This window comes from Peromyscus californicus, unplaced genomic scaffold, assembly GCF_007827085.1.
Source record: "Peromyscus californicus insignis strain IS unplaced genomic scaffold, ASM782708v3 Scaffold_4__1_contigs__length_199733344, whole genome shotgun sequence".
Classification (NCBI taxonomy): Eukaryota; Metazoa; Chordata; class Mammalia; order Rodentia; family Cricetidae; genus Peromyscus; species Peromyscus californicus.
Window position 1 is genome coordinate 185,641,895 of NW_026294562.1, and position 144,179 is coordinate 185,786,073.

At 42.4% G+C, this 144,179-nt stretch overlaps 2 protein-coding genes and 2 pseudogenes across 2 annotated transcripts; 3 read left to right on the forward strand and 1 right to left on the reverse strand.

The window, feature by feature from the left end:
* Positions 1-5,705: 5,705 nt before the first annotated feature.
* LOC128124192 (leukocyte immunoglobulin-like receptor subfamily B member 3-like) lies at positions 5,706-107,292 on the forward strand. The gene is made up of 8 exons (XM_052760385.1): positions 5,706-5,847; positions 5,986-6,288; positions 7,161-7,307; positions 7,616-7,666; positions 25,045-25,329; positions 105,640-105,945; positions 106,651-106,974; positions 107,201-107,292. The coding sequence occupies exons 1-8, from the start codon at positions 5,706-5,708 to the stop codon at positions 107,290-107,292; spliced, it is 1,650 nt and encodes a 549-aa protein (XP_052616345.1).
* LOC128094663 (splicing factor 3A subunit 3-like) lies at positions 74,301-75,747 on the forward strand (annotated as a pseudogene).
* On the reverse strand, positions 81,786-90,487 carry LOC128094627 (leukocyte immunoglobulin-like receptor subfamily A member 6). The gene is made up of 9 exons (XM_052713094.1): positions 90,359-90,487; positions 90,160-90,195; positions 89,693-89,983; positions 89,252-89,557; positions 87,586-87,891; positions 87,094-87,390; positions 86,551-86,853; positions 86,206-86,256; positions 81,786-83,232 (listed from the first exon to the last, which is right to left on the reverse strand). Exons 1-9 carry the CDS (start codon positions 90,390-90,392, stop codon positions 83,096-83,098), a joined length of 1,761 nt encoding a protein of 586 aa, XP_052569054.1. The 5' UTR covers positions 90,393-90,487; the 3' UTR covers positions 81,786-83,095.
* Positions 107,293-130,122: 22,830 nt separating the features above from the next.
* On the forward strand, positions 130,123-139,341 carry LOC128124193 (zinc finger protein 431-like; annotated as a pseudogene).
* Positions 139,342-144,179: the final 4,838 nt, after the last annotated feature.

Below are 144,179 nucleotides of genomic sequence, written 5' to 3' on the forward strand. Positions count from 1 at the left end.
TGGAAAACATTTAGATGTTGAGGGGGATATTGGTGGGAATAGATTGTGATAGGGAATCAATAGACTGTGAGAAGGGATCCCAGAGTTAACTTGTTAGATTTACACAGGGAAGTCAGCCATGAATGGTGTTATATAGTTCTGGAGAGGTGGGTGGCAGGGGCAAAGGTCAGTTAAGAAGTGTTTATGTGTTGTGGAAGTGTAAGGATGGAAAGGTTTGCATATATCTGGGAGGTGGAGAGCAGGAATAGAAAGGAGAACATTTTAAGTTTAAGTAATTGTTTGTGGATGGGAAGAAGGAGGATGTGTAGGAGCAGTTTTGTATAGAGAATGTACCAGGGTTATCCAGAGACTCACAAGTGCAGGAAACTGGCCATAAGGGCAGAAATAAGGATTGGAGATGGGCAAGGTGATTTAAAGTGAGGTGTCTAGAGCTTGGCATGAGAGAGAATTTAAGATAGGTGACTTGGGGGAGTTGAGCTTTGGAAGGTGAAAACCAGTAACTTCTGGAACTGAGTGAACTGAGAAGTGAAACAATGTCAGATTGTTTATCATAGAGGGAAGGACTGTAAAGGAGGAGGTTATCTATATACTGAAGCGAGTGGGAGAGAAAAGGGGAGGTAGGCCAAGTCTGTAGTGGGTGTCTGGCTAAAAAGAATGGGAACTGTCTTTGAATCCCTGGGAAAGGACAGTCCAGGTCAGTTGGGATTGCTGAGAATCAGGGACCCCCTATGTGAAGGCAAAATAGTCTTGGGAGTTGACGTCCAGGAGTATTGAAAAGAAAGTGTCTAAGATTTCAGAGTGAAAAGTGAGTGATGTTGTCATGGAAAATAAAGAGGATAACCTATGAGTTAAGAGACTTAAGGGTGTAAAGGGACAACAGTTAATGAAGTGAAGATCCTGGACTTGGTGGAAGGTTCCTTTGAAATTTTTTCACTGTTACTAGGGGAGTATTATCGGTTGGAGAAGTGTGGCATAGAAGTGATGAGTTTGTGGCCCAGGTATAGGCTGGTTAAGGGGAGGGAGTATTGGGGTTTGGAGGTGTAGGCAGAGGGTTTTTGAATTTAATAGAGAGGGGTTCATGATATGCAGCAAAAGAATGAGAGATGATACCCCATACAGTGGGATGGACTAGAGAAGGAGGCAGAGGGCATGAGAGGTTTGGGGATTTTTGAAGAAAGGAAGAGGAGGGATGCAGGAGTATCCTGGGAGCGATTGTCAGGGGGAAATGCAAAATATAAATCAATTGTGGAGAACTTGGCTTTAGGAAGAGAGGAGGAGGACTCGGTGGCTGGAACAGAGTAACAGTGTAGGCTGAGCAAGTGTGGACAGAGCAGGAGTGGGGAATTGGGTTTGGGGACAGGAGGGGGCGGGCAGCATTGGGCTGGGGGGCTCTTTGGAGAGAATCCAGTGAGGAGTCTGCTGGTCTGTTGGAGACAGTTTAAGGAGGAGAGAGGGTGGAAAATGAAATGTTGTTGAAATTTTCAAAGTGTTGGACAGAGTTAAGACTTAAGAGACTCTGGGATGCAGTGTTTGTGTGAGCTGCAGGAGGAGTTTCAGCACAGGAAATGATTAAACTGAGAAAGTGGCAGGAGGTAGTTGTGCCTGCCCTTGACAGCAGAGACTGGCTGGCATAGAGACAGTGGCCAAGAGCTGGGGATGGACTGGGAAAGGACAGAGGTAGGGGGCTGCAGCAGAGTGGGAGGTGGCTGGTGGATTTGTTTGCGTCAAGGGTTGTTAAGGAGAGTTGGAGGGGCTGGGGGAGGAAAGCAGTTTGGGAGAGGAACTCTGAAAAGGACAGCAATCTGGTTTCAGAGCAGAGGAGGGATAAACAGGGGCTGCTGTTAACAGCTGTAAGCCACAGTGAAGTCTTTTGTCAGCAGCCTAGAGGGCTGCTGTGACTGGGTGAGGGTGGGTGGCCTGTGGCAGTAGCTGATGGGACCCCTGGGGCCTGAGGAGCACTATGTCTCTGGTGCCTGAGGGAAGGAGAGGCATGGCCACACATCTACAGAGGAAGTGGTTGGCTTGGTCTGAGGAGGTTGTAGGCCAATGGAGGTGCAACTCATGGCCTTGCCTTGGTAACAATGTGGCAGGGGCTGTATGTCAGGAACCAGCAGGGCTGCCTGGAGTGGGCTCATTTCCCTTAACAAACTTTCACAAAACAGTAGATGAAATAGCTGGTCGGCGATGATGCACACATGCCTTTAATGCCAGCACTCCGTAGGCAGAGCTGGTCGGATGTCTGCGAGTTCTAGGCCAGCTTGGTCTAAGCAGTGAGAGCCAGGATAAGCACCAAAAAAACACAGAGAAACCCTGTCTCAAAAAAAAAAAAACCAACATAAATAAATAAATAAATAAATAAATAAATAAATAAATAAACAAACAAACAAATAAATAAATAAATATAATAATAATAAAAATAAAATAGTAGATGAATCTTTTCCAGGCTTACTTGGGTTTCAACCAGAACCTCAGTATCTCTTTTCATGAGAGGACCAGGACAGCTCAGAACCTCAGAAGACATTATAGATAATGCCCTGGACTAAATATTTGGCAGGTACCATACCCTGTTATGCAAGAGGAACGACAGATATGATCAACACGGGTTCATTCTATGAATCGAGGTTGGTTTAAAAATTTCAAACATCAATCTGATATTTTCCAAGACAAGAAGTAAATGGGAAACATGTTTGCTAGAATAGATGGAGAAGAGTATTTGATGGAAAGTCAAGATGTCTTCATAAATGTTAAAACTAGGACCAGTGTTCATTCACTGCAAGTGGATTTACAAAGAATCTGTCAAAAATCTTCTTCTGTTGCATAAAATGACATATTTACCCCAGAAATTTGGAGGTGTCAGTATTTTTGGTTTCACATGTATACTCCACGTTGCCCTAGGCAAGGGCATGAAGATATAAAGATGATAATGGTAGTATAGTGGTGCACGTCACAATTCAGTTAAAGAGCTGTACCTATTAAGGATATTGTAAAAAAAAAAAAGTCTTTACAAAGAGCTTAATCATATAATTAGAAAATCCACAGGGAACTTTTACAAGGAAAATAATGAGTGTATTAGAGTCACTAGAAGTACAATAGACAACAGTTGTAGCTGCAAGTCACACAGGGTACAAAAGATTAGTGTCTCAGACCAATTGTCCTGTCAAGTTTCCATGCTTCCTAGGCTGCTAAGGGAACATACAGAGAAACACATTGCGTTTCTGAGGGAAGGCACATTGGATCCCCAGGAGCCACAGACTCTAACCTGAAGAATCTATGGCACATGCCTCTCAAGGCTGCTCCACAAAGCCAGTGCCATGGATCCCTGCATTATAAAGAATCAGTATCTTGCTCAGTCCACATCCAAAAAGCCTATTCTTGGAATAGATGAGAATTAACACAAAGTCCTGAACTTGACAATGAGCACAGACAGTGAGATTTTAGGACACTTAATCTTAAATGGGATGTGTTCATTAGATCTCTCCCACCAAGGCTCAGAGCTTTGGGTAGAAGACAAATTTGAAAGGTTATAACAGCACAGGTGATGGATGACTCCAAGAAACAGTGTCTTCCTGACAAAAGAGGACTGATGCACATCTGAACTCTTGAGGACTTCGGCAGCATGTACAGGGCCTGAATTTCTCCGTTGTCTCCCATCCAGGACTTCTTTCCATATGACCTTCCCATGATTCACCCCACTCAATTACATGAACAGGAACACTACACTATGAAACACAGAGCTATCCTAATTGTATGGAGTACATTATGATGGACAGAGTTCTAGTATGATGAATTTTGATATGTGTTTTTTTTCAAGTTCCATATAATAAAGTTGTGTAAAAAATAAAATATGATGAAGTATAAAAAAGAAGTACAGTATATGAAAACATATTTAATCTTTAAAAAGCACTCAAATGAACTTATCATCTGAGCCATTAGTGAATGCCAGAAATACATCATGAGAATGGAAAAGCCTTAATCTACTAGAGAAGGGTCATGAGCCTCTCCACCTCATTTCCAGGTGATGTCTACTGTGGTTCCAAGAAAGGTAGATTTTTTTAAGTCACAGACAACCGAGGAGTGTTCACGAAGTTGTCGTGGGCAAAGAAGCCGATACCAATACCTTACAAGGCCTACAACCACAGAGACTTCTCATGATTTACATCAAAAGCATCTGAAATCTGCACCCACTGGGAAATGAACAGGAAATCACTCACTGTCCTAAACAGCCAACACACACAAAGTACTGAGTGTGTGCTACCAAGGGAAGAGTCACACAAACACCAAAAAAGCCCAACTTGAAGACCTAGGTACACAGATCCTGCCCAACACCAGGACTGAGTCTCAATAGGGAGACTCTCTCTTCCCATCATGAGCAGCTGGTTGGACACTAGTGGAAAACTACAATTGCAGGATTAACCAGCAGATTTCATCCAGCTATGTCTTAAGTGACTATAATTCATGAATAATCAACCAGGAATGAGATGTCCATGAAGCAATGACTGGGGGATAAACGTGGAATGAGGTTTCTGAGGAGCTGCTTTCTCACTAGGGATGTGTTGCATCTATTGTGGCTGAATTTCTGGTGTGTTGGCATCAGAGAAGGCAGATGGGATGCCATCTGTTGAGGCCACAAGTCACCTGAAGGAAGTTCTGTGAAGATGGTCTTGCTCAAAAGGTGAAGGGGATCCAGTGGGGAGGCTTTGAGAAAGAATGGCCAGCCACACACACTCTCAGCTAGAAAGTTAGTTTATTGCTAAGTTCTGGCCATTGATGACATAAAAATAATTTAGACAGATATAGGGAGATTCTGTGAGATTGCTGCTTCTTTAAGGAAAGACTAGCTCATCACTGACCTATAATCCCAGGAGACTGAGGATGAGGATCATGAGTTTGAGAACTGCATGGGCTTCATGAGACTCTTTCTCTAAAAATATACTGAATCCAGATCCTTCTTGTGGCACATGACTGGAGAAACCAAAGACAGTTGACTGGAGAGGCAGTTCCTCTTCCTGTGAGGCCACTGAAATGACAGCATTGTGATAAGAGAGAGAACCCACCATAAAAGGCCACAGCGTGTGTGTCTTCTCATCTGGCTCGGCATTGTCACCAACCGTCTACAAGGGTGCAAACACAGGAGGAGATGCCATGACTGGAACACTCACGGCTTTTGTCTGCCTTGGTGAGATGTGAAGAAGGGGAGAGAACATTCTACTGCTGGTCTGGGGTGGGGGTGCTTTACCCTGCAGCCTGGCATTGTTCTATCAAGACATCTCAGGAACCCAGAAGGCAGCTGTGGAAGGGAGGGTGCACTCCAGCCTCAGAGACAAATCTCTCACAGGGAACTCTCTTCCAGGACTGACTCTGGGCCTCAGGAACCTAACAGCTGCATGTAAGTGTGTCCTCGGGTGCCTCGGGTCCTGACTGAAAACAGGGGAGCATCTCTGGGCAGTGGGCATGGAGAATAGCAGATGTGGGTTGATGCTGTGAAACTGCAAAGGATTCTGGGGCAGAGTGTTGGAATCTAAAACTTGATGTCTATTGGCATAGCTATTGATTTCCTTGCAGCAATACTTCCAAAGCCTGCCATCAGGGCTGAGCCAGGATCTGTGGTTGCCAAAGGATCTCAGGTGACCATCATATGTGAGGGAACCTCAGATGTTCAGGATTACTATCTTTACCATCAGGGAAACCTAGTTTCTGTGCACAGAATGACGCTGATCAAGCCTGGAAACAAGGCTAAATTCCTCATCCCACTTATTAAACAGTCCCATGCCGGGCAATATGTCTGTTTGTGTCACAAGCCTCCTAATTGGGCAGAGAAGAGTGATACCCTGGAGCTGGTGGTGACAGGTAAGGGTTCAAGCCTAAGTTTCTACATTCAGGACAGGGGTCTGTCTGTTCTTAAGAGTGTTTAGCTCCCACATCTCAATCCTGAGGGACAATGTGGGCTGTGTGAGCCCATGTAACTTGTTACTTTCTTCTGCCTAGGGTATTTCTCCACAAAACCCACACTATCAGCCCTGACAAGCCTTCTGGTTACTTCAGGAGAGAACATGATCCTCCAATGTGCCTCACGGGAGAGATATGACAATTTTATTCTGACCAAGGAAAATGAGAAGTTCTCCATGCCCCAGGACTCACAGCATATAAACTCTACTGGGAAGTTCCAGGCTCTTTTCCATATAAGTCCTGTGAAAGTCATTCATAGAGGAACGATTAGATGTTATGGCTACAAGAATAGTACCTATGTGTGGTCGAAGCCCAGTGACTCCCTAGAAATACACATCACAGGTGAGGTAGCCCCAGCAACTGTCTAGTCATCTTTTGAGATCCATGGGCTCTGGACCCTAAGGAATCCCACGCAGGAAGGTGCTGAAAGAAGCTCCTAGCTCTTGAACTAGAGGTTTAGAATGTTAAGGAAGTGGTACCTACAGGCCATAATGGGAAGGGGCAGAAATATTATAGGAATCATCTCTCTTCCTTCCAAGGCTGTCCAGGAAGGAAGGACAAGGCTGTCCATCATCCTGACCCAGGATGGCCCTATTCTGGCCCCTGGTGAGGCACTAGCCCATCAGTGTTTCTTTGATATCAGCTTCAATAGATTTGCTCTGTCCAGGGAAGGGAAGGAGGAAGTGACCTCTCCTGGCACCCTGGCCTACAACCCCAAATGGGCCCTTGGGCTGACTTTCTCCTTGAGCCCCATGAGTGTCTCCTGTTGGGCAAGTAAAGATGACGTGGTATACACAGACTCTCTTCTGAGGGACTATACCCCAGAGACATTCTGGATACCCTGATCACAAGTTGGGAGCCTAGCCAGTCCAATCAGAGACCCCCATTAGAGAGTATGGGCTGTGGAAGTCCAGGTTGTGAAGGTCAAATTGAGGGGTGTGGTAGAGTTGCAGAGAAGAAGTTGACTCAGTGAGACCCAAGTCCTTAGAGACTAGTGCTGATGAAGGATCATCTCAGATGAAGGTGAGGCACCCCTCATCCATCCCTCTTCTCTTCAGGTCAGCTTTTGGTCACACCGACCCTCTCAGTGTACCCAGGCCCCAGAGTGTCTTCTGGAGAGAATGTAACCCTGCTGTGTCAATCAAGGCATCAAATGGACAGTTTCCTTCTGTCTAAAGAGGGGACTGCACACCCACTTCTGACTTTAAGATCAGTGTTGCAAGCTGGGTTATACCAGGCAAAATTCATCAAAAGCAATGTGACCTTTATCGATGGGGGCATCTACAAGTGCTACGGCTCTGAAGACACATTGCCCTACTTATCGTCATACCCTAGTTACCCTGTGGAGCTTGTAGTCTCAGGTAAGCGGTTTTTGGCCTCTCCATGCTAAAAGGGTAACTCATGATCCTACCCTGGGAAGAGCGCTTAGCTAGAACATGAGGGGAAATAGGTAGGGTGGACCCCATGGGGATTCACCACCCCAAGTTGTAGAACCTAGCATCAGTCCTTCAGAGATTTCCCATCTCACCTCTTTATTGAAATTCAGAAAGTTCTAAGCGGACAGCAGGAGAGTCTTATGTAGCTTCAAGGCAGATGTAAGTAGACAATGGGACATGAAGTCTCCAGAACCAGCCTCTCTCCTTCAGACTCCGCTTGTTTTCTTTCCCAGGATCCTTTGAAGACCCAGATTCCTCATCCCAAGAGCCCATTCCAACATCTGGTGAGTGTCACTGACTTCTCTCTTGTGAGTTTGCTCCATCTGCAGGCTGTCTACCAACCCTTAGGACATCTGTCTGGTTCCTCTGTCAACTCAGTTTGTGTCCAAGGACCCAGAGGCCAAGCTGAGATCCCAGCAGTATCTGCAGCATCCCAGAGACTTAGAGGGTGGGATGCAGAAGGGAACATCCAGATAGAGAAGCTAGGGCTCAGACTGGGGAGGAGCAGGTGGGTGGGGTTGAGAACAGAGTACCAAGCCCCCATCTGTACATCACTCTCCAGCATGCTCTGGATACCAGGCTGTTATCCCTGAGTATCCAGTCCTTAGGAATAGTGACAGTATGTTGAAATGTAGACTGGGGGGGGGGGGGGATGTTGGGAGGGGCAGAGATACTTATGTGCTTGTGAAGACTCTTTTTTTTTCACACCTCTGCATAGATTTTCAGAGGTTTGTGTACATGTTCTGTTCACAATTCTGGGCTTTGTTCCCTCAAAGGATGGCCACAATTTGGGCATTCTTTCATGACTTGGGGTTTCAGTGCTGTATATGTCTCTGGGCAGTTTTTTGAATATTTGTCCCATTAGTGGGAAGTCCTTTGTGATTGGGTTGTAAATGATTGTCACACCCCAAAGAGGTCTTTCCAATTCTGTTCGTTCTGTGCTACTAAACTGGAGATGGACACTTTGAGAAGTGGAGGCAGCTGCTGTGCAGAATGGCTGCTGGCAAGTGTTTGTCACAAACAACCTCTTAGTCCTCACCTAACCCTCCCTCAGGACTGTCCAGGAAACCTCCCTCTTGACACACCGCAGTTCTTCATTCTGTTGTGATTTACTGAGGACATGTGCATCAGCCAAAATAAGTTTGAAAATTTCATCTTAACGTCTTATTTGTACCCAAACATTCTTGTCTTACGTGTATATATGTATGTGCACATCTTCCATGATAAAACCACTTGCATGCTCACCTATAATAAACATCGTATGTTTACATGTGAAAACATTCATGCTTACTATTTTTGTTCACTTGCTTAATATTGTCCAGTTGGCTGTTATTGTGTGTCCTTCTACATAGATTCTAAAATGTGGAAAAAATTAAGATTGTTGTACTTTTAATTGTGTGTATATATGTGGAGAGAGTATGTGCTCATGACTAACGTGCCCACAGAAGCCAGAGGCATTGAGTTCTCCAGAATGTAGAGTTACAGGCACTTGTGAACCCCTACATGGGTGCTGGGAACTGAACTCAGGTCCTCTGCCAGAGCACTGAGTACTCTTATCCACTGAGCCAAATGTATCCTCAAATGTATCTCTCCGTCCCCAAATGTAGAAACAGTTTGTTAAATGTTTTTATTTATTTATCTTAGTTTTGACAATATATAAATTTACATTTCATATAACATAAAATATATAAAATGCATATTATATAAGATATACGATAAATATATGACAAATACAACATATACGAAATATATTATTTTATATAATATATATAATTTATATATATATATTTATAATGCATTCTGTGGTGATTAGTTTTTTGTCTATTGAAACAAGCTGGAGTCATCTAGAGAGAGGGAACATGACTTGAAAAGATGTCACCATCGAATTTGTCTGTAGGCCATTTTCTTGATTAATGATTGATGTGGGATGGCTCAGTCCACAGTGGGTGGCATAAGCCCAGTGATGTATATGAAGGCAAGATGAGTTTATGGAAAGAACCCTTAGCCAACAGTTAAGTAGTTCATCCCAAACCATCATGATCAGAATAACATACATTACAGAGAGAAGGAATCCAGGAAATAGTCAATGACCTATTCTCTTAGCCACTTTATTTATTCTCTTCCTATTTTATGGTTCTTACGAACGGTTGAGACCACCAGCTCATCACCAAACATGTCAGACCCCAAAACAGGTGAGTAAGGACAGCAGATACAGAGCTGGCTGCAGACAGTGAAGCCTTGTCTAGTGGGGGTAAGTGCCCTGTGTGGAACATGGATTCTGGACGGCACTGTGACCTCTGTGTCTGAACTCACCCAGGCTCACATCTCCAAGGTCACACAGTGGAGAATCTTACCAGGATCACATTGGGTGGCTTGGTCCTGGTGGTTCTTGGAATTCTTCTATTTGAGGCTCAGCACAGCCCGAGAAAGACACCAGATGCAGCCAGGAGGAGAACAACGGAGACAGCAGTACCCATCTCTGAGTGGTGGAATAACGACTACTGTGCGTACTGAATTCTACAAGCTGATGTGGTTCTGGAGTTAAATCTGGGCACAGACTGGGTGAACTCTGAGTTTGGAATCTCGAGGGCAGTGACATGATTTGGAAGCATGGAGACGTCAAGAATGTGTTTGAAGAGAATTATTCTTCCATTAAACTCTGATACTTTCCCACAAATGCTGTTATTTTCTCTGACTGGTCCCTTCTTTTCTCACCCCTTTGCCTCCCTAAAGTACTCATTTTCTATTGTTTTTCCATGTAACTTAATATTTTGGGTTAACAACTGCATTCCTTCGTGAACGACGCAGATGCTTTATTTCTAACTCAACCCCCAAAATTTAATGAAAAAATGAAATCAATTGGCAACGTCAGTCTCAAGGTGAAATAGCTAAATCTAAAGTGACACACTAAGTCATTTCTCTCTCACCAACACCTCTAGCAACACTGAGGAATTGTGGGAGGGGAGGGGCTCTAGCTTTAGGGAGGGGAGAAAATGAACATCCCCCATCTTCTGCTCTTCTTAAAGTGGTCTTTAGAACTGACACTAGAAATCCATGCAGTTTGAGTTTGAATAGCGGAGTGAGATGAATCCTAGCTCATGGCTGTAATCTCAGTGCTCAAAATGCTGAGGCAGAAGGATTATTGTGAGTTCAATACAAGCCTCGTACACATTGTGAGACTGTCACAAACGAAATAACAAAAGAGACCAGAGGAAATCTCTGATTTGCTGGACAGGGCATGTGGAGCATCACTGAAGGTGGTTGTTTGAAGGTGAGTTGCTTCAACCGTTCTTAGAGTGGTCACTTTCATGAATTATATCAAAACCTTGGGGTTTGGCTGTCTCCTACATCCGGGGCATGCTCTCCCATTTAGTCAGTTCTGAATGTCAGAGCAAGACACTTCCACAGAAATTCAGTAACTGATCTTATCTGGGCTGAAAGTTCAGGTCACCATGAACCTATTTTGTCAACCATTTCCTCCAGAAAATAACAAGGTGAAGATTGGTCAGCCTTTGCAATCCAGTTTCTGTTGTTACTAGGCTGTAAACTCTAGCTAGAGGACCATGACTTGGAAAGTGTGAAGGATCATCTGCTCTAAGTTACAAGCTTAGCTCTGATACTTTTGTCAACAGCTCCTCACACACTTCTTTGGGAATTATAATCCCCACAATGAACTAAGATCTTGATAAGAAAGCACACTTACAGTTAAGCAAAATGAAAATTGACAGAAACCACTGTTGCTAAGAAAAAGAAGCCAGGCTGTATGCATGGCAAGGAGATAATCTTCCCCAAGAATTTTATCTATTGTTTTGAAGTTTGCATGAGTTTTAACAGCAACATACCAGCATGACAGGATCATGGTAACACTGATGTCTAGTGTTGATTTAAGGCATCAGATATTGTTTATATTCATATGGAAACTGAGAGCTTCTCTCCACAGAACACCATTTGAGGCACAGATTTACCTCCTGATAGTGTGGCCTATTACCACCATCACATGGACTTCAGAGGTAGCTGAGGCTTGGAAAAGATGAGATTTCTATCACCAACTTGACTGAAACATAGATGTTAGATCCATTCACAGAACTTCTCTTTGCAGAGCAAATTACACCTTTTTACAAGTTATTTTTCTTTTTCATTAAATGGATGTGTTTGTTGACAACATCATACATGTACATACCTCTCTCTGATTATTCTTATCCCATCCTCTTCTATTTCCCTCCTATCCATAGCAACTCTTATCTCATCCTTAAAAATCCTAATCCTTTATCTGTGTTTCTTTTGTAATTTCCCACCAATTTTAACCAAAACTGTCCATCTGAACCTGTGTTTAGAACTGTAGGAACCTGGCAGGTACACTGATGGGTGTGCAACTTAAGACAGTGAGTCTCCTTGACCCAGAATTCATCACGAGTCAATAGCTCATGATCAGAGACCCATGAGTCCCTACCTGACCCATAATGGACTGATGATAGGGCCAGTAATTTACACATCCAGTGCAGGCTACATAGTTCACATTTGCAATGGCTGTGTTATACCTGGAAGTCATGACTTGGTGGCCATTCTCCCAATCTTCTGGTTCTTAGAGTCTTCATTTTTCCTCTTCCATGATGTACATATGCAACAATATCCACCACAAATCCACACACCCATGTCATCTCTTCTCAGGTAGCTCTTAGTAATATAGTTTCCATTTTTACATATTGTATTAAACACTGAAGTGATAAGTGCAGAATGAACACTCGTAATATATTCTTTAAAACACCAGGGCCCTTGGCGGATACCAAGCTATCCTATATCCCATTACACGTGTGTAGACATTTCAGGCTGTGCCCCAGATTCACACCCCCATGGTTGTTATATTTCTTCCTAGTTGCTCAAGTGACTGTAAGAAGCCTAACATATCTTCTCAGGAACATACCAGAGAGTCCTTCGCTGGACTATGGTCCATCAACCAGAGCCCATGCCCTTAAAAATACAGACTGTCGGATCTCCAAAGAGCTATCAGTTGCCAGCATTGCCTCAGCTATGGGTGAGCCTTCATGTCCAACTCCCCTCTCTATGCTCATATTTGGTCAGACATGAGCTTGTAAGGGGCTTGTAAATGTTGTCATCACTGCTGTGAGTTCAGACGTGCAGCTGTCTTTCTGGGTTCAGAAAACACTGCCTCTTTGTAGTCATCCACCATTTGTGGCATGGCTCTTGGACACCGACTATCCAAGGCTTCTGTGTGGCCTTTGGTGACAACATGGACCATGGACTTCAACACAGACCCTAGCTTCAATAGGACCATGGGCCCAGACATGACCTTCAAGAGCAGCCTAGGCCCGGGGGTCATCTTGGCCCCAGATGGCTGAGCACACCACTCTGATCATTATGTCATAGCTGCACTATGGCTTTTGGACACCAACATGGCCTCAGGTTGCAGGAAAGACCCCAGACACCCCCACAGCCTTTGGTGATAACAGAGGCAAAGTCATCAGCAAAGTTTACCCTGATTGCATTAGGGCCCAGGCATGGGCTTCACTTTCAGCTCTGGCCCTTACATCACCATGGCACTAGGTGGCAGTGCAGGCCAATCAGACCAGTATGGTCGCCATTGTGACAAGGCTCTCAGACACCTACACTCTCTAGAGATATCTGAATATCTTTAGGCATGTTACCGGGCTGCTCCAGTAATGGAATCTGGTAGACATCACCCCTGTCCAAAGAGGCAGCATCCTATCCTCATTTCATCTAAGAGCAGACTAATAAAACTCTGCTTATGAGCCTGAGATCTAGGACCTCAAAGGGACCAACATGTGCTATACATAATTTTCAAGGTTCATCCCCAAACTGGTTTTCATATCCCAGTTCCATGTGGTCTTAGTCAGGGTTTATATTACTGTGAATAGTCTTCATGACCATAGCAACTCTTTCAAAAGACATTTCATTGGGGTGGGTCACTTGCAGTTTCAAAGGTTCAGTTCATTATCATCATGGAGGGGAGCATGCAGGCAGACGTAGTGCTGAAGAAGTAGCTGAGTCCTACTTCTTGCAGCAACACAAAATGGTCTGAGACACTGGTTAGTATCCTGAGCAAAGGAAACCTCAAAGTCCTCCCCACAGTGACACACTTCCTGCAACAAGGCAGTATCTGCTCCAACAAAGCCACATCTTCTAATAGTGTCACTCCCTATGAGATTATGAGGGCCCATTGCATCCAGACTACCACAACATGAAATTCATTGTCTCTCAAAAAGTTCCTTGCCCTGCCCTTTCTGAACTCAAATGACAATCAGTATTCTTCCCACAGAGAAATTTTTATTCAGAAGTGAGTGAATGATACTCTCTAAGGAGTAGTATTTACCCTTCATGGAGGTGGAGGCCAAAAAGGTTGTCTTCAGAAATCCCCTTCCCAACCACTACACCCTGATCCAGAAAGTACCAGGTGACTATTGTTTGGAGCACAAAAGTCCTTGCTCTTACAGATTGGGTTTCAGAAACCAGGTATGTTATAAAAGCAGGGTTGGCTTTTCAGGGAAAAAGATGAATAACCTGTTTTTCCACCCTGAATGCTGGGGTTGGAGGTGGATAATATTCTGGTGATTTATGGTGTCTGTAGGACCAGGCCATATCAAGCTCCCACAGGCAGGATTGAGGTGGCTAAGAGTCTAGGTGACCTTTGCATTGTCTGTATAGGCAGTGGCACCCCCAAACTCCCACAACTAAGACCCGAGGTGGCCAATAGTTCAAGTGATCTCTGTACTATCTGCATGACTGAGTCGACACCAGATCCTTCCCTAGGCCTTAAGATAATGCATTTACCCTATCTCTAGAACCTATCTTCTTAGAAGAAGTGATTTGTACTTTGAGTTGAGTTCCAACATAGTTATGCTTTCTTGTGTACAGGAGATTACATTATACCAGACCTTTTTTTTTCAAATTGTACTGTGCTTAAATATGTTTACAATAAATTGCTCAGGGTCAGATTCTAGAAGTTTGAACCAGCACTGGATACCTAAAACTTGCTAATCCAGATTTCCTTCTTACCTCATGCCAGTTGATCAGAGAAGGACCCTATTTGGAGCCAGAGGTGAACAGAAGAGAGAACAGTAGACCCTTCATGGTGACAGAGTCTGAGAAATAAATCTGAGTATCTCATGTGTTTCTGTAAGAAAATATAGTACCTGTATTAGGGAATTGTTGTCAAAGAGTATCCAGACAGTAGATGTGTTTAAGTACAAGGTCCATCTTCTAATAGTCAATGAACAGAGAAGTAAATCACAATGACCAAGTATTCTAGATTTAAAATTGCACACCAGTGCACTCTCATATACACCCAGGCACACACATATATATATGAAGTTGTATAACTAAATATATTTTAAATTGCACATCAAACTGAAGGAAATGGTTAAATTAAAGGATAAAATAAAAATTCTGCAACAAAAATATCTGAATAATTTATAATTTAAATCTTTATCACCATAAAATTTTTTTTGAGAAAGGTCAACATAAGGTAATGACAATGTTAGCATAAATGATAATTTGGAGAAAAATAAAACCATGTTTTAATTGTGGTTCTTAGAGTTACAGAACTTACAGAACAAATCTCTTTCTCTGTTTCAGTCTCTGTTTCTCTCTCTGTCCCTGTCTTTGTCTGTCTTTCTCTCAATATATATACATATATATATATATATATATATATATATATATATATATATATATACACATGAATTTATTGGAATGACTTATAGGCCGCATGTAGTACAGCTTATCTAATAGCTATCTGTGAACAGAATGTCCAAGAATCTAGTAGTTGCTCAGTCCCACAAGGCTGTGTGTCTCAACTTGTCTTCTGTCTATGCTAGAATCCTGAAGAAGTAGACTTCAACACCAGTGAAAAAAATGGATGTCCTGACAGGTGAGGGAAAGCAGGTAAAGAACAAACACACTCCTACTTCATCCATGTCCTTCTAGCAGAAGGTGTGGCCCAGATTAAAGGTGTGTCATCCAGCCTCAAGATCCTAATAAAAAGCATGCTGTCTTCTTGCTTCAAGATCCAGATCACATGTGTGTCCTCCATTTCTGGATTATAGTTCATTCCACATATAGTCAAGATAACATCCCACATTATTTATGTATAAAATCTGTACTTGAAAATATAGTGAAAATTCATGCCTAAAGATGAGTGTTGTGTGCAGATATGTATTCCCAGCACTTGGCTGATGAAACAAGGGGATTATGAGTTTGTGGCCAACCTCAATTACATAAGGAATTTCAGGCCAGATTGTGTGACAAAGAGAGTTCACATCAGCTTATGGAACTCAGAGAGGCCTTGTGCCAAATAAAATTTTAAAACAGTTTGTGGATACAGTGTAAAGAAAGTATGGAAAGACATGACCAATGTACTCTGTGAATATGTGGAATTCTGACAGTGATTACCTTTCATTTGCACACCAAAGAGGTCTTATTTCTAATGATGGTGTGGTGGTTTGAAAGAAAATGACCCCCAAAGAGAGTAGCACTATTAAGAGGCATGGCTTTTTTGGAGTGGGTAAGGCCTTTCTAGAGGAAGTGTGTTAATGTGCAGGTGGGTTTTGAGGTTTCCTATGCTCAGGATAACACCTAGTGTCTCAGTTGACTTCCTGTTGCCTGCAAGATGTAGGTCTCTTAGCTACTAGTCCAGCACCATATCTGGCTGCATGCTGCCATGCTCCCCACCATGATGATAATGGACTGAACCTCTGAAAGTGTAAGCGAGCCCCAATTAAATGCTTTCCTTTATAAGAGTTGCAAAGTTGGTCATGGCATCTCTTCACAGCAATAAAAACCCTAATTAAGACAAAAGATTATGTAATACTGGTAATGTTTATCAGAAAAAGACAAACTGAAAGGAACGTATTGTCTCAGGACCACAAGATGAATTTCTCAAAGTTCTCAGCACTAAGGAGATTTATTTTCCCCAGAGGGACAGAAGGCAGGGATAAGGGTCAAAGACAGGAGATAGAGGATGAGGGAAAAGGGGAAGGGAACTAGGGAAAGGGGGAAGGGTTATTTGTCCTGGAGGAAAAGGACTGCCTCCAGATATAGAGAGGAGACACATATGGCACATAGAAAATGGTAGTTGATAAAGATACAAGAGGAAACCCTGTGTTAGAATGAGGTGGTTAATTTTAATTGGGCATGTTAATTAGGTGAGCCAAAGGGGGCTTTTGATTGCTGGACTTTAATACTTTGATAGCTAGACCTTGGTAGTTAGCCTCGGGAGGAGGGATTAGCCAAATAAGGAAATGGACCTTGGTGGCCTGCTCTAGGGATGTAATCTAACAGGTTGTTAGCAAGGCAGAGGAAATTGAGGAGAAGGGCAAGGCCTGCCTGAGCCACATGTTCCTGTGGGCTAGTGTCCCTTCATTCCCAACTTTTTGTTTTATTATTTGGTGGTTGGGTGTTGGGTAAGTGTGCATCATTTTCTCTGGCTACTTCCTGCTGACCCTGAAGTGACATAGTTTTTATGGGACCCAAGAAAGCTGGGGTATTGTTTAAGACTGGGAGGAACATGATGTGTCCATTGATGTCCAGGTTCTGTGGGACAATCTGAGTATGGGGAAGTATAGTACATGAGGCTGGACCAGGATATAGATTTCTAGGAGATAGCTGAGTCTAGTGCTGGAATTTTTGGAGCAGTCTGTAGCTGACTTGAAATCTGTTGGGAAAAGTAGACAAGGTATAGAGGGGAAGTTAAGGAGTTTAGAAAAAACTTGTCCCTGGATGTATATTTAAAACTGTTAGGTTTCATTGTTACTGTTCATGGTCCTGTTAGTTATGAAGAAGAATCTGAAGACCAGGGCAAGGGGAAGAGATCTCATCTTTAGGAATAGGCAACGCAGGAAAACTTTGGGTATTAGTTGACAGAAGTATTTGTCTGGATACAGTTTGCACGTTCTCGAGAGGAGCCAGAAAAATTTAGATTGGCTATATAAGGTTAATACAGAAAGAAAAATTACTATGTGAAAGCAGGGTGTGGCTGTGTTGGGGAGAGGGCCAGTGTGTAAAAGGTTGGGGGGTTTGCTGTGGGAAACTTGAGAGAACATGGCTTTGGTTCCCAAAGGGGGAGTTTATGGTAAAGGGGACAAGCAGTCGGTAGTGGGGATGGGGCTTTGGCAGCTGGGGCATTGGTGGTGAGAAGGATTGTGACTAACTCAGGGTACTGAAGAGAGGTGAAAGGAAAGCAGTGAGAGGCACTGAAGTAGGTATCAGGGAAGTTTGCATGACCTCGACCCAAGGGAGGGTTTGGCCATGAAAGGGTGTGTGTATGCGTGTGTTGGAGAGGATATAGCTTGGGTTCAGTTATATTTTTTATTTGGGATTGTAGGATTTGTTCAGAGTGCTTGATGTCTGGACAGTTAAAGAATTTAGGGGAGTCAGTTGGTGGTAGAGTTTAGGCAATCATTTGGACAGAGGAGAAGTAGGAATGTGAGAAGAGAGATGAGATTTGTGGGGAATGGGTGATCTTGAGGGAATAGGAAATGGAGGATGAAGATGAATACACCAAGCACGGGTTGGCAGAGTGTCTTGTGTTGAAGGAGGGCCAGGTATCTGGATGATCTCGTTACTGGCTTATGTAGTAGGACAGCCCAGAGGGAAGAGGATGAGTCATGAAAGTGGAGTGAATTGTAAAAATGGGGTAGCAGCTTGACAGGCTTTCATTTTGGTTGTGGCTATTGTCTTCACTGATAATGGCGGGGTTGATCTGATGTGGCCAACTGACAGGAAGGAGCTGCCATCCACATGAAAATCGTAGACAGAAGTGTAGGCTGGAAGACCTTCTTGTGTATAGAAGTGATGGAGTAGGAGGTTTTGAGAGCTTTGGACAGGAGTGCACAGAAACTGGAGAATGTTGAGGCAAAGGGACAAGTATGGAGGGATTGAGGGGAGGACAAGTAAGGAATGTGAATGATGAAATTGGAGGGATTGAATCCTAGTGGTGGAAAAGATTTAGGTGTTGAGGGAGATATTGGTGGGAATAGATTGTGATAGGGAATCAATAGACTGTGAGAAGGGATCCCAGAGTTAACTTGTTAGATTTACACGGGGAAGTCAGCCATGAATGGTGTTATATAGTTCTGGAGAGGTGGGTGGCAGGGGCAAAAGTCAGTTAGGAAGTGTTTATGTGTTGTGGAAGTGTAAGGATGGAAAGGTTTGCATAGATCTGGGAGGTGGAGAGCAGGAATAGAAAGGAGAACATTTTAAGTTTAAGTAATTATTTGTGGATGGGAAGAAGGAGGATGTGTAGGAGCAGCTTTGTGTAGGGAATGTACCAGGGTTATCCAGAGACTCACAAGTGCAGGAAATTGGCCATAAGGGCAGAAATAAGGAGTGGAGATGGGCAAGGTGATTTAAAGTGAGGTGTCTAGAGCTTGGCATGAGAGAGAATTTAAGATAGGTGACTTGGGGGAGTTGAGCTTTGGAAGGTGAAAACCGGTAACTTCTGGAACTGAGTGAACTGAGAAGTTAAACAATGTCAGATTGTCTATCATAGAGGGAATGATTGTAAAGGAGGAGGTTATCTATATACTGAAGTGAGTGGGAGAGAAAAAGGTGGAGGTAGGTTAAGTCTGTAGTGGGTGTCTGGCCAAAAAGGACAGGAACTGTCTTTGAATCCCTGGGGAAGGACAGTCCAGGTCAGTTGGGATTGCTGAGAATCAGGGACCCTCTATGTGAAGGCAAAACAGTCTTGGGAGTGGACGCCCAGGAGTATTGAAAAGAAAGTGTCTAAGATTTCAGACTGAAAAGTGTGTGATGTTGCCATGGATAATAAAGAGGATAACCAGTGAGTTAGAGACTTAAGGGTGTAAAGGGACAACAGTTAATGAAGTGAAGATCCTGGACTAGGTGGAAGGTTCCTTTGAAATTTTTTGACTGTTACTAGGGGAGTATTATCGGTTGGAGAAGTGTGGCATAGAAGTGATGAGTTTGTGGCCCAGGTATAGGCTGGTTAAGGGGAGGGAGTATTGGGGTTTGGAGGTGTAGGCAGAGGGTTTTTGAGTTTGATAGAGAGGGGTTTATGATGTGCAGCAAAAGAATGAGAGATGGTACCCCATACAGTGGGATGGACTAGAGAAGGAGGCAGAGGGCATGAGAGGTTTGGGGATTTTTGAGGAAAGGAAGAGGATTGATGCAGGAGTATCCTGGGAGTGGTTGTCATGGTGAAAGGCAAGATATAAATCAGTTCTAGAAAGGACACCCTTTTCCAGTAAGGGAATAGGACACAAGGGAAAAAGGTGGAAAAAAAAATAAAACCTTGAAAGCAGCAAGTTAAGGGAGGAATATGGAGGACTGATTGTATATCCTGACTGGGTGAGGTAGAGGGATTAGCATAGAGACAAGGAGAGAAACCTGAAACAACTTCTCAAGGATCTTAAATTACTTTCTCAGGCCCCTAAATGACCCACTCAAACCTTCCTGATTTACTTCAATTTTCATATCTTTGAATCTTAACTCACGCTGTCATAACTTTAGTCCTGTCTTAGACCTTCATATCTTGTATCATTCATTTTTTCCTGACCTACATAACTTACCTATTTCTCATAACCTTCAGAATTCAAATCTTTCTTAGTATGAAGCCTGTCAGCAAGGTGACTGTTTTTTGTTGTTAAAGCTACAGTTAGCCATCAATATCATCAGAGACCTGAGAAGGATAAATTTGTATAGGAAGTACAATTTACATGGTTTTGTATCAATTAAAATGACAGAGACTTACTGACTTCCTGGACAGTCACCCTATGATCTTCTGTGGTCACTGGAGACAGAGGTCCCAGGGCAGCATCAGTCATTGGCTACCAGGACCAGAAGATCTGACATACTTTCCTGTGAAGTAGGAACTTGGAGGGTAACTGGCAAAGTGAGACAATCAACCCCCCACTCCTGCTTGTCCACAGTCTGGAACAGGGTCATGGCAGCAGTCAAGGTGAAGGGTGATTTTTCACCCAGACGCCCGCTTTGCCCCATTTAAAGCAAGCTCCAGGTAGAAGTTCTTTTGTGCACTATTGTATTCTTTGGAGGAGATTTGGCATGCTGCCAGGAGCTAGCATGTCTTTCTATCAGGAAAAGACTTTTTAATGAAACATTTTAACTGTCATATTCAGCAGATCTCTGAAGAGTATGAGGAGCAAGTATCTATTAAGTGTATCTGATACACAGGAGGCTAAATAAAATTTGTTTCTGTAAACCATAAATGCAGTAAATTTTATCATTACAGAATATGATAGTTTGTTTTGTATGACTGAGTTTAAGTTGTAGGCAGTGTTGGGACAGGAAAGGGATAATGAGTTGGGAAAGAGGCCAAACTTTGGAGGAAGGAGATGTGAAATAAGGGCCACAAAGTAATCAAAAGTGGAGAACTTGGCTTTAGGAAGAGAGGAGGGAGGAGTCAGTGGCTGGAACAGAGTAACAATGTAGGCTGAGCAAGTGTGGACAGAGCAGGAGTGGGGAATTGGGTTTGGCTACAGGAGGGAGCAGGCAGTATTTTGCTGGGGGGCTCTTTGTAGGGAATGCAGTGAGGAGTCCGCTGGTCTCATAGAGACAGTTTAAGGAGGAGAGAGGGTGGAAAAATGAAAAGTTGTTGAAGTTTTGAAAGTTTGGACAGAGTTAAGATTTAAGAGATTTGGGGACGCTGTGTTTGTGTGAACTGCAGGAGGAGTTTCAGGACAGGAAATGCTGAGAAAGTGGCAGGAGGTAGTTTTGGTTGGCCTTGACAACAGAGACTGGCTGGCATGGAGTCAGTGGCCAAGAGCTGGGATTGGACTGGGAAAGGATAGACATAGGGGGAGGGGGCTGGTGGGTTTTTTGGGTTAAGCGTTGTTAAGGAGATTTGGAGGGGCTGGGGGAGAAAAGCAGTTTGGGAGAGTCTGAAGAGGACAGCATTCTGGTTTCAGAGCAGAGGAATAAACTGGGCTGCTGTTAACAGCTGTAAGCCACAGTGAGGTCATTTGTCAGCAGCCTAGTGGGCTGCTGTGACTGGGTGAGGGTGGGTGGCCTGTGGTGGCAGCTGCTGGGACCCCTGGGGTCTGAGGAGCACTGTGTCTCTGGTGCCTGGTGGAAGGAGAGGTGTGGCCACACATCTACAGAGGAAGTGGTTGGCTTGGTCTGCAGGGGTTTTAGGCCACCGGAGGTGCAGCTCATGGTTTTCCCTTGGTAACTATGTGACAGGGGCTGTATGTCAGGAATGGTGCAGGGCTGGTTGCCTCAAGTGGCCCTGTTTCCCTTAACAAACTTTCACAAAAATAGTAGATGAAAAAGCCGAACGGCAGTGACACACGCCTTTAATCTTAGCATTCAGGAGGCAGAGCTAGGAGGATCTCTGTGAGTTCCAGGCCAGTCTGGTCTAAACAGTGAGATCCAGGACAGGCACCAAAACAACACAGAGAAACCCTGTCTCTAAAAAACCAAATAAATAAATAAATAAATAAATAAATATAGTAAAAATAAAATAGTAGATGAATCTTTTCCAGGCTTACTTGGGTATCAACCAGAACCTCAGTATCTCATTTCATGAGAGGACCAGGACAGCTCAGGACCTCAGAAGACATTATAGATAATGCCCTAGACTAAATATTTGGCAGGTACCATACCCTGTTATGCAAGAGGAACAACATATAAGATCAACACGGGTTCATTCTATGAATCGAGGTTGGTTTAAAAATTTCAAACATCAATCTGATATTTTCCAAGACAAGAAGTAAATGGGAAACATGTTTGCTAGAATAGATGGAGAAAGAGAATTTGATGAAAAGTCAAGATGTCTTCAGAAATGTTAAAACTAGGACCAGTGTTCATTCACTGCAAGTGGATTTACAAAGAATCTGTTAAAAATCTTCTTCTGTTGCATAAAGTGACATATTTACCCTAGAAATTTGGAATGGCGTCAGTATTTTCTGTTTCACATGCATACTCCATGTTGCCCTAGGCAAGGTCATGAAGATATAAAGACGACAATAGTAGTATAGTGGTGCAGGTCACAATTCAGTTAAAGAGCTGTAACTATTAAGGATATTGTAAGAAAAAAGTCTTTACAAAGAGCTTAATCGTATAATTAGAAAATCCACAGGGAACTTTTACAAGGAAAATAATGAGTGTATTAGAGTCACTAGAAGTACAGTAGACGACAGTTGTAGCTGCAAGTCACACAGTGCACAAAAGATTAGTGTCTCAGACCAATTGTCCTGTCAACTTTCCATGCTTCCTAGGCTGCTAGGGAACATACAGAGAAACACAGTGCTTCTCTGAGGGAAGGCACATTGGGTCCCCAGAAACATGTACTCTAACCTGAAGAACCTATGGCACATGCCTCTCAAGGCTGCTAGACCAAGCCAACGCCTTGGTTCCCTGCATTAGAAAGAATCAGTATCTTACTCAGTCCACATCAGAAAAGCCTATTCTTAGAATAGATGAGAATTAACACAAAGCCCCGAACTTGACAATGAGCACAGACAGTGAGATTTTAGTGCACTTAGTCTTAAATGGGATTTCTTCATTAGATCTCTCCCATCAAGGCTCAGAGCTTTGAGTAGAAGACAAATTTGAAAGGTTATAACAGCACAGGTGATGGATGACTCCAAGAAACAGTGTCTTCCTGACAAAACAGGACTGATGCACATCTGAATTCTTGGAGACTTTGGCAGCATGCACAGGGCCTGAATTTCTCCGTTGGCTCCCATCCAGGACTTCTTTCCATATGACCTTCCCATGATTCACCCCACTCAATTACATCAACAGGAACACTGCCCTATGAAACACAAAATTATCCTAATTGTATAGAGCATATTATGATGGACAGAGTTCTAGTGTGATGAATTTTGATATGTGTTTATTTTTTTCAAGTTTCATATAATAAATTTGTGTAAAAAATAAAATATGATGGATTTATAAAAAGAAGTACAGTATATGAAAACATATTTTAATCTTTAAAAAGCACTCAAAAGAACTTGTCTTCTGAGCCATTTGTGAATGCCAGAAATACATCATGAGAATGGAAAAGCCCTAATCTACTAGAGAAGGGTCATGAAACTCTCCACCTCATTTCCAGGTGATGTCGACTGTGGTTCCAAGAAAGGTAGATTTTTTTTTAAGCCACTGACAACCCAGGAGTGTTCAGGAAGTTATGTGGGCAAAGAAGCCTACACCAATACCTTACAAGGCCTACAACCTCAGAGACTTCTCATGATTTACACCAAAACCATCTGAAATCTGCACCCACTGGGAAATGAACAGGAAATCATTCACTGTCCTAAACAGCCAACACACACAAAGTACTGAGTGTGTGCTACCAAGGGAAGAGTCACACAAACACCAAAAATGCCTAACTTGAAGACCTAGGTACACAGACCGTGCCCAACACCAGGACTGAGTCTAAATAGGGAGATCTTTCTTCCCATCATGAGCAGTAAGAGCTGTCCTCAGCTGGTTGGACACTAGTGGACAACTACGATTGCAGGATTAACCAACAGATTTCATCCAGCTATGTTTTAAGTGACTATAATTCATGAAGAATCAACCAGGAATGAGGTGTCCATGAAGCAATGACTGGAGGATAAACGTGGAATGAGGTTTCTGAGGAGTTGCTTTCTCACTAGGGATGTGTTGCTTCTGCTGTGGCTGAATTTCTGGGGTGTTGGCATCAGAGAAGGCAGATGGCATGCCATCTGTTGAGGCAACAAGTCACCTGAAGGAAGGTCTGTGAAGATAGTCTGGCTGGAATGTTGAAGGGGATCCAGTGGGGAGGCTTTGAGAAGGAATGGCCAGCCACACACAACTCTCAGCTAGAAAGTTACTGCTCAGGAAGACACTGAGACTATTTATTGCTAAGTTCTGGCCATTGATGACATAAAAATAATTTAGACAGATATAGGGAGATTTTGTGAGATTGCTGCTTCTTTAAGGAAAGACTAGCTCATCACTGACCTATAATCCCAGGAGACTGAGTGATGAGGATCATGAGTTTGAGAACTGCATGGGCTTCATCAGACTCTTTCTCTAAAAATATAGTGAATCCAGATCCTTCTTGTGTCACGTCACTGGAGAAACCAAAGACAGTTGACTGGAGAGGCAGTTCCTCTTCCTGTCAGGCCACTGAAATGACAGCATTGTGATAAGAGAGAGAACCCTCCATAAAAGGCCACACCCTGTGTGTCTTCCCATCTTGCTAGGCATTGTCGCCAACCATCTACAAGGGTGCAAACACAGGAGGAGATGCCATGACTGGAACACTCACGGCTTTTGTCTGCCTTGGTGAGATGTGAAGAAGGGGAGAGAACATTCTACTGCAGGTTGGGGGTCGGGGGGCCTTTACCCTGCAGCCTGGCATTGTTCTATCAAGACATCTCAGGAACCCAGAAGGCAGCTGTGGAAGGGAGGGTGCACTCCAGCCTCAGAGACAAATCTCTCACAGGGAACTCTCTTTCAGGACTGACTCTGGGCCTCAGGAACCTAGCAGCTGCATGTAAGTGTGTCCTCGGGTGCCTCGGGTCCTGACTGAAGACAGGGGAGCTTCTCTGGGCAGTGGGCATGGAGAATAGCAGATGTGGGCTGATGCTGTGAAACTGCAAAGGATACTGGGGCAGAGTGTTGGGTTCTAAAACTTGATGTCCTGTGGTGATCATAGCTATTGATTTCCTTGCAGCAATACTTCCAAAGCCTGCCATCAGGGCTGAGCCAGGATCTGTGGTTGCCGAAGGATCTCAGGTGACCATCATATGTGAGGGAACCTCAGATGCTCAGGGTTACTATCTTTACCATTACAGAAACCTAGTTTCTCTGCGCAGAATGACCCTGATGAAGCCTGGAAACAAGGCCAAATTCCTCATCCCACTTATTAAACAGTCCCATGCCGGGCAATATGTCTGTTTGTGTCACAAGCCTTCTAGTTGGCCAGAGAAGAGTGATACCCTGGAGCTGGTGGTGACAGGTAAGGGTTCAAGCCTAAGTTTCTACATTCAGGACAGGGGTCTGTCTGTTCTCAAGAGTGTTTAGCTCCCACATCTCAATCCTGAGGGACAACGTGGGCTGTGTGAGCCCATGTAACTTGTTACTTTCTTCTGTCTAGGGTATTTCTCCACAAAACCCACACTATCAGCCCTGACAAGCCTTCTGGTTACTTCAGGAGAGAACATGACCCTCCAGTGTGTCTCACAGGAGAGATATGACAGTTTTATTCTGACCAAGGATAATGAGACATTCTCCAGGCCCCAGGACTCACAGCATATAAACGCTACTGGGAAGTTCCAGGCTCTTTTCCATATAGGTCCTGTGACAGTCAGTCATAGAGGAACGATTAGATGTTATGGCTACAAGAATAGTACCTATCTGTGGTCGAAGCCCAGTGACCCCCTGGAAATACACATCACAGGTGAGGTAGCCCCAGCAACTGTCTAGTCATCTTTTGAGATCCATGGGCTCTGGACCCTAAGAAATCCCACGCAGGAAGGTGCTGAAAGAAACTCCTAGCTCTTGAACTAGAGGTTTAGAATGTTAAGGAAGTGGTACCTACAGGCCATAATGGGAAGGGGCAGAAATATTATAGGAATCATCTCTCTTCCTTCCAAGGCTGTCCAGGAAGGAAGGACAAGGCTGTCCATCTTCCTGACCCAGGATGGCCCTATTCTGGCTCCTGGTGAGGCACTAGCCCATCAGTGTTTCTTTGATATCAGCTTCAATGGATTTGCTCTGCCCAGGGAAGGGAAGGAGGAAGTGACCTCTCCTGGCACCCTGGCCTACAACCCCAGATGGGCCCTTGGACTGACTTTCTCCTTGAGCCCCAAGAGTATCTCCTGTTGGGCAAGTAAAGATGACATGGTATACACAGACTCTCTTCTGAGGGACTATACCCCAGAGACATTCTGGACACCCTGATCACAAGTTGGGAGACTAGCCAGTCCAATCAGAGATCCTCATTAGAGAGTATGGGCTGTGGAAGTCCAGGTTGTAAAGGTCAAAATGAGGGGTGTGGTATAGTTGCAGAGAAGTTGACTCAGTGAGACCCAAGTCCTTAGAGACTAGTGCTGATGAAGGATCACCTCAGATCAAGGTGAGGCACCCCTCATGCATCCCTCTTCTCTTCAGGACAGCTTTTGGTCACACCGACCCTCTCAGTGTACCCAGGCCCCAGAGTGTCCTCTGGAGAGAATGTAACCCTGCTGTGTCAATCAAGGCGTCAAATGGACAGTTTCCTTCTGTCTAAAGAGGGGACTGCACACCCACTTCTGACTTTAAGATCAGTGTTGCAAGCTGGGTTATACCAGGCAAAATTCATCAAAAGCAATGCGACCTTTATCGATGGGGGCATCTACAAGTGCTACGGCTTTGAAGACACATTGCCCTACTTATCGTCACACCCTAGTAACCCTGTGGAGCTTGTGGTCTCAGGTAAGCGGTTTTTGGCCTCTCCATGCTAAAAGGGTAACTCATGATCCTACCCTGGGAAGAGCGCTTAGCTAGAACATGAGGGGAAATAGGTAGGGTGGACCCCATGGGGATTCACCACCCCAAGTTGTAGAACCACCCCAAGTTGTAGCATCAGTCCTTCAGAGAATTCCCATCTCACCTCTTTATTGAAATTCAGAAAGTTCTAAGCGGACAGCAGGAGAGTCTTATGTAGCTTCAAGGCAGATGTAAGTAGACAATGAGACATGAAGTCTCCAGGGTCAGCCTCTCTCCCTCAGACTCCACTTGTTTTCTTTCCCAGGATCCTCTGAAAACCACAACTCCTCATTCCAAGAGCCCATTCCAACATCTGGTGAGTGTCACTGACTTCTCTCTTGGGAGTTTGCTCCATCCGCAGGCTGTCCACCAACCCTCAGCACATCTATCTGGTTCCTCTGCTAACTCAGTTTGTGACCAAGGACCCAGAGGCCAAGCTGAGATCCCAGCTGTGTCTGTAACATCCCAGAGACTTAGAGAGTGGGATGCATAAAGGAACATCCAGGTAGAGATGTTAGGGCTCAGACTGGGGAGGAGCAGGTGGGTGAGCTGGAGAACAGAGTACCAAGCCCCCATCTGTACATCACTCTCCAGCATGCTCTGGAAACCACGTTATCCTCTGTGAGAATCCCGGCCTCCGGAATAGTGACAGTAGTGTTGAGATGTAGGCTCCAAGGTCAGCCTCTCTCCTTCAGACTCCATTTCTGTTCTTATCAGGATCCTCTGAAGACCCCAATTCCTCATCCCAAGAGCCCATTCCAACATCTGGTGAGTGTCACTGACTTTTCCCTTGGGAGTTTGCCCCATCCCCAGGCTGTCTACCAACCCTCAGCACATCTATCTGGTTCCTCTGTCAACTCAGTTTGTGACCAAGGACCCAGAGGCCAAGCTGAGATCCCAGCTGTGTCTGTAGCATCCCAGAGACTTAGAGGGTGGGGTGCATAAAGGAACATCCAGATAGAGATGTTTGGGCTCAGACTGGGGAGGAGCAGGTGGGTGAGCTGGAGAACAAAGTACCAAACCCCCATCTGTACATCACTCTCCAGCATGCTCTGGAAACCAGGCTATCCTCTGTGAGAATCCCGGCCTCCAGAATAGTGACAGTAGTGTTGAGATGTAGGCTCCGATGTCAGCCTTTCTCCTTCAGACTCCATTTCTGTTCTTATCAGGATCCTCTGAAGACCCCAATTCCTCATCCCAAGAGCCCATTCCAACATCTGGTGAGTGTCACTGACTTTTCCCTTGGGAGTTTGCTCCATCCCCAGGCTGTCTACCAACCCTCAGCGCATCTATCTGGTTCCTCTGTCAACTCAGTTTGTGTCCAAGGACCCAGAGGCCAAGCTGAGATCCTAGCAGTATCTGCAGCATCCCAGAGACTTAGAGGGTGGGGTGCATAAAGGAACATCCAGATAGAGATGTTAGGGCTCAGGCTGGGGAGGAGCAGGTGGGTGAGGTCGAGAACAGAGTACCAAGCCCCCATCTGTACATCACTCTCCAGCATGCTCTGGAAACCAGGCTATCCTCTGTGATAATCCTGGCCTCGGGAATAGTGACAGTAGTGTTGAGATGTAGGCTCCGGAGGGCAGAGAAACTTACGTTCTTGTTGCAGCCTCTTTTTTTTTTTTTTAGGTTCTGACTTAAACTTTTACTCTGCGCATCTGTTTTTCCGACTATAAAAGGGAGTAGCGTGGTCCACATTTTTAAGTTCCTTTCATCAGTGACCTAAGCTGGGACCTCTCCTCACATAGGAGACTTGCAGAACCTAATTCTGCAGTGTGCCTGTCCCCTCTGCCAAAATCACAGTGGCACATGAAAGGGTATAGAACAGGACCACTGTAGGGAATTCAGGCCACTTCCCTCTAGCTCATGGGATTCATCCTTGGGGTAAGGTGCAATGCCAGAGGTTAGATTCCCTGGTTTCAAACCACAGATTTACCACTTCCAGGCAGGTGATCCGGTGTAAATGGGGGAGGGGAATGAACCCTTGTTGTATGATTGTGGGAAGGGCAGATAATGAGTGCAAAGACCCAGCATGGGTCTTGCACCCAGTAGGTAATTCAGGCAGGTAGCATGGGTCCTTATTCATGATGTCGCCTTTCCCCAGCACTTGAAAGGTACCTGAAGGTTCTCTTTGGGATATCTGTGGCCTTCCTTCTGCTGCTTTTTCTTCTCACCCTCCTCCTTCTCCAATTGAAGCGTCAAGATAAACGCAGGAAAAAGGGTGAGTGGGTTTGAACAGTGGTGACCAGGGTCTCAAGGTAGTGGGGTCCCCTATGTTCCATCCCATCAGGGATCAGGTCTCCAAGATCAGGGAAACCTTCCAGACTGGAACAGATGAACTTAAAAAAACACTCTGGTGCAATCTCAGATGAGAAAATGTGATCTCAGTACACGTGCAGGTGGCAGGTGTTCTGTGCAGTTTTCTGTCACCTGGAACTTATCCCGTGAGCTGTAAAGGTTCCTTCCTTTCATTGTAAATGCCTGGGCATAAGGGGGCTCCATCCTCCTGTCTAACAGTCTTTTCCCTCTTTCAGCCCAGAGAGAGACCACTAGCTTACAACTTCTTGCAGAATCTGTGGAGCCAGTGACTAGGTACAGAAGTCGTCAGAAGAGATAACTCTGGCCCAGAGACACAAACTCCTATCTTTCTGACAGGGCTCCCTTCCAAAATATATCATCTGTCTCCACAGTTCTCTATCAGCTGCTGCCTTCCATGAAGAAAACGTGTGTGAGAGAAAGAAGATTCTGGGGAGAGAGATGTATAAGGTCTCAGTTCACAGGGGTACTGAGGAGGTTCTGGTGTCCAAACTCTGAGGAACTAAAAGCCTGGCTATAGACCCAGGACATCACCACACTTCCCGCCTTTCTCTCCCCATCTTATGCTTCACACATAGGCTGAGTACAATGTGAAGCTGAACAATTGGGTGATGTCCCTGTCTCCATCTGTCGTGCTAATACTTACAGCCCAAATTAGCCCAGAGGGCCTTTTTTGTTCTCTCTCGGGTCTCAGCAATATCCAGAGTTGATCTCTCTCTTCTGCAAGCACCTGCCTCCTGTGTGTTATGGCCCCACTCTCTCCTGATTTTCCCTAGGAGCACATGACTCCTCCCTACTCCCCCTTTCTGGCTCCTTGGCTTCTTTCTGGTTATTAACATGCTCCTGGGTATCTCTGAAGGTCACATGAATAAATGAGGCCAGCTCTCAATACCTCGATTCACTCACTCACCCAGCTGTCACAAGAAACACCCTCTAGACCAGGCTCTCTGCAGGGGTTATAATTAGAGCAAAGAGCAAACTCCCTAACCATGATGAGACAGCACGCCAATGAGTGCACAAGGTGTGGAAACAAAGCAGAGGAAGGGTTGGAGCATGTGGGGCAGTGAAGGCTTTGTGAATGACAAGGGGTGACTGAAAGGTGTCATCTGAGGGGAAGAGTGGATGTAAAGGTCCACAGAGACATCTAGTAGACCAGCACCTGCAGTCTGGGAACACAGCAGGGGCAAAGAACTGGAGCAGGAAGACAGTCTTGTCTGTGTGATTGCAGGCAAGACAGCAAGGGTAAGAATGTCAGGATTAAAGACCATGTGGTAGGGGTTCCCAAGATCCAAGAAGAAAAACAGGAAACAGCCTGGAACCTGGCCGATGTCTTGACTGTACGTGCAACCCTACCATTTCTCTTCTGTAAACACATTTTCCTTTCCTTCCTTCCCCCATTCCAGCTTTTAAACCCCCACTCCATAGTAAAGTAGTCAATCAGAATGTGATTCACTCTATATGAGAGACAAAGAAGATGAAGATGTATAAACATTCTGTTCTGGATATTTGGATCTCTGTCTTTTAGGAGCAACTCTGCAGAGATTGTGCTAGTATACAATAAAAAGTACTTCATGTAAAGGATCATCAGGGTCCTATTTCTCTATTCAGAAATTCTACAACATTTCTTGGGGGTTCTATCTTGAGATGGTATATATATATATATATATATATATATATATGTGTGTGTGTGTGTGTGTGTGTGTGTGTGTGTGTGTGTGTGTGTGTGTGTGTATACTGTATACGTATATGTATATATCTTGTCACTGTTATGAAGGATTCCCCAGAGTGTCAGAAGTGGTGAGTAACCTGGTGCCAGAAGACTCATTAATCCATAGGAGATGAATCTTCTTGACATTCTCAGCCAAGAACCACAGAAGGACAACAGAACCCAGTGAGTCTCAGGAACCATTTCAGGGGGTGCTGCATATCTGATTGTTGAGAACCTAGGTTTATTTTAGTTTTGGTCAGCCTATCTTAGAGGGTAGAAGTGCAATTTGATCTCTTTCTCATGGGTAGGAGTGATGTGGAACTCTACAGACTCCAGGGTGCTGGATGGAATGGGAAAGAGATTGATGCATACCAGTAAATAGGATGGATGAGAGGAAAGTACTCAACTCTTCAACCAAGAGTTTACACTCCTCTCTTTTGTATTCTATGTGGTTGTCATCTTTTAGGAGTAGCAAATGTTTAGACAACAAAAGTAAAATTACTTCCTCAAACCAATAGTGAAATAAAAACTGATCATTTGGGAGATTGTGTTAGTAAGATGTCTCCCAGAAACCTCTGGACAGTCTGTGAAATAGATTGATTGGGCATCTTTTTGGTGGGATGGTCCTCTGAGGGAGCATTCAATAAGGATGTATATTAGTTATTTTTTGTTGTTGTGATAAAACACCATGGTCAAAAACAACTTGGGAAAGAAAGGGTTGGTTTCATCTTACAACTTGTAGCCCGCCATCCAGGGACGGCAAGGCAGGAACTAAAGGCAGGAACTTGGAGGCAAGAGCTGAAGCAGAGACCATGGCAAAGTGCTGCTTACTGGCCTGCTCCTCTGGGCTTGCTCAGTTTGTGTCCTTATACAGTTCATGCTTAACAACCAGTTCTGGAAACTCCCACAGTGAGCTGGTTCTTCCCACATCAACCATCTATCAAGAAAAATACCCTGTAGACTTGGCCATACGCCAATCCAGTGGGGGCATTTTTTTTTCTCAATTGAGGTTCCCTCTTCCCTAAAAAACTCGAGCTTGTGTCAAGTTAACATAAAATTATCCAGCACAAGAAATGATTAACAAAATGTTCAAAGTTTTTGTGGGGAATGCAGGGTATTCTGACCAATTTCCTTCCACAAAACCTGCCTGGAAGGACATTGTGAGAGTATGATGGCTAGTTCAGTGGCTTCTTTAAAATGTGGACCAGAGTGTGAGAAATGCTAATGGACAGCAAGAAAAAGGACCTGCAATGTTCCTCAAAAGGCTAAAGGATCAGATAAAAAAGCACTTGGGATTAGACATTAGGCAAGAGACGCTAAAATTACCCTTTTTAACTCCCAGTGGGCCACACATATTAAAAAGGTGAAAAAAAAAACAAAAACAAAAATGAAAACCCTGAATGACAAAAGGGGAGGAAACTGAAAGAGGTATTGAGAGAGACTCAAAAGGTCTATGTAAGGAGAAAAAAAAAACACAAGCAAAGGCTAATTGCTGACAACCGTGAACCAGACTGATGAGGGTGAACAAGGATCTGGGAAATCTAGGTCCAAAACGTAAGCAAATGTAAGCAAATGTAGAGAAAAGGAATGATTCTCATCTTAAAATCAATACAGAAATAATAGTCCTCATGGCTTTTCATGAAGCTTTTTGGGTCTATTTCTGCTCCCTTCCTGCTCTTTTTATTGCAGGAATGTTCCCTCACATCTATGTCATTTTGGTAGTGTGCCAAACCTCTTGCTACATATGTTTTTTTTTTCTTAACCACAGGAAGGAAAAAAACAAAAACAAAAAACAGAGATATGAAAGTCCAAGGTGGCAAAAAGGTTTACTTGGGACTCACAACAACAACAACAACAACAACAACAACAACAACAACAAAACTTGTGGGAAAAGAAGCTGGAGTTTTAGCTCAGTGGTTAATAGGACCTGTTGCTCTTACAGAGGACTAAGTTTCAACTCCCACAACCTACATGGTGGTTCACAACCATCCATAATTCCAGTTCCTGGAGATGTGATGCCCTCTTCTGCAAATACATACACAAACACACAACACATGTAAAATGAGATGAGTAAGTCTAATTTTATCTTAAAATTATCTTAAAAGTTTGGTAGTTAACTCAGCAGAGAAAAAACAATGACATCATGAGGTTTGCAGACAAATGGATGGATCTAGAAAAAATCATCCTGAGTGAGGTATCCCAGACTCAGAAAGACAAACATGGTATGTACTCACTCATAGGAGAATACTAGATGTAGAACAAGGATGACTGGACTGCTACTCACATCACCAGGGAGGCTACCTGGAAAACAGGACCCCAAGAAAGACACGGGGATCGCCCAATGACAGAGAAATGGAATGAGATCTATATGAACAGCCTGGACATGAGTGGGGGTAGTGAAGGGCGAGGGTCGAGGGAAAGAGAGCTTGGGGGAGTGGGAGATCCCAGCTGGATCAACAACAGAGAGGGAGAACAAGGAATAGGAGACCATGATAAATGAAGACCACATGAGAATAGGAAGAAGCAAAGTGCTAGAGAGGCCCACAGAATCCACAAAGATACCCCCACAACAGACTGCTGGCAATGGTCGAGATACAGCCTGAACTGACCTACTCTGGTGATGGGATGGCCAAACACCCTAATTGTGGTGCTAGAAACCTCATCCAACTACTGAGGGATCTGGATGCAGAGATCCATGACTAGGCCCCGGGTGGATCTCTGGGAGTCCAATTAGCGAGAATGAAAAGGGTTTATATGAGTGAGAATTGTTGAGACCAAGGTTGGATAAAGCACAGGGACAAATAGCCAAATGAATGGAAACACATGAACTATGAACCAATGGCTGAGGGGTCCCCACTGGATCAGGCCCTCTGAATGGGCGAGACAGCTGATTGGCTTGATCTGTTTGGGAGGCATCCAGGCAGTGGGACCGGGTCCTGTGCTCATTGCATGAGTTGGCTGTTTGAAACCTGGGGCCTATGCAGGATCGCTTGGCTCGGCCTGGGAGGAGGGGACTGGACCTACCTGGACTGAGTCTACCAGGTTGATCTCAGTCTGCGGGGAAGGCTTTGCCCTGGAGGAGATGGGAATGGGGGGGGTGGGCTGGGGGGAAGGTGAGGGGGGCGTGAGGGGGGAGAACAAGGGAATCCGTGGCTGATATGTAGAACTGAATTGTATTGCAAAATAAAAATAAAAAAAAATAAAAAAAATCAAACCTGAAGCCAGGTATTGGGGTGAATGCTGGAAGATCAAAGAAGCAGAACAAGCCACAGCTTCCTCACCTCGCCAATTTCTCAGCTGATGCTGTTTCCTCAGACTGGAAGCTTCTGAGTCCTCATCCAAATGGATCTCAGCTGAACTGTGGCTCAAAAGCCTAAAAGCTTAACCAGCTCTAGTTCACGGTTTTCATGCCTTATATACACCTTTCTGCTTTCTGCCATCACTTCCTGGGATTAAAGGTGTTAGTCACCATGCCTGGCTGTTTCCAGTGTGGCTTTGAACTCACAGAGATCAGGATCGATCTCTGCCTCCCAAGTGATAGGATTAAAGGCGTGTGTGCCACCATTTTCTGGCCTCTATGTCTATCTAGTGGCTGTTCTGTCCACTGACTCCAGATAAGTGTATTAGGATGCACAATATATTGGGTGACACAATATATTACCACAGCAAGCCTTTACTATACCTTTAATTAAAGTATGTATTTTAAGTTGAAGTAGTATAAAAAAAAAAAGTTTGGTAGTTAAAAATGTATGGGCATATCCTCCTCTAAAGTATAGCCCGGTAAACAGGTGGTGTAAGAATGATATGCGGTGCTGGTTACTGGTGCTGGAAGGTCACAGTCACGACGAAACCCAGTATCAGTATCAGAGCTTTATTAGGAGGAAGAGGGGTGGAGGGGAACAAGAGAACCAGGCCTGGGGAAGGAGCACATGCAAAGGGAGAGATAAAGATGGTGGGGGCAAGAGAGAACAGAACAGAAAGAGAGGTGGGGTCTGAGTCATGGCTCTTTAAGGTGCAGGTGGGCTTACAGAGCTATGCCACACATGCGCAGACTGCTTGACTACAGCTCGAGTACATAATCACCAGCACACACTGATGACTTAAGACGAAAGACCCCTTGTCAAGCTCCTGAACTGTGCATGTGCTATCATGCAACTGGAGCGTGGCAGAATTCTAACAGGTTGACTTCTAAAAGATTGTATTGAGTGAGGTGACCCAGACCCAGAAAGACAAATATCACATGTTCTATCTCATCAGATGCTCCCAGCTCCAAATCTTAAGATGGAAGTGTAGTCCTCACCCCATCAAGGAAAATTCTCTTTGCAACAGATAAAGACTGTTAAAGAAAACCACAACAATCAAATTTCAGAGCTGTAGATCCCTATCCCATTGATTAAAGTCACAACACAATTCCATACCTGAGGGACAGGGAGCATTGCAAAAGCAGGGTCAGAAAGACTTTAAGAGCCAGAAGATCAGGAAGTTTGCTATGAGATTGTGTCTCCTAGTAATGTTCAAAGTTATCCCCATAAAGTCTCACCAACATGACGACCTAAACATGAACTGAACAAGGACAACAATGGACATAGAAAAGTGGATGAGGGAAAGACAGTGATATTTCAACCATACACAAAGAACTACAAGCAACTAAGAAATACTGAGAATGGGAGAAATAGTCTTTCCAGGGAAGAGCTGGTAACCAAATGGTTACCCAATACCAAATAGTCATCTGCGGACGTTACCATAATTGCACCAGAATTTTGGCATCCAACTTGGCCTCTTCAGGAGGTAAACGTTCAACTGTTAGGAATTGGGACATTATCTCAGGTGAAACAGAGTGTAAGATGGCTCGAATGTATAGGTCCAGAAGGACAGAGAGGAAAATTGAAACCATATGTAGTTAACATAGCTATGAACCTGTGGGGTCGAGACCTGTTGCAACAATGGAATACTCAGATTAACATCCCTCCAATCTCAGAAACAAATCATAAAGTAGCACATGTTTCTGAGAGAAATATTAGAAAGCATTATTCTGAGTGGTCACCAGCCATCCATATTATACAAGAACAGGGCACAACAACTGATGATCTTTCAAAGACATCAACAGCTCTATCTTTAAAATGGTTAACAGACAAGCCTGTATGGGTTCAGCAATGGCCTTTAACAACAGAGAAACTCCAGGCTTTAGAAGAGCTGGTAGAAGAACAGTTAAATGCTCAGCGTATTGAAGAATCAACCAGCCCTTGGAATTCTCCTGTATTTGTTATTAAAAAGAAATCTGGTAAATGGAGAATGGTAACAGACCTTAGAGAAATTAACAAAGTAATTCAGCCAAGAGAGTTCTCTGAAAAAGGGGGCCTACTTCCTGTGTGTATGTCTTTAAATAGTCTTTCTGTTCTGCCTTCTCATTGGTTGTAAACCCAAACACATGACTGCTTCGTCACTGCCTGTATGTACAGCCCTCCAGGTCCTCTATGGTATTGAAATTAAAGGCGTGTGTATCCAATGTTGGCTGTATCCTTGAACACACAGAGATCTACCTAGCTCTGTCTACCAAGTGCTGGGATTAAAGGCGTGCGCCACCACCGCCACACTCTTGCTATGGCTCTAATAGCTCTGACCCCCAGGCAACTTTATTTATTAACATACAATTAAAATCACATTTCAGTACAAGTAAAATACCACCACAGTCATCCCTAAAAATATACATACAAGTGATAGTATATAGGCTAGGCAGAATATATTTAGGAATATATATGTATATACATATATGCATGTAGCAACAATTAATGAAAGAGAAGACTGAATTTCTTTAGATTATTTATACTGAAAATAGATTTTTTTTATACAATGTATTCTGATTATGGTTCCTCCCCGCAACTCCTCCCTGGACCTTCCCTCTACCCTTTCATCCAAATCCACACCCTTTCTTTCTCTCTCTTGTTGGAAAAACAGATGCATAAAAATAATTATAAGATAAAACAAATCAAACAAACTGGAGTAGGACAAAACAAACAAATAAATAAGAAAGAGAGTCAAAGAATATGCACAAGAAACATGTAGAGACACAAATATTCACACACACAGAAATCCCATAAAAACACAGAATTGGAAACCATGATACAAATGCAAAAGATCAGTAAGGGGGAAAAGGCCTAACAAAGCACTATGAAACAAAGAACATCCAAAAATGTCTTTGAGTTAGTTGAGAGTTAGTCATCTACTTCTGAGTATGGGGCCTGCCCTTAAGAGTGGTTTGTATATTCAGTGAAACTCTATTGGAGAAAACTAAGTTTTCCTTTGGAATACTTATTAACTGGAGATAGCTTCTGGGTTATGAGTTGGGGGATTGTGTCCACTTCCCCTCTCAGTACTGGGACTCCATTTGGCCCAGACCCATGCAGGCCGTATGTATGTGAGTTCATATGGGCTTCAGTCCTGCTGTGCTTAGCGGGCCTTATTTCCTTGGTGTCTTCTAGCTCCACTGACTCTTACAATCTTTCTTCCTCTACTTCAATATGGTCACCTAAGACTTGGGGGCAGGGATTTGATAAAGATGTTCTATTTAGGATTGCCTGTTTCACAGTCTTTCACTCTTTGCATTCTGTCCAGTTGTAGGTCTCTGTATTTGTTTCTATTTACTGCAGGAGGAAGCTTACTGATGGTGACTAAGCAAGGCATTGGTCTGTGAGTATAGTATAATACTATTAGGAGTAATTTTATCTATGTTTCTATAGCAGAACAGTAGTATTTAGTCCCCCCCTAGGTCTCTGGCCTATTTACTCTCAGGTTCTTGGTCACCAGAGCAGTGGTGGAGATGGTTTTCATCTTATGGAACTGGCCTTAAATCTAATGGGATATTGGTTCCTTACTCACACAACCTTTGTGCTACTATTGCAGCAGGACATCTTGCAGGCAGGACACCATTGTAAATAGAAGAGTTTGTAGCTGGACTGGTGTTTCTCCTTTGGTAATGAGAATAGTACCTTCCAGTACCATGAACACTAGTCCATCGTGGTGAAGGCTTTATGTAGGCACCAACTCAACTTCTCCGTGTTCAAGAGTGTGTGTGTTGTCTTCAACAACAAGACCTTAGCATCAATGTGTTAAGAACAACCAGTAGCCTTGGCAGTAGCCTGGGTTGTTCTGATGTTCTCGTAGGACTCCTTTTGCCAATAACTTGATTAGATGTAACACATTTTTTTTTAACTTGAGGATCCAGTTGGTAATGAGAGATGTCCAATTGGGACTCCAAAAAGAGACCATAATAATTTTAGTCATAAAGTCTGATAAAATTATCAAAGCTGAGAAATGAGAAAATTAACAGCTATCAATAGGGGCCAGCAAGATGGGTCAGAGGGTAAAGACAATTGCCATTAAGCCAGTCAAAGAGTTCAATCCCTTCCACATGGTTGAAGGAGGGAATGGATACTTGCAAATTATCTTCTGACACCATCCAACACATAAATAAATAGATAGATAGATAGATAGATAGATAGATAGATAGATAGATAGATAGATAAACACAATTAAAAAATTTAAAGAATTATAAGTGAAGGCAGATATGGTAGCTCACACCTATAATCCCAAGACTTGGGCAAATGAGGTAGGAAAACTACATGTGTTTTGTGGACATCCTGGGCTACGTAATGAGTTTTAGTCTAACCTTATGTGCAGAGTAAGACACTGTTTCAAATAACATTAACAACAAAGGGCCAGATGTAGTAGCATACTCTTATAATTACAGTACTTTGGAGGAGTTGGAGCCAGGAGGACCAGGAGTTCAATGTAATCTTCAGTTCCATAGGGTAAGAGTAAGAAGCCAGCCTGGAATACATGAGACCATTTTTTCAAAATAAAAATAAATAAATGAGTAACTATGAATGAAATCTAGGTATGGTGGTAAAGGCCTTAAATACCAACAGGACTAACCTCAAATTACTGTCCTTCCTGCCTCAGGGTCCTGGCATGTACAGAGCCACAACAATTTTTTGAAAATCTTTTTAAATCTATGTGTGTATCTGTTTCAATTTATATCACTTGTGTGTGGGTGCCTATAGTGGCCACAAGAGAGCATTGATCCCTGGAGCTGGATTTCCAGGTGGTTATGAACTACCCAATGTGGATATAGGCACAGTTCTTCAGTAAAAGCAGTTTTACTCTTAATGACTCAGTGTCCAGCCACCTGATATTTGTGTTTTAAAAATAACAGCATGGGGCCTGGAAAGATGGCTCACTGGTTAAGAACACGGACTACTTTTCTAGAGGGCCTGAGTTTGGTTTCCAGCTTGCTTTCCAGCTTCCACATCAGGGTACCCACTGCCACCTGTAGCTCAGCACCAGAGATATCTGCACCTCTAGTCTCAGAGGGCGACTGCACTCATATGCACATATCCACACCCACATGCATAACTGGAAATAATAAAAAAATATTAAAAATAACAGCAGAATACTATGAAGAATTTCTTAGCAATGTACAAGGAGATGTAGATAAAATATGCAGATGTCTCAATGTCGCTGAAAGTTATTTTTGTTGGATAATAAATTAATGTCTAAACTGCTTTCCACACACAGGACACACTGCCAGTAGAAAAGTTTTTCATTTGGAAATTCTATTTTTAGAAGCTTTGCTAATTACTTCTTCCAAACATTTGTGCATTTATGAGATAAAACTTTTTGAAACTAGAAAAGAGGAAGTGCAGCCCAACATAATTTATCAGACCAGGAAACAAAGTGATAAACTTTGCAAGGAAACAAGAAAATGAGGAAGAAAAAAGATATCTCACATCAACCTAGATGTTATCCCTTTAAAAAAAATAGTTTAACAGATATGGAACTTGAAAGATTCAATTTGAGCTGAATGGAATCTGACAGCCTCCATCCTGCAGTCTAGCTTTCTTTTTTATTTTTAAATTGAAAACACATTTTTCTCATATAATACATCCTGATTATACTTTCCTATCCCTCTACTCATCCCAGCTCCTCCCCACATTCCCTCCCAACCAGATTCACTCCCTTTCTGTCTCTCATTAGAAAAGAACAGGCTTCTAAGAGATATCAACCAAACATGAAAAAATAAAATATAATAAAATGAAGCATAAACTTTCATATTGAAGTTGGACATGGCAACCCAACAGGAGGAAAAGAGTCCTAAAAGCAGGCAAAAGAATGAAAGATCCACTCATTCTCACAGTCAGGAGTCCCATAAAACTACTAAGCTAATAGTTGTAATATACATGCAAAGAACCTGGTGTAGATCCGTATGGGCCTTGTTCTCAATGCTTTAGTCTCTATGAGCTCACATAAGCTTTGCTCAGTTGATATAGAAGGCTGTGTTCTCTTGGTGTGCTCCATCCCCTCTGACTCTTACCATCTTTCTGCATCCTTTTCTGTGGGCTTTCCTTTGCTCTGAGGGAAGGGAATTGATGGAGACCTCCAACTTAGACTCTCTTTCTATATAATGCCTGTCTGTGGGGCTCTGCATCTGTTTCCATCTGCTGCCAGAGGAAGACTCTCTGATGATGAGTGGATAAGACAGTGATCTTCTGGGCATATGCCTTAGCAGTTGACAGATTCAAGACAGGAGGCAAAGAGTAGATGAGGGAGGATGGAGTCAGGCCATTGGTGGCTGGGAGAATCTTGCAGCCTTACTGGCTGGCAGTCAGAGTGTTCATTTATTTATACAGAACTCAGTAAGCAGGGAGAGATCATGTTGCTTCAAGACATAGATCATATCATTTCTGTCCCAGGACACATGTTTAGCCTCCTCTTGCACATCTGGGGGTCATAAGTTTAGTCATCATTGATAAACTGTGACAGAAAAGAGATGTCTTTTACTGTCATTTTTCCTCATCAACCCCATAGCCCAACATTTAAGAATCTAGAGACATACTTTGCCAAAGCATGAGAGCCTGTTCTCAGGCTCGAAGCTCTTGCAGTTTCAAGGACATTAGATAGAAAGAAAATCTCCAAGCCACCAGGCAGATTGCCAAGTCCTAAGCAGTTTATTACAAACTCTCAGTTTTCAGAGTGTCAGCTGGCAGTAGGCTCAAGAAAAATTCCCAGGCCAAAGCTGCTGCAGTTATTATTCAATTTCTGGCATAACAAAATGCTTACATTTTATATCTTTATAGAATTTATATATATATATATATATATATATATATATATATATATATATATATATATATATATATATATATATATATGTCTAATCCTGGCATTCTTTTGTTCCTTGGGCATGCCACACCACAGTGGCTGTGCACAAATTATCTTTTCTAAGAAAGGAAGGTCCTGATATCTCATTCTTTTTTCATTTTTTCTACACTATTTTGCCCATCAATATACATCTCTGTGTAGGACAGAGGTAACTCCAGCCAATCTAACCTTGTTCTTGTATCTTTCCCTCAAGGGGAATACCACATGTGACCCTCCATCTTATCTGCCATGTAATCACCTGAGTGTATAGTAGGAAGAGGCTTGTAATCTAATCTGTTGCCAATCTCTCTAGCCCACCAAATTTTGTTTACTTTGTACTGACTATATTGTTCCTCAGTAAGAACAGGGACAGATGTTCTAAGAATATCTTGGAGCCAGAGCCTCACAAAGAGATCTCTGCCATCTTTATGTGTGCTACAACCTTCAGGGCATAAAGAAGACCTTCAAGTAGAGACAGATAAAAATATCTTCCTAAGCGGGAGATCCCAGCTGGATCAACAACAGAGAGGGAGAACAAGGAATAGGAGACCATGGTAAATGAAGACCACATGAGAATAGGAAGAAGCAAAGTGCTAGAGAGGCCCACAGAAATCCACAAAGACACCCCCACAATACACTGCTGGCAATGATCGAGAGACAGCCTGAACTGACCTACTCTGGTGATGGGATGGCCAAACACCTTAATTGTCGTGCTAGAAACCCCATCCAACTACTGAGGGATCTGGATGCAGAGATCCATGGCTAGGCCCTGGGTGGAGCTCTGGGAGTCCAATTAGCGAGAAAGAGGAGGATTTATATGAGCGAGAATTGTTGAGACCAAGGTTGGATAAAGCACAGGGACAAATAGCCAAACGAATGGAAACACATGAACTATGAACCAATGGCTGAGGGGTCCCCACTGGATCAGGCCCTCTGAATGGGTGAGACAGTTGATTGACTTGATCTGTTTGGGAGGCATCCAGGCAGTGGGACCGGGTCCTGTGCTCATTGCATGAGTTGGCTGTTTGAAACCTGGGGCCTATGCAGGATCGCTTGGCTCGGCCTGGGAGGAGGGGACTGGACCTGCCTGGACTGAGTGTACCAGGTTGATCTCAGTCTGTGGGGGAGACTTTGCCCTGGAGGAGGTGGGAATGGGGGGGTGGGCTGGGGGGAAGGTGAGGGGGGCCGAAGGGGGGAGAACAAGGGAATCCGTGGCTGATATGTAGAACTGAATTGTACTGCAAAATAAAAATAAAAATTAAAAAAAAATTAGAACCTGAAGGAAAAAAATATTGAAGTAAAAAAAAAATCTTCCTAAAAGAGGGATGGGTAGTATGCTCAGGACTTCCCTGGGGAAGCTTAGAAGCAGTACTCCTCGGAGAAGGCATAAATGAATCATAAGAATTTCCCATCAATCCAGTATCCCCAAGTTGTGCAGATATTAAAAGCCCCCTAAGCATGCAACATGCAGAGATCAACACCAAAATTGGCAAGGCAGTGATCCTTAGGCTCAGTTTTACTGGATCTTTGTCAAAAGCTGTAGTGAATGTGTGACTTTTGCCGTCCTCATCAGATATGGCTGTGCCACTGATATATGAGTGTAGAAGAATATCATTAGGTATCACTTTATTGATTTTTTAAGACCAGTAATGTTTGGTTTTATCCTAAGTCTCTAGGCTATCTAGTCTGGTTCTTGATTACCTAAGTAGTGTCTGCTATGGTTCCATCTTGTGGAGTGACCCTTATGTCAAATCAGACCTTGGTTGGCTACTCTCACAAATTCTGTGCCACCATTGCTATAGCATGTTTTGCTGGCAGGACAGATTGTAGGTCAAAGGTCTTGTGACTAGGTTGGTGTCCATGTTTCTCTTTCAGTAACCTGCAGAGTACCTTCCCACACCAAAGAGACTAGAACATAGGGGGTGAAGGCGCCATTTAGGTGCGAGATCAACTTCTCAATGTTCAATGAGATGTGTGGGTGTTGTCTTTGGCAATGAGGCTCCATGTCAGTTTGGAGAGATCAACCCTTAGTCTTAGCAATAGCCTGGGCTGTTTGGGTGTTTTCCATGGACCACATTGGCTAGCAACTCAACTAGAATACAACCCAGTCCTGCCCTGGAAGCTTTGTGTGATGGCTGTTTTTGGTTGTCAACTTGACGATATCTGGAATGAACTCTAATCCTGTAATGGAGGGTGCACTTGTGATCTGGAACTTGAAGTAGGAAGACAGAGGTTTTTGATGTGGATCTTGAAGTCATAAGACACACATTTTTCATCTATATCTTGAAGTAGGAAGGCACATCTTTAATTTGGGCCATTCATTCTGCTGGAAGCTTATATAAAAGCAATGGAAAAAGAAAGGGATTGTTTGTTCTTTGCCTTCTTTGCCCTCACCTTGTAAACACATCAGTTCTGTCACTGGCATTGAAGCCTATTTCATCAGGATTCCAACATATACAGAAGACCAGCTGAGACACCCAGTCTTATGGAACCAAGCAACTACCAGACTCTTGGACTTTCCATTCACAGCTAGTTATTGTGGGACTGCAGCCTGTAAGTCATCCCAATAAATTCATATATATCTGTCTTAAGAGACAGCCAGCTAAGACTCTGTATCCCCCATTACTAGGAGTTCTCATTAGGATAACCTTCATAGATTCCAGGAAGTTTCCACTACACTGAGTTTCCATACTGCCCCCCAAACTCCCTTCAGTTCCAGGCATCTCCCCATGTACTTTCTCTCCATCCCATCTACCACCACACTTGATCTCTCCTGTTCCTGTTGCCTGCCACCCACCACCAATCCACCCATGAAATCTATTCTATTTCTCCTTCCCAGGGAGATCCATACATCCCCTCTAGACCCTTCCTCTTTACCTAACATCTTTGGGTCCATGATTGTAGCTTGATTATCATTTACTTAACAGCTCATATCCACTTACAAAAATGAATACATGCCATACTTGTCTTTCTGCGTATGGGTTACCTTACTCAGGGTGATTTTTTTTCCTAGTTGGATCAATGCAAATTTCATGTCATGTTTTCCTTACAGGTGTTGATGGTGTTTATAAAGTGGTAATTTGAATCAAAAAAGTCTTTGTCTAGAGTATTAAGACTATAAGTGAAATGAAAGAAAATATGAGGCAAACACCATACAGACAGGTGTTTTGTTACATGGTTTGTAAAAAGGCGTTACTATATCTGCCCTGACAGCAAAGGAATGATAATGATGATTTTTAACACTCACTCTAGAACATCATCAGGTGAGTTAGGCCACCAGAAAGGCTGTGTTTTTATTCTAGTGTTGTCTTCATTGGTTATAAGGTTTTGAACTTCCTTTCTCAGAGTGGGATTTTGTAGTTAGTTCATTCTCTGAGTAAAAATATTCCTCTGATTGCTTTATAACCACTGCTCACGTTAGATTAAAAAATGATTATATATTCAGCTTGATGAAATATATCTTTAATTAGACTTTTCTCAGTTAAGTCTATCCCAAAGAGTGCTGATTAGCAGTTATTAAAGCCTTCAAATTCTTTGCTTTATTTGCTTTAAAACTAGATGGTAAGTAAGGGTAAAAAATTGTGTTTAAGTATTCAACTACCTAAAGTAAGTGTTCTTCTTTCTCAGATGGTTATTTTGGACAAAATAATACTAATTTGACGTTGTAAATTCTGCTGCCTTCATTGAAAAGTCAATTATTTTAAAGATCTCTCTTCATTCTCCATTAACTCAATTCATTACTAAATATAATCCAAAATCACAACTTCAGGAAAGCACCACTGAAATCACAGTGAAATTTCTGTTTCTAAAAAAGTTCAAGATAACTTTTTCACTAGTCTGAAAATTAACTGAAGACTGACAATATGGAAGGAAAACATGGAATTTCTGAAAGAATGATTTTTGTAGAATTTTAATTTGCCTTATTTCCATCCCTTTCTCCTCAGGTTCATAGTGACCTTATTAATCAATGCCCTGCAACCATAGTAGCTGTATAATTGTCAAGGTTCACAAAAATAAATACTGTAGAAGAAGGTTTGCTGGCCTCTTTTACATGATAGGGTTTGGGAAGTCCAAAAATGTTCATTTGGAAACTGGAGAGGCTGCTCAGTCCGTGAAGCTGGATGCTTCAGCAGTTCCACTTTGGCATAGAAGGTCTGGAAATCTGGAGCACTCCTGGAGAGCTGCTGGCCTTGGGAAGACTAAAGAAAGTGGGTTCTGATGGCATTGTCAGTAGCAATAGCAATGAAGAGGTTGATGCACTCGCTATCAAGAAATGAAGGTGGGTAAGCAGTGTTGCTTTCTCCTTGAACTTCTTTGTGTCTGGGCTGTTGCTGGAAAGTGTCACCCACTCTGGAGAAGTGTCTTCCTCTCTCAGTTAACTCTTACTGGAAATCCCCTCAAGGACCCACCCAGAGGCTTGTCTGAGCTGACTCTAGATCCACTGAAGCTGACTCCAGAGCACTTATCACGCAGTGACTGAAGCACGTGAGCAACCCTAGAGAGTACAGAATGGCTTTGTAATTGTCCCCCGTTTCCATAGATAGTAATCATAAAATCGTGCCTGTTGGCTCAGGTAACTGTAACTTGCCACTGGTACCAAAGGTGCAGTGTGAAATGGGAGAACTTCAGGAATAGGAGTACTATATCGCCGAGTTTCTTAGGTCTGACCACAGTGTGCAAATAAAAAGAGAAAAAAAAAAACAAATTAGATTCCACCATGATTAAGAAGCTTGTTTTTTCACATGATAACACCAAGACAGTGAAATGACAGCCCACAAAATGGAAGAAAAAAATCAGTAGACTTTCTTTTTTTGGGGGGGAGTTCTTTTTCTATTTATTCTTTTCTTACATGTTACATCCCAAACACAGTTTAGCCTCCCTCCTCTCCTCCCAGCCCCTCTCCCTACTTCTCCTATATCCACTCCTCCCACTTTCCCCTTCAGAAAAGATATCAACCAAACATAACATAACAAGTTATAATAAGACTTGGCACACATCCTCATATCAAGGCTGGACAAGGCAGCCCAGTAGGAGGAAAAGGGTCCCCAAAGTGTCAGAGTCGGTCCCTGTTCCCTCTGTTAGGAGTCCCACAAGAACACGAACCTACACAACCATAACACATATGCAGAGGACCTAGGTTAGACCTATACAGGCTCCCTGATTGTCAGCTAAGGCTCTGTGAGCCCCAATGAGCTCTGGTGAGTTGATTCTGTAGGTTGTGTTCTTGTGGTGTCCTTGAGCCCTCTGTCTCCTACAATCCTTCCTCCCTCTCTTCTGCAAGATTCTCTGAGCTCTGCCTATGTTTGTCTGTGGGTCTTTACTCCTATCTGCCCCTATCAGTTACTGGATGAAGCCTCTCTGATGATGATTATGCTAGGCTCCTGTCTATGAGTATAGCAGAATAACATTAGGAATCATTTCATTGATTTTTCCCCCACTCTTTTTTTTAATTTAATTTAATTTTATTTTACAATACAATTTTATTTTACAATACAATTCAGTTCCACATATCAGCCACGGATTCCTTTGTTCTCCCCCCTCCCGCTCCCTTCCCCTTCCCCCCAGCCTATCCCCTATTCCCACCTCCTCCAGGGCAAAGCCTTCCCCGAGGACTGAGATCAGCCTGGAAGACTCAGTCCAGTCAGGTCCAGTCCCCTCCTCCCAGGCTGAGCCAAGCGACCCTGTATAAGCCTTAGGTTTCAAACAGCCAACTCATGCAACGAGCACAGGACCCGGTCCCACTGCCTGGATGCCTCCCAAACAGATCAAGCCAATCAACTGTCTCACCCATTCAGAGGGCCTGATCCAGTTGGGGACCCCTCAGCCATTGGTTCATAGTTCATGTGTTTCCATTCGTTTGGCTATTTGTCCCTGTGCTTTATCCAACCTTGATCTCAATAATTCTTGCTCATATAAACCCTCCTCATTCTCGCTAATTGGACTCCCGGAGCTCCACCTGGGGCCTAGCCGTGGATCTCTGCATCCAGATCCCTCAGTCATTGGATGGGGTTTCTAGCACGACAATTATTCGGTTCTATCCTAGGTCTCTGGGTTATTCAACCTCTGCAGGCAGTGTCAGGTATGGGCTCCCTCTACTGGCATGGGCCTCAACTTTGACCAGTCACTGGTTGGCCACTCCCATAAGTTCTGTGCCATTATTACTCCAGTACATCTTGCAGGCAGGACAAATTGTGGGTCAAAGGTTTTGTGGCTGAGTTGGTGTCCCAACCCTTCCACTGGAAGCCTTGCCTGGTTACAGAAGATGGCAGGTTGAGGCTCCATTTTCTCCAATACTAGGAGCCTTTGCTAGATCACTTTTATAGATTCCAGGGAGTTTTCATTGCACTAGGTGTCTGCCTTGCCACCAAATGCCTCCCAATTCCAGTCAGGTCTCTCAGTACTCTCTCCATCCACATGCCCCTGATCTCTCCTGTTTCCATCCCCACCTGCCCACAATCCACTCAAAACATCTATTCTATTTCCCTCTCCTAGGGAGATCTTTGCATCCTATCTCAAGCCTTCCTTATACTTAGCCTCTCTGGGTCTGTGGATTGTAGCATGATTATTTCTTAATTTACAGCTAATATCCACTTACAAGTGAGTACAAGCCATGTTTGTCTTTCTAGGTCCAGACTACGTCACTCAGGATGATTTTTTTCTCTAGTTCCACCCACTTGCCTTCAAGTTTTATGTTATGTTTTTAACAGCTGAGTAATACTCCATTGTGTAAATGTAAATGTAGCTTGCATTTTTTACCAGAAAGTGCTATGTATGCTGACAAGAGAGGAAAGCATAGTGACCAGCTGTCACTATGAAGTATAACAATGTCCAACATGGTAAGATAACTTTAAAGGTACAATCAATAGTAGCACTTATATTTGAGTGGTAGCCAACAACTCCCTAATTAGACTTAAAGCTCACTTAACAGGAGGTAAATCATGCCTGGTACTAAAAATCTAGCTAAGTACCCTGGGCTAGCAAGGTAATACATGTAAGAGGAAAACCTTATACCTTGCTGTTATTAAACCAGCAGAATTCTTATCTGTGTTCTAAAATGTGTCTTTGCATTCACAGATAAGTAGAGCTCTTACCCCTTATCAAATAAGCTTCTCTTTGTAGCAAACAAGAAACCATTTCAGAAAACCACAATGAGTCATAATACACAGATCAGCTGATCCTGAGAAGCTCAGCCTCAATGTGTCATGTATAACACAAATTCTGCACCCAAGGCTCAGAGAAAATCATGAGAGGAAAGGGCAGAAAGATTGTAAGAGCCAGAGGACTAAGACATTTGTTGGAAGATTGTGTCTCTTAGAAATGACAGGGAGGCTACACTCATGTACCTCATAAATATGCCTAAACAAGTTCTGAACAATGAAAATAGCAAGAGACATTTTAACTCTAAAGGGGACAATTTTATGGGGCCTGTCTTAGTTTGGGTTTCTATTGTTTTGACAAAAAAGTGACCAGAGATTCACATTTTCCTCCATTCTTCCAAGTCCATTCCTCTAGTCTTATCCCCAGCTCTTTAGCACAGCACCTGTGATGGCCTTCCTGCATCTCATCTCTAGTGAAATCCACAGATCTTCTCATTATAACCTCTCTACCCATCCTGTCAGCCCAAATGAGACCTTAGTTCAAAGCAGAAATATGAACCTATCATGTTGATCATGTCTTCAGCTTGCACTAGTCAAACTAGTCACAAGATTTGGCACCCTTGATCTCCATCCCAGAAATAAATGTTGCAGCACTGTACAAGCCATCTAATTATAGCACTATAGTACTACTGTTCTGTGTCTGATTTCCATAAAATATTCCTGTGTTGATTATATGGAGAAGCCCTAGACACTGTGAACACTGATAGAAGTCATGGTCGGTCCATGTATACCTTGTGTCCTGGCAGCTATGTCCATATCTCATGGAACAAAAATTAAACTTGGTAAGGAAATAGATCATAGTGCTTAGGAAATAAAGTTTTGGAGTCAGATGACTGGGCCTATTCATGCCTCTATTATTATATTCACTAAATCATGAACAGTTAACTTATTCAACTTTATACAAGACTAGTGGTATACCCCACAACTCTTATGTAGTTGGAAGTTTTCCTGTGTCCTGCCCAGTCCTGCAGCCGCTACCCAAATAAACACACAGAGGTTTATATCAGTTATGAATTGCATGGTCATAGCCTATGACTCAATTTTCTTGCTAGCTCACTCTTATAACTAAACTCAGCTCATTTCTATTAATTGATATGTCACCATGTGTTTTGTGGCTTTATCTGTGTGCCATTACATTATCTGTGTGCTGCTCCCTGAATGGCAGGATGGTATCTCTTCCACCTCTGCCTTTCTTCTTCCTGTCTCTCTCCTGGATTTCCCCACCTGGTTCCATCCTTCCCTGCAGTAGGCCAATGCAGTTTTATTTATCAACCAACCAAAGTGACACATATTCACAGCATACAGAAAGACATCCCACAGCACTCTTAGCTGGGCGTATCCTAGTGAAAGTTCTCTCATCCTCAGGGTGGGTCCAGCTGTAGACATTGTATCTATCTCTTCCAAATAATCTCTTCTGTCCTGATCCTCCTCACCTTTTCCACAAGAACCAATTTTGGTTCCTACGAACCATGTCAAGATTACAACCTTATGTAACTAGAAACCCACAATCTCTGAAATCCTCTGATGGGTGCTATAGACACCTGTACATATATAGTATGCGCATGCACTCAGAAATACAGTCTCTCTCTCTATATAATAAATATATATAAATAGATATATATATAATAAATATATATGTAAAACAAAAATTTTAAACTAAATATAATGGGGATAGGATGGTGTCATGATACCTAGTTGATGTCATCAGTCTATTGTTCAGAAGAATCTTACTTAAGCTAATTTGTGGGGCTTCTGGTATACATATCAGACTCTGAGAACCACACCCTTTTCTTTAACTGATCAATCATCCACACTTGCCTTTCAGCTACAAAGAGGCTGAAAACCAACAGAAGGAGACAGCTAGTAAAAAAAATAGATTAGGCTGTGAAACACAGGTGTGTCTGAGAGATATGGTGAAAAGATTATTGAATTCCATGATGATTCAAGCTGAGCAATCTGAGACATACCCTTTCTTCACTCTGATGTTGAAGGAAGAAACTGTAGGAGCCTTCCAAAGGACCCCCCCTTCCATCCCATATGTCTTATATTAAGACAGAGTCCAAAGAAAAACAAAGGATGGATGGGAGGTGAGATCTTCTGGCTCACACCTCTTCCACACTGGCTAAACCTATAAATCCAATGGTTCTGCACTCATGTTTACTCATCATGCTTATGTACCTCATACTCCCCTTCTCAGGACTTGGCAGCCATGAACACATAAAAAATCAGATGCTCACGGGGAGAATTTACTCAAACTACCCTGTGGTTCAAGTATTTCTAAGATAAATTTATCAACTTTAGGAACTTATCATCCATTTAGAACACACTGAGGTATCTTCAACCTGGGTTCTGAGCTCACAGGACATCCCAGTCATCACATGGATCTTGGGAGGATTTTCCACAAAATTATTCTCCTTCTCAAACCATCTGGACATCTTCAAAATTGCAACAGAACAATAAATACTTGTAAGAGGATTCAACACCTGCTTGTACTTCCTGGACGCCCTGTCTCAAGAAAAGTTAACAACAAAAACAACAACAACAAAAGACACAGATGTCCCATTAATGAGTGAGTACTCCACAGTCATTTTTGCTCTGAACTTTTGCTCTGAAAAGTTGTTATTCTCTGTGTTAACTGATACCCATTGAAAAATGAAGGCCTAATAGCCTTACAGATATATGGGCACAGAGATGAATATGCAGAAAGGGCAGGTTGACACGATATTTAGTTAAGTAATATTAATAGATTCCCCCATAAGGTCTATAAACTCCTCAGCTATGAGTTCTTGTCTGGATTTATAGTACTAGGTATGAGTTTTTTCCTGTGAAGCTGGCCTTAAATCCAATCAGAAAGCAGTTGGTTACACTAATAATATGCATGTCACCATTGCATCAATGGGTATATCCTGCCCACCTGAGCCAAAGAAAGAGAAACAAACCCATCCAGGACACTGGAATCACAAGAGACATCATCCACTGGGGAGTTCTAGGCCCTGTTTCCTGTGGGACCTGTGACCCTCACCGTAGGGGTACATTCAAATGTGATGGCTAGTACAATACAAACCCAGAGGTATGGTCAGTACCCATTGACTCTTTGGAAATCTCAGGTAAGGATTCCCTGTTATTGACAAAACCATGTTTGAGACCCTAAACCTTTTGCCATGGGCCCTGATCACAGTGAAGTTTCAGGATGGTGGGTGTCTGCAAGAACGCCAGTGTGGGAAAGAGACAATGATGCATGTAAGACAGAATTAGAGTGGGCAAATTAATGGCAGGAACCAACTCCTAAGTCATTGGCATCTCTTCCCTATAGAGCTGTTCAGGAAGCCCTCCATACTGACCTATCATAGTCCTGTCCTGGTCCTCTAAGATAACCTAACCACCCAGTGTTGCTCTCTCAGACACAGGTTATATTCAATTCATTATGTTTAAAGATGGGGGGACTGACCTCTCCCAATACCCTGGCCAGAATCTCCACTCTAGCCTCTCTCAGGCTGACGTTTTCCTAGGCTAAGCTATGCTATGGACAGATACACTACTAGGAGGTGTGGCCTTTTTGGAGTGGATCTGGTATTGTCAGAGGAAGTATGTCACTGAGGGTGGGCTTTGAGGTCTTAGAAGCTCAAGCCAGGCCTAGTGGCTAATAGTATCTTCCTGTTGCCTGCAGATTCAGATGTACAACTCTCAGTTACCTCTCCAGAATCATGCCTGACTGCATGTTGCCATGTTTTCCTCCATGACAATAATGGATTAAACCATTGAAGCTGTAAACCATCCCCGTTAAATATTTTCCTTTATAAGAGTTGCTATGATTATGGTGTATCTTCCCAGCAATAGAAATCCTAACTGAGACAGAAATCAGTACCAGGAACTGGGTTATTTTTGTGACAGGCCAGACCATGGAAATTTTGTTTTCTTTTTCTTTTTTTTTTTGAGCAATGTGGACTTTTGGTTAGGAAAGCGTTATGCTCAGATCACAGGGACCCCCAAAAGACCACCACAGAGACTGAGTCCCATATATAAAAGCAAAGAGCTTTTATTTCAAGCTCAAGCTTGGTCTCTGTCTGTCCAACATAGTAGTGAGAGCAGACAGTCCTGAGCCCAGGCAGAGTGGGGTTTTCCTCACAGCAGAGGTTGCAGTGAGGAGATTTCCAGGGTTCAGGACCCTGATTGGCTGACATTTGTCTAGGGGTATCTATAAAATTGTAATAGGTATATGCTCGGCTCAGGGACATCTGACAATCTTATCTAATCTTATCTGATGGTGGGAATATTTGGGATGTCAAGTTCTTCCCCTTAGATGCTGGCCCATCCCTAGGTGGATCTCTGGGTGGATCTCTGGGTGGTGTCATCTTATGGCTTTTCCTGAATCCGGGTGTTACCTGCCAGTAAGCCTGTCATGGCGGCTGTGTGGTCAAGCCATTTTGGGTCCCTCCACAGAAAGCAGTGAAATACTCTCAGTGTAGCTTGATGGACTATAGTAGTAGGAGCGTGGAAAAGAATAATGCTGGGGTGAATTGAACTGTGGAGGTCTAGCTCAAGAGGTTTCAGAGAAGAATGTTAATATGTGGCCTAGAGACTGTTTTGTGATAATTTGGTGAAGAATGTGGCTGCTTTCTGTCCTTGTCCAAAATATCTGCCTGAGGGTAAATTGTAGAATTATTGAGTAACAGCTTTAGCAGAGGAAATTTCCAGACAGCCCAATATTGACTGTGTTTCTTGGTTATTAGTGGCCATAATTATGCAGATTTATACTGAAAAGGAGAAAGATAAACAAGAAAAACTACAAAATGTACCATTTGAGGAGAAAGGGGGTACCAAGAAGTGTAAACTGGTTAAAGAAAAGCCTGAACCTAACTGGAATAAAGGGAGGGGTGACCTCAATACAAGACCCCATCCTACGAAGCTTCCAATTTGTAAAAAGGAATTAGAGAAAAGTAAAAACTTTATAGGGGCCACAAGATCAATGTCTACGATCAGCTGTCCTGTCAAGCTTCTGTGTTACCTTGACTTCTAAGGGAACACAGAGAGAAACACAAAATGGCCTGAATACTTCATTGCCAGAGGGAGTACATCAGTCTCTCAGGAACTGAAAGGCACACAGTGCCCCAGGAGCCATGGACTCTAACCTGAAAAACCTATGAAGCATAATTCTCAAGGCAACTAGGCCAGGCCAGCTTCATGATTCTCTTCGGAGTGGACATTGAGTCCTCAGATGATCAAGCCAGGCCTGGTGTGACACTCTTCTCCTGCTGCCTACCAATCCAGATGTAGAACTGTCACCTACTTATTAAGCAAACATCCCACAATGGTCTTATACAAAGTCACAGGTCATGTGGTCTTCTGTGACCATCATCATATATGTGGTCATACGGCAAAAAATTACACTTGAGGAGGACTTTACATCTGTGCTCAAGATATATGCTTGTTCACACACGTTCTCTTACATTGCTGTTGTCAGATGTGGTGTTTGGATGATGCCAGTCTTGTAGCTTGGGTAAAGTTGCATGGCTCATTTTCAGGACCTGAGTTCCAGCTGCTTAGGAAAGTTTCACTTTCCCTCTAGCATTTAAACAGGTCTGTCTAAGAGGAAGAGAACCCCCCCCCATATTCTCCTAAAACTCCCTTCCCAGGCACATGGAAAGGGATCTTCTCCAGTTCTATCATGACATCATCAGTGTCAGGATGATAAATGCTTTGACCCCAAAGATAGAGGAGCATTTTGTAGTCCTTTGAACTAGGGTCTAGCAAAAACTGAATATCCTGGAGTTTTGAAAATTACCTTCCTGGTAAGTTTATGCCAAGGAATGAAGTGGGTCTTTTATTACACATGAAATCTTCCCAACCCAGAGGAAATGGTTCCTTAAGATTTCATTCATACCATTTCTGGAAACATGATCAATCCATGCTGGATCTCAAGACCTAAGAATTCAGGAAGAGGAACCTGACCTTAAACAGAACCAAGATGTTCCTGACTTTTCATTGGTGGACTCTCTTTACTCCATTGGCACACATGAAAAGAATGCCTGAAGTATGGAACTGAGTTTTTAAGAGGAATCTGTTATGTCTGAAAAGAGAAATATGTATCTTATTATGATCACTGCAGAGGCTTAGTTGGGAAATAGTTGTTTTACTTCCTGTAAAAAATTCTGTATTGAAAACAGGGAAGTACAAGAGACACCCACATACAGCATTGTCTCAAGCAATGTAAGCTCTCTGCTCTTTGCTCTAATCCCCTAACACAGTGGTATAGGCAGAAAAGTTGTCAGAATTCCTGAAACTTACCATTCAGTGCCCACTTTATGAGGAAGGACAATGGGTCGCATTTGTCTTCTTGCTTTGAACTTTTAGGAGAGTCATCATGGTTTACTATAATATTGCCTCTTAATTACTAACATATTACTAAACTATGTTTTAGTAATTATTTTAAACTAAAAATTAGCTGTAGGAAAACCCAGCCTTGGTGTATAATGACCAGCTGCAAGTCTCCATGAAACCAAAGAAAGAATCAGGATCAGCCTGGGCTGCACAAAGTATGGGCTTTCTTTCCTGCAGTTCTGAAGTCTAAGCTCACAGGTTTGCACAAAGTAGGTAGGTGCTCAACCACTGAGCTGTATACCCATCTTTGACTAAGTGGCATTTTTTTGGGAACTTGCTGACAGATATGTAGCTATGAGTAGCACTAGACTAGCAGACCAGCAGACTCCAGTGTTTGGTTTTGTTTTGTTTTGTTTTTTGTTGTTCAGATGATCAGATGAGGGGGCTTGCATAGTGGTCAGAATACAAGGTAATTTCATCAAAGCTAAATGAACCTGATTTATCTCCAGAAACATCAAAGATGTCAGTCAAATTCCTGACCCTAACTAACTGGCATGTATTCCAGACACAAAGCTACATGGATTTCCCTCATGCATCTCTTTATGAAGAGAGTCTGCAAAGAAAAGAGGCAATGGCCATTCAAGAAGTAATTGTATTCATAACAGCAGTCAAGGTGAGTGCCAACCACATTTTCAGACTCATCAACAATCACTAATTTCAATATTAATATATAAATAGCCTGTTAATTAGTCTTCTTTTGGGTTTTTGGACAGTGTTTTTCTTATAAACATGTGTTTCTATTAAGACACTAGTGATAATTTGATCAATTTTAATAATTTGGTATTAGTAATTTATGTATATTTGCCCATGTATTTTCCCTCCTATGCTGGATCAATGTGAGTGGAACTGGTAATTTGTGTTAGCAATAAGAAAGACGTAACTTATGGTCAATGTGAAATTTTGTTTTTTAGTTTCTCCTGAATGTCTACAGAAGCTTAGTGACATAGTCTGAGGTAGGCTTCCTTCCCTGTAAAGCGCAATGATTTATTTCTTAAAAGGAGGTATATGGTTTGCTGTGAACACATTCATAAGATTGTTTTGAAATGTATGATTAATCACTTCATTGGAAATCTTGGCTGCCATAATCTTCTTTGTTGAATATTCTTAAAGGCAACATGTCTCCTGTCTATTTTTTATTTTCAATACTTATTATATGATTTGGTCAAATACCTTATATTTTCTCCTGTAGAACCTCAGAACCATTGTGGCCTCAGATGTCCAGAAAATATGGAGATGTGAGAATTTTTTTTTAATTCTATCAAATGTAGCCACCTCACCAAGTGTCACTATTCCTCACTTTGCAAATCTTTCGTGTGAAGGAGTTCAAGTATTTTAATCACCTGACCTGATAAGGCCTTCCTTTGTTTACACAAAGACCCCCACTGCATTCCTAGAATCCAGGCCCCTTCCCTTTTCCTTTATTTCCTGACAGTGATTGTGATGGCATGCACAAGTCTAGTGTAAGCTCAAACAATATCAAGTCCTAGCATGGGAGGGGAGGTGGGCATGGGGTCCCACTCCTAGCTGGGGAGATACTGGCAATTGATAGTTACTGGGAGAAGGAGAGTCAGTTTTCTTTGAGAGTGTGGGCCCTGATTGGTTATTCAATACTTAGTGGTAAGCCCTGAAATCATATATATGCAAGTAACATAATATGGACTAGGAAGGTTGTATTTAGGTATTTTATATATATTTTATATATATATACACTTAAATACTTATATATAAATACTTATATATATACTCATATATATGTATACATATATAAATGTACATACATATGTAACAACTACTGAAGAAGTAGAGGCTCTGAATTGAAGAGAAAACAAGGAAGGGTACATGGGAAGGGCTGAAGGGAGGAAAAGGGAAAATATAATTATATTTTAATTTTAAAAAAAATTAAAAAAGACAGTCTAGCCCTTGTTATGGCAACCATTATCCAGTGGAAGACCACACATCCAAGAATATATGAACAGGAGAAATTGGACTTGATGGCTGAAAAAAATAGAAGACACAAACAGCCATCTGGGTGGAGTTGGGAGAAGTGTGAATATGGTCAAAATACACTGTATAAAATTCTCAAAACATAAAAAGAAATAAAAAACAATTCACATATTTTAAACAATCTTGCATCAAGAGAGAAACAAAAGTGACAATCAGTTTGGAGACCAGCAAGCTAGAAGCCAAAGAAGGAGGTGGAGTGGAGCACACAAAAATAATTTAATTAAATGTACATAGAGAAGTGTCAGAGTGGAACTCACAGACACAGAAAAAGATGGGGGAAGAAAGAAAAGTATAAAACAAACAAAAATAAGTATTGTTTGTTGAGACAAAGTTGAAAATACAACAAATTAAATCATGGCATAAAACGGAGGTAAGGTGAGGCTCAGTGATAGACCGCTTGCTTAGACTGCCATCAGGACATGGTGTTACACACCACTATTTTTTTGTATAGCTTCCTGTATCTAATTTATTTATTTTTTTTTAAATTTTATTTTATAATTTAACTTAATTTTACATATCAACCACGGATTCCCTTGTTCTCCCCACCCCCGCCTTTCCCCCAGCCCAAACCCCATTCCCATCTCCTCCATGGCAAAGATTCCCCTGAGGATTGAGTTCAACTTGGTAGATTCAGTCCAGGCAGGGCCAGTCCCCTCCTCCCAGGCTGGGCCAAGTGTCCCTGTATAAGCCCCAGGTTCCAAACAGCCAGCACATGCACTGAGGACAGGTCCCGGTCCCACTGCCTGGATGCCTCCCAAACAGATCAAGCTAATCAACTTATCCAGAGGGCCTGATCCAGCTGGGGGCTCCTCAGCCACTGGTTCATAGTTCATGTGTTTCCATTTGTTTGGCTATTTGTTCCTGTGCTTTTTCCAACCTTGGTCTCAACAATTCTCGCTCATACAAACCCAACTCTTTCTCACCAATTGGACTCCTGGAGCTCCACCTGGGGTTTGGCCATGGATCTCTGCATCTGGTTCCCTCAGTCATTGGATGAGGTTTCTAGCATGACAATTAGGGTGTTTGGCCATCCTATCACCAGAGTAGTTCAGTTCGGGCTGTCTCTCAACCATTGCCAGTAGTCTATTGTGGAGGTATCTTTGTGGATTTCTGTGGACCTCTCTAGCACCCTGTTTCTTCCTATTCTCATGTGGTCTCCATTTACCATGGTCTCTTATTCCTTGTTCTCCCTCTCTGTTGTTGATCCAGCTGGGATCTCCCGCTCCCCCAAGCTCTCTTTCCCTCAACCTTTGCCCTTCATTACCCCCACTCACATCCAGATTGTCCATGTAGATCTCATCCATTTCTCTGTCATTGGTCGATCCCTGTGTCTTTCCCAGGGTCCTGCTCTCTAGGTAGCCTCCCCAGAGTTGTGAGTAGCAGTCCAGTCATCCCCACTTTACATCTAGTATCTTCCTATGAGTGAGTACATACCATGTTTGTCTTTCTAAGTCTGGGTTACCTCACTCAGGAAAAAAAAAAAACAGACTAACAGAATGCAAAACAGAATCCATCCATCTCTATAATTCAAGAAACACACCTTACCATCAAGGATACACATCATCTCTGGGTAAAGATTTAGAAAAATATACTGCAAGCAAATGATCCTAAAAAATAAGTTAGTGTAGCCATTTTACTATCTGACACAAAATAGACTTTAAATCCAAAGATATCAGAAAAGTTAGGGAAGGAAACTACATAGTCATTGAAAGAGATATCCATCAAGAGGACATTTCAATTCTTAACACCTATGCTCCCAAAACAAGTGCACCAAAGTGTATAAAAGAAACATTTCTAAAGGTTAAATCACAATTTGTTCCCACACACTGATAGTGGGAGATTTCAATACCTTTCTCTCACCAATAGACAGGTCATCCAGACAACAACTTAACAGAAAAATGAACGGAGCTCATTGAAGTTATAAAACAAAGAGCCTAACAACATTTCACCCAAATACAAAAGACTATACCTTTTTCTCACCACCACATGTAACTTTCTTCAAGATGGACCACATACTTGGACACAAAGCAAGTCCCAACAGATATAAGAAAATCAAAATAACATTCTGCAACCTGTAATGATCTTCCATGCTCATAGATTGGCAGGATTAACATAGTAAAAATAGACATCTTACCAAAGGCAATGTAATCCCCATCAAAATTCCAACCCAATTCTTCACAGTTTTTGAAAGGACAATGGTTCAGCAACATATGAGAACACAAAAAATACAGGGTAGCTAAAACAACTGTGAATAATAAAAGAACTTCTGGAGACATCACCATCCCTTATTTCAAGTTGTAGTATAAAACTATAGTAATAAGAACAGTGGGGCATTGGCACAAAAATATACATGTTGATCAATGGTTTTGAATTGAATACCAAGAGACAATGCCACACACCTATGGACACCTGATTTTTTTATAAAGAAGCCAAAATGCACAATGGAAAAAAGACAGCATCTTCTACAAATGGGGCTGGTTAAACTAGATTGATCTATCTCAAGGTCCAGTTATACCACTCTTTAGCATATACTCAAAGGATACTTCATCCTATTGCAGAGGATGTTCATTGCTGCTAGTAACAACTAGAAATTGTCAACAACCTAAATGTCCCACAACAGAAGAATGGCTAAAGAAAATGTGATTCATTTACACAATGGAATACTACTCACCTGTTTTAAAAAAAATATGAAATTTGCAGACAAATTGTTGGAACTGGAAAAAAAATCATCCTGAGTGGAGTATCTCAAATCCAGAAAGACAAATATAGTACGTATTCACTTACATGTAGAATATTAGCTGTTAAGTCAGTGATATCAAAGCTACAATTCATAGAACCACAGAGGGCAGGTATAGAGTAAGGGACTAGAGGGGGCAGATAGATCTCATTAGGAAAGAATAGACATTTATGGGTGAATGAACAGGAGGAGTGAGTGGGGGTGAGAAAGAGAGAAGGGGTAGTGGGAGGGAATATGGGGAACGACAGCTAAAATTAAAAATTAAGGGACATTTTAGGGGTTGTATGGAAACAGAATTCTCAATAGTGGAAACTCAAATGGCTAAGAAACACTTAAATATTCAGCATCCTTGACCCTCAGGGAAATGCAAAGCAAAATTACTTGAGATTCTATCTGACACCTGTCCAAGTATGTGGTCAGCTCATGCTGATGAGGATGTGAAGAAAGGGGAACCACCTTCAGTGCTGGTAGGAGTGCAAACTTGTACAGCCACTATAAAAATTTATATAGTGGTTTCTCGAAAAGATGGGAATAGACCTACCTCAGGACCCAGCTATACCACTTCTGACTAGGGCCCATACCTCTGGTAGCTTTTCTGGAGGCCAATGTGATCCTAGGAACACAAGGGAAAACACTGCCCACTGCCTGCTAGCTCTCCTTGAAGCCCCAGACTTCACACCCTTCCCTGGGCCTCATATCCTAGCCTACAAGTTCTGAAGAAGACTTTGCCTTTGCCAGAGGCCAGGATGGATCTAGGGATCCCAGGAAAGATACCTTCTACCACCTGCTAACACTCCTTAAAACCTGTCTAACACCCCCAGATTGTACACTCTCCCCTAGGCTCCACACTAGGGTCCACAGTCCTAGCAGCTTTACCAGAGGCAAAAATGGTCCTAGGGACCCCAGAGAAGACAATGCCTGCTGCCCTCTAGCACTCCTTAAAACCTGCCCAACAACCCCAGACTACACTCCTTCCCCTAGGTTCCATATCCTGGCCTACAATTATGGAAGAAGACTTCTGTTTTATCAGAGGCCAGGCTGGATCTAGGGACCCCAGACTTCTGTTTTACCAGAGGCCAGCCAAATCTATGGACCCCAGACTGCACCCCCTGCTCTGGGCTCCATACCCTTGTATAAAACTTTGGGAGAAGACTTAAGCTTTATCAGAGGCCAGGGTGGATCTAGGGACCTCTAGCCCCCAAGACCCCAGAGGGGACACCCTACTGTACCTGAAGACATGCTAGTCACCAGAACCCTTGGCTATTTAGGACAGAAGAACAGAGAGGAAAGAGAAACCAAGAAATGAAACACCCATCCAACAAAGACAAACACAGGAATCAACACCTAGACCTATAATCAGCCCAAATCCAGATGCCTAAATGCCAATGTATGAAGACAGTCAATAACAGAAGGTGGAATAAGGCACCACAAGAACCCAGCTATCCTATGACAGCAAAATCTGAACAATCCAGTACTGCTGAAGCACAAGAACATGAACATAAAATGACTTTTTGAAGATGACAGAGGTCCTCAAAGAGGACCAACCTAAAGAAGGCCATGCCTCTAAAGGTACAAGAAGCTTACAGAACACCAAATAGATTGGCTTAGAAAAGAAAATACCAAAGCCAAAAAGGTCCTAACACAAAACATCCAGAAAATCTGGGACATCATGAAAAGACCAAACCTAAGAATAATAGGGATAGAAGAAGGAAAGAATACCAGCTCAAAGGCACAGAGAATATATTCAACAAAATTATAGAAGAAAACTTTCCAAACTTAAGAAGGAAATGCCTATGAAGATACAAGAAGCTTACAGAACACCAAATAGACTGGATCTCCCCTAAAAAAAATTCCCCTCACCATATAATAATCAAACCACTAAACATAGAAAATAAAGAAATAATATTAGGAGCTGCAAATGAAAAAGGTTAAGTAACATATAAAGCAGACCCACCAGAATAACACCTGACTTCTCAATGGAAACTCTAAAAGTCAGAAGGTCCTGGACAGACATTATGTAGACACTAAGAGACCATGGATGCCAGGGCAGACTATTATACCCAGCAAAACTCTCAATCAACATAGACAGAGTAAAGAAGATATTCCATGACAAAATCAGATTTAAACAATACCTATCCACAAACCCAGCCCTACAGAAAGCATTAGAAGGAAAAATCCAACCTAAGGAAGTTATATGCACCAACGAAAATACGGGCAGTAGACAGTACCATACCAACATATCCCAATGAAGGGAAACACACATGACCACCAAAATATAACAGGAATTAACAATCACCTATGTGATTATCTCTCTAAGAAGAGGAAATAACATGGATAGTTATGGATTGATGGAAGGGATGGGTAACTGATACAGGAGGATCATACAGGTGGAGGGTAGGAGGACAGGGTAAGGAAGGGAATATGGGGAGGGACAGAAACCTAAGGACCATTTAATGGGTAGTGTGGAGACCTAATACAGTAGAAGCTTCTAAAAATATTAACATACATTAAAGAAATCTGAATGAAATCAGCAAATAATGAGAGAGACAAAGCCCCCACCAGACATGTAATGAAATATTCAGTTTCAAGAAAGATCTAATTGATGTGTTGATCAACAGGGCTCTATGGAAACCCCCTAAACAATCTAGGCTATTTAAAGTCTATTGGTTATTCTCCACAAATTGATGATTGCTGTGGATGTGTTGCTTTGATTGGTTAATCAATAAAATGCTGATTGGCCAGTAGCCAGGCAGGAAGTATAGGTGGGAGAAGCAGAGATGAGAATTCTGGGAAGAGTCAGAAGTCACCAACAGACACAGATGAAGCAAGATGTGAAGGCAGAACTGAGAAAATGTACCAAGCCACATGGCTAACCATAATAAGAATTATGGGTTAATTTAAATGTAAGAGCTAGTCAATAATAAACCTGAGCTAATGGCAGAGCAGTTTTAATTAATATAAGCTTCTGAGTGATTATTTTATAAGTGGCTGCAGGGTCTGTGGGGCTGGGCAGGACCAGAGAAAACTTCAGCTACAGATGGTAATGCTCTATTGTTGAAGACAATACCTACATATTTCATCGAACACAGAAAAATCAAACTGGTGCCCACCTAGCAACTTTACCCCTTCTGACTAGTGTTTATAGTCTTTGAAGATGCTCTGCATGCTAACAGAGGAGAAAAGTAAACACAAACCAGGCTACAAACATTTCATTCTACAGTGGTCACCTTCCTGCAAGATGCACTGGATTAATAGTGGCACAAAAGTTGTAGAAGTAACCTACCACTGTCTGCTTGAATTTAAGGCTCATCCCATGAGATGGAACCCATCCGTGACACTGCTCTAGTTGCTCTAGTGTCAGAGAACCTAAGATGAAATCATCCATGGATCTATACTAGTTTGGTTAAAGGAACATAGCATCAAAATGATACTTAGACACAACCATCATCATGGAAACTTCCTCCTGTAGGAGATACAAACTAATACAGAGACAGTATACAGAGAGTGAGAGAGCTTAGAACATTTAGTCCTTAATGGAATGTCTCCATCAAATTCTTTCTGGGCTCAGGTAACTCTGAGTCATAGGAGGTGGAAAGATTGTAAGAGGCTAACAGGATAGAGCACAGCAAGGTAACAGTGTCTGTTAGATGCAACAGGCTGATGAAAATGTAGACTCACAGAGACTGTGTAAGAATGCATAGGGCCTGTTTAGGTGTAAGGCAAATGTGGTCCCAGTGCTTACCAGATACATGGACAGGAGCCTCCATCCCTGACTCAGAAGTTTTCTGCAGTTGGTAAAAGAAAAATCAGTTTTCTCCAACAGTGTTGCTGGAAGTCTCTGAGTCCGGCTAGCAACTCCCAAATACCTAGCAGCTGCTCCCCAAATAATTGACTTGGAGGCTTAATATTACTTATATAAGATTGGCCATTAGCTCAGGCTTATTACTAACTAGATCTTACACTTAAATTAACCCATAATTCTTATCTATGTCTAGCCACATATCTTTTCTCAGTACATTTTCATCTTGCTTCCTCTGAATCTGACTGGTGATGCCTGACTCTGCCCTTCCTCTTTCCAGAATTCTGCTAGTCTGATTGCCCAGCCTAATCTTCCTGCCTGTCTACTGGCCAATCAATATTCTGTTAAACCAATTCAAGTGACAAATCTTTACAGTGCACAAGATAATTATTCCACAGCACAACAGAGTCTTATTGGGTATACAAACCATACTTAAGGACAGGACTAATGCTGAGTACTAGATGGCCAACAGAATGGTATTTGTGGAGGATTTTTGCTTATAATGCTTGCCTGGGCAATTTTTTTTATATCTTACAGATATTTCAATTATATATTTTTTCTGATTTTGTGTTTCATGGGTTATCTGTGTGTGTGTGTGTGTGTGAATATGTGTGTCTCTGCATCTATATATATTTCTTACGATTTTTCTTTGTCTAATTTTTCTGTTTGTCTTATGCTATTCTGGTTTATTTGTTTTTATTTTATCTTCCTTCATTTTAATTATTTTATATTTTATGTGACTATTTTCTAATGAGAGAGAGAAAGACAGGATTTGGATTTGGGTGAATGGAGAGGTGTGGAGGATCTGGGAGGAGTTGGGAGAAGAGGAAACTTTACCCAGAATATAATGTATAAGAAAAATCTAGACAGGTCAGCCCTATACCTCCTGGGTGGCAGTAGCCAGCAACAGGCCCATTTAGCACCCTGTAGCCCAAGTGTGTGGGCCCCATTATTATGAACAGTTATGTGGCAGAGAAATGGGAGAGAAGGAGAAGCTGAGTGGTTTGTGTACTGTGTGGGGAACCAGAACTGAAGATGTGATGGCAGTGAGGAGCAGGTTGATATGATTGGCATATTCTGCCTCCTTGGACCATGTGATATCCAGACCTGGGTTGCCACCAAGGACCATGTCTTGGTCCATGGCCATACTGCAGTTGGGGTCTGTGTTGATATTCATGGGCCATGTTACCATCATCCAAAGCCATATGGATGCTCATAGTCTGGGCCCTCACCTGAGGACATCTCACATTTAAAAATTTTATCCTACATTGCTCAGTGATTGTCCTTGACCCTTTTTTTGTTATGTGTACACTTTAATACATTTTAAAAGGAACAGTATGATAATTATATGCAAAGTTAAAATACCCCTAGTAAAATGACCCAGCCATTTTATTCTAAAGTGTTTATCTAAGCATGAAAAATAAGGATTTGTAAGTAAATGTTGCTTTGATGTTCTGTTTCTCATACTCCAAATTCTAAATGTCCATCAATAGGTAAACTGCTAAACTGGTCCCTGGTGCATATGCCTGTAATCCCAGACTTGGGACACAGAAGCAGGTAGATCACTATAACTTCAAGGTTAACCTGATCTATGTGTGGAGTTGTAGGCTAGCTAGAGCTACAGAATGAGACCCTGTCTCAAAAGTAATAAAAGCTAAAAACAGGGGAATTTTAAAAGAAATTGTGGAATATTGTTACAAAGAACATGTTAATACAAAGAAAAGTTACTAATATTCCCATCATCCAACATAGATGAATCCCTAGAAAAGTGTGCTGTAGAAAAGAAGGCAGACAAAAATGGATGCGTGCTTTGTAATTCCATTTATATAAATTCTAAAATGTACTCTTGACCACATGTAGTGGAATGCATATAATCCCAGTACAAAATAATTAGAGTACTAAGTACTGTATTTAAACATACTTGTCAATCTCTGGCCCGTCCCTTCCCCCTCCCTCCTCACCCCCCCAGCTGAGGACTGAACCCAGGGTCTTGCACTTGCTAGACAAGCACTCTACCACTGAGCTAAATCCCCAACCCCGTTGTTGTTGTTGTTTAACATGGGGTCTCAAAATGATTTTCCTAGCCGGGCGGTGGTGGCGCACGCCTTTAATCCCAGCACTCGGGAGGCAGAGCCAGGCGGATCTCTGTGAGTTCGAGGCCAGCCTGGACTGCCAAGTGAGTCCCAGGAAAGGCGCAAAGCTACACAGAGAAACCCTGTCTCGAAAAACAAAAAAAAAAAAAAAAAAATGATTTTCCTTTATATCCTATGCTGATCTTGAACTTAAGATCTTTCTACCTCTGCTCTTCTCAAGTGCTAGGATTACAGGTATACCCCAACATGTTTGTTTTTTTTTTTTTGAGACAGGGTTTCCCAGTAAGCACCTTGGCTGTCCTGGAATTCACTTTGTAGACCAGATTGGCCTTGAACTCACAGAGATCTCCTTGACCCTTTTATATGCACTCCCTTGTAAGATATTACCATCTCTGGAGCTCCTCTTTAATTATGAAACCTAGTAATAGAAAAGTCTGATACAATAGCTCCCTTATGAAATTTCATCTTGGGATGATACACCAATGCCACAAAGATAATCTGAACATTTCACTGTGAGACCCAGGTGTCAGGACATCTCAATTATTTTAGGAAAGAGGCTGGACCCTCACTATCCCTTCATAGAGACATGCATGTGAGTATAGAGACTTGTCCTAAGCCCCAAGGAACAGAACCTTCTTGTCTCTTGCCCCTCAGCTTAGAAGGAATTCCCAAAGAAGTGTGCATGTAATCTGTACTTGGCATGAGCAACTCCATGCCTGCATCTCAAGATCTGAACCCATTTGGAGAAGGACATAAAATTGCTCATTGTACAAATCAAAAAACCCCAGGTACAGTGTGACTGCCAAGGGAGTCACACAAACAAAAAGCTCACACTCACTCAAGACCCAGTCACATAGATTCTTCCTATGACTGAGGCTGACTGAAGACAGAGACTCTCCTACATCCTACCATGCTCCTGTTCCTGAGCAGCACCAGGAACCATACTCTGGTGGATAGATTCAAACGGACACAAAAGATTGCCAGACTAAGCCAGCAGGGTCCATCTCACCATTTTGTGAAAGTCTTTTTTAAAATATATATGTATACTTGTCTCAATTTATATTACTTATGTGCAAGTGTCCATTGTACCCAGAAGAGGGCATTGATCCCTTGTAACTGGAGTTCAGGTGGTTATGAAACACATAATAAGGGTGCTGGGATATGAACTAAGTTCCTCAGCAATAGCAGTATGTGCTTATGATGACTCAGCCATCTCTCCAGCCTCCTGACATTCATATTTTAAAAATAGCATCATGGTACCTGGAAGACTTCTCATTGGTTAAGAACACAACTGCTATTCAGAGGGCCTGAGTTTTGTTTCCACAGCCACCTTTAACTCAGCACAAGGGATATCTAAGACCTCTGGCCTCAGAGAGGGCCTGCACTCACCTGCACTTATCCATACACATATATAAATTGAAAATAATAAAATAAATAATTTTTAAAAATAACAGAATGTATATGAATATAATTAACATGAACAGCTCTCTCAATGTTATTGAAAGTTATTTTTGTTGCATAATAAATACAAAAATCTATATTGGTTCTTATATATTGAATACACTATCACTAGAAGTGTTTCCCCTTTGGAGGTCATATTTACAGAAGCTTTGCTGGTGGCTTCATCCAAACATTTATGCATACATGAGATTTAGATTTTCTGCAGCTAGAGAAAGAGGACGAATGGCCCAACATAGTTTATGAGACAAGGTAACAGACTGATGACAAATTCTGATAAGGAGACCAGAAAATGGAAAAAAAAGAAATCTCTCACATCAATCTAGATGGTATCACTCTAAAAGGATTAATTTAAAAACATGTGACTTGGAAGACTCCAGAGGAATTGAACTTGACACACTCCTTTCTGTAGTTTAGACTTCATAATATCAGAAGGAGCTATGAATGCCACTAAGGAAAGCAAGGAATCAATAGTCCCACACAACATGACCAGCATGGCAAGATACTACTAAAGGTAAAATGAGAACACTCATGTCTGAGTGGTAGCCAACAACTGCCTAATTGTACCTAAAGTCCATTTAACAGGAGGGAAATCATACCTGATACTAGCAACCTACTCAACTACTTAGGGCTAGCAAGGTCATGGATGTTACAGAACCTATATCACCCATTTATTCAACCAGTGTAATTCCTAGGTACATTTTAAAATGTATCCTTATATCCACAGATAAGTATAGTTAACACCCCTTATCAAAAAAGCTTTTTTTGTAGCAAACAAGAAACCATTGCAGAAAAATAAAACCATCCATAATGCACAGATCATCTAAACATGAGGAGCCCAGCCTCAATAGATCATCCACAACATTACTTCTGCTCCTTTGGTTCAGGTAAACTCATGAAAATAGAGGAAAGAAAGATTACAGTAGCCAGAGGATTGGGATGCTGGCTGTGAGATTGTGTCTCTTAGAAATGAGAGGGAAGCTACATCCATGACATCCTAGAAAATATACCCACCTAAACAAGACCTGAACAATGAAAATACCAATAGACATTCTAACTCTAAAAGAGAATTGTGTTATCCCTGCCCCCAAATCCAGCAGGTCCTCCTGGGAATGCAGGTGCCACTCTGGCCAAGTAAGCAAGTACGCCAACTGCAGACCTTCACCTCTCTTTCTGGTCCTCCATCTCAAATCCCCAGGCTCATCCCCACCTCTGCAACAAAACACCTGCTGCAGTCTCCCTTCCCACTCTGTACCCATCTCCAGTGGATCCTACTGATCTTCCTCTCCAAACCTTTCTCTCCCTACTCTTGTTTTGTTCCAGCACCCAATGCTAGCAAGCACTCATTGGGAACAACAGATGAATCTAGTCATGGAAACCTGCAGGCTAAGAGCAGATCTTCACCCCTCCCTTCATTCTCACAAATTCAATCTCCCAGTCTCACCCACAAATATGCATTAGAACACCTGACGAGGCATTTCTTTACTTCTGCCCCACCCACCCCACCCCATCCCTGCCATTTCTAACAGACCACAGAGATCATCCCCTCCTAATCTTCCTCCCTCCACTCCTTGCTTTATCCTGCCCCTCAACTCTGAACACACATGCAACTCTGGTCAGGGATGCCAGTAGGCTAACTGTAGATCTTCCCCTCTACCCCCATTCCTCTATGTCCAATACCCAAGTCTCATCCCTAGCTCTCTATCAGGCCATCTGCCTTGGCCTTTCTTCACTCTATGGCCTCATTACAAGGGGACTAAATAAGTAGATCCAGTTGGAACACCTTTCTTTCTTCCCTGTTGTGAAGTGAGTCCACTTCCCCCCAGCAGATCTGCATACATAAGTGTTCTGTCCAAATACTGAGAGACATATTTTACTGGGAACCCTCAATGCCAACACCTATAAGAACCCCAGCAGATTTTTCTACTGACCAACACACAGACACCACACTTTCCTAAGAACCAGAGAGGAAACAGAACAAGGAAAAAACACCAACCCAACAAAATCAAAACCATATATCAGTACCTAGAATTACAATCTTTCCGATCCCAGTTGCCTAGTCTCCAGCATAAAAACAGTAATATCTCCATTGCAGCCCAGTAAATCCTACCACAGCAGGTTCCAAATATTTTAACGTAGTTGAAAAACAAAAGACCTTAAAACAGCCTTTATGCATATGGTAGATGTCCTTAAAAAGGAAGTAAATGAATGCCTTAAAGAAATCTATGAAAACACAATGAAATAGCGGGGAACAAAAGAATAAAACTGTTAAAGACCTGAAAGTTTATTTATAATCAATAAATGAAACACAGACTGGGGGAAATCTGGAAATGAAAAATTTAGGAAATGGAGCAAGAACTGCAGGTACAAGATTCATTAACAGAGTACAAGAGACAAAAGAGAGGATCTCAGGCATTGAAGACATGATAGAAGAAATGGATACATTGGTTAAAGAAAATGCTTAATCTAAAAAACACCTAACATGAAAAGATGTAATCTAAGAATAATAGAAATGAAGGAAGGTGAAGAAACACAGGTAGTCATAGAAGAAAATTTCCTGAAACTAAAAAACGAGATGCCTATCAAAGTACAAGAAGCACACAGAATATGAAGCAGACTGTGCAAGTAAAAATGTCCACACAGCCAATTATAATTAAACACTAAAGATGTAGAACAAAGAAAGAATGTTAATCCCTTACAGGGAAATTACCCAAGTAACAAATAAAGGTAGACCTATTAGAATTACATATAACTTCTCAATGGAGACTCTAAAAGCCAGAACGACATGGACAGATGTGAACAACCATGTGAGATCACCAGACTTTCACATGAAGAATTCACTCAAATTATCCTGTGATTCAAGTATTCCTAAAATGATTTTACCATCTCAGGAACTCACCATCCACTTAGAACACCTTGGAGCATCCTGGCCCTGGGTTCTGAGCTCACAAGTATCACAGTCAAACACATGGATCCTGGAAGGATTTCCCACAAAGTCAGTATTTCTACTTCTCAAACCATCTTGACATCTTCAAAGTTGCAAATGAACAGTGACTACTTTTAGAATCATCTTTATGTACCATAGATTATTATTAGACACATAGATAGATTGATATATCCCAAGAACTCAGAAGAATGATGGAAGAGTATACCTCCTGCAGCCCTGTCTCAAAAAAGTTAACAACAACAACAAAAGATGTAGACATCTCGTTTATAGGTGAGCACCCATAGCAAGAAATGGACTCACTCCTCAAAGGCCACACATGTGTGCCTACACATTTGCAAAGCACAGTGCCCCAAAAGCGATAAGGTTGCAGACATAGAGAGATTACATGGCACCTACCCTCACAACCAAGACAAGGTGCATCTTCACAAAGCTTCACTTGTCCTTCTGCTATACAGAGATCAGTTTAAGTGTCACCTCCAACTGTGACCTTCTCTGTGCCATACTTTAAATAAATCTGTAGTGGGTAATCATTCCAGCTTTGGTCTGGAAGTTCCAACCCCCATTGTGGCTTCAGTAACTGTCATGCCTACAAGGCGGGGCCAAGAGAGGACACTGAAGACCTGAGATCCAGATGCACCATCTCTCTTGGTGCCTGGACCCTGGACGCTGGAGGTAGACCAAGCAGAGTGCTCCAGAGAACACTGCTGGACTGTGCCATACCTTTTCCAGACCCTGTAAACTATCCCTTCATTTGTAAGTTATGCCACAAAATAAACCTCCCTTTTAACTATGTGGAGTGGCCTAAATAATTTCACCAATATAAATCCATACATTTCTCACCTACTTCATTACAGGGAACCACCATAAACCCACCATCTGGGCTGATTCAGGTTCTGTGATCACATCATAAACTCAAGTGACCATCTAATGTCATGTAACTTTGGTGAAAATACCAAACTGAAGAATAATAGGTATAGAGGAAAGAAAATAAACTCAGATCAAAGACTCAGAAAACGTCTTCAACAAAAGCATAGAAGAAAAATTCCTGACCTAAAGAAGGAGATACCTATAAAGGTACAAGGAGCATCCTGAACACCAAATAGATTAAAGCAAAAAAGAATGGCTTCCTGTCACATAATCATCAAAACACTAAAAATAGAGAAGAAAGAGTACTAAACTTCAAGTGAAAAGGCAAAATAACATATAAAGGCAGACAGACATATCAGAATTATACCCGACTTCTCAATGAAGATTCTAAAAGCCAGAAGGGCCTTGATAGATGTGCCATAGTATCTATAAGACCATAGATGACATCCCAAACTACTATATGCAACAAAACATTCAATCACCATAGATAGAGAAAACATGATAATGTAAAATTTAAACATTTATCTATCTACAAATAAAGCCCTACATAAGGTTTTAGAAGGGTGATCAGGAATGGGAGAATCAAGTGGCCATGGGAAGGGAAGAGAGAGTAGTCAGAGGGAATATGGGAGAAACAGTTAAAATTATGGGGCATTTAAGAGGTAGCATGAAAGTCTAATGTAATAGAAACCTCATAAATTATATACACATATGAACACACTCTAAATGAAATTGACAATTAATGGGGGAGACAGAGACCCAACTGGCCATCTCTTGTCACCAAACTAAGCTTCCAGTATCAGGCTTATGTTATATCCAATTGAGTCGTTAGCCAAAGAGGCTACACTGGTCAACTTGACCCAGGCTATTGCCAAGACTTTAAGCTGCTCTCAACAAAGTGATAGCAAAGCCCCATTGCTGAGGATAGCTATACAACTCACTGAATACAGAGATCTTGAGTGGGTACCACACAGGGCCTCTCCCCTATGTTCTAGCATCCTTGTTACAAGAAGGTACTCTTCACCCTATCAAAATAGAAGCATAATTACTAACCCATCCACAAATCCTTTATCTACAATGGTGTACCATCTGCAAGAAATGTTTGGACAATTGTTCCACAAAGCTTGTTGGAGTAACCAACCAATAACTGATCTGCCTTAATTCCCATTCCACAATATGCAACACATACCCATGACTGCTGGGGTGGCCAAGAACCTGAGACCTGATGGCCCAGGGACCTAAGGCAAAGCCAAATATTAAGGTCAAAAGAAAGAGGGAAAAAAGTATGTAGTAATAATATGACTCCTAATGATATTCTGCTCTACTCATAAATCAGTGCCTGGTGCAAAGAGTATCAGAGAATCTTCTTCCTCCAGAGATCAAAACAAATATAGAGACCCATCGCCAGACACTGTGCAGACAGTGAGACACTTTGAAACACTCAGTCCTAAATAGGATGGCTGCATTAAAGTCTTCTCCTCAGAACTCAGGGAACTCCATGGAAGAGGAAGCACAAAGAGTGTAAAAGTCAGAGGGGATGGAAGATACCAAGAAAATAAGGCCCTCTAAATCAGCATGAACAAAGCTCATATGAACTCACAGAGACAGAAGCAGCTACACCATATCATCTGCACTTGTATTATGGCTTCCAGCTTAGTGTTTATATGGAATTTCTGAGTATGTGGACAAATGGGTCTCTGATTCCTTTGCCTTCTATTGAGCTCTTCTCCTACTGTTGTTGGTCAGTCCCGTCTGACTTTGAAATGAAAATTGTTGTTTAATCTTATTATATTTTATTTTGTTTTATTTATGAAATTAATTAATCAATGAATGTAAAAGGTTAACAGCAGGATCAATCCTCATTTATACCTACTAAGAAAGGAAAAAAATTAATTTTCTCCACTGGAGTAAACCTGGGTACATCAACTACTCTAAGATAGGCCTAATGTCAGTAGTAGTTGATCACCAAAAACAAATGAACTCCGCAGTTTGCTTGTGTGCACTTATTTGGTTACAGTTTGGTGGGATTTTTTTTTGTCACTCCTCTTGTTGGAGTGATGTATTTTGTTTTCTATGTTTGGGGCTGTTGTTGTTTTATAGGGGTTTTTATTTGATTTTTGTGAAAGATCGTGAAGTTGTATGGGCAGGGAGGAGAAGAGAATCTGGATACACATGGGCAGAGGAAGAATATGATTAAAATATATTTAAATAAGAAAATGTATGTGGGGAAAAAAGACACTTTACTGCCACCTGCTGAACATGTCCCATAATAAACATACAAACCATAGTTCTTGAGTAGTTTTCCTCATCTGGCAACATCTGCATAGGTTTCTGCCAAGCCCTGGGTGTTAACAGAGAATTCACAAGGATTAAAGGATCTAGGCCATGTTCCCTGTAAACCTGTCCTAACCGCAGACCACTGATGACAGTGTCTGTCTACTCATTCACTTCACTTTCCCTGTGAGCATCCAGGTTTTCAGGCTATCATAAATGGCCATGGTGAGTGGATCCTTATCCTGCATGCATCCAGGACATGCGGACCTCATGCAGGATGAAGAAGATGTCTGGAAAAGTATGGAAGAAGACACTGATCCAACCTAACAGTAAATCTGAAGATACTCCATTTTAAAGAGCCTGATCAGGAATCTGAAATCCAGGCTAACACAGAGTGTTTAGATTGAAGCAGACAATGGATCTACTTAATCAACCAGTTGGAGTTAAAAATCATGTGTATCTTAGCATTAGTTTGCCATGGCTCATTGATTGATTTGATGAATTAATTCCCTGAATACCATTGCACACGAAACTGGAGTGTCTGGAGGCGATAGAAAGTTAGTTACGTAATTGGAAATTGTAAACTGACCGTTTTCATTCCCCAGCTGAGAACCTTCAGGATTTACAGTTCTGACAGCTCACTCCACTGGCATATAGCTCCTCTCTGGTTTCTTCACCCTGAGGCTTTTTAATGTCCACAGCTAAACCCATATCTATACTTTTCATGTGTAAAATCTTTGTCAAAATTAAGTCATTGGCTGTCCTTGTCACATTTACAAGCACTACCTTGTAAGAGATCACTGTTTCTGGAGTTTCTCTTTGACTATGACAAATAAGTAACAGAAAACTCTGATTCAGTCAGGTGCAGTGGCGCATGCCTTTGATCGCAGAACTGGGGAGTCAGAGGCAGCTGGATCGCTATGACTTCAAAGCCACCCTGGTCTGCATAGTTAGTTCCAGTATAACCAAAGCTACATAGTGAACCTCTGTCTCAGGGAGAGAGAGAAAGAGAGAGAGAGAGAGAGAGAGAGAGAGAGAGAGAGAGAGAGAGAGGGAGGGAGGGAGGGAGGGAGGGAGGGAGGAAGGAAGGAAGGAAGGAAGGAAGGAAGGAAGGAAGGAAGGAAGGAAGGAAGGAAGAAAAATAACTCTGATACAAAAGCTTCCACATGAGTTTCCACCTTGACATGACAAGCCAATGAAACAGGGAAAATCTGAATTTTTCAGTGTAGGATTGAGAAGTTAGGACAGCTCACCTGTTTCAGGAAAAAGGCTGAGCCTTCACTCTCCTTTCACAGAGACATGCATGTGAGGGTAGAGACTTTCCCTTAGATGTAGGTATAATTACATCTTGTCTTTTGCCTCCCATATTAAATGGAAATCCCAAAGGATGTGAGACTGGAATCAGCACTGGGGTAGGACGGTTCCATGCCTGAATCTCAAGGGCTGTGATACCTGGTCTGTGGCCACTGAAATATATCCTGGCCTTATTGCTGGTCTGAATTTAAGTGTCACATTCAAGGGAAAAATGGAGACAAATTTGGAACAGCAACAGAGCTATCATGATGAGAAGGAATGGCTCAGACATCATTGCCAAAGGGATGCTCAATAAGAAGTCCATGCTTCGGGACCAGATTAATCCTGATCACTTCACTAGGGCCAAGAAAAATATGTACATGGATGTCAGTGGGAACCTGAGGGATTTGTATGGTGATAAATATGGAATATGAAAGGAGGAATTCAATGCTATTTCAGGACCTGATGTATTTTCTGAATTCTATAATACACTCAAGAAGCTAAAAGAACTTCATTAGAAGCAACCAAATGAGATCTTTGCAATATTGATGGAATTTGAGGAGTTCCCAAAGGCTTGGGAGAATCTTAATGAGGAGGGATAAAACTTGGTGGAGTTCACAGATGAAGAAGGATATGGTCATGATCTTGATCTCCATGAGTGCTACCTCAGGTACATTAACCTGAAGGCATCTGAGAAGCTGAATTATATCCCATGCCTATCTAACATTGACAAGTTATTTCACATTCCTAAAAGAAGGAAGATTGCAGAGTACAAGAGATACCTGGGGATGCTGCTGGAATACCTCCAGAATCACACATTAAAAAGTGAAGCCCCTTCAGCATCAGAATTAGCTCTTTGGGAAGATTCAGAGCTACCTTGAGAAGAAGAGGAATAATGGTACCTTTCATGGATGGCTGAAAGAGACAAACAGTGCCTTCTCCCTTGCTGGAGCCTGTCTTGACCTCTCTGCATTCCCTTCCTGGGAGGAGTTGGCTTCCCTGGGTCTTGACAAGTTGAGATCCACACTGTTAGCTTTAGGCCTGAATTGTAGTGGGACCTTAGAAGAGCCAGTTCAGACTATTCAGCACCAACAGAAAGCCACTGGAGTCACTCTATACCACTCTGATTGCCAAAAGTCCCAAACCAAAGGGCACAAAGAGACACTGAAAGTAACAAAAACATTGCTTCCCTGGAAGCCCAGGTCTATGAATATGTGGAGATTCTTGGGGAACAGTGACAGTTCACTCATGAAAATATACAGCCAAAGCAAGCCAAGACAGGAAAAGAGCAGGAGGAGGAAGAGCAGATCAGTGAGAACTGAAGGGAAGATGAAGAGAATGAAATCATTTACAACCCCCCAAATCTGCCCTTTGGCTGGGGTGGCAAGCCCATCCCCTACTGTCTATATAATCTTCATGAACTGAATACCATCTACAGCTGTGAGATGTGTGGAAGCTATACCTACCAAGATCCAAAGACCTTCCAGGGGCACTTTGCTGAATGGTGTCATGCTCATGGCATGAGGTGTTTGGGCATCCCACACGTGACACAGATTGAAGATCCTGTTTCCCTGTCAACAAAGCTGAACCTGCAGAAGGCTTCAGAACAATGGAAGACTGACAGCTGGGATAAATATGAAGACTCCAGAGGAAACCTTTTGGATAGGAAGGCATACTAGACTCTGAAATGACAAAGACTGCTCTAGTGGTGGGCAGTGCACATGTTTCCCTGAGATCTCCCTCTTCTATTTTTCCCAACTAAAGGCTTGTAAAGAGTGGGGGGGCATTTATTTCTTTAACCAAGGGTCTTACTCCATTCCAGAAAGAAGCACTAGTGCTTGATAAATTTGCATCACTGTAACGATGTATTAACAGCATTTGTGCATTTTGTCTTCTAATTTCTGGGGTTCTGAGGGAAGCGATTTGCCTTCATTTCTAAAGGGAACTCAATGGCTCACTATTGATAGAAAAAGGTACTCTGGCATGGAGAGCTGTGACTTAGGAGAACCAACACTGACAGATGAGGGGACACTCGGTGGTCCCATAGCCAGCCCTCCCCTCAGGAGAGAAAGCATCTTTTTTTTTTTTCAGGAATCCCGAAACGCCAAAGTAGATAGTCAGATCAAACATGGCCATCATGCCAGTACCAAAGAGAGTTGGTGGAGAGCTCTTCCAGCCTTAGGTGACTCACTGGGAGTATCTGACTTCCCTTCTATCCCAGGTTTGTAATTGATAAGCTGGTAGTTGGCTATTTCCTCTGAATTTTTCTTTTGTGTAAGGGGAAGCCTCTCTCCTTCCCACCTCTGCAGCTAAACATCTTCATAAATTCTCTTTCCTTGGCTTCCATTCTTTCTCAGCCATAGACCCTCATCTCACACTTCAGATTCTGTCTTAATGCATCAGATACTAATGCTCAGGGGAGAAAATGTACCTGATTCCATATAAGGTACCAGCGTAGTATTTATGAATGCTCTTCCCAAGCAGGTAGTAATACCCCTCCTGCCTTCCTCTGGACAATATGATGGTAACTACCTTCCTTTCAGGTTAGTGTGAAGGTCAGCCAGTTCAATGGCGTGGAAGGAGTGTCTTCTGATTTATAACTCTGGGGATTAAGAAAGCGTGCTGCTTAGGCATCCTCTTTTTCTCCATTCCTCCCTTCACATTCTGACATTAACTCCAAACAGTCTTCACCTGAGCTGTTTCTGTCACTGTTCCTAAGGATTGACACAGTTTAGGCTCAGTGAGGACTCAAGACATTGTCTATACTCTCAAACCATCCACTTAGCACATTGCCCCAAGCAAAACACAGAGCAAGTCTCAGCCTTAGAAAGATGAGCTCACAGCTAGAATCAGCTCAGACCACAGTGGAAGGAAACTCACATTCAGTAAATGAAAGGAGAAATGGGACCTCTCATAGCTTCATAGGAATTAAACAGCACATTTTCAACAACTGGCGGGTGAGGGAAAGAATTAAATAAAATCAGGTCAGTGAGGAGGTGATCCAACAAGAGAGGGTGAGGGATAATTGGAATGTTGGAAATATGGACATGAAGAAAACACAATATACACAGGTATTAAATTTTCAAACACTTAAAAATGTAAACCCCTGACTTGGTGTGGTGGCTCACAGCTTGAATCCTAGCACTTTGGAAACAGAGGCAGAAGGATCTTTGAGAATTCCAGAGTTGCCTGGTTTACATAACCAGCTCTGGCACAGACAGGGATACACAGAGAAAGCCTGTCTGAAAACAATAACAGAAATAATTAAACCCACAAACGTAAGAAATAGATAACAATGGAAAAATTAAAAGTAATATCAGAAATGGAAAAACCATGAAGTAGAGCTGGGGTGTGACTCAGGGGTAGAATAAGTTTTTAGGATACTAGAAGCCCTCCATCATGCCCTAGTACCAAAAGTAAAAGGAAATAAAATACTTCAACTGAGCTCTTTTTCTCTTTAACTAGGTATCCAAGCAGATACTAACATGCAGAATTTCACCAAGGCCATAAATGACAAGACCATCACACTCTAGGTATATCCCAGTCAAACCATTTCAAATGTCATGTTAAATTCCAAGACCTGGAAGGCATCCCACCTAACCAGCACAACTGATATTTGCAGCCCAGCAGATGGAAGGTGGCTGCATCAAGGCCAACTACATCATCTAGAAAGATTCTGCCCTGATCCTGGAACGGCACCTTCATGGTAGCATCTTACAGCCATCCCTTCGTCAGCTTGTCTATGAGTACAGCTACAACAAGATGATACAGTGCTGCCCACAAGTCCTGCTCACACCTGCACCCTTGTGTGCTCAACTGGCACAAGAGGAAGGGTGGCCACGTGAACAAACTGAGCCTCAAAAATGTCAAACAAATTATGGCTTTGCTTGGTCTGGGATCCCCTGGAAACTAGTAAATTTTTGCTTTTCTGAAGCAGAAAGAAAAAGGAAAGTGGAGATGGTAAGCGCTATGGATTCTGTGGATCAGAGTCAGGTCTTAAGACTTGTCTGCAGGCATGTGTACACTGAGGCACCTCACTAGTCCAGAAAAGAAAGTAGGAAATAGTCTTGAATGCATTGGCACAGGATACCATTTCCTAAATCTAACACCAGTAGCATAGACACTGAAAGCAGCAATTAATAAAGGGGACCTCCTGAAACTGAAAAGCTTCTGTAAGGCAAAGGACACAGTAAATAAGACAAAATGACAGCCTACAAAATGGGAAAATATTTTCACCAACCCCACATCTGTGAGAGGGCTGATCTCCAAAATATATAAGGAACTCAAGAAACTAGACATCAAAATAATAAACAATCCCATTAAAAATGGGCTATAGAGCTATAGAGAGAATTCTCAAAGGAAGAATTTCAAATGGTTGGAAGACATTTAAGGAATTGTTCAGCATCCTTAGTCATCAGGGAGCTACATATCAAAATGACTCTAAAATACCATCTTACACCTGTCAGAATGGCTAAGATCAAAAGCACCACAGACAGCTTATGTTGGAGAGGATATGGAGCAAGGAGAACACTCTTCCACCATTGGTGGGAGTGCAAACTTTGGAAATCAGTGTGGCAGTTCCTCAGAAAACTGGGAATCAGTCTTCCTCAAGACCCAGCTATATCACTCTTGGGAATGTTCAATCATACCACAGGGATATATGCTCAACTATGTTCATAGCAGCATTATTCATAATAGCCAGAACCTGGAAACAACCTAGATGGATGCCCTTCAACTGAAGACTGATTAAGAAAATGTGGTACATATACACAATGGAGTACTACTCAGCAGAGAAAAACAGTGACATCATGAGGTTTGCAGGCAAATGGATGGAACTAGAAAATAGCATCCTGAGTGAGGTAACCCAAACCCAGAAGGACAAACATGGTATGTACTCACTCACAAGTGGATACTATCTGTAGAACAAAATATAACCAGACAACAACCCACAACTCTAGAGAAGCTAGTTAACAAGGAAGACCCAAAGAGGGACACATGGATCACCCTGGGAAGGAGAAACAGATGAGATCTCCATGAGAAAACTGGGGATGAGGGGTGGGCAATGGAGGGTAGGGGATAGGGGATGAGAACGTAAATGAATGGGATGGTTGAGCTGGAACAGGGATGGAGTGGGAAAGCAATGAAAGAGATACCAAGATAGATACTATGATAAAATACCATATTATAGGGATAGAGAAACCTGGTGCTAGGGAAGTTGTCAGGAATCCCCAAGCATGACCCCAGCTTGGTCTACTAGAAATAGTGGAGAGGGTACCTGAACTGAACTGGCTTACCCCAATGATCAGACCAGAGAGTTCCCTGACTGTCATCACAGAGATCTTCTCCAATGACCGGTGGAAGCAGATGCAGAGATGCACAACCAAACACCAGGCAGAGCTCCAGGGGTCCAGTCAAAGAGAGAGAAGAGGGATTCTCTGGCAAGTGCATCAGGATCATGATGGGGAAACCTGCAGAGACAACCAAACCAAACAAGTGGGAACTCATGAAAGTTGGATCAATGGCTGTGGAGCCTGTGTGGGACTGGACTAGGCCCTCTCCTTAGAGAGACAGTGGTGTAGCTTGATCTGCTTGGGGTGCCCTCTGGCTGTAGGATCAGAATCCATCCCTGGTGCATGAGGGGGTTTTTTGGAGCCCACTACCTATGATGGGGAACCTCACCTCGGTGGTGTAGCCTTGAGGAAGAGGGAAGGGCTTGGACTTGCCTCTACTGGATGTGTCTCTCCATCTTGCCTTCTTGGTGGGGGGATAAGGGGGTAGGTTGGGAGGGTGAGGTTGGAGGGGTGGGAGGAGAGAAGAGGGGAATCTTCGATTGATGTATAAAATGAATGAAAAAATTTCTTAATAGAAAAAAAGACTATAAATAATTTTTAAAAAGAAAAAAAAGAGTTATGCAAGCCCTAGATGACTCTCTGGGGAAGCTGACCTCCCTTCTTGCCTGGGTTTGTGATTTCTAACTGGCAATTTCCTTACCCTTCTGACTTCCTCATTTCTGGCACAGGAAGCCCCGCCTACTCCCTCCTCTTCTTCCACACTTCTGACTCTGCTTCTTTCCCTCTGTTACTTTTCTATCTGGGCCACAGTTCCTGATATCACACTGCAGATAATGTCTCAATGCCCTCAGCACTAATGCTCAGGGAATCACATAATCTGGCTGCTCTGTAAGGTACAAGAATATCATTTGCTGACTTTCAAACTGAAGATGGCATTAATCTATATCCACCCCTCCTTGGAGTACAACAAAGGCAGTGCCCTGTCTTTCAGGGTTACTGTGAGAATCAACTAGTTCAGTGGCATGGGAGGATTCATATATAGATTCTTATTTCTGAGCATACGAATCAGGGTGGGAGAGTGCATTGGTTAGTTTTTTCATCTTGAGGTAGACTAAAGTCCTTGGGAAATAGGCAACCTCACCTGAGGATGTGCTTTGATCAAATTACATGTTAGTCATGTCTGTGGGCAATTTCTTGATTAATGATTCTAAGAGATGTCAGAACCTGATGCTACCCTCTCAGAGGACAACATATGGAAGCAAAGTTTGGGACTCCTGACACAGTCACTTGCATCTGAGCCAGAATGTAGTTCGCTGACTTAGGTATACAGAGAGGGTCTATAATTTCACAGATAATGGGCATCTTTGCTGGATCCATCCAGCCCTTTCTCTTCTGGTTCACTTTGGTGGTGTTCATTGCTCCTTGAACAGCTTCATGCAGAAGAGTCTGAAGCGTTACTAAGTATTGGTAATGGTTGACGACAGGACAACCATTTCTTCCCTGAGGCAGAGACAATAGATTCTGCTCATGCTTCAATTAGCAACCTGTTCCCCTCACCATGTCGCATGACTTCCTGTAAACTAGTGTTGTGCACAGAGAAGAAAGGACCTTAGAGCGTCTGGGCTGGGTGGTGTCATGTAGCATGCCAATTCCTTGTATGTCTCCCATTGACCTCCAATGTAGTAACTATCAGAGTATCAATTTCTAGTTTTATTTTATTTTTTTTTTAGGCATCATGTTTCTGGACCAGGACATATCTCCTCCCTCCATGGGCCTTTCAAGATTCAGATAAAAGTCTGACAGGACCAGGTAACATTTTCTATGAGAACTGAGTGAGGTGGTATATTGATGGCGTGGACAAGTGTAGTCTCCTAAGACCTGCTCAGCTGGTAGTTCTGGTGGCACATTCTTTTAAACTCAACACTTCTGAGGCAGAGGAAGGTGGATAATCTGTAAGATTAAGAACAACCAGGTCTTCATAGTGAGTTCCAGGACAGCCAGGGCTCTGCAGAGTGACCTTGTGTTGAAAAAAACCAATAACACAACAAAACCCAAACAAAAGGATCTGCTTAGGTAGAGGGAGAAATTGAGTACAGGCTACCTAATTAACTGGACATTCAGGTCTAGAGAATGGAACTTGTAACCTAATCCATGCTGTAAAGACAGCATCACCTAATTGTAAATCAAGAAAAAGAAATTATAGGCTAAAACCTCCCATGAACACAGCTGCAAAATCTACAAAAATATTCCTGCAACCTGTAGAGACAGTCCTGAAGAGCAAGTAATCGGTGGCACCATATTCATGAGACTTTGCTAAGTATTCTATAATGTTAACAATGTGAAAAACATTTACTAAATGTGAGTTCTTCAGATGATATCCTGCTGTTAGCCATGAGAATGTATTTTAAAATGAAAAGAACACCTCCTGAAAAAGTAGAATTTATCCATTCATGTAAATCCCATCCAACATTGAACATATATGGTATTGATGATAGTAACAAGGTTAAAATTAAAAACATACATAATGGAGGCAGTTTTTGATGAAGAGTCAGTATTTGTCAGTGTCCCACAGCCATTCATCATGAACAGTCACAGGAAATTTGACACAGGGAACCTCCTGAGTCAGACTAATTAATGTACCAAAATACCAATGTTAGTATCATACTGAATGGTGAAAAAGCAGAAATTTTGCATTAAGTCTTGAAGAAATTAAGAGTCACCTCTCTTCACACATTTTCAGCTTTGTACTTGAAGACTTAGCTAATACAGAAACAGAAGTATAGGATGAGAGAGAGAGAGAGAGAAAGAGAGAGAGAGAGAGAGAGAGAGAGAGAGAGAGAGAGAAATAGCACTGTCATTGTTTGAACATAATGTGATTGTCTATGTAGAAATTATGAATTGTAGAATAAGTCTTTCTAGCAAGGTGAATCTGGGATGATTGATCTGCAAGCCAATTGCTTTTTCATATATGAGAAATAGACAGTGGAAAATGAAACGAAAAACACCAATTCCATTCAAAACTCACCACCCTCACACCTGTGATACTACTTTGCTGTTGTGAAGGTTTCTTTGATGGGGATGTTTGCAGTGGTTAGCAATTGCTATAAATCAGAAATTTGTGTTAAGAAAACACTTTCAATGTACTACCCACATTGTCTTGCCAGCTAGTCTTTGTTCTACCAGTGGGGTGACATTGGCTTTATATTTCAAGAGAAACTCCATGAAGAACATGTGTTGAAGTCTGAAAGAATGGAGGGTCACAAAGAGAGTTTTGAGACATCACAGGCAGAGTGACTTTGAATTCTGGGCTCTGACTTTACTTGTCTATTTTGTTATTGAGGCACATTCTTTATTTCTAGTTCAACAGAGAGAAGCTTCTGCCATAGAGAATGTGGCAATTTATTAAAAATGGAAAATTACACATGGAGGGGAATGTACAAAAATGAGGATGGAAGCCTGGCAGATGAGACAGGATATTCCCTCACTATATAGATCAATAAAGGAGTTGGTTTAGTCAGCAAACACCCACAGTAGGTGGAGGGATGTAAACTCATTTGCTGAGGAAGGATCTCATCATACCCAAGGTTACCTCTGCACCCAAAACACATTTGTTCCCTGGACATTCTCTCTCCAGTTCCTCAGTGTAAGAACTGGATTTTCTTACAGAATTCTTGGGATCATCAGATTTATTTCCAAGGCTCTGGAACCTTGAGAGATGTACTTCTTTCTTCTCTGATTACTTCTCAGTTGCATGGTGGGCCTGCCTTTGGCTGCTCCAAGCTCCAAAGACCAGAATCCCAAGGACTATGAGGATCATGGCAGCAAATCCCATCCTGATGAGATTCTCCACTGTGTGATCCTGGTTCTTTGAGGCTGTGATTGTGGACAAAGAAGTTACAGAGGATACTGACGGTCAAAATTTCCTCAAGATAACTACATGTTCCCAAGATAACTAAATGTCCACCCAGGTCCCCTGCCTCACTGTGACAAAACCTGGAGCCTCTGTTTCCAATGTTATGACTTTAAATTCTCTTTGTTCAACTGTGTTGGGTTTAGGCATGTTCTGGGATGGACTGAAAATCTCAACTGATTCTGAGAACAGAAGAAGAGAAATAGGATGTGTGCATGCTTAAGAGAGCTGGGTGTTTCTTCTGCATTCTACTTTCTCATTTATTGTAAATACCAATAATACTTATTCTAAAAGTTCACGAAGTCTGGGATAAATCTTTTCATTGTTATAGCTGTGTTCCCTCTCTTATTCTTTTTAAAAATACATTTACTTATTTGTTTGTTTGTTTATGTTACATCCCAGCTGCAGTTCCCATTCTCTTCCCAGTCACTCCTCCCTAATACCTCTGTTCCCACCCTTGAATCCACTGCTTCTGTTTTCTGTTTAGGAAAGGGCAGGTCTCCCATGAGTATCAACAACATATGGCACATAGTTAAGGTTAAGACTGAGCACCTCCCCATGTATTAAGGGGGGGCAAAGTGACCAATTATGAGGAGTAGGGTCCCCAAAGCCAGTAAAAGATTCAGAGACAGTCCCTATTACCACTAGGAGTTCTTATTAGATTCTTCAGGACCACTGTGAAAACACACCTGAAAACAGTAAATTCAGAGTAGAAAAAAATTGACAAGACATTCCAGGCACTGACCCCTGAGTCATGACAGTGAGCAGCCACAAGGTGATTCTGAATGTGGTATCTCTGTTTAGCTCAGAAGAGGTTGTGTGGACAACATTCTCAGTTTGGGATGATTTCCTAAATGATTTTTTCTCTGAGTGTTTGTTCTCTTGTCCCACTTAGACTTCCCATCTCTCCTGTGATCTGAGACTTTCCCTGATCTGTTCTGAGTACCCAGGGACCACCTAGGGCTGGCCAAGGAGAAAAAAAACTTACAGTCTCTCAGAAATGAGATATGGTTTATGCTAAGATTGAGAACCTGTCTTGTTCATAAACTTTCCCAGTTGTTACTCCCCACATCAGACCAAGAAATTTCTCTATGTCCAGTTCAGGTAGGAGCACATCCTACTGATGTAGATTGTCCTACATCTCTTTCCTTTCATATATCATGTGGGAAATGCCGGATAAAGGTGTGGGGCAGAGTCATTCAGAGTGTTCTCCAGTCCTGGCTCTCAAAATAAGATGTGAAGTGTGTGTGTGTGTGTGTGTGTGTGTGTGTGTGTGTGTGTGTGTGTGTGTGAAGAAGGAAAGAGTATATTATTGCACATCTCTGGGCTTTCACCTAATGTTTTCCCCAAAGGCATGGCTAACCCACACTAAGTATAGATTCCCAAGACTGACATAGCTAACCCTTACTTTTGTCCTCTTTACAAATAATAGTTATTGAGACAAACAGAACAGGTATAGTGTGAGTAGAGAGAGGTTCAGCTCTTCCATCACTTTAGGAGACTCAAGAATCAATGGTGGATTGATGAGTACACCAAGGGCAGGCAGAGGACATTCTTAGCTGTCACTCTTCAAAAGTAGGCTGAACCCATAGAGTCTCAGTTCCTCAATTTCACCCTGAAGAGAAACGTTGCAGACTCCACAAAGGTTTTGACTGAGAATGCTGGATTTTATTTTGCTTAATTTGATCATTGTTATGTTCAGTGAGCTTTTAGAATATTTAGAACATATTTGGTAGTGTTGAGCTACAGATGTGGATCTGTTTTGAACAGAAGGAAAATATAGCAGGATCTGTACTTACTCCACCAAGGCTATCTCCTCCCATAGATAAACTGTGAGTCATAGAAACACTGAGAGCAAGGGTCTGAGAATACTGGTAAGTGGAGGGTGATGAGCAAAGGTTATTGATGGGGACTGGTTTCTGCCTAATATCTTATATCTGTCTGTGGCCTCCCCAAGATGCTCTTTTAGACTATCTCAAACACTTCTAAATTCCATAAACAGGGACTGTTATGAGCATTCCTAGAAATATCCATGTTGGCCTCCACCATCATGAGGGTGAATATCCATCTGACTGACACTCTGCAGGATTTGGAACTCAATCCTAGCCAATAACTGTTGTAAATGTGTAACCTGATGTGCCCTTTATCTCAGAAAGATCTGTATCCCCTCACCTTGGACCATGAGCTCCACATGGCCACTGGCACATGACAACAGGTACAGAGATGAGTTGATTTGTTCATAGCACCTGTAGGTGCCCCTGATAGTGTAGGTGATAGAACTCATGGAGAATCCTAGAACCAACCCCCATGATCTAGAGGGAGGGGTCCTGAATGCCCTGGCGTGGCCCTGTGCCTCACCCTTGCACATGTTACCACAGCTGTGGGGCAGCCCCACTGCATAATCAGGTCCTGGAGGATTCTTCTTGCAAAAGAAGCCAAGGCCAGAACTGAAAGTAACTTAAGGGTGTGGGCCTCAAACTTCCATTTATAAACAGAGGAGCAGCTTTCTGGAAACAGAAGGATTTGTCCAGTTCTGCATCTGTAGAAACAACTGTATTAAAGATCATAACTAACTACTGTCCATCAGGGCCCCACATTCCAATAGCGTCTTTACATAGCCTCCTTGGTTTGACTCCATGCAGCTGAGATGTTTGTTCTCAGTTCCTTTAGTGGCAGGATAGGGAAGTGAGTGTCTGGGTTTTGTGTTCTTCACGTCACCCACCTGGCACATCCTCCAGGCTGAGCCTAAAGGTCTCTGGATGCTACCTTCTGTAGCACAAACCAATCCCTGGGTTTCTGAACTCTCCATTGGGATCTCTGTTCACTCCCACATGCACAAGCTGAAGCGACAGAGAAGTGAGAACTTTTCTGGGCTAACAGCCAGAGGCTCCATGAGTATGCAGCATACTCCCTGCACTGAAGTGCCTGATACTCACCATCTGTTGGCATGGGCCTTGAGGGTGACAGGCTGGAGGCTCCAATGGATCCTAGGGGAAAAAACAAGAGAAGGGTAGGAGGTAAAAACCCAGGGAACTGCCTCTGCTAACTTTTCAATATCTGCCATGAAACTTCCCCGTGATCCTCATGCTGTCTACCCCAAACCTAGATTTCCATAAAAGGTGGAGTGGACATTGCTTGAGAGACCCCTGCTGGCCCCCACTTCTGTGGCAGGGAAAGCGCCTTCTGACTAACCTTCCTCTTGTTCCCTTACTCCCACCCAAGTCAAGGGGTCTACTAGGGTTTGAATTGTAAGCCATCCTGAGAGTTCAGTGTCACCTCACCTGAGACCATGAGCTCCACAGGGGCACTGCCATATGACAGCAGGTAGGGAGATGAACCTTGAGATCCATAGCACCTGTAGGTGCCTGAGAGGTCAGAGGTCACAGCACTCAAGGAGAATTCTGCCTGGAACTCCCAGATTTGAAACATTGATTTTAGTCGCTGTGGTTGTTGGGCTGCTCCCTCCTTGGACAGAATGAAAGTGTCCACCGGGTATGTTGACTGACACAGCAGGGTCACGTTGTCTCCAGAGTGTACTGTGGAGTCAGGCTTCACTGAGACGAAAGGACTGACAGGAAAATGTCCTAAAGAGAAGAGAGATTATGAGAGGCTGCCTTCAATGTTCTGAGCTGATAACTCATCCGGGTCTGCCCTGAGAACCTGGGACTCTGTCTCTTTGCTCTGCCTGAGCCCCACTCCTGCTTGTCTATGTATCTGATCCTGCCTAAGATCCCTGTCCCTCATCCCAGCCATCCCCTCCTTAACTCCCCCATGAGAACCCATGCACAGGTTAGGTACCTGAGGGAATCTATTTATCCCCTCACCAGTGATCAGGATGTCCAGGGGGTCACTGGAGGCTGACCACTCAGAAGAGAGGTTGTGTGCACCATAGCATCTATATTGGCCTCCAGTAGAGCTGCTCACAGGGCCCAGTGTGAAACTGGCCATGGAGAGGCCAGCCTCAGTCCACTGGCCATCATGCTGGGTGAGGTCATCTCCCCCCAACTTGAACAGGGCAAATCTGTCATAGTTGATGTCAGAGCAACACTGCAGGGTGAGGCTCTTTCCAGGGTCCAGGATATGGCCTTGGTGAGTCAGCAAGGAGGGCTTCCTGGACAGACCTAGAGGGAAGGTGACAGGCTAGTGATTGAAGAGCTGGTTTTTACCAAACACTTATCCCGCCCATCCTGCCCTGCACATGTCACTGCTTCTCCCCAGGAGTGGGGCTCTGGCTCAGTCACCAGGCTCTTCCTCTCCCTCTCTCTACCTGCAACTACCCAGTGGGACAGGATTGGTCATTGGTGGAGCTGGCTCACCTGAGATGTGTATTTTCAGGGGCTCACTGGGTATTGACCACAACTGTGAAGTTTGGTTGTAGTAACCATAACATCTGAATGTCCCTCTGTGGTCTGGTGTTACATGATCTATAGAGAACAAAGCTTGGTACTGCATAATACTGTGTATAAACTGTGAGTTCAGAGAGCTGAGGAATTTCTGATCTTCCTTGGTGAGAACGAATTTATCATATCCCTCCTTTGAGACACACTGTAGGGTCATGTTCCCTCCTAAGGTCACCACAGGGCTGGGTAGGGCTGTCAGGCTGGGTTTGTTGTAGTAGATTCCTAGGAGAGAAGAAAGCAGCTTGTTACATGGCTCACACAGCCACAATGCTTTCCAGGGCTAGGCTGTGGGAGGGGAATATTCTTGAGAGCAGAACCTGGGGCTGAGACCCTAACTGTCCCCTCATCTGTCACCACCAGTTCCAGGGTGTCACTGCGCTCTGATCAGCCAGCTGAGCTGTAACAGTAACAGTGATATTGTCCCACATGTTGCTGTGTCACAGAAGGGATGGAGAACTTGGCCTTGTTCCCAGGCTTCTCTGCGGACTGTGTGCCTAAGTGTTTTTGGTTCCCTCTTTATGCAGAACATATATTTCTGCATCCAGGGTCCCCTGACACCAGATGGTCATGGGACTTCCTGAGGTGACCACAGAGCCTGGCTCAGCCTTGATGGTGGGTTTGTGGAGGGTCCCTGCAAGGAAGTGGGAGAGAAGTTGTGTCTGTCTGAAAGTGGTACAGAGAAAGTCACAATTGTGGATGGCACTTTTTTCTTTATAATTTATTCTTCTCTCATACAATACATCCTGACAGCAGCCTCCCTATATCCCCTCTCCCTGGAATCCACTGCTCCTTTTTTTCCCCTTTAGAAAAGAGAAGGCCTCCCAGTGATATTAACTGAATCTGATATAACAGCATGCAACAAGACTAGTCAAACCCTCATATTAAGGCTGGACAAGGCGACCCAGTTAGAGGAAAAAAGATCCCACATGCCAGCAAAAGAGTCAGAGGCATCCCCATTCCTATTGTTATGAGTCTAACTAAAACAACAAGCTAGCCAGGCAGCGGCAGTGCACGCCTTTAATCTCAGCACTCAGGAGGCAGATGCAGGCAGATCACTGTGAGTCCAATGCCAGCTTGGTCTACAGAGTGAGTTCCAGGACAGACAGGGCTACACAAACTATTTAAAAACAAAAACAAAAATCCAAGGTAAACAACTACAACATATGTGCAGAGGGCCTAGGGCAGACCCATGCAGACGCTGTGGCTGCTGTTTCAGTCTCTGTGAGCCCTCATGATCCCTGCTTAGTAGATTCTGTGGCCCATGTTCTCCTGATGTCCCTGAGTGCTCTGGCTCCTGCACCCCTTCCTCCCTCTCTTCTGTGGGGTTCCCCTAGCTGTTGTGGATGGCACATGAGCTGATCCAGAGTAACAGAAGGCCCCATAAGGATTCATCTCTGTCCTGGACCTCCTGGACTTTGCAGTCAATCTCTGTCTTGAATTCTGCATCTTGTGTCCCTCTCTCTCCCATGCTCTGGGTCATGGGCTCAGGAGCCCTGGCCCCTCACACACACCACACACCAAGGCCTCTCTGAGTACCTGTATCATTTCCATTTCATTCTATGGAAAGGCTGGGGTTACAAACCTGAGACCAGGAGCTCCAGGGGGTCACTAGGTTCTGACCACACCTGTGGTCTGTACTTGTTAAAGCTGTAGCATCTGAATGTCCACCTTTGGCTGGAGGTCACAGGGCCCACAGAGAACAGGGCCTGGAACTGTCCAGTATAGAGGTTATACTGTGAGTCCAGTGTCCAGGAGAGCTTCTGAGGTCCTTCCTTAGTTAGAACAAAACTGTGATATGACTGCCCTGAGCCACACTGGAGGGTGACATTCCCTCCTTCAGTCACCACAGGGCTGGGCTGGGCTGACAGGCTGGGTTTACTGTAGACTCCTAGGAGAAAAGGAGGAATCAGTTAAATGTATCATGCCTCCTTATCCTCTATGGCTGTGAGGTGGAGGTAACCCTGTTAACAGACCCACCTCTTGACAGTCAAGCCTGAGGCTGGGTCCCTATGTGTCCTCTCACCTGTCACCACCAGCTCCAGGGAGTCACTGAACTCTGACCACCATCCATCGTAGATCTGATATTGACAGTGATATCGTCCTGCATGGTTGTGGTCTATTTTTGAGATTGAGAATTCAGCCTTGTCCTTAGGCTTTTGTTGTGGAAAGTCTGTGCGCCTTATTCTTTGGTTTCCCTCTTTATAGAGTCTGTATGCTTTGCCTCCTGTGGTCCCCTCACAGAAGAAGGTTACTGTAGTCTGCTTGTAGACTACAGAGTCTGGCTGTACTGTGAGGACAGGCTTAGGGAGGGCCCCTGCAAGGAAAATAGCAGCTGGTACCCAGGACCGCCATCAGATTGCAGCTCCCAACCCCAACCCTCCAGCCATGCCCAACACAAAAAACATGTGTTGTTCTCCATCCTCACTGCCCAGGCATGGCTGCAGAAATGATGAGAAGTGAAGGTCAGGACAGCTGCAGACACTCACTCACCTGCCAGCACTGGGGTCCCCAGGCCCAGAGTCAGTCCTGGAAGAGAGTTCCCAGTGAGAGGTTTGTCCCTGAAGCTTGAGCAGGTCCTCCCCTCTGCAGAACCTTCTAAGACCCTGGATTTTCCTGATGGGCCAGTGCTGGGCTGTGGGGCAGCATCAATCCTAGACCACAGTATCCCCTCCCCATCTCCACATCTCACCCAGACAGAGCAGGGCTGTGACGGTGAAGGTCATGGCATCTCCTCCTGGAGGCTGCAACTGTGCTCATGGGCAGAGCTCCAGAGACTGCCTGGAGGGACAGGAGACACAGGGTGTGGTCTCTGGAGGCTGGACACTCCCTATGACATGGTTGTAGTTCAGCAGCCCCACAGGAAGAGGAAGTGCCCTCCTCAGGCACCAGGCTCTGATTTCTCCAAGGCTGTGTCTAGGTCAGGTAGTAGACTCTGCAATCAATTCTTTGTCTGTTTTATCTGTCCTCATCTCTGTCAGTACCAAGTGGAACCGACAAATTAGCAGACATGAATATTACACATAAGAAACACAAATTTACATATGGGTTTGCTTTATTCCTTTCACATTTTTTATGTGAAATACTTCTTTGTATTCAAAATATTTGCAGGTTTCTGTGAAGGGTCTCATTGTGTACATCTGCACAGAATAAAATTTATAATCTTCTTTCTCATAGCCTTAGGTGCTGGATTACAAATGTGCACCTCTATTTCTGGTTGGTTGTTCAATTTTTTAAATCTTTTTTTTTCTTTTTTTTTAATTAAGAAAATTTTTTTCATCATTTTACACACTGATCAAAGATCCCCCTCTTCCCTCCTCCCGTGCCCCCAGCCTTCCCCTCCCAATCCACCCCCCACTCCCACCTACAAGAAGGCAAGGCCTCCCATGGGGAGGAGGCACATTCATTAGGGGCAAGCCCAAGCCCTTCCCCCTGCCTCAAGGCTACATGAGGTGTCCCATCATAGGTAATGGGCTCCACAAAGTCCGCTCATACTCCAGAGATGGATTCTGATCCTACTGCCAGGGGACCCCCCCAAGCAAATCAAGCTACACAACTGTCTCGCAATGCAGAAGGCCTAATCCAGTCCCATGTAGGCTCCACAGCCAACTTTGATCCAACTTTCATAAGTTCCCACTTGTTTGATTTGGTCGTCTCTGCAGGTTTCCCCATCATGATCCTGATGCCCTTGCCAGAGAATCTGTCTTCTCTCTCTTTGACTGGACTCCTGGAGTTCTGCCTGGTGTTTGGTTGTGGATCTCTGCATCTGCTTCCATCAGTCATTGGAGAAAAGTTCTGTAATGACAGTTAAGGTATTCATCGGTCTGATCTCTGGGGCAAGACAGTTCAGTTCAGGCACCCCCTCCACTATTGCTAGTAGCCCAGGCTGGGGTCATCCTTGGGGCTTCCTGGCAGCTTCCCTAGCACCGGGTTTCTCTCTGTCCCTGTGATGTCTCTCTCTATCATGGTATCTCTTTAATTGCATTCCCCCTCCCTCCCTGTTCCAGCTCAACCATCCCATTCCCTTATGTTCTCATCCCCTATCCCCTACCCTCCATTGCCCATTCCTCATTCCCAGTTTACTCATGGAGATCTTATCTATGTTCCCTTCCTAAGGCAGTTCATGTGTCCCTCTTTGGGCCTTCCCTGTTAGTTAGCTTCTCTGGAGTTGTGGGTTGTTGCCTGATTACCTTTGGTTTATATCTAGTATCCACTTATGAGTGAGTACATACCATGTTTGTCCTTCTGAGGGTTACCTCACACAGGGTGGTATTTTCTAGCTCCATCCATTTGCCTGCAAATTTCATGATGTCATTGTTTTTCTCTGCTGAGTAGTACTGTTTTTGTATATGTACCACATTTTCTTAATCCACTCTTCAGTTGAGGAGCATCTAGGTTGTTTCCAGGTTCTGGCTATTATGAATAATGCTGCTGTGAACATAGCTGCACATGTGTCCTTGTGGTATGGTTGAGTATTCCTTGGGTATATGCAAAGGATAACCAGACGACAACACACAACTCTAGAGAAGCTAGCTAACAAGAAAGACCCAAAGAGTGATGCATGGATCACCCTGGGAAGGGGAAATAGATGAGATCTCCATAAGTAAACTGGGGAGGAGGGGTGGGCAATGGAGGGTGGGGATGAGAACATAAGGGAATGGGATGGTCCAGCTGGAACAGGGATGAAGTGTGAAAACCATGAAAGAGATACTGTGATAGAGGGATAGAGAGACATGGGGATAGAGAGAATGCCGGTGCTAGTGAAGCTGCCAGGAAGCCCTAAGGATGACCCCAGCTTGGACTACTAGCAATAGTGGAGAGGGTGCCTGAACTGAACTGGCTTGCCCCAGAGATCAGATCAGTGAACACCCTGACTGTCATCACAGAGTTTTTCTCCAGTGACTGATAGAAGCAGATGCAGAGATCCACAGCCAAACACCAGGCCAAGCTCCAGGAGTCCAGTCAAAGAGAGAGAAGACAGATTCTATGATCAAGTGCATCAGCATCATGATGGGGAAACATGCAGGGACAACCAAACCAAACTAGAGGGAACCCGTGAAAGTTGGATCAATGGCTGTGGAGCCTGCATGGTACTGGGCTGGGCCCTCTGTATGGCAAGACAGTTGTGTAGCTTGATCTGCTTGGGGGGCCCCCTGGCGGTAGGATCAGAATCCATCTCTAGTGCATGAGAAGGCTTTTTGGAACCCACTACCTATGATGGGACAGCTCTTGCAGCCTTGAGGCAGGAGAGGGGCTTGGACTTGCCTCTACTGGATGTGCCTCCCCCTGGGAGACCTTGTCTTCTTGTGGGGAGGAGTGGGGGGGTGGGTTGGGAAAGAGAGGCTGGGGCGGTGGATGGAGGGAAGAGGGGGATCTTTGATCAGTGTGTAAAATGAATGGAAAAATTTTCTTAATAAAAACATAAACTTGTATTTGTTTTTTGAAATATTCATATATGCCTGCTACCACCTTTTTCTGAGCGTAATGATGACAGATGAAGGAGACATTGGTGGGGTTGTGAAAATATTATCTGCTGATGGCCATGTCAAAGAAGCAGCAGGTGGCAATTGCCTTCAGCGGATCAGCCCAGCAGCATGCAAGGCACTGATGGGTGAATCTTGGATAGACAGGGCCCCGAGGGCTTCAATCCTACATGTCTCTTGCTACTACTATGCCTTTATATGTTTACCACTGCCATTTTCCCCTGGTACCCAGCATGGTGTGAATGGGTGTGAGGAGATCCCCACTGCCTTTACTGCAGTATGATCATCTCTTGGAAATACCTCATTCTACTAGGCATTTTCACCTGTGGATTATTATGAGGATAATTTTCTCCTAAGCTGCACTGTTTAATTGGAGCAATGATTTTATATAATAATAGTATTAGTTTAAATTGGATTTTGATGATTGAGGGTCTTTAATAAGTATAGAAAGAGATTATGATAGAGGTTAGCTTAGTGGGAAAACCGGTATAGGTAAAAGCAGGATATGGTGTGCCCCCACCCCTGATAAAGAAGGGGCTACTGAGGATGGAAAAAAAGAACAAGGAAATGTCATATAGCTAGTTTCTTTTGAGGAGGCATATAGACTGTGAATTAGGTTAATGATTAAGAAAAACAACTGAGTCCCAGAAGCCCAGCTACCTCAAGTTCTTTTCATCTTAATGTTGAGAGATGTGTTCACAGGTTTTGGTGTGCAACGTAGCTAAAACAAAGCTTTAAACAATGACTTAAGGTTCGGTTTAGATGTTTGTGTTAATGTCTTTGAGGTTTAAAAAAAAACTTGGAAAACAATTTAAAGCCACACTTTTAATAGCTGAGCAAGGGACTCGCTGAGGTTAAGAAACATGTACAATGACAGCCTGGCTATGCTGGCTGACACAACTTTCTTGCTAAGGTGGAATGATGATTAATTCCTTGTACCCATTCCTGCCCTTAACTTCATGATATAAAAATCTATTGATGAACGGATATGCACCCTGAAGATTTAAAGTAGAGATGACTGATCCTTTTTCATATATAAAAGTTTAGATTTGTGATTCTTCTTATAAGATTACCTTTTGGGATAAGTAATAATATGATTGCTCCTTTCTTTGTAACAGCAAAACGCAGCCTGCCCGTAAAAGAACTGGCTGAGAAAAGTGCCTTGCTTGCTTACACTTTGTTAATCTATTAAAAAAAATTGTTTGGACATAAATATATGTGGGTTCTTGGGAATAATTTGGTTTTCACTTGTAATACATAAAATTTTTAATCATGTAAGGGATATAGAAAACATGTTGGTTTTTACTTGTATTCCTTGTAATCATTCACTTGTAAAATAGTATGTAACCACACTGTAATTTTTATACTGCTTGAAAGATTTTGCTGGGGTATATAATCTGTAAGGGAAAAAAATAAAGTTAGAAGGAAGACAACAAGGTAGAAGAACAGAACAAAAAAGGAATAGAGTAGAGCAAGTAACAGTAAAAATAATGAAATGAAGAACTAAGCTTTGGTCCTCAGGAAAGTTCTCATGTGTCTGTTTTTCTTTCCAGTAGTTCATGTGCTCTACATCTCCTCTTCAATTTCTCTGATCTGCTGAAGGCTTGCCATTCATCAGCACCCTGGGTAAGATCCTGACATTTTGGAGATGCGTGTGTGTGTGTGTGTGTGTGTGTGTGTGTGTGTGTGTGTGTGTGTGTGTGTGTGTGTGTGTGTTCCCTTTTCACCAGCCCCACAGTTAAGTTTTGACCCCCTAGCTGGCTCCAGAGAATTAAGTTTTAGTCCCTCAGATAGAGAAGTCAAGTTGAGTGATTAGTTTGCTTACTCATTTTGCTCCTCCTCAAACTCTGAGCAGCTGCTGGAGGCTGGTCCTCATGACAGTGGTAGTTGTCTATGTAAAAATTAACTGCAGAGAGTGTACCACCCTAGCCTAGCCACAAAATTGGAGAAGTCACAGCTGGGTACATGAGTTCCCCTTTCTGTGGGTTTCCTGAAGAATAGACTCAAAAGGCCAAACCCTATGTTTCCTGTCCCTCCAGCCAGGCTCTCTAGCTCTGCCCAAAAGCACAGTTCCAGCCTCTGGAAGGAGATGACAGACTTTAACCTTCACAGTCCTGCTAGGTCCAGGTGAGATGTGAAGAGTGGTGGAGGAATCTGTGATCAAGAAATAAACTTGCCCCACAGCCAAACACTGGCCCATAAGGAAACACAAGGGTCTCAGGAGTTTTTTCAGAGGGGAGGACCTGCTCAAGCTTTAGGGACAAACCTCTCACAGGGAACTCTTTTTCATGACGACTCTGGGCCTCAGGACCCTGGTGCTGGCAGATGAGTCTGTCTGAAGTTGTCTTCACCTGCTATTCTTATCACACCCAGGAGCCATGCCTAGGTAGTGAGGATGGAAAACAAATGCGTGATGATCCTGGGGGAGGTCATGGGATTCAGACCTGCAATTAGAAGATGGATGTCCTTGGACTTAGCTGCTCATTTCCTTTCAGGAAACCCCCTTAAGCCTATCCTCAGAGAAGAGCCAGACTCTGTGGTCTCCAAGTGGACTAAGGTGACAAGGGCATCAGGAGTCAAAGAGTATCACATCTACAGAAAAAGAAGCCCATATCCAAGGTGCAAACAGATTCCACTCAAGCCTCGGGAAAAAGGCTGAATTCCCCATCTCCAGTGTTGACCAGAACTATTCAGGGTGATAAAAATGTCTGGATCATCAGAGTGCAGTGAGCCCCTGGGACAGGTGGTGACATGTGAGGAGACTGTCAGTGTCTCAGTCCCAGACTCTGCTCTTGACAGTATTCCTTTCCCATAGCCTGGAGATCATTGTGCTGTGTGAGTCAATGCAACAGGCTGTCATCCCCTCCTATGAATCTACTACTCCAAAAAACACAGCCTATTAGCCCTGCCCAGCCACGCGATACGCTCAGGAGGGAAAATGACTCTTCAGGGAAGGGATATGAAAAGTTGATTCTCACCAAGAAAGGTCAGTAGTTGTTCAGCTCCCTGGACTCACATTATATACATAGTATTTGACAATACCAAGCCATATTCTCTATGGGTCCTGTGGTAGAAGAACACAGAGAGGGGCATTCAAATGTTATGGTTACTAGAAGGATAACCCATAATTGTGATCAGTATCCTCTGAGCCCTTGGAAATGCACATCTCAAATGAGTCAGCTCCATCATTGACATAAAATTGTTTGAGACCCTCAGCCCTTTGTCACAGTCCTGCCCCTCTGCAAAGTTAAAGTTAGAGAGTGAAGAAAGTAAGAGCCTGATTTTTGTTCCCTAAGCTGGGAGCAGTAGTGACATGTTCAGGTCAGGATGGGGGAAATAGGTGTTTAATAAAAACAAGCTCCTCAATCCTTAGCTTGTCACATTTCCTCTAGGCCTGTCCAACAAGCCCTCCCTGCTGACTCACCAAGGCCATATCCTAGACCTTGTAAAGAACCTCACCTTGCAGTGTTGCCCTGACATCAGCTAGGACAGATGTGCTCTGTGCAAGGTGGGGAGAGCTGACTTCATCCAACACAGTGGCCATGAGGCCATGACTGGCCTCTCAGTGACCAATTTTACTCTGGGCTCCGTGAACAGCTCTGCTGGAGACCAATACAAATGCTATGCTGCATACACCCTCTTCTCTGAATGGTCCACCTGCAGTGCCCCCCTTGACATCCTGATCACAGGTGAGGAACACAGCAAATTCAATCAGGTAACTAGACTCTGCATAGGCCCTCAGGGAAGAGTCAAGGAGGTGATAGCTGGGATGAGGAACAAGGATTCTAGGCAGTAACAGATACAGAGACAGAAGGATAGGAGAGGGGCTCAGTCAGAAAAAAGAGACAGAATCCCAAGCACTCTGACCAGACCTTGGTGAAGTTTAGAACAATAATGGGAGCTCTTCATTCATCCTTCTATTCCTTAGGGCAGCAACTCTGTTACACCTTCTCTCACAATGCAGATGAGCTCCATGGTACACCCCAGAGACTGTGACACTGATGCATCAATATACAGAGTGGACACTTTCATTCTGTCCAAGGAGGAATCAGCACTTCCAAGCCTGCAACTAAGATCAAAGTTCCTAGATTACCAGCTCTAGGCAGAATTTTCCATGAGTGCTGTGACCTCTGCTCTTGGGGATACCTGCAGGTGCTAGAGTTTTGAAGACTCATACCCTTACCTCTTGTCAAATGCCAGAACCTTCTAAAGCTCATGGTTTCTTCATGTGAGATGAGTCAGATCTTTCTGAACCAAAGATGTTATTCATCATCCTCCATTCATGACAGTTACTGGCTAGACTAGGGTGAGAGATGTCTCTGAAAGTCAGTTAGATGGATATTCACCCTCATGGTGGAGGCCAATAGGAATCTATCAATGAATGCTCCCAACACTCCCTGCTAATAGAATCTAGAAGGTTCTAAGTACTCTTCAGAAGCAACTTGGGGTGGCCACAGGCAGATATAGGACACTGAGCAGAAACAAGCACCCAGTGCCAGCTCTTCTTGTCACCCTCATCTTTCCAGGGTTCAAAGGATCCCTGCCAGACCATCACTATCAGTATAGCTCTTGTCTACAGTGGCTCAGCAGAAGAAATAGATATGCTGTAACAGTTGCGAAACCTGCTAGCCTCTCCACCTCAAAACAGACACACCAGACCATACCCATTCTCTATGATCCAAAACCATATCTCAGCCTCATCAGACAGAATCCGCCATGAGAACCTGGAGATAACATGGCCAAATTAGGCAAAAATATCCAGTAGTGCCAATCAAAACCGATATAGCTCAGTGAAGTCTGCAGCCCTGCCCTTCAGTGTGACAAAGAGGAGCTAAGATTGTATTTAATCTTGTCTTGGTAGGTGACAGCTAGAAATGTCCTCTTTTTGCCCTTGGTTTGTCCATCTCAACCAAACTGGTATAGGATTAAGAACTCCATGGGTCCTCCCCCCCCCCGACTTGGCTTACCCTTGAGGCTTTTGGGGGTGGTGGATGACTGACATGTACCACCCTCTCACTACAGTATAGCCTGACCTATTTGTCTTAACAACTATTATTTGTAAATATGAATAAAGTAGATAGTTCAGTCTTGAAATCTACACTTAATGTGAGATAGCCATACTAATGGGGGAATCTATCCACGTGAAAGTGCAAATGCTTATTACCTTGCTGCTTCCTGTGGACACACACACACACACACACACACACACACACACACACACACACGCACATACACGCACACACACGAGGGGGGGCAGAGATAGAGAGAAACAGAGAGAAAGAGAGATTGAGCTTTTGTCACTAAAATAACTCTTCCTCTCACACTTGTTTTCCAAGGACAATAAGATACTAGAAAATACTACTGCAGCCTCTGCATATTAAATGAACAGAGAAGTGTGCTTATATCTACCCACTATATATATTCATGAGCTCAGTTCTATATTACAGGACACTGGAAACCCACATAGATAAAATTGATGATCACATTGTTTGGGTTCAGATTACTACTAGAGATTCCCCACATTTTCCTACCAGTATATTCCTTATGCTATCATCCCTCCCTAACAGTGGTTTCTCTAGAACAGCAACAAGGTCAAATATTCCCTTTCCCAAACATTTCCCTTTATTTAGAGAGGAAAATACAGATGATACTCATTGCACAAGAGTGCGATGGAACCATAGCATCCTGTGAGGGTTTCACTTTTCAGAACAGCTGATAGTCCCTCTTGACAAGTAAGTAATTTTTTAATATTAATTTTTTCTCATTTAGTTTACATATCAACCAGTTTCCCCTCCCTCTCCTCCTCCCATTGTTTCCTCCTGCCTCCCATCTACACCCTTTCCCACTCCTCCTCCATCTCCATTCAGAAAAGAGGAGGCCTCCCATGGGAATCAACAAAACATGGCAGGGCAAGTAGAGGCAGGACCAAGCTCCTCCCCTTGCATCAGGATTGGATGAGGCAATCCAGCATGGAGAATAGGTTTCCAAAAGCCAGCTCAAGCACCAGGAACAAGTCCTGATATCACTGATAGAAACCCCACAAACAGACTAAGCTACACAATGTCACACATATGCAGAGGGTATAGGTCAGTCCCATGTCGGCTCCCTAGCTGTTGGTCCAGAGTCCATGAGCTCCCAGGAGCTCAGGCCCATTGTCTCTGTGGATTCCCTTATCATGACCTTGACCCCCTGACCCCTGGCTCATACAGTTCATCATCCCTTTCTTCAGCAGGACTTTGGAAGCTTGGTCCAGTACTTGGCTGTGGATCTCTGCATCAACTTCCTTCAGTTACTGGATGAAGGCTCTCTGTTGACAATTAGAGTAGTCACCATTCTAATTACAGTAGATGGCCAGGTCAGGCACCCTCTCCACTGTTGCTAGGAGTCTTAGCTGGGGTCATTCTTGTGGATTTTTGAGTTTCCCTGGTACCAGGTTTCTTCCTAACCCCAAATTGCACCCCCATCAAGACAGCTCTTTCATTACTTTCCCCCTCCATCCCACCCCCAGCCCACTTCCCATACCAAACTAGCCCAACTGATCCCTCATGTTCCCATCTCCCATCCCCCTCATGGCTCCCATTTTCAGTTTACTCAGGAAATCTGTTCCATTTCCCTTTCCCAAGGAAATCCATGCATCCCTCTTTCAGGCCTCCTTGCTACCTGGCCTCTCTGGGACTGTGGATTGTATGGTTATCCTATACACTTCTAATATCTAGTTATGAGTGAGTACATACCATGTTTATCTTTCTGGGTCTGGGTTACCTCACTCAGAATGATTTTTTTCTAGTTCCAGCCATTTGTCTGCAAATTTCATGTTGCCATTGTTTTTTGTTAATCACTGAGTAATACTCCATTTACCACTGAGTAAATTAAATTTACCATATTTTCCATATCCATTCTTCAGTTGAGGGGCATCTAGGCTTTCTCCAGTTTCTGGATATTACGAATAATGCTGCTATGAACACAGTTGAGCAGGTGTTCTTATGGTATGGTTGAGCATACTTTGGGTATATGCCCAAGATTGATATAGCTGAGTCTTGAGGTAGATTGATTGCCAATTTTATGAGAAACTGCTATATTGATTTCCAATAGCTGTACAAGTTTGCACTCCCACCAGCAGTGGAGGAGTGTACCCCTTACTCCATATCCTTTCCAACATTAGCTGTCATTAGTGTTTATGATCTTAGCCATTCTGACTGGTGTAAAATGGTATCTCAGAGTTGTTTTGATTTGCACTTCCCTGATGACTAATGATGTTGAACAATTCTTTAAGTGTATTTCAGCCATTTGAGAGTCTTCTGTTGAAAATTCTGTTTAAATCTGTATCCCATTTTTAAAATTGAATTATTTGGTATTTTGATGTCTAGTTTCTTGAGTTCTTTATATATTTTGGAGATCAGCCCTCTATGAGATATGAGGTTGGTGAAGATTTTTTCCATTCTATAGACTGCCATTTTGTCCCATTAACAGTGCCCTTTGCCTTACAGAAGATTTTCAGCTCCATGAGGTCCCATTTATTAGTTGTTGATTTTAGTGTCTGTGCTACTGGTGTTCTATTCAGGAAGTTGTCTCCTGTGCCAATGTATTCAAGGCTATTTCCTACTTTCCCTTCTATCAGGTTCAGTGTAACTAGATTTATGCTGAAGTCTTTGGACTTGAGTTTTGTGCAGGGTGATAGCTATGGGTCTATTTGCATTCTTCTACATGCCAACATCTAGTTATGCCAGTACCACTTGTTGAAGATGCTTCCTTTTTTCCATTGTATACATTTGGCTTCTTTGTCAAAAAATCGTTTGTCCATAGGTGTGTGGATTTATGTCTGGGTCTTTGATTCAGTTCCATTGATCTACTTGTCTGTTTTTATGCAAATACCATGCTGTTTTTTAGCTCTGTAGAAGAGCTTGAGAACAGGGAGGTGACACCTCCAGAAATTCCTTTATTGTATGATGCAAGCCGCAAAAACATACAAAGTAGGATTTCAGCTGATTATGACAAAGCTAATACCTGGAAGAAGCCAAGGGCCTTCCAGAGGTCAAGCTGAGGCTCAAGGAGCCTTGGTAATATTTGGCTTTTGATTTTCAGCCATTTCCTACTAAGTTTCTTGTGTGCTATTGTAGCTTTTCCAGCATTGATTGGGCACCATTTTCCCTCTACTAAAGGAATATTTAGATAATCTGTGGGCTGACAGCTATGAACAGCCAGAACCCCAGTTCAAGCCTCCCTGTAATTATCGTCATTGGCAGCATCCGACCAGGACCATCCCCAGACGGAGGAAAGTACCTTATCAGAGATACCTCTGTATTCTCTAAGAACAGACTCAATTGTCCAGACTACCTGCTTGAGAAAGCCTAGTGGATGTGCCAATTAAGCTTGACTTCCTCCTTTCCCAAATCTTACCTCTAGTTCCAGATCCCTCTTTAACTATTATCAGAGGCATCTAGCTGTACACAGGTTGCCTAGCGACTGAGCACACCTTCCCCCACCCTGCAGAAAAACGGCAGATAGCTTGGACAGATAGGAGCCACAGGAAAAAAGGAGACAGTTTTATTTTCTCCCATTGACCTACCAACTTATAGATTCTTAACATTTTCTACCAATCATGTTTAAGATTATAGTTGAGCATATAAGATCCCTCTTCTTAGATATTACCCAAATTTAGCCTTTAGTTAATTCATTTCCCCACTAGTCACTTCCCTTTTGGGTTGCAAATGATAATTAACAATTACTGCCCCTCTATGTGATTCTTATCACCCCTCTGTTTGACCCTGGAAGCCTGGTGGTCACTGCCTGAGGAAAATTCTTATCTACCTTTATGACCCTGCAGAATTCAAGCCAGGTGACCTTGCTCAACCAGGGGATTGCTATTGCTTGGGTTTATAACTGGACTCCTGAGAGACTTGGGGGAATGGAGAGATGGAGAACAGAGAGGTATAAGGGAGATTTTGACCAGAGAGAATGTGTGGACAAGATGGAAGATGAGGAAGAGTCAGATGGGGAAGTACTAGCAATCTTACCAAAAGCAGTCTACAGATTCAGGTCTGTCTGCTTCATATATTCTTTTTTGTTTTGTTTTTTGTTTTTTTGTTTTTTGAGACAGGGTTTCTCTGTGTAGCTTTGCACCTTTCCTGGAACTCACTTGGTAGCCCAGGCTGGCCTCGAACTCACAGAGATCCACCTGCCTCTGCCTCCCGAGTGCTGGGATTAAAGGTGTGCACCACCACCGCCTGGCTTTGCCTCACACACGCTTACAGAAGAGAACTCAGTGACATACAGTCACATTCCATCTGTGGCTCTTCCCAGAACAGGGATGTCAGCAACACCTTCAGGTGTTGAAATAATTGTTTCGGGTTTTAGATTTCCTCACCTGTGCCAGAAGCTGCTGGGATGTAGCTGTAAGTTTTCTCTGGTCCCAAGGTCCTCCAGTCTCACCTGGCTCCACAGTCCCACAGCCACTTAGAAAATAATCACTCAGAGGCTTAATATTATTTACAAACTGTATGGCCTATGGCAGGCCTCTTGATAGCTAGCTCTTATATCTTAAATTAACCCATTTCTATTAATCGGGTATTATCACAGGAGTTGATGATAAGGGTTAGCGTTAGGGTCAGGTTCACGGAGGAAGAGAGTGTGAGCAGCAGGGTGATAGGGGTAGGCAAATGCAAGGAAACAGAAACACAAGTCCTCAGATTCAGGCCCTGATGAGACTGAGCTGAGAACAAGATCGGAAGTTCCTCAGCAACCCTTCTTCCCTCTAGAACACCTTTCTGTAAAGTCTTCCCTGTCAGCGCAGCCAGGCCCAAAGATCTCCTTTAACACGGCCCTTCTCAGTCAGTCATGGAGCTAGATTTAGTGCAAAATCCTGCACTAAGTATTAGCAGGTAACACACCTTAGGATGTGAGAAGATTGAACGACAAGATCAACATGGGTTTATTTTTAAAAAATCAAGGTTGGTTTAAGAATGTAAAACATCAAACTCTCTGTCAACTTTTCAATGAATATGACATTATAAAGATTTATTCAGGACTGAAGAGATGGCTTGGTGGTTAAGAATACTTATTATTCTTGCAGAAGACTGGAAATTGAGTCCTAGCACTTATATTGTGGTTCATTTCCACAAGTAACCCTCGTCCCAAGGAATTCAATGTACTCTTCTGAACACCACAGGCACCAGGCATCCATGTGGTACTCATACATACATGCAGAAAAAAACACTCATACGTACATTAAATAAATCTAAAATTAAATCTTTAAGATATAAACACCCACATAAAAGCACGCAAAGCAGACACTCAGGGAGAGACAGATACAGAGACATGGTAATACAGACCCTTCTGGCCACATTAACATTGGACAGAACATCAATAAGGAAACAGCAGACATAAGCAATACTGCAGACCAAATGCACTAAAACTTCCAACCCACGATGCCTCCACAGTACTCTCCAGGACAGGTCACTAAAGCTCATATAGCAGGTCTCTGCATTAGAAAGATGTGTACATATAATGATTCAGCTCAAACACCAAAGGCAGCAGGAAGGAATCCTTCTCTTCCACCTCCCAAGAGAAAGCTCGTGGTGTCTTTTCACAACAGTAGAACAGTGACTAAGACAAAGGGAAACTGTAGTGTTTGCAGAGATATAAAAAGAGTCACATCATCGAACAAAGTAAAATGACAGTTTCATACCTAACTGAGAATCTGAGAGGCTAAAAGGGTTGATGACTCACTCTGCTCATATGTCGCTCCTTCCCTGGGGTCTTTCACACAAGGCTTCTCAGTATCTACATTCACCCTATCCCCTCTGCTTCACACGTCTAGCCAGTTTGTCTGACTTTCACCATTCATCATCCTCGTCACGTGGACATGCACTCCCCTCTTCTCCATTACTCTAGTGCTTCTCTTTAACGACAACAACTTCGTAGTCAGCTCTGACGTTAAAGCTTTCTGCCTGAGATTGCACTTGACAGGAAAAACCAATGTAAAGACTACAATCTGAATATTTCTCCGTGGGACTCTGGGGTCAGGACAGCTCACCTATTTCGGGAAAGAAGCTGACCCCTCACTCTCCCTTCATGGAGACATGCATGTGAGCCTTCCCTTTAGCCCCAGTAAACAGAACCATCTTGTCTACTGACTCGCACAATAGATGGTGATGAAGACAATGAGCTTGGAATCGGGGCTGGGGATGGACATGCCTGCACCCGATCTGCTTTGATGCCTTGTCTATAACTGTTAGAACATTTGAAGGATGTACTAATACGACCGTGCGTCTTACTCAAGAAGAAGCACTGTGTGCTTGCTAACTCTGCAACATTGTAATGATGTATTAAGGACATATGCAAATTTCACCTTTGGGGAGATACTTAAGGGAGACATCAGGTTTGTTTGCCATTACGCCTGTCTGTCCCTGAGTAGGATGAAGGCAGAGAAGGCAAACACTAATGGGGTTGTGGAAACATCCATGTAAGCACCGAGTCAACTCTCCACTGCACAGGGCATATAAGAGGCTGGTGCCTGAGAAAGGCAGTTCCCCTTCCTGTGGGTTCGAAGTACAACCATGTAATGAGGACTGCCTTGCCTCTGAAGACCACACCCTGTTTCCTGTTCCTTCAAACAGGCTCTGTAGCTCTGCCCCTAATTTTGCACTCCTACAGCCTCTGGGAAGAGATACCATGACCTTCTTCTTCACAACACTGCTCTGTTTGGGTGAGATGGGGCAGGGATCTGCTGTCTAGAAATGACCCTGATCCACAGACAAGCATCAGAAAACCCCAGGGTCTCAAAAGGCTCTGCTAAGGGGAGGAAGGGCTCTAGCTTCAGGGACAAACCTCTCACACTGAGTTCTCTTCCAGAACTGACTGTGGGCCTCAGGAATGCAGTGCTGGCACGTGAGTATCCGAAGCTTTCCTCTGCTGCCCTTCTCTTCATACCCAGCCATGCCTGGAAAGTAAGGATGGAAAACAATGTCTATGTGCTCATCGCGATTTTGGCTGCAGTGTTGTGGGGTTGAGACTTGGAATCTGAGGAAGGATGCCCTGGGTACCAAATGCTTATTTACTTGCAGTGACCCTCCCTAAACCTATCCTGAGAGCTCAAACAGCCTCTGTAGTCCCCAAATGGAGTAAGGCGATGATCTTCTGTGAGGTGTACACAGAAGCCAAAAAGCATGATATCTACAAAGGTAGATGCCCAAAACCAATGTGCGAACAGATTGTACTGGAGATTGTGCTGGTAACAAGGCTGAATTCTTCATCTCAAAAATTGAGCAGCACCATACAGGGTGATATTGCTGTCACTATCAGATACTGTGTTGGAGTGTCAGAGGACAGTGACCCACTAGAGCTGCTGCTGACAAGCAAGAGGACACACAGGGTTCCCAGCCTCATTTTTGACTGTCAAGAAGTAGGTTCGCTCTCAGGATTTCCCCTCCCCTCGCAGCCCTTGAGGATATAATATCTGAGAACACATACCTTATTCCTTCTTCTCTCTCAGGAGCCTTCAGTAAACCCAGACTGTCAGCACAACCAAGTCCTGTGTTGGCCCCAGGTGGCAATGTCACCCTCCAGTGTGTCTCAAAGCAGCAATATGACAGGTTTATTCTGATTAAGGAAGGACCACAGAAGCTCTCCTGGATCATGGACTCGCAGTATAACCAATCTTCTGGGCAGTTTGAAGCCCTGTTTTCTGTGGGCTTTTTGACTCCCAACCAGCTTTGGACATTCCGATGCTACAGCAATTACAGGAACAAACCACAGGTGTGGTCAGAATCTAGTGAGCCCCTGGAACTGTCTTTCTCAGGTGAGGTACCCCTGCCTGTCCCTAAAATGATGGTAAACTTGGTATAGGTGCACATGGAGGACTGGGTGTGTGGTGTGTGTGATAAGCCAGGTCTCTTTAGGCTATTGATAAAGAGTCCGGGAGACAGTGGGACCCAAGACACAGAATCCAAAGCAGACAGTGAGAGAGAGAGATGCAGGAGGTCCAGGACAGAAGTGAGTCTACAGTAGGTTGTCTGCTATTCTGGATCACCTTAAGTGTGATCTACTCTGTATCACTTTCAAACACATCCACTTCCTTAGCTGCTACCTTTTTCAGGGCCTCTCAATAGATCTTCCATCAAGGCTGAGCCAGGCTCTGTGATCACCTCAGGAAATCCCATGACCATCTGGTGTCAGGGGAACCTGGATGCAGAAATACATGCTCTGCATTAAGTGGGAAGCCACAAGACCTGGGGCACACAAACCACAGAGTAGCTTGGGAAGACGTCCAAATTCCCATCCCTTCTGTGATACAGAAACATGCTTAGAAATGTCACAGATACAGTTTCACCTCAACAGGCTGGTCAGACCACAGTGACATCCTAGAAATAGCTGTGACAAGTGAGGGGCAATCAAGGTCTCAGCCCCAGGCTCTGCTCTCAGGAGTATTCCCCTCTCACAGCCTAGCCCTGGAGAACACTGTGGCTATGTGACCCATGGAACAGGCTGCCTCCTTCTGTCCTAGGAATCTACTACAATAAACCTAGCCTGTCAGTCCTGCCCAGCCCTGTGGTGACCTCAGGAGGGAACATGACTCTCAAGTGTGTCTCCCAGGAGGAATATGACAAGTTCATTCTCACCAAGGAAGGTCAGAAGTTCCTCAGCTCCATGAACTCACAGTATATACACAGTATTAGGCAGTACCAAGCCTTTTTCTCTATAGATCATGTGACTCCAGACCACACAGGAACATTCAGATGTTATGGTTACTACAAGAGTACCCCACGTTTGTGGTCTGTACCCAGTGATCCCCTGGAAATACACATCTCAGGTGAGTCAGCACCATCACTGAATAATCTCTTTTTGAGGCAATAAGACCCATGCCACTGCTCTGCCCTTTTGGGGAGTGCCCTGTAGAGAGTAACTAATGGGAGAGCATGTTTTTTTTAGCCAGAGCCCCACAGCTAAATAAAAGCCATAAGATGTGCAGGGCAACATGGCATGGGATACATGTTTGGTAAAATCCAGTTGCACAATTCCTGGCCCATCATTTTCCCATTGGGGCTGACTCCAAATCCTTCCCCATCAAGGCCATATCCTGGGACCTGGGAAAACCCTGACCCTACAGTTTTGCTCTGGTGTCAACTATGAAAGATTTGATCTGTAAAAAACAGGTGAACTAACCTCGGTCAACACTGTGGCCAGCAGACACAGGTTGTTTCCCTTTGGCTGACTTCACCCTTGACTTTTTGAGCCACTCCCCTGGGAGCCAATGAGAGGTTATGGGGCATACAGCCTCTCTGCTGAGCAGTCAGTCTATTGAGCTCCTGGATATCATGATCACAGATGAGAGTCTGAGCAGATTCAATTGGGCTCATAGCCTCTGCAGAGGCCCTGATGGGGGATTCCATAAGCTGATGACTGGGAAGAGGAATGGGGATCATAGACAGGAAGTGATGCAAAGATACAGTCGATGCACAGAAGATGCTTAAGTCAGAGAATAATGACAGAGTCCAGGTCCTCACAGTCAGGCCCCATGGAGGTCTCAGCCCAGACACTGAACTCAACCCTTCTCCTATTCTCTTCTCCTTAGAACAGGCCTCTGTCACATGATCTCTCTCAGTGCAGCCACACCACACATTGCCTACGCAGGAAGAGACAGCCCTACTGCATTAATCATAGAGCATTCTAGACTCTCCTTCTGTATTAAATAGGGACACATGACCATTCTCATCTACATATGATCCAAAACCATAACTCAGTCCTACCGGACAGAATTCGCCAAGAGAACCGGGACATACCAAATGACCAATCACATTTAGACTAAACCAAAATCCAGTTGAGTCAATCAAAACCTAGAATTCAGTGAAGCCTGCAACCTTGTTCTTCAGGATGACATACAGGAGCAGAATATGCATTGGTTCAGAGTTCTCTTGGGAGAGGGTAAATAAGAGGATTTCATCCTGCCCTGGGTATGCCCATCTGAACAAGAGAGGATATTGGGATAAGACCTCCAGTGATCCTCCACTGCTGAACTTCCAGACTTCTGAGGTCATAGGAGAGCTGATCCAGACTTGTCACTCTATGCCCTGTCCCGTTTGTCTCAATTACTATTATTTGTAAAGATGGCAAGGATTGGGGTAGATAGAGCCATCTTGGGATCTATGCTTAGTGAGAGGAATCCAAACTACTAGGGAATTGTACAGATAAATTCTCAGTGCTTTGTACTGTTTACTCTGATCCATGATACACACACACACACACACACACACACACACACACACACACACACACACTCACACACACACACTCACACACACTGACATGCACACCTTTCAAATGTTTGCTGAGGGCTAGACTTGCACAACACTTTGCATGACATCTTAATCAAGCATTCCCCACTTCAGTTGTGAGAAAAAGGGGGTGGAGATCAATGTATAACAGAAGGATCTGCTTCTGACCTGAACTGAACATAGAGAAATTTCTGAGTCTGATGTGAGAAGGACTACCTGGGAGTTTGGCGACAAGACAGAAGTTCTCACCCTTAGCAGAAATCATTCCTCATCTCTAAGAGGCATTCCTACCTTCTACACCTCTGGTTGTTCCTCGATACTCAGAACAGGCCCAGGACTGCCAAAGTCATAGAGAGGGACTGAGTGTGGGAATGGGGCACTCAGTAAAAACAGGTATTTGGGAGAAACATTCCAGATTAGGTGTTAGGTGTTAGCATTCTGAACTACACTTTGGGGACCTGCCCAGCATTTTGATGTTATCTTATGTAAAGGCCCCTTTAGGAGGAAAAACCCCTCCCCCTTCTTTTCTTCCTCTCTCTCTCTCTCTCTGTCTCTCTCCCCCCTCTCCCCCCCTCTCCCTCCCTCCCTCCCTCCCTCCCTCCCTCCCTCCCTCCCTCTCTCAGGAAGTGCGCACTTCCATGTTCTCTCCCTCTCTCTCTACCCCCTTCTCCCTCCATCCCTTCCCTTCTCTCTTTCTCCTTTAATAATAAAACTTTCCACATGGATGCCATGCCTGCATGGTGTGAGTAACTTTCCACCACGTCTCCTTGGCCTCTTGTGCACTTTCACAACATTGGTGCCATGTCATTGACAGCCAGGTTTCGTCAGTTCAACAGGAGCCACCAAGGTTTCAGCTGCCTTTTAAATTCACAGACGTCATGGTACAGGATAAGCCAGTTTCAGATGTAACTTCAGAGGTTCAAAATTTTAGCATTGATAAATGCAGTCTTGATAAACTGATAGAGCACTGACTACAGACAGTCTTGGGAATCCTTAAATTTCTGTGGACTTTACTGGTCCCGTCTTTTAGAGACAGGTTAGCATTAGTAGGGAGCGTAGGGAAGCCTCCCTCCTCCTTCACTCATTCAACCACTTCTATTCAGTAAATTTCCTCTGGTTATAGATTTAAAGATATGTTTCATTGGGCTGAATCCAGGCCCTAGAAAATATTCATACCTTTTAACCCAAAGGCATAGCTTTTGCTATGACACCAAAATGCAGGTCTCTTCCAGTTGTTTAAAGACACGGGTTCCTGCACAGATCAATCCCTCCTGCCAGACTTGTGCCAAGGCCAGACCCTCAAAGGCTCTCGAGATACACCACCAGCCACTGAGCCATCTGAGAACACCAACCAGGCAAATACTGGCATGTTAGCTTCACCCACATGCCCACTCGTAAAAACTCCATTATCTCCTAATTCACTGACACTTTCACAGGATGGATGTGAGCATTTCCCACCTCCGGAGAAACAGCAAATATGATGTCTCCTGTACTCTTGATTTGTTTGGTGCGCCATTTTCCCAGGCTCCTGGAAGATCACTGCTGCTACCACCACTCCAGACTCAAGGACATATCTACTCTTTCATCTGGCTCATCCACACTCCCTCTTCTGTGCAGCTGGGACCCCTCTCCATCCCATTCTTTCTGGCAGCCGTCACTCTTCCCATGGCTGGCCCCACTCACGAGGCCAAGGAAAATAATCTATTTTTTCCTGGTAACCTGCCTTCTCAGCTCCTTCAAGGGGTCTCCAAGACGACAGCTAACTGAATGCTTCTTCACTCACGCCCCCTGTTGTGCACGACTCCCAACACCCACTTTGCCCCCAAATTAGCAAGAAGCAGTCTCAAGAATTCAGTGCCCTTATTCCCCCCCCACACACACACACACTTGCTATCCATAACTCACCTTTCTATAATAATCAAAAATGGAGGAATGTTAGCATTTTGAACCACCCTTTGGGGACCTGCCCAGCATCCTGATGTCATCTTCTGTAAATCCTCCTTTAAGAGGAAAAAAACCTTCCTCCTCCTTCTTCCTCCCTCCCTCTTTCTCTTCATGAGGCTGTACGCACCTCCACTTTCCTTTCTCTCTTTCTATCTCTCTCTTTCCCTCTCTGTCTCTCTCCCTCCCTCTTTCTTTCTCTTCCCTCTCCCCTTTTCCTTTAATAATAAAATTTTCCATATGGATGTCATGCCTGCGTGGTGTGAGTAACTTTCCGCTGTGCCCCCTTGGCATGTGTCTCCTTGGTTCAAATCCACTAAGGTTTCTTGAGCACCATTTCACAACACTGGGCATCTAAATCTGCAGAGCTCACCTACTAAGCTCACCAGAAATGCCATACTCAGAATGGTGCCTTGAAGTTGTTCAGTGCAGGGACTGCATGATCAAAGATCATCAACTGGAATGCCTTGTCAATTTGTTCCACTCTGAATTTTCTGTTTTCAATTCTGTTTCATTGGTGTCTCTTTTAGCCCAGTGAAGCTGAAGATTCTAATCAGAATACAAGAGGGAACCTGATAGAGACAGAGAAAGGTTCACCCCAGAACTTCATGAGTATATATGATGATAATGATGGTCATTTACAGGAATGGAGACTGTGGAACACTTAGGAAACACTTAGGACTCTCAAGCACCTCCTGCATTCTACTCCTCTTATTCTGTTCTCAGGATCATCTAAGACAATCAGTCCTTTACACAACATGATGAAAACCAAGGCAGGTGAATATGGATAATTGAAAACAATGGTACTGGACACAGCGGGTCCAAGTTCTGTCCTGGGAAGGCATGTGCCCTGAGTGGACAGCCAGTTATCATGGGAGAAACTTAGCCCTGCCCTAACCTAACCTCTGTGACTTCTTTGTCCACAAACACAGCCTCAGAGACACAGGATCAAACAGTTGAGAATCTCATTAGGATGGGCATGGCCGGCTTGATCCTCATAGTCCTTGGGATTCTGGTGTGTGAGGCTTGGAACAGACAGAGATGGGCCCACAATGCATCTGGGGCCTACTCAGAAGAGTCAGAAGCACAACTTTCAAGGTAAAAGAATATGGGAAATAAATACGTTATTTCCAAAATTTTCTGTAAGAAAATTCAGTTTTTATGTTGAAGATATGTTCTGAGAGAATGTCTAGGGAACAAATGTGTTTTGGGTACAGAACAAGGTTGAGTGATGTGATGAGTCTTACCTCAGAAATGAAGTTCTGTCCCTCCACTTATTGTGGACTGTCCTGACTGACCAAACTCTCTGAATATATAATGTAAGGGAACCTGCTGTCCTGACCGCCTGGCTAGATTCCTCGTTTCTGTGCATATTTTCTTTCCTTCCCTATCTTGTGACATTATCTTTTATTATCAGTTACCACATTCTCCTGGCAGGAGTCTCTGTTGGACTAGATAAAAAAAAAAAAGAAAAAAAATAAGTAAATCAAAGTCCATAATGAAAAATCACTGTGTGCCTATAATGCCCCAAACCTTCTCCACGCTCCTTCAACCCAACTCTTAAGTCTTCAGTACATGTTCCTCACAGTTCTTCCCTTGAAATATGGAGCCAATTTTGTAATTCTGGTAGGATATAATCTATTTGGCAAGATACTGTGGGCACGACTTAGAAAGTTTTATTTTCTTAACAAAATGTCTTGATTTATGGCCTTCACTGACACTTACAAAAAAGCAATGTGACATTACAGGCATGGAGGTGGGGAACGACACATGAAATTGATGTGTTGTTTGTTTCAAATTCCAGTGTCAACTCCTCACATATGCCAAAGAAATCGGCACACAGATCAATCATCCACGAATCCCGTTGCTTGTACAATAACCCAGAATCTTCATACAGACTATCTGGTTATGCTCAAACGATGGCAGCTCTTTCTTTCCCTTTTTTGTCAATATGAGAAATGATCATTTACCCAGTTCTGTTACTGTGTTCCTTAATACTTCAAGTGCAAGATGGACAATGTGTGAAAAGAGGGAATACGGTTGCATTCTTCAGTCTTTAATGTCAAACTTCAGCTTTCTCACCATTTTGTCTGAGGGTAACTTTGGTCTTCCTAGTGCATGATATTGTTCTGACTCAGGGGTTCTCTGTTCCTAATTTACTGTGAGTGTTCATGATGAATGACTGTAGGATGCTGTCAAGTGCTGTCTCTTCATCAAGAACTGTGCCTTTAGAATGTATATTTTAAGTTTTACTTTGTTACTATCATCAATGACACATAATTTTGAATGTTAAATGTGATTTACATAAGTGTAAATCCTAGTTTTATGAAATTTGAACCCTCTTACAACATTTTAGAATAAGTTTGTATGACTAACAGCAGAATATTATCTGATGATTGTACATTTAGTCAGTTTTTCCTGGTGTTGATGTCACAGAAAAATATGAATATGATGTCACATATTATAGAATCTTCAGGGGCCATCTTTACATGGTGCAAAAATGATGATTTTTGAAGACTTTGAACCTGTGTTTATGTACTTGTAAGTTTTCTCCAGTCCCACCCATCCCCTTGGTCCTGCAGCTGCCTATAAAACAATCACTCAGAGGCTTAATATTAATTATCAACTGTACGGTTTATGGCATGCCTCTTGCTAGCTAGCTCTTATACCTAAATTAACCCCTAATTCTTATCTATGTTTGGCCATGTGGCTTGGTACCTTTGCTCAGTTCTGCCTTGTTATCTTGCTTCCTTTGTCTCTGGCTGGCGAGTCCTTACTCTGCCCTTCCTCTTCCTATCCTTCTCCTAGTCTGCTTGCCCCACCTATACTTCCTGCCTGGCTACTGGCCAATCAGCATTTTATTGAAGCAGTGTACAAGATCATTATCCCACAGCAGTGTTTATGAGAGGCATTGTTCAATACATAGTTTTATCTAATGTCTTTGTCTTGACTTAGTGTAGCTGATGCTGGCCTCAAAGCATGACTTAAGTGACATTTTCCATTCTTTGCACCTTACTGACAAGCTATGTGAGTAGACCATAATTTCTTCCTATAGGCCAATCTGATGGATGCAGTTCCTCAGAAGAGGTTCCTACATTCCTAAGTGACTTTAGTCTATGTCAAAAAAAAGCATTGAGACAGGATCTACAGTGTCCTATCAGAAACTGTTGTCTAGAGATAAGATGAACTGGGGGATCAAAAACATTGAGGTTTACATACAGAGGTAGGAGTAGGAAGTACTGCCTCTTACAGAAATAAAAAAGTTGAGAAGTAAAAAAATTACGGGCCAATAAATAGAAGACAAGGCTACAATTGAAGTCAGCTTTACCAAGTGAGTAACACAGAACTTATAGAACTCTTCCTACATTTTTGTGGTACTGGCTATGATGACCATTTTTGATCTGGGTAGTAAAGAGGCATCCTCACTTTCTTCATTCTTCCCTTTTCATTCTGATATTAACTCAAAAGAGCCCTTGCCTTAGCTGTTTCTGTCACTGTCCCCTGAGCATCAACACAATCCAAGGTCCGTGAAGACAAAATACATCTGTCTATACTGTTAATCCATTCACATCTTGCAGTACTCTAGGCTTCTGGTTCACTTGATCCCAATTCCTTTAGACTCTATGGACCCTTTTCTAACATTCTTCTCTGAACCCTCATCAATGTTAAATCCTTCCTCCTGCAATATCACCCAGAATCCCTTCCTGATGTTCACAGTTTGGAGATATAGTCTCTCCTACAGGAAACTGACACCTTACTACATGACATACTCATACTTACTACGTGACATACATGGCCTTTACCAAACAATCACATACACACACACACACACACACACACACACACACACACACACACACACACACACACACACAAATACACATACACATACACATACATACACATAGACAGAGAGACAGAGAGAGAAAGAAAGAGAGAGAGAGAAACAGATTCACAGAGACAGAAAGATAAAGAGGGAGAGAAAGAAAGAGCAATAATGATATCACACTTCAAAGCACTAAAATATCTGTGCCTCTCACACTTACTTTCCAAGGACAATTAGGGACTAGAACACACCACACATATGGGCAGAGAAATATGCTTACCTTGACCTATTCAACTGTATATATATATTCATGGGTTCAGTTCCATATTAGAGGAACATGCTAGAAACCTACATAAACAACTTAGTATAGTAGAAGACATATTGTTTAGGTTCAGATTACTACTGGAGGTTTATCAGAGTTTACTACCACTAGATTCCTTCAACTATTATCGTTCCCTAACAGTGGTTTCCCTAGAGCAGCAGCAAAGTCAGATATTCCTTTACCTAGTGAAAGCCCTTTAATTAGAAATAAAAACACAGATCATATTCATTGCAAAAGAATAAGGTGGAGCCACAGAATTCTGTGAGAGTTTCAGTTCTTCAAATAGCTGATGGTCATCCTTGATGAGTAAACAATCCTAAGTATATTCTACCCTTTGTTCTGGCCTGGATTCTGCCCATCCTTAATGCAGCTTCAACCCTAAATTCACTTGATTTCCATTGATAAAGAGATTTAAATTCCCCTTCCATGTAGCTCCCTCAAGTGCAGAAAGCTGAAGCTGACTAATGTATGATTTGTTCCTTTTCAAATAAGTCTTCTTAATTCCCTGGAAGAAACCATTTGGTGTCATGAGTCATTTTTTGTTCTGAGACTACGTGGATGTGACAAGGGGGCATTGGTTATTGATGAATGAATGCTAATTTAATGAAATAGAAATGCTTGCATGGAAAAAAGGTCTAGGAGAAAGGACTTGTCTCCACATAAACTGTAGTTAGTTGATTAGTATGTCTTTCCTGCTTTGCAAGCCCTGGGCAGCATCAACCTGCATCTTCATCAAAGTGTCTCCAAGGCCAGGAAGGTGATCAGTTATGATAAGGAACCAAGTGCTATATAAGTGGACAAGGTGAGGAAAAGAAGGAACCCATGCAGAGGTTCTTAGACAGTGGAGCAACCCTCACTCAAACCTGCTGAGAATCAACTGCATGAGTAATACAGAAGTACTATCTGCAGCTATTTCTGGATATAGAGAAATGAGACAGACAATGTCATGTGCTGAGACCTTGTTATTGTCTTTGCTGTCAGTAGAGAGCCTGGTGCTGGTACAGGCAGAAGGCAGACTAAATAAGAATTTGTCACCTGGAGAAGAGATTTGCCCCACGTGAAGAAATAGCCACGTGAAAAAGAACAAAGGAGAGGACATCAAGGCATGGTGAACCTTGGGCAGTGCCCATGCATGAATTAGAAATGTTCTTATGCTCAGGGTTATTGTGAAAGAAGAGCAAATGGGCCATTTAGCAGCAGGACCTGGAGATGCATGATCAGCACAACTCTTCCCTTCTGCTGAGAGACCCTGAGCTGCACCCCCTCACATACACAGGGATCTTTATATCTCCTCAAATCAGGGAAGGAGACTCTCAGGTCAGCAAAGATTTTGAGAGCATCTGGAGTTGTTGCCCTTGCCTCTACCTGCTTCAGAATTAAGTCAGAGTGACTGAGCACTGAGGTCCTGTCCTCAGAACACCTTATTCTTCACTTTGAAAATCAGCAAAATTTAGATTTGTTACAAAAGGGCATGTTAATTCCATCTGCTGAAAATGTCTGAAAATAAACTCTCAATGCTTGATGTAGGTTTCCTCAGATGTGTCCAGTTTACATGGGTTTGTTCCAAGCTCTGGGTTTAATAGGGAATTCAAAGGAATTCAAGGATCCAGTATGTGTTATCCACAAATAAATCCAAAGCACAGTCCTCTGGTGACAGTCACCATTCACTCACTGACCCCACATTCACTGTGAGCATCCAGGTTTTCAGGTAATCACGGGTGGAGAGTGTTGCCAATGTGAACAGATCCTCATCTCATCCTGCATGGAGTAAGAACATCTCAGAACTCATGCAGGATAAAAAAGATGTCTGGAATAACATGGAAGAAGATGCTGATCATTTCAATTAAGACGCTGAGTATGGTCTGTGATGTTGATCCTGATCAGGAATCCAACATCGAGGACAACACAGATTGCCTTTACACTGTGTACTTCATCTTGTAGATGCAAGCATAGGATAGATCTTGTGAAGCAACCTACAGAGTTGGAAGTCATGTGTTGCTTAATATTAGCTTGTCATGGTTAATTGACTAGATTGATGAATAAATTTCATGAGCACAGTTGGAAGAAAAACTTCAGTATTTGCAGAAATAGAAAATAATAAGGTAATAACATAAACATGGGTCTTACTCAACGCTAGGAAGAAGCACTGTGTGCTTGCTAAATTTGCATCATATAATAATTTATTAAGGACATGCACGCATTTCATCTTCTATTCCCTTGGGTGCTGAGAGAATACATTTATCTTGAACTCCAAGGGGAAATTGGGGCCCAGTATCACTAGGAAAAGCTAATTTGGGAAGAATACCTGTGACTTAGGAGAACCAACACTGATGGAAAGTCTTGGATCTAACTCATATTGTCAAGTTAATATGACTTCTTCAAATGTTTAGTGTTAACAAATGAAACAGTGAGATTTTGCCAGACATATTCATATTGAAGTCTCTCCTATTCAACAAGAGTTTTTCAGAGGTAGCTTACAATGAGGCATTAGTATCCCCATGTTAAAATTAGAAAATGTCAAGAGAATACATACAAGCAAGTATGATGGCCCATCTTAGCTGATGACATCAGTGGGTCTGGAACCAGACAAGTGACAAACTGCTGGGCACACATGTGAGCAATTTTCTTGACCAGATTATTAAACTTTGAAAATCTACTAAGAAAAAAATCTGAGATGTAAATATGGTTAGGGAATATCTTAGGACCCAGGATTATTCTTCCTGACAGGCAAATTCCAAAACCCATCATCTGGGCGGAGTCATTCTATGATACCCTTGATGGAAGCTACGACCTATGGTAGCAGGGCACTCTGCAGGCTCACAGCCATCCACATTATAGAGAAGGGGATTCAATAGTTTGAGCAACACCAGCTGAACACCATCTCAGAAACAAAAACAACTTTAACATCCCTGTTAAGTTTAACCCTTAAGATTTTGAATTGATTCAGTTGAAGATCTTTTAGCATAAAAAGTAAAGCATTCAACCAACGGCTCTCAAACTTCATAATGCCGTGATCCTTTAACACATGTTTTGGTGACCCCAAACCATAAAATTATTTTCATTGCTACTTTATAACTGTAATTTTGCTACAGTTGTGAATTTTAATGTAAATATCTGATATGCAGATGGTCTTAGGTGACCCCTGTGAAAGGGTCTTTTGACACTGCCCAAGTGGTCATGCTCCATACGTTGGAAACCACTGGTATTAAACATACATTCAGCCGGGCGGTGGTGGCGCACGCCTTTAATCCCAGCACTCGGGAGGCAGAGCCAGGCGGATCTCTGTGAGTTCGAGGCCAGCCTGGGCTACCAAGTGAGTTCCAGGAAAGGCTCCAAAGCTACACAGAGAAACCCTGTCTCAAAAAACCAAAAAAAAAAAAAAAAAACCATACATTCAGTTCACAGAGAAACTGGGAACTTTACTTTTTTCGTACTATCATAGTGAACAATTACAGAATATCACAATTTCTTGTATGACTCAGTGTAGCTAGAGTTTTCCTGCCTGGCCCACAGTCAGGACAAATCTCTGACACCCGCCAGTCCCACAGCCATTCAGACCCGACCAAGTAAACACAGAGACTTATATTGGTTACAAACTGTATGGCTGTGGCAGGCTTCTTGCTAACTGTTCTTACAGCTTAAATTAATCCATTTCTATTAATCTATACCTTGCCACGTGGCTTGTGGCTTACCGGTACTTTACATCTTCCTTGCCCTGATGGCGGCTGGCAGTGTCTCTCCCACCCAGCTTCCTGTTCTCTCTATTCTCTTCTCTGTTAGTCCCGCCTATACTTCCTGCCTGGCCACTGACCAATCAGTGATTTATTTATTGACCAATTAGCAACACATTTGACATACAGACCATCCCACAGCAACTTAGTTTATCCAAATAGGTAAAGCTTAACAAAGTTTATGAAGACAAAGAAGCTGTACCTATATCTTCATGCCAGTTACTGTTAACCTGAGTAGATCCTAGGAGTTTTTTAATGTTATTTTAAAAACATATGTTGTTTCTTATTTAAACTTTCTGATAGTCTGGTTTTGAACAGTTAGCATAAACATAGTTAGACATAAATCTCCAAATCAGTTTCCATTAACCTGAGTATACCTTTATAACCATAGGAATTCATCATCATACAAATTCTGCCCTAATCCAAAATACTCTGGACACCTGCTGTTGCCTTCTTAGTCTAAATGAGATACAATGCTAAACCAAGATGATCATGATGTTACATGACATGAACCCTTTTTAACCTTAATAGAGATGGCTACCACACACTTGTTTGCTTCCATCTTGATGAGGTCATCAGCTAAGATGGAGGTGAGCCACATTGTTGCTATCTAAAAAAAAATCTATTTTCCTAGATCTAATTTTATAAACAAGAGTTGGATCACATATAGCATGCTGTAGCAAATTAAGATTACCTATGTATATGATTTTTTATGATCAACCTTGTGTTACAAGTTTTAAACTAACTTTTTATTACATTTTTTTTGAAGGTAAAATATGTTGCTTTATTCATTTTCAGATCCAGACAGATCATAAACAAAGTTGACTAAAGGCCTACCTAGATCCAGGATCACCCACTTATCAGAATCTGACCTGTTTCCTATATCTTTGGTGTGAATCCCCACAGGTTTGAGATTCAGAGAGCAGGGCCTGCCTCAGGTGATAGTTTGAAGAACTACATTTAAAAAAAATCACGTCTAGTACCCAGCATCCCGTTTGATACATTGACAGTATTCAGCAAATCCACTGATAGTTCTGAAGCTGACTGCGTTCTTATCAAGATCTTTGTCATAATTATTGCCAATGTTTTTATTAAACAATTGAAATTTTACAAAGAAAACATCATATCATAATTGCTCACTATATTTCTGATATATCAGGTCCCTGAACTTGTGAGTACAGCACCTAGAATGCAGTTCCTGTCCCCGCTGTTCCCCCTTTGCCTGGCTAGCTCCCATGCTCTCCGCACTCTGATTGAAAGTCGTCTTCCTCTGCTTTGTGCTTTTCTCCTCTGCTTTGTGCTTCTTTTCTGGTTGCTGTGACCAAACATTTGACAAGAATTGTTACAGGTTTTTAACCATATGCAATGACCTTACAAATCCTGAAATAGTTTACCTCACACTATTAAGCAGTTTTTGAAAGCAAAGAGCAAAAAAATCCTAGGGATAAAAGATTTTAAAGAGTGGAAAGTAGAAAATGCTTAGGGATAAGACACTTTGGGGACTGTAGAGCTGAGAAAGCTTAAAAATAAAAGATTTGGGGGTCATTTGTTTGTGTGGTGAATGAGGTTGTTACAGTTTGGGAGAATTTGAAAATCAAGTGTGCCATCTTCTGCCACTGCTTGAGCTGTTCTGAGGCCAAGACATTTGCAGTAACACATGGAGGCTTTAACAAAATCTCTGAGTAGTTTAGGAGGAAACTGAGTCAATGGAGAAAAGGAGAAAGGGTCACAAAACATCTCTGCCGGAGTGTCGTAGCCCACTGGGTTTCCTAGTGGCTGTACCCAGCAGGACTGCATAAAAGGGTGATTGGACCACGGGCCTGGGTACCAGGTGACCGTAACTAGCAAGGGAGGGGTCTTTTGCTCCACCCCTTGGCATTGTTATAAATAGAACTTTGCGGGGGAAAGTTCTGGGCCAGTGGATAGGGATCCAGGCCCACCGAGTCTATCCTGTCTTTTCTCTCTGTTTCTCTCTTCTCTATTTTCAACTTAAGTCTCTTATACCTCATTCCTCAAGAGTTCCTGGGGTAAATAAGTATGGGTCCTGGTCCCCCACACCAAAGTGAGGGTTCTTATAAGCTCCAAGAATGATCTGAGTGATAGAGAACAGAGTTATTGTGAAAAGTAAGAGTTGAAAAATAGGAACTCAACAAGAGGGAGGATTTCAATATTGTAGAGTCCAAGGAAGGCATAGCCAGTGGAGGGAGAGTGGGAGTGTCTTAGTAGCAGAGAGATGTCCAGGAGTGTGTGGTAGGCTCCAAGAGAGAAAAAGACATTAAGTAGGTGAGGAGATATTGCCGGCTCTGTGGCTTGGATCTTGCTGTCCCTGACACCTGTGGGGACGGGGTAAGCAGATGCGAAGGCAATGACACAGACTCTGGGAGGTTGCAAGCAAGCTAGTTTATTAAACAAAAGGCTGGGGTATTTAAGTGTGGGCTGTTGGCGGACTTTTGCTTCTAGCTGCTGTGGTGATTCTGGTTGGTTCCTGGCAGCCCTGAATGAGATCATATATGTATTATGTACCAGGGATGCCTCCTGTTCTCTAGCATGTCTTGTATTGCTTTCATGGTCATGGAGATGGGATCTCTAAGAGATTTAGTTTAGCAAAGGACAACAGCTTGCATACTTAGGTCAGGTATCAGCTGTCTGAAAAAATGTTTATGGGCTCTGATGAGACAGCATATTAGAGAAAAGGCTGTCTTAACTGTGTGTCTACATTATCTTCAATGTAACCAAAATAGCTTAAACAAAGGATGGAAATGTAGTAGAAATCTAGTAGAATTAGAATCATTTTATATAGGGTATACATTGGAGTAGAACAGTTGTTTTTCACTGTATTTAAGATAAACTTCAGAATGAATAGCTGTTTTCTAGAAGTGCTTTGATCATGAGGAAATCATTGTGGAAAACAGCAATTGCTGTCTGTGATTTATAGAGTTGTTTCTCTGAAGCAGCTTTACAGATTTTGCATGACTTTGGTTAGAAGACTATCCTGGCAAACCTGGATATCTTGAATTATGGTGTACTGCAAACTGTACACAATAATGACTAAAGTGGCAAGGCTATGAGGCTTTCCTTGAGAAAAACATACAGATTACAACAGGGACTTTGGTATGTGAAACTTGTTTTACCCAAAAAAACAACTTTTGGCCGGGCGGTGGTGGCGCACGCCTTTAATCCCAGCACTCGGGAGGCAGAGGCAGGCGGATCTCTGTGAGTTCGAGGCCAGCCTGGTCTACAGAGTGAGATCCAGGAAAGGCGCAAAGCTACACAGAGAAACCCTGTCTCGAAAAACAAAACAACAACAACAAAAAAAAACAACTTTTGTGTAATAATTAATGACTAAGGTTTGCACGGCTGTTCAAGGTTCAGTCCATCAGAGGCTGCCCACTGCTGTCAGACAGTCTGAAATTCATCTTGGAGTGACCGTCCTTCTTCGATCATCCATACAACACAGAACACCTGACAATAAGTAAATATAACTTAAAAGGTATAAAGTAAAGACATCAAAAAAGAACACATGACCAGGAAGCATGTGCACATTTGTAACCCAGCACTTGGGACCATGAGAAAGAGGAATATAAATTTCAATCCATCTAGATATACACAAGACCCTTCTCAAGAAACTACAAAATATTGAAGAAAGAAAGATCTCAAGTGAAAAAAAATTAAATCTGAAAAAAAAATGGAAATAAGGACAAAGAAAACCTGGACTGCACAACATTTTTTTTTCTGTGACTGATTCTTATTTTCCCTGACGTTAAAACCCTTCAAATACTGTCAGATCCATCTGACCGAGGATTTGTCTGAAATCTTCCCTCCATGCTCATATCTTCCTCATTGCAGCTGAGATAATAGAATAAAACCAAGAACTCTCTATGGCATGTCCAGTAGGGAAGACCATCACTTTTCTTAGAGCTGTCTCCTTGATTACAATTTAAATGCATGATGACTTCTTTCCAGAATCTTAAAAAAATCATTTCATAAAACACCCAGAAATTCTCTCAAGGAAACTAATTCATGGCATTATTAGCTTAAGCACAATGAAGATTGTCAAAAACTTTCCTGTTACTCAATATTTTGGGAAATAAAGTATGATTACCTTGGATAGTGGGCTCTAATGAAGCTTCCATTCATTTCCTGCATGCTCGCAGAGAGATCTCTGGCTTTACTTTCAACAATTCACCCAGCATTTGTAGAAGAAAGGGGATCACACCCTACTGTGGAATGTCTGCCCTCAGGAAGGAATCAGCCTCGGGGTGGGTTCCTGCCACTGGTGCAAGCAAGACTTTGCAAGGCAGTTAGAGACAGGTGTTGTTCCCTGGACTACCCTCATTGTTCCCTACCTCTGAATGAGGGAGACAGTTGATGGAAGACAGTACAATCCTAGTTGGTCTCACACACCCAAAAGAAAAAATTACTTCATTATCTGTGTTATTTCATCTTTATTCCTCTAGTCAATAGTTTGTTCGATTTTATTCTTCTGTCAATAGTTTTTATTTTCAACCTTATTATTATATTGTTTTAGTGTATAAAAATCTGGACTTACTGTGCGACCAAATCAGGAGCAATATATCTCACAGGTTAAGGTTTCTGTCTGCAGTTAAGACAATTAAAAATAAGTTCAGCACATAAGGGTCTGGGTGTTTGGTCACGCACTTAGGCATGAGGAACATATCAGAGTACAGACTTCTGATGAAATGGGGATCTCCCTTCCCATAACTACCAACTGCCAATAGCTCTTTAGCTTGATATAGGGCCTCGGAATCCAATCTACATCCTCCTCCACAATATCCCATGAGCCTTGGATTGGGACTTTATATAACTGTCCCATCTACAGCCCAGTCATTGCAATTGCTTATTCTCAGCACTTTGAACAGAAACACATCTCTCCATTCAACACTGCCAGCTGCAATGAGAAGCTTCTGTGACCAAGGGTGGGAGAAGCATAAGCCTAAGGATAAAAACAAATATTTAAGGCAGTTGACAACATGACCATTGAGTGAAACCAAGTCAAAAGTTCTCTTCTAGTGCCTATGGCCTCCTCAGCCATGGGTTTGACCCAGTTCACAGGACTATGAATGGACTCTTCCCTATGGAGCAGGTCTCAAATCCAACCAAGAGAGCAGTTGGTGATCTCCATTAGCAGTCTTGCTGCCGTTGCACCAGTGAGTCCCTCATAGATGGATGTTTAAGTCAATGAACACAGTGATGCCATTTCACAACCATGACAACTGTCTACTTAATGCCCATCTCCCTATTTTTCTCCGACATGCTGTGTGCTGTCAACTCCTGCTGAACATCTCTTCTCCCTTTTTTGGGTCCTTCATGTAGCTCTCCTCCACAGACTCAGGCCTGATGTGTGGATTTTGTGCTTGCCAACACTCCATACTTAGCATTTTAAGGGTTCTACCTTGCGGGAATAAGTCCTGCGTGACACTTAGACTCATATGAGACAGGTGACTAAGGGTGACAATACTTGACTGAATCTTTCTTACACACACATACACACATACACGTATGTACGTGCACACATGCACACAGGCAGGAAGCTCAATGCTAACCCTTAAATGTGGAAATTAGAGTGAGACACCCCGGTGCCCTTCTGTGAACAGTGAGGTTGGAAGCATAGATGCCTGTCTTTGCCAGGATTCTTGAACCTACTGCTACCACATGGGAAAGAGCTCCCCCTACTGACTTCTAATGAACATAGATCTATTGTCTGCTCAGCTCTACTGTGTTTCCTTTCAAGGACCTGTTGTTGCTATTTTATGTTCATGACCACAATGATCTGCAGATATCATACATGTTGTGAAGCATCACGTATAAGTGTTCAGAAAAGACAGAATCTCTTCACAAACAGGCGTTTACATACTTCAACTTCTGAAAGCCCAGATGCAATTTGTACCCTAGACTGGAAATCTATGATAGCTGAGCCTCTTCATGTCCCAGATGCCATGACATGATTGACACCAATTGGAAGAATCTCAGATGAGATACTCAAACTGGTATGGCCAGTGAGTGATATGTCAGTGTTAAAGCACCCCTATCTCAGGCAAGAGAATTTTACCCCAGAAAACATGTAAGCATTAAGGCAATACTGGCTCTGAAGATTGTTCACATAGACATAGGGGTGGATAATATTCCTGAGGAACAGAAAGAAGGACAGTCCTGGGAAGGGCACCATGTTAATAGCATCATCAGTATGGTGAAGAGAAGACATATTTGGAGGAAGGCTTTACTTGGGCTACTGGAGCAGTGGAAGGGGAAATGGGGAGCATTTATGACTGTATTTCATTGTATTTAAACATGATTATTCAAATTTAAAATTTTTTAAACATTTCTGGAACTAAATGAAAATGAAAACGCAATCTAATAATACTTAGAAATTCACTTTATGGGCTTGGAAAAACTTAAAATGCTACATGGAATGAAATAATGAAGACCAAGACTGAAACCAATGAAATAGAAAACAATTGAGGTGTGAAAAATGGATCAGTGGGTAAAGTACCTTGCATCATACACTGATGATCTGAGTTTGACCCCAAAACAAATAATGTTGTTAAAGCTTCATTGGTGATTTTTTCCAAATTGTTGTGTATTTCAAATAAAGGCCTTCTGGCAACAGATAAAGAGCCCAACACAGTTTATCAGATGAGAAAATAATAAAAAAAAAAATACTTGATAAGCAGACTAGAAATATTAGGAAGAAAGATCTCTCACATCAATCTAGATGTGATTTGGTGGCAACAGATGCCTAGTTGGGGCTCTGAAAGACCATGATAATTTTAATAACATTATTGGATAAAAAGTAACCAAACCAAGAAATGAGAAAATTAACAAGTATCAGTGGGTCCAGGAAGAAGGATCAATGGGTAAAGACACCTGCCAGTATTCTAGCCAACCAGAGTTCAATCCCTTCCACATGGAGGAAGGAGAGAATGGATTTTCCTCAGTTGCCTTCTGACATCCTCTTACACACACATTCACACACAAATAAATAAATGAATTTTATTTCAAAAAAATTAAAGAAGAATAAGCGAAGGCAGATATGGTAGCTCAAACCTACATTCCCAGAAATTGGGAGGATGAGGTAAGAAATCTGTCTGTGTATTGTGGAGAACCTGGGCTTCTTAATGGGTTCCATTCCAGCTCGAGTTGCCCAGTGAGACATTGCTTCAAATGACAACAACAGAAGGCCAAGTATAGTGGCACACCTACCATCCCAGAACTATGGAGGTCAGGCCAACAGGAGCTGAAAGTCAAAATCATCTTCAGCTCTGTAGGGTCAGAGTAAGAGGTCTTCACACTATTACTCCATGTCCAATCCTCCAGTCTCATCCCCAGCTCTCTAGCAATACCCATTCCTCTGTCTGCCTGCACTCCCAGGGGACTAACTTAACAGATCCTGTTGAAACATCCTGCTTTCCTCCCTGTTGTGAAGCCCCTCCATTGTCCCCAGACCATATGCATTCGTAAGTGTTGGGTCTCAATACCCAGAAACACATTTTACCTGGAACCCTCAGTTCAGGACCCACAGGACCCCAGAAGATTGTCCTACCAGGTTAATCTTACAGACACTAAACTCTCCTAAGAATAAGAAAGTAAAGAAACCAAGTAGCAAAACATCGGCCAACAAAGGAAAGGCCAGATATCAGCACCAGGAATCATAATCTTCCCAATCTCAGATGCCTAGATTGCATCCTAACAATACAATCAATAGTGACCAGGGAAATGTATCTTCAATAGAGCACAGCAACTCTACAATAACAGGCCCTTAACATTTATGACTACAGTGAGGAGTGTTGTTTCCCTGATTTCTTTCTCAGCCCATTTATCATTTGTGTATAGGAGGACTATTGATTTTTTTTTTTTTAGTTAATTTTGTATCTGGCCACTTTGATGAAGGTATTTATCAGCTGTAGGAGTTCCCTGGTGGAATTTTTGTGGTCCCTTATGCATACTATCATATCATCTGCCAATAGCAAGTTTGGCTTCTTCCTTTCCAATTTGTATCCCCTTGATCTCCCTTTGTTGTCTTATTGCTCTAGCTAGAACTTCAAGTACTATATTGAATAGATATGGAGATAGTAGATAGCCTTGTCTATTTCCTGATTTTAGCAGAATCACTTTGAGTTTCTCTCCATTTAATTTGAGGTTGGGTGTCAACTTGCTGTATATCACTTTTGTCATAATTAGGAATGTTCCTTGTATTCCTGATCTCTCCAAGGCCTTTAATCATGAAGAGAAGTTGGATTTTTTCAAAGGCTTTTTCAGCATCTAATGAAATGATCATGTGGGTATTTTTCCTTCGGTTTCTTTATGTGGTGGATTACTTTGACAGATTATTGTATGTTGACCCATCCCTGCATCTCTGGGATGAAGCCTACTTGGTCATAATGGATGATTTTTTTTATGTGTTCTTGGCATGTGTTTACTAGTATTTTATGGAGTATTTTTGCATCAATATTCAAGAGGAAGATTGGTCTGTAATACTCTTTCTTTGTTGCATCCTTGTGTGGTTTGGGTATCAGGGTAAATGTAGCCTCATAAGAAGAAATTGGCAATGTTCTTTTTGTTTCTCTTGTTGGGAACAATTTGAGGAATATTGATATTAGCTTTTCTTTGAGACTCTGTTAGAATTCTATGCTGAAACCATCTGACCCTAGGCTTTTCTTGGTTGAGAAAATTTTAATGACTGCTTCTATTTCCTTAGGGGAAATAAGTCTATTTAAGTTGTTTACCTGGTCTTGATTTAATTTTGGTGTGTGGTATCTATGAAGAAAAAAGTCCATTTCTTTTAGATTTTCAAATTTTATGGAGTGCATATCTTTTAAGTAATACCTGATGACTCTCTGGATATCTTCAGTGTCTGTTGTTATACCCCACTTTACATTTCTGCTCTTGTTAATTTGGATATTCTCTCTCTGCCTTTTGGTTAGTTTGGATAGGGGTTTGTCTATCTTGTTGATTTTCTCAAAGAACCAACTCTTTCTTTCATTGATTCTTTGTATTGTTCTCTTTGTTTCTATTTTATTGATTTCATCCCTGAGTTTGATCATTTCCTGCCTTCTACTCCTCCTGGGTGAATTTGCTTCTTTTTGTTCTACAGCTTTCAAGTGTGCTGTTAAGTAACTAGTGTGAGATTTCTCTAAATTCTTTATGTGGGCATTTAGTGCTATGAGTTTTCCTCTTAGCACTGCTTTCATAGTGCCCCACACGTTTGGGGATGTTGTGCATTCATTTCCATTTAATTCTCTATATACTCTATGCTTTTGATATATTTGCAAGTTTCTGAATATCTGTTATTATACATTACTATTTCAATGTCATATCTTAATTGTTTGGCCCTGAAATGACAGGAGTAATCTTCCTTTTCAATTTCCTCCTAAAAGGAGTTGCTGATTACATCAGAACTGTGTCATGAAGTACACAGAATTATGTGCACATATTCTTAATGAAGTATATATTTGTATACATTTGCACTCTGACCCATACTGTTATGTACATGTGTGGGGTATTTGGGAATTCTGTGACCCATGATGATGTTCATGTGAACTTCACTTGGGAAGAGTGGGCTTTACTGGATCCTTTTAAGAAGAATCTATATAAAGGTGTAATGCTGAAAACCTGCAGAATCTCACTGCTGTAGGCAAGAATATGAGTCTTCCTTCATATTCTAAATAGAGGAGCAAATGATTCTTGGTTATCTATGCCATTTTGTAATTTATGTTGTGGAAAGGGGAACATGTGGTGAGTAAATAAATCATGTTTGTAAGCTTCACTGAAGAGAGAAAATTTAATTTCCATAATTCACAAATATATATTACACATTTAGTACTATATCTTAGGATACAACTTGAAGACCATGATATTGAAGAACCTTGTTGAAGTCTAGAAGAAATGGAAGGTAATTTTCATATGCAAGCTGATACAAATATCCCTCTGATGGAATTTTAATTTTTTAAAATTCTGGTGGTGCCCCAGAAATTGGAATACATGCAACAGAGTAAAACAACACAACTTTAAATGGATTGATAACTTTTGTTTTATAAAACCTCATTGTAAGGTAGCTTCTCAGTGTTTACAAGGCATTTCTATATGATACAATACCAGTACCCCGTCTTAAGAACTGTCACTGTTTGAATCACACACCGTGAGAGCAATACTGTAGAACTGTCATCCTATTTAGTTTAAACCCAGTCAAATATTGCAAAGGTCACACTGGAGATAAACATTTACATGTAGTCAACGTGGTTTGCACAGCCTTTGCATTCCACATTCATCTTCAAAGAACAAACTAGTCAAACAGCAGAGAAACCACATGAATATATTCAATTCAATAAAGCCTTCACATGTCAAAGTTATCTTCAAAGACTGAAAATAACTCATGCTGGTGAGAAATGTAAATAATGTAGGAAAGCCTTAGCATGTAAACAGTAACGTTCAGTACATGAAAAACTTCATACAGCTACAAACAGTATGTAGAAGCCTCAAGATTACACATTAGTCTTTATAGACACGAACAAAGGCATAATGAAGGGAATATAACCATGAGGACATGGCATGATCTTTAGGCAACATATTTCCCTCTGTTAAGGGAGATTATTTTTTTCTGGAGGCCAAAAGTCTGATAGCTGTAATCAATCTGCTGAAGCCTTTTGAGTTTTTTTTGTTTGTTTGTTTGTTTGTTTTAACAAATCCCTCTGTTGTTTGTGTGTATGGTGTGACTATGGGCATGTAGGCCAAGGCAGATATGGAGAGACTGGATGATAATGTTGTGGAGTTCTCTCCACCATCTTCATGTGGGTCCTGAGTCTGGAGCTCAGGTTACCAGCCTTGCACATCACATGCAGTTTCCCCTGAGTCTTCTCACTGGTGCCTAAATATCATTTGTAGTAAAATTCCACCGGTGGACATTGTATCACTTTTAAAACTGCAGACAGTATTATCATCCAAGGATACAGTAAATTAGGGAAATTTGGATAATACATACTACTTGCAAGCCAAACGGATATTCATACTGTCTTTTGTGTGTGTTGCTTTATTTTGAAGAGCTTTTTTAATTTTTTATTTATGTATTTACTTTATGGATGAGTGTTCTGCATATGTCTCTGGAAGCTGGAAGAGGGCTTCCTATTACAGACGGTTGTGAGCCACCATGTGGTTGCTGGGAATTGAACTCAGGACCTCTGGAAGAGCAGCAAGTGCTCTTAATCCCTGAGCCATCTCTCCAGCCCCCAGTGTTTATAATAGTTTTATAAACAGATTCTCAGATATTTGATTGAGTCCCAGAGACATAGCGCAGGGGGTAAAGGTAGGTGGTGCTAAGTCTGATGACTTGAATTCGAGTACCTGCAGTTCACCTGAACTCAGCACGAAACCACAGAACAAAAATATTGTTTTGTGTCCTCAAATCTCTCTCCAGTTGTTAATATTTTGGGCCCCCTTCTACCTGAGATACAGGACTATCACTCCACTCCACATTGTGTAAAGAGCTTGCAAACTAAGCACCTTGTATCTAGGAGGAGGAGGGGATGTATCTAAGGGAGTGCTGGAAGTCAGAAAAACCAGCTATTGAAGGCCAGGTGTGAGAGCTATTGAAATGTAAATCTGTGCAGACCTGGGAAAGGTCTGGGCCTGGCTTGAAAGCCTTGGCCAGAACCGGTTGTGCTGTGTCCTTGAGCACACTCAAACCCTAAGGGAGGTGCTCATGTCACTCAGACCTCACTAGCCAATCAGGATCTCCAGGCAGACCACCAGTCAGAAGGGGAGGAGGGCTCTTCCAGGCTCCACGTTGCAGGCTAGGATCCATAGCCGAGCAAGCAGGAGTCCTTTGGTGTTCTGTGTGTTAAAAACTATTTTAGGGAGCTGTGTGGAGAGAATGGAAGAGCTTGGAAACAGCGGCATGGTGAGTGAGGTGTTGCTCTGCTCAGCAGATGCCTGAGCCTTGAGAGCCACGTGGTGGATCCTCTGTAAATGGGAGGGAGCAGGCAGTCAGAAATGGCATCTTATAAAGTCCTTGCAACTCCCTGGCCAGGGTAGGAGCCTGTGAATAATGTCTCTCTAGGGGCTCTATTTGCTTAGAGCACTAGGAGCAGGGGGAATGAAAATGGGTGCAGTAAAGAAGCCAAATTTGCAGCTTCGTGGGTGAAAGAGGAAAAGTTTATTCCAAAATGACAAGGCTGTGTGCTGGGGAACTGTCAAGAACAAGAAGGAAGATACACACAGTTTAACAAAAGTTGTATTTTATTATGCGGAGGGTTCTTACAAGGTTCACCTTCTAAATTCCTAACTGCAGGGCTAAGCCTATCTCCCCAAGGCTGCTCACCTGTGCCATTCATTCACCTCGTGAAAGTCAGGTCCAGTCTCCAACAGAAGTCTCTGATTCAAGCATCAGTATCCTGGGGGGACAGATCAAGGTGGCATCTCACCAGATGAGCAGAGCAGAACATTGCTCTTGACCTCTGCTTATATACTATCCAGTGGGTGTTATGGGGTTCTAGGACTGTGTCTAATTATCTTTAGTGAATGATATCACTGAATTCTGTTTATGTGGTACAACCTTGGGTGTTGGAGGGATCCTGACTAAGATGTCTTTACATGCCTAAAAAGCAGTTTTTGCTATGCTCATCGGAAAAAGCAAGAGGAAGACACAGGCGATATTTCCAGGGCTAAATGAGAGCAGAAGAAAGGGGGTTGTGAGCTGGAGTGTGGCTTATGAGCAGTGAGCCTAAAGGCTGTCACTGACCTGGACAATTTTTTTTAATTTAATTTTATTTATTTGTTTGTTTGTTTGTTTTTCGAGACAGGGTTTCTCTGTGTAGCTTTGTGCCTGTCCTGGATCTCGCTCTGTAGATCAGGCTGGCCTCAGACTCACAGAGATCCACCTGCCTCAGCCTCCCGAGTGCTGAGATTAAAGGCGTGCGCCACCACCGCCCGGCTGACCTTGACAAATTGGTACACAGTCATGCTATAAAAGCGCCACATGTACACCTTACCAGAGATAAGGAGTTTGACTGTTTTTGTTTTTTGTTTTTGCAAGTAGGAATTTTCTTCAATCCCTTGAGGAAATGGTGGCCTTTATATAAATATCTGACCTTGGGAAAAGGAATTTCTTGGGTGACCAGAAACATGGGACTGTGTGTAGAAACATCTTGGTTATTAATGTCACCATGCTTTGGGTGTCTTGGAAGACAGGTGGCTGATTTGGAAAAGCCTAGTTTCTTTGTTGTCTTCTAGAAGTTCTGCACTTCACATTTAATATGTAGGTATAAAATCTACGTGGAGTTAAATTTTCTTTGAGATATCAGACAGCATCTCATGTGTTGGATAGTACTTCACTTCTAAGCTGTGACATAGAAGAGTAGACCTGATGATGTAAAGGATTTACCAAAGCTTAGGAGAAAGTAAGTAACAGAAAATAAAATTGAGCTAAAGGTGGGTTGACTTTAAAATACCCTACAGATAAGTACTAGGCTAGCCAGGCCTGTTAGGGATTAGAATGCTAGGACATAACTGTATGTTCACCAGGACAAAAGAGAGAACCCTGATCTAAGAGCAAGCCTCTGAGAAGGTGCTCAAAGAGGATTACAGTGTCAAAACAGACATTAGGGGCTAGTGTTACATAAACTTCCATTTCCGCAAAAGTACAGTTCTTCTGTGAAATGGGCAACATGACACTGGGTGACAATTATTAGAAAAGGATAAAATGGTGTGTTGAGGGTGGCCTGCTCAAGGGAGGCTTTCCATGAGGCCCTCATGTATGCAGAGGGAACATAGCTCCTTCTCAAACCTTGGTGCATGCCTGTAGAGCCAATAACAGCCTGCATCCTAGCCCTTGGGAGCTCTCCCTAAGGCCCTAAGGTATAGAGCAAAATCAGCTCCTTCTTTGAAACCAGGAATATGCTTTGGAGAGCTGGTAATGGTCTGTAGCCAGGGCCTTTGGGGAGGGGTTGCTTCAGATCCTGAGTGCTCTAACTTTCCCAACCACATGGGTCTTTGATTATGAGTCCCAAGTCTACTGTGGACTTGATCAGTAATATTTTTGGACACCCTATGTTTCCCTTATGCCACACGGTTTGCTCAGCCTCCTCCTGAATCTTTCCCACTGTATGAGAGTTTCTGTTGACTTCATAGAAGCTTCCCATTTCCTTACATTTCTTTCCTAGAATTGTATACACATGCTATTCTTCTTAAGAAGCTCATTTGGCATTAGATAGATTGTGCAAGACCTTCTGACCTCAGGTTGTATCTTTTCTTTCATCTCATCTTCCTGGAACCTCCCTGTCAGCACCCGGTCACTGAAGGATAACCTTCAGTTTTCGCCCACTTGTGTACTTAAGAAATAATTCTGGGAATATCTTTGCTGTGTAAATCTCCCATCTGCCTAAATGGATGGATTGCGTCTCCTTTCCCTGCTTAAATTGTTCAAAATATAAACTGGGGCCTGAACCGAAAAGAGATTTAAGGATGATAGCATACGTGAAATGCAAAATCTGTTCCAGATTGGCTCCTTGTTGAACAGTAGCCAGAAGGCCATGCACACTCTTATTAAAGAGATTCTACTTTATTAGTTTTTTAAACATGTGCAGTGTTTTCTCCCTGGAAGCACATATTAATTCTAGAACAGTTGCACCTCTTGCCTTTTCAAAAAATGTTTCTGTTACAAGCTCTGTTACATTGACTTGGGTGAATTTGACACCAGTCTGTAGCCCCTCAAGGAGTGACCTTGCTGTCTGCTGATTAAATCTCCTAAATACTTCAATTAAAGGGCAGTACCACTATAGTTTTAAAACTACCTACTTGAATCATGTAGTGGACTGTGCATTGCAGAAACAGGAAATGGACTTGCATGTGGAGCATGGTTTATGCCTTTAGAGCAGAATAGGAGAATCATTTATTTTGTACACTAAAGGGGGTAACAGGGTAGGCAATAGCTAGAGCAGAGACTGATGTTTAAGGCAGTCCACAACAGAGTCACCGTTGTGAAGAAGGACAAGTTTGGGGCAGACTGAATGACTTTCTATGTAATTTCCCAAGGTGGATTAATTCATGCCCTGTGATTGAAACCATCCAGATTGGGGGGTGTACAATTTGCAGAAGGTAGCTTGAGCCAATGAATATTGAATTTCTAATTAAGGAACTCTCCTATGCAGATGAGCAATTCCTGTTGAAACAGTGATGTCAGCTAAGAGGTTTGAGACACAAGCACTGACTGGCTGAAACTGTGTGTTAGATTACAGGTCTCGGCAGCTGACACTGTGAACAGGGATAAGGTCAGTCAGTATCACAGTAATGATATTCCCTAGAGATGGGCCAGATTGGAAAAAGGGAGGATTTGGTTTCTACAAGATCTGAACTTTGCATTCCACATTCAGGTTTGTTTGGTAAATTTTACAAATAGTTTAGAAAGTGGTAGAAAGTATGTGATGGGAATCATCCTTCGGCAATACTTGACTAGAGTGTCTTTCACTTCCTGCTTCCTACAGCCACAATAGTGTGATTCAGGGAAATTCAGTTCCAGGGAACCAAATGGGTTTATGAGCTGCAATGACTTCTCAGATGTGCATGGTTTGGGGCAGGTGGTTAGGGCTAAATCTTGTGCCATAGTCAATGTGGTAGGAAGCAGACATTAAATTATTCTTCAACATTGTTTTCTTTGTGAGATGCAGTTGGGATGGATTTGCAGGGAATCACAAGAGAATGTTCCTTCAACCACACCCCAGCAAACAGTCCCTGCCAACCCAGGCTCAGTTTTCTTCTTCTCCCCACCCCCACCAGGGTCTGGGACTGGAATGTAAAAATGTCAAGGTGGAAGGGCAGTGGCAAATGAGTGCTCTGCTGCCACTCACTTTTAAGGTAGAAGGTCCAGAGCGAGGGGCCTCAGATGAGCTGTGCCTTATAACGTAAGATCTGTGGGCTTTCGGGAGGCCTCTTGTATTACCCACTGCAGCTCAGGTTCAGCTTGGGATTTGTCCAGATCGGCAGAATCTGACCTACTACAGTGATTTTCAGTCAAGATCAGGCCTTGACCTACTAACCCTAGTAACTTCATGCTATTCAGATATTCGTATCATAGCAGCCAACCAGTGCCAAAGAAGGTCTACAGTGAGATCTGCAAGCTGTAGGTGACTCACATGGAAAAGCTGACCTCCCTCCTGGTCTGAGGGCTTTTATCACCAGAATTCCCTTTTTCTTCTGAATTCTTCATTTCTGTAATGGGCAGAACCTCCTACTTCTAACTTTGCCACCATATCTCCACAAATCTTATCCTACCTGAGTTTCTTTTATCTCTGGATGAAAGTTTCTCAAGACACTGCAGTCCTTAGCTCAGTGCACCAGGCACTATTGGTCAGGGAGGTAAAAATCACGGGTTTCTATATAAGGTGCTAGGACAACATTTACCAATTCTTAATGTTAATTGGTACTTATTTCCCTCCAGTCTTCAGGCCACAAAGGTGGAAATGACTTTTCTTTCAGGGTTAGTGTGAGGATCATACAGTCGAGTGATGTGGAAACATTTAAATCTGTGTTATAATTTCTGAGAATGAGAAATAGAGTGGGAGAGTGTATTGACTTGTAGGCATGTTCCAGAATATGGGGACATTTGAAGTAAGATTAAATGCACTTTTATCATTGGATAGTTGTAAGCCTATAATGATGTTGATTAGAATATAGTCTATTGGTTGAAAATCCTCTCAGATAATAAGATGTATTTGATTCCTTATCTCTCATTGGTGGGTTTCTTTAGACTGCTTATGGATATTTTAGTGTTCGGAGCCTTTCTTGGGAAGTTTCTCACTGGGGAAGGTATTTGTGTGTCTGTGGCCTCACCCCTTATCCTGTTCTTTGTGTCTACCTTCCTGTGGTTGACACTGATCATCCAACTTATTTCTTCTGCTATCATGCCTACACCACCATTGTAGATGAGACCTCTAAATTACATAAGAAACAGTAGGAACAATTGCTTTTTATTGCTAAGTCATTTTGCTAGACTGATGGTTTTGTTTGTTTTTTCATTTTTAAAATACATCCTTTTTTTTAAGGACAGGGATTCTCTGTGTAGTCCTGACTTTCCTGAAAATAGCTCTATACACCAGGCTGGCCTGGAACCCCGAGATAGGCATGCCTCTGCATTCCAAGAGCTGGCATTAGAGTATTCACTACTACACCCTGCTGTATTATTGACTGATTGGCCTGGAATGCATGTTTTTGTGCATGTCAAGCATATGCTGTTGTGCGGAGCGTCACCCACATTTTGACTTTTGAATATTGTTAGAGGATATTATTCTTTACTGCCAGATGCCATATATCCACGATCTTAAGATGACACGAGCCTTCAGAGTCATGGGATGACAGGTGTGTGACACTCATGCCACCTTTTCTGTCATTTTGAATTTTTTTGAATAAATACGATTTTTTTGCCTGCAAGCACAGATACATACTAAAGGGGTGACTGATGCTCATGGCGGTCTGAAGATGGCCTCAGGACCTCTGAACTTGGAGTTAGGAATAATTGCGAGCTGCCATGAAAGTACTGGCTATTGGACCTGCCTCGTCTGCAAGAGCAACAAGTGCTCTTAACTACCGAGGCTGCTCTCCTGCCCTATGCTGTTTTGTAATGTTGAATTATTATTAAATTTTCATCTGTCCATCTGTAACTGTTTAAACAGGCACTCACTTTTAATTAATTTTACAGTTAACTGAGGCAATTCAGGTTTCTGTGGGATAAATATAGAAGTGGAGTTTATGCATAACTATTCGCAGAAACTTCTATGAGACCCTCTGAGTTTTGTCTACCTCATTTGTACATTCGTTTAATTGGGGGCATGGCCTGACTGTGGAACTCTGGCTGTCCTGGAACTAACTACACCAGGCAGGCCTCTATCTTAATGATTCACCTGCTTCTGCCTCTTGAGTGCTGGAATTAAAAGCCTAAGTTAAAAGAAACAGCTTATCTATACTTATTTTATAGTTAGAAAATGTTTATACAATTTTTCTGATGGGTACTCAGTACTCTTGATGTCTTCTGTCTCTCTCTCTCTCTCTCTCTCTATATATATATATATATATATATAGATAGATAGATAGATAGATAGATAGATAGATAGATAAATAGATCCCTGTGTGTATGTATGTGTCTGTGTGTGTATCTGTTAGTAGATATTTCTCTCATAAGTTATATCCTGTTCAGTGGGCTCATATATGACAGTGGTGAACCTCATTTTAAGACTTCTTCTAAATGATTAAATGATTACATTAGAACTTCTGTTTCATGGAAGTGTAGGAAACACACAGAATTATTTGATTATATAGTCAATGAAGAAAACATTTTCAATGCTGTCAGTATCATGATTTCTGTAATACATACTTATGGAATATTTTAGGATGTAGTGACCTATGAGGATGTGCATGTGAACTTCACTAGGGAAGAGTGGAATTTGCTGGATCCTTCCCAGAAGAGTCTCTACAAAGATGTCATGGTAGAAACCTACAGGAACCTCACTGCTATAGGTAAGACTGAGTTTTTCTTTAATTGTTATAATAAGTGGACAAGTGTTTCTTGGTTGTTGATGCTTTTTTGTGATGCTGTTTGTAAAAGAGGAAAAATGTAAATAAATCAGGCATGGTTCTAAGGTCCTCCAAGGATGATATATTTTGCTCATTTTCCAATAATATATCATACATTTTCTGTTGCTATATTTTAGGCTACAAATGGGAAAACCAGAGTATTGAGGAATATTGTCAACGTTTTAGAAGACATGCGAGGTAATATTCATGTGAAAGCTGATGCAAATGTGTCTCTGAAGTAATGTTTATGTGCCCTGGAAGCTCTAATGAAAAGCAAGGGAAAACATAAAAGTAGCTTTAAGTGTCTTGATTATTAAATTCTCACAACACTATTTGTTTCAATGTCAGATAACTGATCCATGCTTACAAGCATTCCTGTTAGAAACAAGAAATGGAAATGACTTAACAGATATCACCATTTTATTACACCATGTTAATGTCATGTTGCAGATCTGTCAATTGTTTTTGGTTTCATACCATTCAGGTATTGCAAAGACCTTACATGTTGACTAGGTGATCAGTATATGTCCAAGGATTTCCAAGAAGGAAATAGTCCATAAAAAAGCTAGTGTTACTCCTACTCTTGCAGTGAGTTCCAAATACAGTGAGGGGCAAGTTGACAAGAGTCAAAAAGGTTGTTGTGGAGAAATTTCTATCTCTATACCACTTCTCTATGAGGAATGAAACTGAACATTGTAAATACAGTGTGAAAACCTTCTGTTTGTTATTCTTTCATAGGTATATCATATGCCAGTATGGACATAAGCCATGTGAGCCAAAGGGTATTGATAGAAGTGTTGTACTTATCTCTCCCAGATCATTGAGAAGATGTGTAGTAGTCCCCATTATAGACTTGTTGACTGTGATACAACTTTACAATGATTTTGTTTCCTAACTTCATTGTGAATTAATCAACAAACTCACAGTGGAGAAAATCTATCAGAGTATAAGAATTGTGGAAACTTGTTCATCCTGGTTCACATTGAAAATATATTGTGATTTATTTTATAGGAAAATATGAATGCAGTAAGTGTTACTAAACTCAGTCCTTCCATTTTCTTCAAAAATGTAAAAAAACTGATATGGGGAAAGGATCCAATAAATGTGAGCCTGTACTAAATGTTTGAAGCACCACAGGTATCTTCAAACACATAAAAGAATCCATATTGAAGTTGAACCCTATGAATGCTAACAACTTAATAATGCCTTTAGTTCTGATTCCCCTTTACAATTACAGTAAAGAATGTATATGGAAGTAAAAACCTATGAATATAAACTATGTGGTAAATCTTTAACATACCAAACTTCTCAATTGTATGGTAGAGTTCAAAAAGACAAAAAGGTGCATCAGTGTAATTCATTTAGTAAAGATTTTACTCATGCCAAGTTTCTTCACAGGCAGAAAAGAAGTAATTCTGCACAGAAACAATATGAATGTAAGCAATGTGGGAAAGCCTTCACATGTCACAGCATTCTGAAAATGCATGAAAAAAATCAGATTGGAGAGAAACCCTATGAATATAATCAATGTATTAAAGCCTTTGCATATCACAGTTATTTGAAAATACATGAAAGAATTCATGCTGTAGAGAAGTCCTATGAATGTAAGCAATGTGGTAAAGCTTTTACACGTCTTGTTAATCTTCAGAGGCATGAAACAATTCACACTGGAGAGAAACCTTATGAATGTAATCAATGTGGTGTACTCTTTACTTTTCACCGTACTCTGAAAATACATGAAAGAATTCATACTGGACAGAAACCTTACAAATGTAATCAATGTGATAAGGTCTTTTTATGTAGCAGTCATCTTCAAAGGCATGAAAGAACTCATACTGGAGAGAAACCCTGTGAATGTAAGCAATGTGGGAGAGCCTTTACACATGACAGTAATCTGAAAATGCATGAGAAAATTCATACAGGAGAGAAACCCTATGAGTGTAATCAATGTGGTAAAGCCTTTGCATATCACAGTTATTTGAAAATACATGAAAGAATTCATACTGGAGAGAAACCCTATGAATGTAATCAATGTGATAAAGTTTTTGTACATAAAAATAATCTTCATAGGCATGAAAGAATTCATACTGGAGAGAAACCTTATGAATGTAAACAATGTGGTAAAGCCTTTACACGTGACAGTAATCTGAAACTACATAAAGCAATTCATACTGGAGAGAAACCCTATGAGTGTAATCAATGTGATAAAGTTTTTGTACGTAAAAGTCATCTTCAAAGACATGAAAGAACTCATACTGGAGAGAAACCTTATGAATGTAAACAGTGTGGGAAAGCCTTTGCACATGACAGTAATCTGAAAATGCATGAAACAATTCATACTGGAGAGAAACCCTATGAATGTAATCACTGTGGTAAAGGCTTTGCACATCCCAGTAATCTTAAAGCACATGAAAGAATTCATAATGGAGAAAAACCCTATGAATGTAATGAATGTGGGAAAGTCTTTAAACATTACAGTAGTCTGCACATACATAAAAGAAAACATACTGGAGAGAAGCCCTTCAAATGAAATCAGTGTGATAAAGCCTTTATAAGTAACAGTCAACTTCGCTGTCATGAAAGAATGCACACTATATAGAAAATCTATGAGTGTAATCAGTGTGGTAAATTCCTTGCAAAATAGTCACTTTAAATACATTGGAACACTGATACTCTTCAATACTCATATAATCAAAGTCTGATATCTTAAAGTTTACCTAATTTTTTAAGTCCATAAGGCTTTTCTCTGTATGAATTTGTAGGTGTAAAGAAAGTGAAGAGGGGCATAACAATGCTTGGACATATTGTTCCCATAAGAATATTTTTTTTCTTTCAGAATATTTTTGTGTAACTGAACAGAGCAGAGGGTTGCTGACTGAAGATCTTTCCAAATCCTTTATAGCCATAGATGCTCTTAGCATAGAGCAAAACATTATATATTTGAACAATAAGGTAAACCTTTTAGATACCAGACTTCTCTTCAACATATGAAAATACTCAGACATACTGTGTGTATTAGGTCCTTTTCTGTTGCTGTGTGAAAACAAAATGTTTAAAGCAAATTATTGAAGAGTTTATTTTGGCTTATGGTTCCTGAGGAACAAGAATTCATCATGACAGGGCACCTGAGAGCTCACATCATCAACCTGAAAGCATGAATCAGAGAGTGGGAACTGCATGGGGATTGAAGCTTTAAACCCTAGAACACCAATCCCAGTGGCATATTTCCTCCATCAATGGGGCATTTCCTAAACCTTCTCCCACCCCCTACCCTCAAAAAACACCTCCACTGGACAACAATGTTCAAGTGCCAGAGGATATTACTAACCAGCACATGAATTAACAGAGTGGCAATGCCTTCACATATTACTGTTACCATCAATGACATGAGAGAAACACTGGAGAGAAACTCTATAAGTGAAAACAATGTGTAAAATGCCTTTTGCCAATGTTTCTGCCCTCTGTTACAACCATTGATTGAGGATGAAGCAAAATTCTGGAGGTAAGCCTTTAGATACTCTAACATTTGTGTTACAGGAATGAATTGTTCACCTAGAGAAAATGATGAGTATGAATTATGTTTATTTAAAGATTTTTTTGTTTTTAGTTATGTCAGTATGTCTACATGTGGGCATATGCATTTTTTGTTGATGCCCAAGGTACATAAGATTATCTTCTATCAGAATTAGAAGACATTGTCAGCTACCTGCCCTGGATGCTGAGAAGGACCTTTTATTACCCAAACAGCAATCTCTCTATCTTCAACAATAGCTTTCTAATGCCTTTGTGTATCATCTTGATGTCAGGAAATAGGCAAAAAGTCATGCAAGCAAAAGAAGTGCCCTATTCATATAAACAACTTGTTTAAAAACATTAAGTATCAAAATTGTCTCCAATTACAAGAATAATTCCTCTTTTGTGTCTTTTTCATCAAAGCCTTGAAGGAAGTAAATAATATATGAGGTTGACTCAAGTCTTATGGTAGAAATCACTGCTTGTGGATTATACTTTGTATTTATGGATTAGAAACAGAAGTCTTCAGAATGTGTGGCAAATGCCTTACTGAATTTTATTTGGAGGGTCTTACATACCTTCTGTGGTTTATTTTGCTCTTCTATTGTGTTTATTTAGTGATAGTTACTTATCTGCTACAAGAAATAGAATGTGATGCCCACCAAATATTTCATCCACTGATTATGTATGTAAATATTAGGTAGTTGAGGATGATAGTTTTCAAGCACTAATTTCTTGCAAAGGTGATATATTGTTATTGATTTTGTTTTTCATAAACACAAATTTTCTTGATGTTCTTGTTTGTATTCTAGCCTTCTTTGTTGTCAGTAATTAGGGATATATTTGAACTTGTTATCAAATATGCCTGCCTTCTGAAAATTTGGATAGACAATGTATGCCTAATGTTTTCCACTTAGTCCACATATTTCAATAATGCAACTCTTAAAATGATTAATAGAAGAGAAACCAGAAATACTGAATACCATATGTGTATATAAAGCAGCATTTTCATCTTTATGGTAGAGATGTAATTCTACAGAAATTATATATATATAAATTTCCATTCTCCCTTATGTTATTATTAGATGAAGTACTGATCCCTCAAGGAAAAGACTTGAGATACCAGAAAATCTGACTGCAAGATTTTTTTCTAAACAAACATTTCTGTGATGTGGTTGTGGGCATGTAGTCCCTGACAAATTTGTGAAAACTAGGTGACATCTTTTTGTATTGTTCTCTTTTCCCTCTTTATATGGGCTCTATGATTATGCTCAAATTAATAGCCTTGCATACCTCACATATTTTTTTGTGGTGAAGAAATAAGTTTTATAATAATATTATATCAATAAAGGTTTAAAACTGTAAACAGTGTTTTAATCTAAAAATATGAGAACAAGGGCCAATTGAAATAATATATCTATTTGCAAATGAAATGATAGTCATCCACATTGTGTTTTGGTTCATGTTAATTCTGAAGAGTAAATGTAAACCCTTGTTCATAACACTCTCATAAACATTGTCTCAGAAAATAAAATGATCGGCACAGAGATGACTCAATGGTAATGGTGGTTGCTACTGAGCCTGATGAATTTAGTTCAATAAGTAAGAAACCCTGAGGACTCCCACAAGTTTTTCTCTGACTTCTACCTCCACTTGCACTATGGCATATGCACACCCCTACACCACCACTTAAATAGATATTTTTTAAATGAAAATCAAAGGCCTTCCTGTGTTGTATAGGCTATCATCGAATCCCTGGACACAAGCAACCTTCCTGGAAACAGCCTCCAGAGTAGCTGCAGCTAGTCATCTCCCCTTAAAATCCTAAAGTACTTATGGGCATGTCTACTTAGCAGCTCTGGGACAGTCAAGACTATGTTGTATGAAACCCTATATCAAAAAAATTTTTTTGTTTATCCACAGATGACAATCTCTAATATGCTTTTTTTGTCACCCTGCTGCATTGTGATACACATTATGATATATTACATGGGGATCCTGAGGGTATCCTGAGAGTGCAGGGAACCATGATGGCATGCTGGGCATTTTCAGATTACTGTCGTGTGTAAAATGCCTGGTTGTCAAATGGAATCAGAGGATAGATGTCAAATGGGGATAAATCATATCTGAGTGCATACCAAGCAGCTTTCAAATCTGTTAAAAATGACAGGGACCAGTCCAAACCCAGTTAACCATACCCAGGTCTCCATGTCATTGGCAGAAGTATCAGAACAGCATCAATCTTCTACCCACCAGGACCATGAGGTGGAAGCTTCCCCATGGAAGAGGGACACAGGGAAGACTGACTTTATTTTGTCTAGGCAAAAAGGGGTCCTGTTTGTTCACAGTCTGGGCCAGGTCCTAGCAGCAGGTACTGCAGTTGAGCAACTTGCCCAAAAGTCTGTGTTGCCGTTATCCAGATGGAAACATCTTTGGAGACCTTGGGTCACTGTCAAAATCTGGGAGTCTCTGTCTGATATAATAAGCTTTTTTTTTAATTAACATTTTAAATGCCATATTCTTCAGATTTCTGAGCATTTGAGGACTGCCTGTCAGTTAGGTTTGAATGGCTGACTGTCCGCTAGTATTCCCTGAGTCTCCCATATCTTAGCAGCTTCCATAAGACTAGGACTCGCTGTCTCTTGAGAAAGCAAAGAAGAATGACAGGGGAAAGATCCCAAGGCCGAATGAGAACAGGAGAAAAGGGGCTTGTGAGTCAGGGTGCGGCCCACCTCTGAGAAAAGGACCCTCTGAGAAAAGGAAAAGGACCCTCTTGGTGGACCAAAAACTCTATCCTGAATGAATTATATAGAAATAATAATTCCCTAGCCAATCAGTCCTCTATGCCAGGGGTTTCCTTTTGACCCAGCATTTCAGCCTATTCTGGACAGGAAAAAATGGAATGATGTATTCTCTTCTGGAACTGCTTAGAGGTGGTGTTGGGGCATTGTGTTGTCAGGGCTCCAAAAAAGGCTGAAAGGCTGAGTGAAAGGCTGGGCAACGGAGCATTTGTCAGAAGCATGTGGTTGTCTAACCTGGCTCCTGAGGCAGGTGACAATTACATTTGGCTGGGCTGGTCCGCATCACTTAGACAAGAATCTCTGCTGGCCCACAACTGCTGCTTTGATGTTTCTGCCAGCCTGCTGGAATATAGACTAGAGATGGGAGTTAAAATTTATGAATTGATTTGGAGACTTCAAGCCTGTAGTTTTGGTAAGTGGAGACCAGGAGAGAAAAATGTCATTCTCCGCAATAGACATATGAGAAAGACTCCTGAATTGGAGCAGGGATGGGTCCTCTAAAAAGTAGCAGTAGACCCAAATAGTATCAGAATTGCATTAATGTTAAAACCTGAAATTTAAAAATCTTAAGTATTAGTACTGCTACTCTATCCTGGCATAGGGGTGTGCTGTCCTCACCCACATGAACAGCTGTGGACAACTAACATCAAGCTTCCACTGAACCTCTGTCCCACACATGCTACCCCTAGTAAAGGTGATGGCGAGGTCATATGACCTGTCTGTTTTGACCTTAGCTAAGATATGATGTCTTGACCATGTGGTTGCCCTCATTAAAGATGGTGCCTGACCACATGGCTGCCCTTATCACATATGGCAGATTACCATGTGGTTGCCCTTTTTTAAGATGGCACTGCCTAATCATATGATTGTCCTTATTTAAGATGGCAGTGCCTGACCATTTTTTTTCCAAAATAAACTAAAAAGATAAGGAATGGATAAACTGAGACATTTGAACAGTGTGAGCAGCAATGGTAGTGGCAGTGGCAGAAATGTGTTTCTGCATCAAGTCTACCACCCTTTTCTCTTGGCAGACTGTGGGGTGGGGCTCAGAACT

Excerpts from the sequence above, each read along its gene's own strand:
- LOC128124192 (XM_052760385.1), top strand. The coding sequence starts at position 5,706 with ATGACGCTGATCAAGCCTGGAAACAAGGCTAAATTCCTCATCCCACTT. Across the intron at positions 25,330-105,639 it reads CCTGGAGCTGGTGGTGACAG|GAGCCTTCAGTAAACCCAGA; the intron begins GTAAGGGTTCAA and ends CTTCTCTCTCAG. Across the intron at positions 106,975-107,200 it reads AGGTGAGTCAGCACCATCAC|TCCTTCCCCATCAAGGCCAT; the intron begins TGAATAATCTCT and ends GCTGACTCCAAA.
- LOC128094627 (XM_052713094.1), bottom strand. The coding sequence starts at position 90,392 with ATGACCTTCACCGTCACAGCCCTGCTCTGTCTGG. Across the intron at positions 89,984-90,159 it reads GGGGACCCCAGTGCTGGCAG|GGGCCCTCCCTAAGCCTGTC; the intron begins GTGAGTGAGTGT and ends TTTTCCTTGCAG. Across the intron at positions 83,233-86,205 it reads AAGGCCCATGCCAACAGATG|CCTCAAAGAACCAGGATCAC; the intron begins GTGAGTATCAGG and ends CCACAATCACAG.